The sequence below is a fragment of the Limanda limanda genome, chromosome 9 (genome assembly GCF_963576545.1).
Source record: "Limanda limanda chromosome 9, fLimLim1.1, whole genome shotgun sequence".
In the NCBI taxonomy this organism is placed as follows: domain Eukaryota; kingdom Metazoa; phylum Chordata; class Actinopteri; order Pleuronectiformes; family Pleuronectidae; genus Limanda; species Limanda limanda.
The window spans coordinates 14,153,559-14,297,737 of record NC_083644.1 but is presented as its reverse complement, the minus strand read 5'-3'; the positions used below and the strand labels follow the sequence as shown (position 1 = coordinate 14,297,737).

General features: G+C 40.5%; 7 protein-coding genes across 7 annotated transcripts; 4 read left to right on the top strand and 3 right to left on the bottom strand.

Annotated features, from left to right (window-relative positions):
* Positions 1-24,932: 24,932 nt before the first annotated feature.
* On the top strand, positions 24,933-62,201 carry pex5la (peroxisomal biogenesis factor 5-like a). Its single transcript, XM_061078440.1, has 14 exons — positions 24,933-25,016; positions 34,148-34,259; positions 38,746-38,953; positions 39,776-39,901; positions 40,338-40,431; positions 40,695-40,724; positions 43,280-43,375; positions 49,964-50,080; positions 50,694-50,837; positions 52,323-52,393; positions 53,930-54,148; positions 56,635-56,800; positions 59,316-59,473; positions 62,000-62,201. The coding sequence occupies exons 1-14, from the start codon at positions 24,948-24,950 to the stop codon at positions 62,199-62,201; spliced, it is 1,812 nt and encodes a 603-aa protein (XP_060934423.1). The 5' UTR covers positions 24,933-24,947.
* Positions 62,202-67,309: 5,108 nt separating this feature from the next.
* usp13 (ubiquitin specific peptidase 13) lies at positions 67,310-98,497 on the bottom strand. Its single transcript, XM_061077884.1, has 21 exons — positions 97,963-98,497; positions 95,907-96,032; positions 93,319-93,376; positions 91,126-91,247; positions 90,315-90,457; positions 89,726-89,910; positions 89,412-89,512; positions 88,681-88,871; positions 88,024-88,095; positions 86,625-86,730; positions 85,364-85,489; positions 83,711-83,864; positions 83,395-83,569; positions 83,166-83,254; positions 82,392-82,514; positions 78,525-78,548; positions 78,043-78,186; positions 73,827-73,999; positions 71,473-71,662; positions 69,778-69,862; positions 67,310-69,459 (listed from the first exon to the last, which is right to left on the bottom strand). The coding sequence occupies exons 1-21, from the start codon at positions 98,071-98,073 to the stop codon at positions 69,363-69,365; spliced, it is 2,595 nt and encodes an 864-aa protein (XP_060933867.1). The 5' UTR covers positions 98,074-98,497; the 3' UTR covers positions 67,310-69,362.
* Positions 98,498-99,876: 1,379 nt separating this feature from the next.
* On the bottom strand, positions 99,877-103,084 carry ndufb5 (NADH:ubiquinone oxidoreductase subunit B5). Its single transcript, XM_061077973.1, has 6 exons — positions 102,961-103,084; positions 102,193-102,275; positions 101,582-101,648; positions 101,434-101,495; positions 100,727-100,833; positions 99,877-100,089 (listed from the first exon to the last, which is right to left on the bottom strand). Exons 1-6 carry the CDS (start codon positions 103,076-103,078, stop codon positions 99,969-99,971), a joined length of 558 nt encoding a protein of 185 aa, XP_060933956.1. The 5' UTR covers positions 103,079-103,084; the 3' UTR covers positions 99,877-99,968.
* An 812-nt stretch (positions 103,085-103,896) lies between these two features.
* mrpl47 (mitochondrial ribosomal protein L47) lies at positions 103,897-106,512 on the top strand. Its single transcript, XM_061078288.1, has 7 exons — positions 103,897-104,030; positions 104,919-105,067; positions 105,269-105,329; positions 105,409-105,505; positions 105,663-105,793; positions 106,004-106,099; positions 106,212-106,512. Exons 1-7 carry the CDS (start codon positions 103,897-103,899, stop codon positions 106,321-106,323), a joined length of 780 nt encoding a protein of 259 aa, XP_060934271.1. The 3' UTR covers positions 106,324-106,512.
* A 205-nt stretch (positions 106,513-106,717) lies between these two features.
* Positions 106,718-114,826, bottom strand: actl6a (actin-like 6A). The gene is made up of 14 exons (XM_061077960.1): positions 114,698-114,826; positions 113,281-113,357; positions 112,306-112,480; positions 110,870-110,970; positions 110,451-110,548; positions 110,238-110,332; positions 109,596-109,702; positions 109,162-109,251; positions 108,975-109,036; positions 108,560-108,674; positions 108,273-108,353; positions 107,859-107,954; positions 107,598-107,684; positions 106,718-107,362 (listed from the first exon to the last, which is right to left on the bottom strand). Exons 1-14 carry the CDS (start codon positions 114,720-114,722, stop codon positions 107,282-107,284), a joined length of 1,290 nt encoding a protein of 429 aa, XP_060933943.1. The 5' UTR covers positions 114,723-114,826; the 3' UTR covers positions 106,718-107,281.
* Positions 114,827-114,921: 95 nt separating this feature from the next.
* Positions 114,922-118,829, top strand: aldh7a1 (aldehyde dehydrogenase 7 family, member A1). Its single transcript, XM_061077529.1, has 2 exons — positions 114,922-114,976; positions 116,544-118,829. Exon 2 carries the CDS (start codon positions 116,549-116,551, stop codon positions 118,175-118,177), a length of 1,629 nt encoding a protein of 542 aa, XP_060933512.1. The 5' UTR covers positions 114,922-114,976; positions 116,544-116,548; the 3' UTR covers positions 118,178-118,829.
* Positions 118,830-126,352: 7,523 nt separating this feature from the next.
* LOC133010218 (guanine nucleotide-binding protein subunit beta-4) lies at positions 126,353-142,523 on the top strand. Its single transcript, XM_061077715.1, has 10 exons — positions 126,353-126,554; positions 132,415-132,618; positions 133,008-133,046; positions 134,009-134,115; positions 136,786-136,849; positions 137,547-137,709; positions 138,147-138,213; positions 138,345-138,546; positions 138,990-139,206; positions 139,873-142,523. The coding sequence occupies exons 2-10, from the start codon at positions 132,562-132,564 to the stop codon at positions 139,977-139,979; spliced, it is 1,023 nt and encodes a 340-aa protein (XP_060933698.1). The 5' UTR covers positions 126,353-126,554; positions 132,415-132,561; the 3' UTR covers positions 139,980-142,523.
* Positions 142,524-144,179: the final 1,656 nt, after the last annotated feature.

Sequence of the window (144,179 nt, the reverse complement as noted above, 5' to 3'; positions counted from 1 at the left end):
GTGTGACTGGCTGCTACTTAGTTGTAACGAGGGACTAAGGGAAAGCCAAAAAGGCCCTCAGTAGTTAAAGCTGCTTTGTAACCCAGTGAGCCAGTGTGCAGAGAGTCTTATGCTAAAGGGCTCAGGAGGGAAATCCAGGCCAGTCTGAGTTTGGCCAAATAGATAGAAGACGTAACAGGGGCACCACTTTTTAATGCCTCCTTAAGTTGCAATAAACGGCATCAAGTGACCCTTGATCGCAAATGGATTTACTGTCACTAATTTAAAAAAAGGGATTAATGTTGAGATTAAGTAAAAGAAAGTAAGACACAGAGACTCAACTGTGACACTTGTGTTTCGACAACCTGAAATTTAGACATTTATGAGCAAGGTATTGTTTTATGTTTCTGTCAGTGATGTCTTGCCGTGTTGAATTACATGGTATCTTGCCTCAAATGAGATCAATGGTTCAGTGGGAGAGCATTTATCTTCTGACGGATTCTAGGAGATTTTGGTGGATGGGTAACGAGATGCTTATGGGCGTTTTTTTCCCCTCTTTCAGCCTTTGTCATAGTTTCTCTTTGTCACACACATGCTCACACGCGCAGGTGCAACAACACTCATCTGCATCTCTTCCCACTCTCACAGACACTCCATACATAAACATATTGACCCATCACAAGGAGGCAGCTACAAGTCCATCAGTTCACACCTGGCCACTTGTGATGGGACCTTACTTCCCCAGCTAAATATACAAATAATTGACCTAATTTTTTCATGAAATCTGTTATTGTCTTTAGCCAGTTTTCTTACGATAAATCAAAAACAAGCTCAGGTTTTAAAACACATGACGTCTGCTACAGTGCATCCCATTGGATCGTATCAGACATAACACGAGCACCATCTGTGAATACAAAGCATTGCCAACACTTACTTTCAGAAAAAGTTCCACTTCATTGCAGGCCAAGTAAAGAAATCGCTGTTCTTAATTTGAACCTTTGCTGTTCCTTGTTTGAAGTTTTTTATGCAACTAAGCAAACAAATACAATTTGCTTTCTGTTTACGACGGCATGCACTTGATTTATTCGTTTTCAGACATGTAAATATGGACAGAGATAATTTCTAATATGGTGCTAAGATGCATGTGTGGATGGGGATCATTTTTCTTTTAAAAACACTGAGAAGCTTCAACATTTTGACGTTTCATTATAGAACTATCAAGCCAGAGGACATCAGCTGAGCGACACTTAAGATAAGAATGTGATCACATTCCTCCCAGACCACCTCTGAATCGGGTCTGAGTGATTGAATCTCAAAACATTTCCTCAATACATCTTGGGTGCATTCTCATCCGTCCTTGGATCTGTCCATCTGTGATTTGACCGCCCCAGATGGACATTACTACCAGGTCTGACCAGGGCCAGTGAAGGAGAAGCAGCTGTTGGCCAATTGTAAAGTTTTATCACATAAGAGAACAATCTATACCAGCTGGCAGATCTCATTTTCATTCATGCTCCTCTATGGGTCGTATAGATTTGCACTATTACAACCTGATGATAACAGTGGAGTCATTAGATGGCTGATTGCATCATTTGCATGCCTTGCAGGTACAGAGGAAGTCTACAAATTAATTCAGTTCACTGTGTCCACAGAAACAAACCCAGTGACAAGCTGCTCTTCATTGTCCAAGTCCTGAAATGTTCCCCTTTAAACAGGATGTGAGGTCATCCACTTCACTCAGTTGAACAACTGGCACTGACTGAACCTGCTGAACTTGTCCAGTAAATGCTTTTAAAATATCAGGAGCCCCAATTGATTTGATAAGTGCATGATGGATGCTTGATGGCCACTCTGGATTAATGCCTTCGCATGTGAGGCTTTGGCTTATAACTCAGGTAATTAGAGATTCTCTAGATTTCTAAACTGGTGGACAGAAGTGTTGTTCTCTAAATAGGAAAATATTGTATTGTAATTAGCTCACTTAACACTTTGTATTTAGTTTTGTACACAAAAAGCTCAGAAAAAGAGAGAATATGACTGTGACATATAAACTAAACTTATTGCTAAATCACTGGCAGCCACATAACTAATTTTGTTGCTTCAACAGACAAGCGTCTGCTTTTGGCAGTTCTCTAACAGCAGCTTTTAAAACCCTGTAATTCCTCAATTTGTTGAAGTTAAACCACCTCCTTCTTATCTTCTAATCAGGTGTAAATTAACTATAGATGTATCGAGTGTGTATTTTTAAAAGGGGACAATGGGCTCTTGTGATGAGAATGTGAGGTACAGAGAAAAGTGCAAGTAAGACAAAAAAAAGAGAGCGCGGGGAGAGCGGGAGGGGAAATGAAGCTGATGCTGGCAGTCTGGAGTGTAATTGTGCCTCGGGTTTCTGTTGTTTACCTAATAGCTTTTTAAATGTTTGCTTAATCACTTGGATCAGTCTGTGCATTGCAAGTCCAAAAAGCATCCTTGTTCAGTTTGACTGATAACAGTATCTGCATAAATAGGCGCTGCTCCAAATACAGTTCAAACTGCAAACAGCACAATTCCTTAATGTAATACTTGTAATACTTGCAATACCACAGCTTGCAATTAAGAAGGAATTATGTGAGCTGCCAGAAATTCTGTAATGAATCTCGTGAAAAGAAATCTCATGATATTTAAATATCTAATAAAAACACATCATTATGATAGAAATCATGCACGAATGATCGTTTTACTGTTACATCCTTAACTGGTTAGACATGTGAATGGAAGAAATTTAAGAGCATTCATTTCCTGGCACAGCTTGCGTGTGCATCTTCAAACAAAATGCCATTACTGACAACTTATCTTGCTCGCACAGCAGCACCTTCATCCATCCCCGTGAAGGACCGGTGAATGAGAGGCAGGGTGGGTGACGGGGGGGAGGTGGGGTTGAGTGTCAGGACCCTCAGAGTGGCAGTGGGACACCATACTAATCAGGCTGGAGGTTGCCAAGTGCAAAATCACTTCAGGAGACCCACACTTAGGACTGTTGGTTAATGCATAAGCACTGAAATCCTGCCTTGTACTCATCTGATTTTCTACAACATACAAAACATCTTGCTTAGTTTTGATTTTGAGCTTTAATAGAGAGCTTTGAGTGATTTTGTTTTACATGCTAGGGACTTTAATCGGTGAGCTAAACACACCAGTGTAATGGACATTTTCAGATCCAATGTGTTCTTCTGGATTGCTGTCACCATAATTATATTTCACTTCTTATGTGAGAAGTAAAACATACAGACGTCAAATTCCTGGCGCCTCACTCAATGTCCAAGGACAGGACGAGAGCAAATGGGAAAGACAGCATGTAGCCCAAGCATTAGTTTAGCACTAGTTAATAAGTGAGCCAACCACACTGACGTTTCAAAGAGTTCTCATTTGCTCATTGAATGAATTTGAACAATTTGTCAGCTGCAACTACCTCGGCGATGAAGATGTGATTTTAATCAGAGCGGTCTGGTATCTAAGAAAAAGTCTGACAAATGACTTGCTAATGATCAACAGACTGAGAGGTTGTGGTGGTGCTTATGCTTGGCCCATCCCCTCCTGCTCTCTAGGATTCTATTCCCGCATCTGCTATTTTCAAAGGCTTTAATTGGCCAAAGTCACTCAAGGTAACCTAGGGCCTCATGGGCCTGTGTCTGGGCAACGTGATTACTGTGTGTGTGTGTGTGTGTGTGTGTGCGTGCGTGTGTGTGTGCGTGCGTGCGTGCGTGTGTGTGTGTGTGTGTGTGTGTGTGTGTGTGTGTGTGTGTGTGTGTGTGTGTGTGTGTGTGTGTTTGTGTTTGTGTTTGTGTGTGTGGACACTGAAGTCAACAAGGAGGACATGTAAGCTAATTGCTTGTAGCGGTGACTTACTAAGCAAAAGCTTTTCCAAGATTTTGGTTTAATAAATGTTTGAGTGTGAAAAAAAGTGCAAAAATAATATCAGGACGTTAGTTGACCCACAGTTTGTCCACCGCAGGGCCGGGTCTAGACAGGCATGTATGAGGGGGCAGCCACAAATCTTGAGGGGGCATTGTGCTTTATTATATTATTATTATTAAAAATTGGGATTTAGTTTGAGGGGGCACAACATTTATTTGAGGGGGCCAGGCCCCCTCTTGCCCCTGCCTAGACCCGGCCCTGGTCCACCGATGTTGTTTCAGACTCAAATATCTCATATATCATATCCGGTGGATTGACGTTAAGGTTGAGTGTATGTACCTGTGATTAGATAACACAAGAAGCATGTTAATTGTGGGTATGAACAGGGCCAATAAAGATAATAATAAGAGATTAGCCAATAACTTGTAATACTGGTGGGTTGTCTTGCACTGATCTGTGTGTGACTGGTTTTAAAAGAAATATACAGTGAAGAGAAAGATCTAGAGGGGAAGACAAAAAGGCCGCCAATGTCTACATCTGCTTTATAAACCATCAGGACCACAGCTAATGAAACCCAGTGAGCCAGTGTGCAGAGAATAAGAACTAGCTGGCAATAAAGCTGCAGCCAGTATCTCAACTTGCACAGCTGCTTTGCATGAATGACCATGGTCTTCTGATTTTGCTATGTTTGTTTCAGTGCAAACAGTCATGTCAGGACTGTGACAAAGGACTTGGGAAGGGTGGGGGGGTGGGGGTGGCGGTTTGGCCAAAAGATAGAAGACGTAACAATGGCAAACTTTTTTCTGCCTGACTAACATTAAGTGGTTTTAAGTCACACCCTTGTTCAGACTTGGACACATTTCAAAGGGATTACTGTTGAGACTCTAAATCTGATAGCAGGATTTAGAGACTCAACTTTTATTCATCACCTCTATGTTTTAAACCTGGAAGACAGACGTTCGTGGTTCTTGCTTTGTGTTTCCGTCAGTGATGTCATGCCCTGTTGGATTAGATGGTATCCATAGGGATCAATGGTACTGTGGGAGAGCATTTAACTTTTGAGGGATTCCTTGTGAGTGTGGTGGACATGTAATGAGTTGCCTGTGGGCGTTTCTCTTTTTCTGTTTTTCAAACACACATAGTAACTAATTTACACCCAACACCTACAAGGTTTGTTTGTGGTGTTTGGTGCTAATTAGCTAATTTTATCATCCTGAAACACTGATCTGCTTCATCATACCTTCTAAACAATACATTTTAATAATGAGCATGTTAGCATGTTGGCGTTAGCATTTAAACCCCAACTGTGCCTGAAAACAGACTTGAAGATCTGCGTTTGCAGCTGTAGTTTGTTTTTACACATCATTTCTAAGGACCGTAACTTTCAGTTTAGACTGAAAAAAGAAGCAGGTGTGAAAAACATCTCGGACCACCAAGGCACTTTCTTGGATTGTTTACAATCACAGGAGGCTGAGGCAGGTGTGTCACCCAATAGACAAAAGAAAAAGAAAGATAACGTGGAGAGCATCTATAAGGAGCTCCTACAAGAGGGTCTTCAAAGCTCTGGACTAGTGTGGACACCATGTGTAAACAGCAAAGTTAACATATGCTGTTAAGCTAAAACACATTATTATGAATGTAGCCTTATTCTTGTTTTTAGTGAACGTTGCCATCTCGTTTCACCCCTCAGTGTCTGCATAAATAGCTCTGGGTCTTTTTCAGGTCCACAGATAAGCTTGACATAGCAGACTAATGAATGGGCCTGGATTGAATTGCAGGTATCTGAATGATGAAAGCAGAAAGAATGCCCTGTGAATAGGTCTTGGCTTTGAGGTTGTACAATATGGTCGCTTTTTTTCCTGTCTGTCCAAATACAAGCTGTGACTAACGGGGGGAATACAGTTCTCAACAACATCTTCGTCATGTAACTGAGACCAGCTGCTTATTGTTAGCAGATAGTTAAATCGAAACACATCCTGATGGACAGAAATCGTAGCGCACAAAAAAGACAGAAAGACACATTTCGCAATCAAAGCACTCAGGGGCAGACAGCTGCCTTCTCTTGTGTAAGACCGCTTCATACAAAGCACAACGATAAACTCATCTACAGAGAGAAAGGCAGTGCCGCTCACGGATCTAGGGCAGTCAGAGGCTTGAAGTGAGAGAGGGGTCTGCAGTGAGAATGTAATGCCATTTTCCAGGCAGCCGCTAGTAATGAGGTTACAGTAGCCTCCTGCTCAATGCACAGAGGGGATCCTCCTCCTTTTACTGCCATCCCTCATCATTAGTAGCTGCAGGCCAAGCTGCAAGTAGCCACACAGCTATGGTGTAAGTAATGACTTGGGATGGCTCTGCAAGATGAGCTTCCATGTCCTCTTTCTCCACAATTGCCACAGTTTTTCTTAATGGGCAGGTAATGGGGAAGGAGGAAAGTGGCCACTGGGGCCTGGAGAGGGCCTTTGTTCTGCCAGGATATGAGGAGTTATCAAAGGGAGAGAACGTTACAGTGGAGGCAGAGGGGGAGTTCAGCCTGAGGGGGAGGTTTACCGCCCAGTGACCACTCAACCCCCTCTGTCCTTCAATCCTGCTCACTCTTGCCCTCATGACCACCGCTACTATCTGTCCAAGTCACTCTTAGATTTGCATGTGTGCTATCAGGGAGAGATATGGAAAGAACAACATAAAACAAGGAGTTCTTCAGTATGATTTTGACTTGACCACTTCTAAATAAGTGTTAAATATAAACTGTCTCCTGGAATTCAATAAACATGTTGGTGCAAGGGTTTTGTATTAGCATCACCAATGTCAATCAAATATGCTGAAGTCTTTACCATTAGTTGACTTTTTTTAGTTTTAAACTCCTGATAAATAATCACAAACAATATGTTTTTGTTCCTTTCTCTTTAATCGATCCATCTACTTAGATACCTCTTTTCCTTTGAGGGTCATGGTGGGGCTGGAGCCAGCTGTTACTGGGTGAGAGGCAGGTTACATCATAGACAGGTCACCAGGGTCATTTTTCTTTCATTTTTGGATATTTAGTAATGAATATTTTATGATACACAGACATACTGGAAACCAGGTTTTAAGGGATTTAAAGGTTACCGAACAATAGCATTCTTCGTTAAATATTTTAAAGGGGCTCAAAGGTTGAGATTGCAAACATCCACTTTTCTTCTCCCTGCATCTTGCTCATGGATCAACAACAAAGCAATTTATTGTGAAAAAAGGTTTCCTGTAAACATGATCCAGGCATAAATCTATATAAAAGAGATAAGATGTATATTAACATCTGAATTAAATTAAAATTAAATTAAAAAGTGAATACTGTGGAAACTAAGCTAGTTGAACTATTGAAATTTCGCGATCTTCCAGTGTTCCTCATTTCTCCCCTCACTCTTCTCCCTCATGAGTTACTGATAGTGAAAGAGATGCAGCAGTATGTCAGCAGCAAGGAGAAGGTGAGGCCCTGCTAGGAGACTATAATGTCAGCTTTTTTTATTACCCTCTGCTACTGGGAGTGGAATTACAGTTCAGCAAAGGCAGAATCCCTGCAGGTCTTTCTGGGCACTGATGAGGGAAATGGATGAGATGGGTCAGGTAATGAGAGTATGGGTCAAGCAGCTATGTTGATAATGGATGAGGTCAATTACTAAGAGACAGTGATGTTTTCTGGTGGAAAATGTGTCCTTTTAATTACACCAGCGGAAGTGTCTAATGTAAGTATTCATTTAATATATTTATCGGTTTCTTTTGTCCCCTTTGGTCATTTCTGTCTATTTGTGTTACATAAAAATCAAACAGATGAGTTTCCTTTGTTTGCCTCGTCATCTGGGTCATGGTTGTCATGGTACCCATTCATACATGGTCAAGTGCATTTCAAAGGTAACTGGATTTCCTTGAAGTTCTTCATTTCCATCTAAATGGAGGAAATTTTCACACACATTTACCTGTTGTAGTCGTTAAAGCCTTGAAAGTCGTTGAGGTAATGTGAGTCATGAGTTGAGTCCCACCTCAGGTGCTGCATCCTTTCAAGGATCTTGCAAAGGCTGAATGACACAGTATGGAGACAGTGTGGAGGATTTCCTATTTGCATCACCAGCTTGTCCCACATGGTTAGCAACTGCCACTATGAACCCTGGGATAGCTTGGACTGACAAGGATCCTCCAGATGGAGTCTTCGTTGCTCAGGGATGGAAGGACGCATATGTTGGCCGTATTTGAAGGAGCCTTCAAAATGGGACAGCCAAGATGCACAAGAATGACGCAGTCCGTCTTCAAACGCTGTGGCTCCTGACAGCTGTGACGCGAGTCTGCTCAGCAGTCTGGGAAATGATTTCAAGACTGCATTACAAGTGTCTGATGGTATATCATAGACCACCTCCTTCACATAGTGATGGTGATTCCAGTTTGACAGTCACTTTTACATTTCCACAGTACAGCACCACAACACAATGTTAGAGTCAAAAAGTACAACACATTTAACTTAAGGGAAGTGTGGGCTTTTAAAAACTCACTCTATCCCCCCACAAGTGGTCGATCATGTTCTATTGCCCAATAGCACATTAAAATGCATGAATACAACACACCTGTGTTCAGAGCAGCTGGGTTGTCCAAAATAAAACAGGCTGATGCTGCATATCATTAGTCTTAGATGACGGGGAGCACTAGGGAGCAAATTCAAATGAGGAATTGCTGAATTGCAGGCATTTCACAAGTTTGCCATTTTCTTCAAGAAGCTCACAGATGGCTTATGTGGTTCTGGTCTGCAGCTACGGCACAAATAATGATAATGGAGAGAACTAACTCTGTGTTGTGTATTTCACAGCTGAAATAGAGACAGGGCTTTACTTACAGGTATGCCACACCTTACTGCCTGATCTTAGGGCTGCTGGGCAATGAGCAATTAACCCAGCACTGCACCTTACAACTCTATAACTCAACTTGCCTGGCATGTTTATTTGTAGCGCACGTCAAAAAAGTAATTAAAAGTGGTTTTAGGATTAGGACAGAAATTAAAATAAGAAATAAACAAGTATAAGTTAATGAAATGCAACTCTCCAGTTTCAAAGTCAATTCAGATGAAAGACAGCAGTTCAGCAAGTCATCAAAAAGGTGGCGCAGAATTTACGGACATAGATCAAGAAGACATATTCAACTAAAGAGCCATGAATTCACAATGAGCAAAGTTTCTATGAGATATCTTCTTGACGGCATAGTGACAACCTGGATGTGGTTGAGAGAGGTTATGAGGGTGAATCCCCTCCGGCAGTCGTTGTTGTTGTTGGTGGTGGTGGTGGTGGTGGCAATGATAAACACCTCAGCAGAGCAGACTGTGTTCAACAGATCAATAAAGTCTTGTTTTAGCGTTTCAGTCTGCTGTTTCACAACATCTTAGTGTCTGTGTTTATTTATAGCCACATGCGCAGCCACAATCTGCAGGATCCATTCTGTTATGTCGGATACGGTATCCTTGGACACAAAGAGCATTCTGGTGTTTCCCTCTGGCCTTTTGCTATCTGGCTTAATCTGATTTACTTCCCTGACCCCGTGCAGATGAGAGATTCTGCAGGTCATCAGATGGAGATCCAGGGTCCTGCAGTGAATGGAATGGACTGGATTTCATACAGCGCTTCTATATGCTTCACACACCATTCACACCATCGGCACAGGTGTCAGGGGCAATTTGGGGCTCAGTATCTTGCAGAATACAAACTAGATAACAGAGATTCTAGATAGTGGACAACCCTCTCTACTTCCTAAGCCAGAGTGGTGGAGATACACCTCTGTAGTTGCACAGTCTTGGTGTCTCGGAAGGTTGGTTACAAGCCTTCCCTTTCACCACTGCCCAGAGCTGTGTGCTGCTCTGTGCAGGAGCTGAGGAGGATGGTGATGTAGTATAGTCAGTTACATCACAAATCTCAGTGTCTGGGTTCTTCCTGTTACCTATTCTCCCACAATACTGAGGAATGATTTACTCTCAGGCTTTGCCCCAACAAACCATCACTGTCAAATTTATTGCCTGGCACACATCCCTCCAGATTCTAGATGGTGCTAATTAACTGTGTGTTAGCATGTTTCCATCCACTGTTGAGTTCATGGTAAAGTGCTGTCGCTTCCACACAATCCAATTTACCTCCAAATTAGATTCCAGCACAGCAATCATCTCTGCATGTTTGTGGAACGTACTGCTAATTAGCTTGGACTAAGTTCTCTGTAACCTGACAGTGCAGGCCTATGCTGTTGGGAGGCCATGTTCACATTAATAAAATAATACTAAAATACTAAAATAAACTCAAAATATGGCAACAGCACACTAAAAATATAGTCCCAGTGATTTAATAGTATTCAAGAGCCCCTGCTTGTGTTTTTCTACAGCAGAAAAAGATGAACGTCCTTAGAAATATAGAAGCAAGAGCAAGCAGCAAAGAGCAAGTGTTGTAAGAGTTTCACAGTTTTTCATTCAGTGCAGACAGTTTTCATTGCCATTATGCAGAGAGAGAAATAATCTTTTCATAAAAGGCATTTCTGCTTTTTTTGATCCTGGGCAATTTCATTATATTCATATACAATCATTATGATGACCTTTTCATTTTAATTACATGTCATTTGGTGGACTCTTTTATCCAAAGTGACTTACAATTAGTGCATTCAACATTTATGAGGGGGCATTAAGGTGTTCCGCATGTTGCCAAATGATACTTCGAGCCGCCGACCTACTGGAGGACAACCGCTCTACCCCCTCAGCCACAGCCGCCCTCATTTAGACCTCATTTAGCTGCAATAATTTCTTAGTCCAGCTCTGCTGCTGTCTCCATTGTTTATATCAAAACCAACTTGAAAAGTAACTTCACAGAAAGATCGATGCAGGAATGACATTACTGTACCCTGCTGTGGGGAAAACCATTGGTGCAACACCAACAGCATGAATCAGATCACCGTGACATTTAACTTTAAGTGACTTTATTATAGCAATGTGAGTTCAGTCAGACAACTCACGTTCGATTATTTATTCAACAGTAGAACAGGTTTAGTGTTTGGCGTCTAGGCTCCAACTTAATCACTCCCCCTATGATTACACGGGAATGATGGAATTGATGAGCTAATACTGTAACCCCCACGTTGGAGCCTACAGGTGGATGCTCGGGTGGTGGAGGGGCTGAGGCAGTTGTCTATAGTAATGCGTAGCAGTTAGGAATCAGAGAGAGAGTGATGGGAATTCCCTCTGCTTAAATAGACCGCCTAATGAGGTGGATGAGGCTATGGCTGGTTGTGGCAAGTGAAGTATGTCACATGATTTATGTCACATGCTGTATGCCACATGATGTATGTCACGGGATGTATGTCACATGATTGAAATGCGCAGCTCGAGTTGCCTGCCAGAACTAGCTCGCCGGCATTGCTCCATTTTGTATTGGCTGCACTGTCAAAACACAGTATATTAATATTAAACCACATTTTCCATAACCAGAAAGTCAAATCAAATACATCTGATGCTTTGCGACATGTGAACAGGGAATGGGGATTTCTCAAAGACTAATCTGAGATTAATCAAAGTGTTCCATTTCTCCTAATACAATAATAAATGTGATATTTCGTTGTTGCAAGAGGATGGAATTAGTTTTGCAGATAACACGTCTTGTCTGGAATCTGCTCGAGCAAAAACATTTCTCTCATTACACGATACAGCTCCATTGACAAGCTGGCGTTTCCTCTCGTCGAAATTAATGACCTTGTCAATCAAATAGGTGCAACAGTCAATATTTGGAAGCCGATTATGATGTGGAAATTGCAAATATTCAAAATCACCCCTAGTAGCAGGTAATAAAGATGGAAGATTAATGCACAGATCAGCAGGAAGGTGCCGAAGAGATGTTAATTCCTGGAGCTGATGATTAGGAGACACAGATAAAACCTATATTATAATTGTAAATTCAGGATTGTAAGCTTTAATGACTTAACAGGTGACACCAGGGCTCACGTGGTTGATTTGTTTATGTGTCACAGCCGCTCAAACGAGAGCCCGTTCCCTCGTCCTTGTAACTGACAGGACCATAAAGAACCATCCCTGGAAGCCGTGCTTCCCTTTAAAGCTTTATTTTTCTATCTCGTCCCTCCGTCAGCAGACATGAGGAGCAATTTAAAGAATTCAAAGATAGATTTTAAAAAAACTGTCTTCTGCTGCTAAAAAGAGCTGAAGTCAAAACAAAGCCTATAACTTGGTTCTGTGGTACCTGATAGTGGAGCTGTCTCTGGAGAATACATGCAGCTTTAGGGGGAAGGAGAGGGAAGGGGAGCACGTTGAGTGAAGCGGTAAACACAGCATAGTGAATTCTAACAGTCCTTCGAGAGGTGCAAGCCTGTGTGAGCACCAGCTCATAACTGTGAAAAGTGTGACACATGTAAGTGTTGCAATTAGTAAGATAAGAGGAAACAGATTTCAGATGTGTGCCTTATGTCTGGGATGATATTAAATGATTGCGATTTCAGTTCCGAAGTGTTTGCTCTTTAAAATAGACATAAGCGACCAAATGACAACTTAATTACTTTGAAAAATCCTATTATTATCTCTATACATCCCCTATATGCCCTATACATCCAGAGAGACTGCTAAATCCCATGCATGTTCTATTCTCTATACTGTCAGTAGCCTGATTTATACAATATCCAATATTAATATATGCAGCAATGGGGGAGAAATGGAAATGTATTATCCCCAACTCGGCATGCTCAGCCATACAAACTCGAAACCTCAGCAAAATCCCTGTGTTTATCTTTGCCAAATCATGGCTAATGAAATGTTCATCCCTCAAAAAGCATCTCAAGTGAGCACCCGAGCCAAGAGCTGCATGTAATGAATACCAGGGGCCACTTTTTACACCAGCGCGGACACTTCGTGAGTCATTTCTTTCACCACTTCACAAGTATTTTCAGTCAAGTGGAAGCCCTGTCCAGTGTGCATTCATATTAATGAGTCAAACATACATCCTCCGGTGTAAGATGCCAGTTGCCCCTGGAGTCGGGCCCGTGTGCAGCCCAAGTTGAAACTGACATTCTTTTAACATGCTCTGTGATCCTGTGTCAATGTTTTATGAGCAGCGGCCTGTCTTTCATGTTCATATTTCAACACAAGCCTGTAGTATCCATAGGGATTACATACACAACGCTACCATCTAGGGCTTGAGTTGCACAGGATAAGTGATCTTCTTGCACTGACCTCCTGACCTTTGACCCAAAGGAATGGATCGTCTCTTTAGAACAACTGAAAGCAGTGTCATCCTCTGATTTCACACTAGGTTTTATACAAGTCGGCTTTACAGTATATCGTGCCTCTATAGGGCTGGGCTATAAAGGATATTTTGACAAAACAGTTGACACCTACATGATCAACTCTGGCAGAATAATTTTTCTCAGTTGTTCTGGAGCCGTCAGTGTTCAAACTTGTCATTTCTCTGCACTTTTACTTCTAAAGCAAGTTGAAAGACTTTGAGTTAAGCACATTTCATCTATGTGTGAAGGCTATGTGACACCTGAAAGCTCCAGAACAACAAGTAACTGACCTTTGAGAGCGGAGTTTGTCAATTGCCGTTTCCACAGTCACGGATGAAATGCCAAGCTCAACAAACATTATTGGAAACACAAAGTTTATCTGCAATAAATCCACATGAAATAAAGCTTCAAGGCTCGGGGTTGGATGTGAATTGTGGTTACGTAAGGTTAGGTTAGTCATGAATTGGTCATGGTTAAGGATAGGGTTTGTTCCAATGAATGGAAGTCAATGCAAAGTCCTAATAAGGATAGCTGCACTAAACTTTTGTGTGTGTGTGTGTGTGTGTGTGTGTGTGTGTGTGTGTGTGTGTGTGTGTGTGTGTGTGTGTGTGTGTGTGTGTGTGTGTGTGTGTGTGTGTGTGTGTGTGTGTGTTCATGAATGGCTGACAGCCTTTTATGTGTCCTCTGGATGCAGATCCAGTTACACTGTGAATAGATGGATCTTATTTGCATGAGTTGCTCTCTATTCAGAACCTTAACTGTATGAGACAGATCTTAAGTCCAGCTCACAGATCTACATTACTGGATTAAAATGATAAATACACATCCAGTAATTGATGCAGAATAATCAATAGAGGCTGATGAATATTGATGAGTGATTGATGTAGAGAGTTTAGTAGTGAAAGAGTGATGGCATGTGAAGTCTTTATAGTGTATTTAGTGTTTTTGAAAGACGGCCTCACACTGTGCATTCATTTGTCACTTTCAGTGCAGCCGCTCTGGTTTCAATCAAATGGTTTTCAGGGTAATAAAAGGACTGGAAATACTATTCTTATTAAAGAGCATGCAGCTGAATTTCTTGAAAGAGTTATTGCTAAATTCAATTCAAACAAAAACTGAAAAAGGACAAAGTGATAATACATTTGATTTTTGGATGTTATGGTTGTTAGAATTTTTAATTATAGTTATTTTTTTTGATTACACTATTAAAGTCAAGTTGAAGTCAGCCATGCAGGTATTTAAATAACCACATGTATTTTTTGATTACATGACATTTTAATCGTGTCAAAAATGATTTTACCTAAATGGATTGACATGAAGAAATGTATTGATATTTTAATATGTTTTCTTTATGTCTCTCATTATATATATTATATTGAGAATATGATCAGCGGGCTGTGTGGACCATGTGATACAAAGTAAACATGAACAATAGGAGTGTATTTGCCCAATGTCTGCAGTAAACCAACACAGAAAGAGCAAATACAACTGTGGATACATTTTTTCAATACTTCCTCATAATCATTAATGAGATTAATTATCTCACCACCTCTCATGTGATTTCCCCTCACCTGAGTAAGCGAAAGCCAACTTAAGAAAGTATTTGCGTTCGCGTCTGATTTGCAGCTGAAGCCTGACGTGCCCGGCAGTAGGCAAATGCTGCAGGCGCAGAAATACGGCCGCGGGGTGTCTTACAGCAAATCGCCTCAAACCTCTTTTGTTGACGGAGGGATTTAAAGTGTCACCAAAGCTTAAATCCATGCAGACTTGTCAAAGAACTATGAAAGACATTCCTGACGGCCAAATACTTTTATTACCGATCACCAGCTAAGCACTGCTGTCGGAGCAGTCTGTGGGTGAAGATCTGTGCAAATAGAATGAGCTGATTCCCTTTAAAAGTGGCTGAGGAGTAGGAAACAAAGGGGGAGCTGAAGTGATTATAACACTTTGGGGCTGCTTGCTCCAACTACATGTTTATCATCAACCTTTTTCAGACATGAAATCCAAAACAGCTTTGCCTTTCACATATGAAGAACACAGCAGGAGCTTGTCCGAGTCAGACACATTCATAACAACAGGAAACTCGAAATTCAGGCAGGACATGACGTATTTAAGTTATGCTGCATAAAGCGTGTGTTGTTGTTTACAGCACATCAACACTGGTGTATCGTCTTATCACCAAAAGCTCTTGAGTCTTGTAGTTTGTATCCTTCCTGAGATAGTTTCACTTTTGCGTCTGTCACATCAAAGAAACGTAAGTCACTGACACACTCTCTCATCCGCTGTGAACTTTCTTGCTGAATTCACTCTGAGACTGGTGTCACTCTTCTAATCTAACTCACAGCCAGAAAGCAAACAGGCGTAGTTTCCAAAATGTCTAATTTTTCCTGTAAATCTGCAATAATGACGCAACGTGCAGGCATCGCAGTTTGCTTAATTATTTCTAATTTCTTAACTTTGATTGTCTGTAGCACTGTGGTTTCTTTCTGTGCTGCATTAGATGCTACATATTATAGGCACACAAGAAACAATTAAATCAGACAACTTGAGCTGAAGCTTCTGAGGTCTCTAATTAGTTCAGTGGCCTGAATAATGGAAGAAATAAGGTAACCAGAGAAATTAATCCACCATGTTGTGTTTCAGGGTAATAATTGCGTGCACTTTTAGAATAATTGCAGTTATACAAGATCATTTTGCCACGAGAACAAAACAAAACATTTCCAACCAAAGTGAAAAGTGACCTGAATCTGAATGTGCCTTAAAACAGTTTTCGGCTCGGGGAGTTAGATCATGTGTCGAGCGAAGACGTGTTTATTGGGCTGGCAATGACTTAATGTCACATTTTTTCAAGTCTTTATAAGTCACTCTGGATCCTCAGGACACAAACCTTGGCGTAGAGCGTAGTTATTTGTATTAGAGCATAAATATCCCTCAGCTACAGTTTTTAATTCTGGACATGATTTGTTTGGGCCATCATCTAAAAATATTTCTTCTTTGGCAGAGGTAAACACAGTCAATTATGCAAATTAGTGGACAACATTCTATAAGACTACATCAGGTTGTAGTTTTCAGTGACGTGTGTGTAAACAGAGCTGTAGCTGCCAGCTCTCTTCATTTCTCATAATAATCAATCCCCGTAAAGCCAATAAACAGTGGCAGAAATGAGACAGTAATACAATTGAAGTCCTGTGGTAACTTTGATCAGGTGTAAGCTTAGCTTATCCAGAGCATTAACTCTATTGGAAGTCAGTTATTTGGCTTTAATCACTAGAGTGCTAAGGATCCAATGACACTCTAAGCCTCAGAAGCAGAGTGATCAGCCCGCTGTGTGTGTGTCCATTGCGATTGTCATCTGAAAGGTGCGTTTGAAGCATCTAACACAGGCCTAAAATTTCACACCAGCAGAGCCTGCGGCAGCACTGATGTGGTGCCGGTTTTCTGTTCCTGTTTGATACTACAACCTACAAACCTGTTTGCCTCAAAGTGAAAAACGTGGCACAGCTGAGGTCGTAGGCAAGGAGCTATATGATATATTGTTTTGGCTGAAAAAAGTATCTACACAAGTGTTTTCTTACTGAACCACCATTATTACAGCTCATAACCGGTGGTTTCTGACCTTCCCATCTACTCTACTGCTGCCAGTAGGTGCATATGTTTACCCATTGTGACCAGTCACACTAGGAACACATTTTCCTCTTGTTTGATTTCAATAGTTTTAAAAAGCCAGGAACACATAACATTCTCCAGTAACTCACATGGAAGAAGGCAAAGGTTGGAGAAAAATTTACAAAAAAAAAAACATATAGATGGAACCTGAGTGTAAAGTAGCACATAGCTTACAGTACATTTATTTTTAAGACAACTCGGTTAAATGCTCCAAATGATCTAATCCTACGTATAAATGTCGTCCTTATTAGTACACAGGAAACACTGTACTTCTTGTCCTATTAATATGTATAAAGTAGTAAGTGGAGCATTAGATTGTGTTGTGACGAGATACAAGTCCAACAACTCTGTATGTTAACCGATACACCTCCAGTCTTCTTCTATTTTGCTTTGCCTCCAGTGTTTTTACTCTCCACATGCACTGGTGATTTTGCTGGTGCCCAGTTTCACTAAGAAAGCTGGAGTGTGACTTCAGCTCAGCACCGCCAGCTGATCTCTGAGGACCAGAAGGTTGCGTGTTGCCCTGTTAGGAAGCCTTAGGCTCCTAATGAGGCACGTTCGATGCCCAGAGGATCTGCTTTATCACGATTTGTGAGCGTGAGAAGCTGTGGCCATCCGCTCATTATTTGCTTCTCACTGTGGCCATTAGTTTTGCAAATAATTCCCTCACATGTCCATAGTTTTCATTCCTGCCTGTGATCAATATTCCATCTGCAGTGAGACACTCCTATTTTGTGGCGTCCCTCTGAAGAAAGGAGCGAATCATGAGAGGTGAGAGACTAGATGTTTGCCAGCAGCACAGAGACACCACAGTGTATTATTAGAGCCAGCTGAGGCTGTAGCATGTGGGAAACATGACGACAGATTGGTCTCTGGGTTCAGACCCTTCTTTGCAATAGAGAGTGAAATAGTGTATTTGTCTTGAGTCCTCTTTTGTCTGTCTACAACCCCAACTTTATAAAGGTGGCTATTTTTCCCTCGAGGCTCTGGAGTAGATCTTGTGGGGAAGCCTCTTCTCTGTTACATAACGCAGGGCTTAAATGTCACCTGTTTAACACAATAAAATGGATCAACACAGAAGTGGCCTGATTTAGAGCAGTAGGTATTCCCTCATGAAATCCATCCTTTACAGGAACTGTTGAGAAGCCTGCGCAGTGCATTTTATATTAAATAAGGATTTTAAACTGTATTGACTGTTTTAAAATTGAGGTGGTAGCATTGGATGTAGTGGATGGAATTTTGACATAATCAGTCTATGCTCAGTAACATGTAAACATGTTGATGAGAATGAGAAAGGAAAATTCTTTTGGCAACTCATGTAGACATCATAATCCGACAAAATACACAGACATATTATTGGTGTTCATTTAAACATAGTCACTATTTGATAAACAAATTACTGACTACCGGACAGTAGTTAAATGGGTCCTTGCCAAAGCTCAGAGTCTGTATGTAAATGCTACTGTGGAACAAGTTTGACTATAAATCCTGACTCATAGTCTGGACAACTCTATACTTGGCCAGACAAAACTTTGAAGGATTTATTATCTTTACATGGGAAACCTTTACTCTGAATATTGATTAATGGAAAAGGACATATAAACAGGGAAGAAAAGCTTATCACTAAACTTAGCCACAGGACAGAAACAGGGACCTGAGTTGACCTTTTCATACCAAAGACTGGTAGGGTTACATCCCCCCCATTAACGTGTCTGTCGACCCGTGTTGATGAGGCCCCTTGAACTAAAGATTTCTGAAGTACGGTACGGCCATGTCCCAGAAGTATTTCATCTCTAAAGGAGCTTCCATGTGTATATTCAGTGACATGTGAAATTCAGTATAGATTATTTCCTCTCACTTGGATGACACAGATGATACAATGCAGCAGTGCTGCATTAATAATGTAATTTTACTCATCATTAGTCTGAGTCACCATGCATGCCTCTGTTGTTTGAGATGGATTACATGGGAATGTGCAGATGTATTTTTTACTCCTGCCCAGTATATTGATAATGTTGCCATCTCTAACACAAAAAAGTTAATATAACTACTAAATATAAAACTACCTCACTAAATAAAACTACAAAATCTTGTTTATCAAACCCACTTTATGACCTTCATAATTGGTAAACTGCTGGATGCGGATGTCATATTTTTCAAATGGTCCCACCATTTCCCCCCATTCGATTAAAAATTAGGTAACTGCAGTTTGTATTGATGTCAGACTTGTGTTAAACCAGGTCATGAGCAAGGTTGTAACCTGGGTCAGATCCATAGACTGTTTATAAAGATGGATGACACGTCTCCACTTCCTTGCACTATCCAGAAATGAAGCCAAAATACCTTGGATACAAATGCTGCCATGTCCCACATCTTGAGTCTGTGCAGAGGCGATCAGGGGATGGAGCCATGTTAGTGAGATCCTGACAATACATGCACTTGGCTAAATAAGAGTCAATCCCTACTTTCAATTATGATATTTTACCCCATTTTCATAGCATCAAATAACTAGTTAAAACCAAACATATTGGGAAAATGAGCCCTTGAACATACATCAGCGTGATGACATAAACCTTTTTTGTGACAAATGTATTGGATATTTGATCTTTTTGGTCCCGTCTGCTAACATGGAGAAGGCAGGATTTACTACCTACAGTATACCAGATACCCCATTCCCATCTTCTACAACAGTCTTTGATCAGATCACATTAACTCAATGGAACAGCCTGACAAAACACACTTGTCATACTACAAAAGTTGAAAATAAAATCATTTGTCTACTTGTCAAGGCCTGAAGATTCAGAGCACTTTTGAAATTGCTTTTAAATAGATGGACTTAACCCTGTTGGAAAAGATGAGTTGAAATCAGTTTTATAATATTTTTGAAGCAGATAAATATTAGTTTCTTAATTAAAGGATCCATCATTATTTGTTTGAGTCAGGTTAAACGAACATGTGCCTCTTTCACCAAAAGGCAAACACAGGCTTCTCCCATGTCATTGCTTCTGCTTGAAATCGAAACTGCAGCTTTTTATTTAAAACCTTTTTTCTCTGAACAAACTTCTCTCCAGACTCATGTCACCACCTCTGAAACTTCTGGTTTGTACTTTGTAATGAAATTCATAAAGATTTTCAGTCCTGGCTCTGAGAATACCTGTGTATGACACCAACTTACCAGTAAATGTATTAGTTTGGAGAGATGACCACACTGTGATGGCTGGGGAGGTAGTCGATTGAATTTCTTGAAATATACAGTAACACCTAGATGCCAAATGTCACCAGCAGCAACTAATCATTTGATTAAGATTTGATGAAGGTGTTGGCATGATGACGCAGTTCATCTCCTCTGCTGTGGATAATTAGTTTAGTAATAGTAATTAGTTTTTCTGATTGTACCTTCCAGAACTGCGACACGATGAACCAATCTTCTCTCCTTTGTGCTGTATTAAGCAAGTAAACAATTTAATGACAAGATTTTCTTCAGCTCAGACACTGAAATACAATTATAAAAAATTCCTCCAGAGTACGTATATTTTCACCACTTTCTAACTTTCTGCAAATTTGGGTAAGAGTTTCAGCATGTTAAAGCCCTCATAAAGCCAATTAATTTGCCTGAATAATAATAATAATAATAATAATAATCCTTACAATTTCCTTAGGGCCTCAAGTCAGTCAGTGCCTGTCAGTGCTCGGGCCCTAAAAAACAATTATTAATTAATGTTACTGTCTTTGATATTGTTGATTATTCTCCCTTTTGCTAATAGAAATGTCTTTCTAACAGCTGCGTTTGTCAATAAAACAATTTAAAAAAGACAGAGTGTCAACCACTGTCACTCTACTGACAAACACATTGATATTAATTACTCGACAAACGAGAGCCTGTTTAGCAAAGGTTGGCCTGAAACAACAGAGCAGCCGAGATTGTCCGCCAACACAAACTGACTGTGTGAAGATATCCTCGCCACTGTTGGCTCTCACAATACCTGCACATACGGCAAAGAGGGAACATGGAGCACTGTTCAAACTGCATCCTCTGCCATTCTGATGTAGAAAAAAAATCTATAAACAAATAATCAGGCTTGTTTCGAGCTCTTCTGAATTATCTCTGGCCTCATGAAAACCGCTTAGCTCCTGGCAGCCGTGTTTGCGGCAGATGTTGTCTATTTGAACCGAGCGAGTTGAAGCGAGGGAGGGGGCTCAGGTGGCTTTCGGGACTTTATTATAACATTAGGCTTTCAAGGAAACTCTGAGCGCATGCATTTTTGTGACATGATCTGTTGAAGAAATCAGTGGCAGAAATGCCTAATCCGTTTTTCTGGCGAGTGGAAACGTGAAGAGCACTAACAAGATCCAGCTAAAAGGCTTGCAGGGTGCTTCGTGTTCTGTCTACGCAGGCGACTTCACACAGTTTGATTAATGTAGAAGCTGAGTGTGACGAGCAGCAGTTTTTCCCTCTCTGTTGTCTCTCTGGTCAGCAAATTTAATTGCAGGAGGATGAGTGCTTCTCTGAGATGGGATGTGTCATCTCCTGTGACAGAGGTAATTCTGTGACATCTGCGTGTCTTGAGATGATTAATTGTCGAATGTATAATCTATCTTGTGGCAGCGGGTAAATTGTAAAAGTGAATGAATGTTTGAGGGGAGGCGGGTGGTTCCTGCAGTCCAGCCTCTGTCATAAAGTGAAGGTGAAGAGGATGATAATAGTCTGGCGGAATCAATTTGACGTCTTATGTAATAAATTTCTACTGTTATGTAATGTGTCAGTGGCAATTATCGCATGAGGTCCGGACAGGGGTCTTCCCGAGAAGGGCCTGTGTGTGGTAGACGAGGGCTGGACAACTGATGCTCGGAGGGTCTTTGAGTTTATTCTGATAATATGACTAAATAATTGTAATAACGAAACGATCAACTTTTTTTAGAGAGTGACAAAGATCTTCCTCGGGTGACAAGCCGTAGTTCAGCAGGTTCCTTGACTTAAAAAGCTAACTCCTTTCTAATTATGTTTTCATTTATTTGTGGCTCTTAGGTTCAGACAGTTCTCAAATGGGTGTTAATGTGGATTAAACAGCTTCTCTCTGGTGACTGTCAAAAAGTCCCATATGAATCAAAATGATTTTACAAAGTGAGCGATAACATCAATACAACTTTTATTGTATTGTGACATAACATTATCCTTAGGTGTAACATTAATGAATTAATATTATATATAATATGTTTCCGGATATTCACCTTCAAATAGAAGTTTCACTAGGCAGGAAATTCAGTACAAATATCTTGGACTAAAGCCACTAAAGCAGAGATCTTCAACAGGGGGTCCGCGACCCCTAGGGGGTCCGCGGAGGTACTGCAGGGGGGTCGCGAAATCTTTGGTTGATTAGACAATTTTTTTTAATTTTTTTTTTTTTTTTTTTTTTCACGAATTTAAATGTCGTTCAATACACATTAACATGCATCCAATATATTGTGAGGCTGATTTGACCCTCTGCCTGACAACCTCCATCCATCCAAGATTAGATAAGTTGTGTGCTACCCATCAGACATCTCACATATGTGGGAGTATGTGTGCCATCCACAGACAGCTTGAGGATTCACTGTCTCTTCTACATGAATGTTAAAAATAAAAACATGAATCTGTGAATTACTTTAATAGCTCAGTGTTGTATGCAAGATGTACAGTGGGTACGGAAAGTATTTAAATATTTCACTCTTTGTTTCATTGCAGCAATTTGCAAAAATCAAAAAAGTTAATTTTATTTCTCATTAATGTACACTCAGCATCCCATCTTGACAGAAAAAAAACAGATAAGTAGAAATTTGCAAATTTATTAAAAAAGAAAAACTGAAATATCACATGGTCATAAGTATTCAGACCCTTTGCTGTGACACTCATATTTAACTCACATGCTGTCCATTTCTTCTGATCCTCCTTGAGATGGTTCTACTCCTTCATTGGAGTCCAGCTGTGTTTAATTAAACTGATTGGACTCGATTAGGAAAGGCACACACCTGTCTATATAAGACCTTACAGCTCACAGTGCATGTCAGAGCAAATGAGAATCATGAGGTCGAAGGAACTGCCCAAGGAGCTCAGAGACAGAATTGTGGCAAGGCACAGATCTGGCCAAGGTTACAAAATAATTTCTGCAGCACTCAAGGTTCCTAAGAGCACAATGGCCTCCATAATCCTTAAATGGAAGAAGTTTTGACGACCAGAACTCTTCCTAGACCTGGCTAGATGCAGTAGGGAGATGGGAGACAGTTCCACAAAATCAACTATCACTGCAGCCCTCCACCAGTCGGGGCTTTATGGCAGAGTGACCTGACGGAAGCCTCTCCTCAGTGCAAGACATACAAAAGGCCGCATAGAGTTTGCCAAAAAACACAGGAAGGACTCCCAGACTTTGAGAAATAAGATTCTCTGGTCTGATGAGACCAAGATTGAACTTGTTGGCCTTAACTCTGAGCAGTATGTGTGGAGAAAACCAAGCACTGCTCATCACCTGCCCAATACAATCCCAACAGTGAAACATGGTGATTGCATTATCATGCTATGGGGATGTTTTTCAGCTGCAGGGACAGGACGACTGGTTGCAATTGAAGGAAAGATGAATGCGGCCAAGTACAGAGATATCCTCTGGAAGAAAACCTCTTCCAGAGTGCTCTGGACCTCAGACTGGGCCGAAGGTTCACCTTCCAACAAGGCAATGACCCTAAGCAGACAGCTTAAATAACAAAGGAGTGGCTTCGGAACAACTCTGACCATTCTTGACTGGCCCAGCCAGAGCCCTGACCTAAACCCAATTGAGCATCCCTGGAGAGACCTGAAAATGGCTATCCACCAACGTTCACCATACAACCTGACGGAACTGGAGAGGATCTGCAAGGAAGAATGGCAGAGGATTCCCCAAATCCAGGTGTGAAAAACTTGTTACATCATTCCCAAGAAGACGCATGGCTGTACTAGCTCAAAAGGGTGCTTCTACTCAATACTGAGCAAAGGGTCTATGACCATGTGATATTTCAGTTTTTCTTTTTTAATACATTTGCAAAGATTTCTACTTTTCTGTTTTTTTTTTCTGTCAAGATGGGCTGCTGAGTGTACATTAATGAGAAATAAAATTAACTTTTTTGATATTAGCAAATGGCTGCAATGAAACAGAGTGAAACATTTAAAGGGGTCTGAATACTTTCCGTATCCACTGTATGTTTATAAATGGCAGTGGCATGGCCACCCTGTACCTTACACATGTTTAAATTAAAAACATGAATATATGAACCCGTGTAATATTTGAATAGCTTAGTATTGAATGCATAATATCAGGGTAGTTATGTTTATACATGGCACTAGGCCCAGTTTAATATAAAACACAATTTTATACAATATATATAGTAGGGGGTCCCTGCTCCATCTCTCCAACTGTTTGGGGGTCCTTGGCCTGAAAAACGTTGAAGACCCCTGCACTAAAGTATTGCTGCAATCTGTTTAACAGCGTTCCTTTGTAAAAGAATTCCAGAAAATATAATTGTAATAGTTATTGGAAGCTTTGTTTTGGTAAGTCAAAGCAGAAATGCAATCAGGAAATGGTGGTGGTGGTGGTGGGGGGGGGGGGTCCTGCTTTTATTAGGGCTGCATATTACCATAATTTTCTTCAGCGGTTAATTTATTAATTAGTTTCCGGATTAGCTGGTTGGTCTAGAAAATTCTAAATGTGCTTCAAATGTTTTACTTTTTCTGACAAACCCAGAGGATATTAAGAGCACCATCACAGGAGAAAAACACATAGTATTCACATTCTGAGCTCTGAACAATATTCTGTCATCATTCTGTGGACAAACACTGATGTGGACGACCATGCTCATCATTGTCTAAAGTCAAACCCTCTACATTGTGCAGTGACCCTCCTCTCATCGCCATAGTCTTGTGGAAATGTCTTCAGTCGATGTTTTGTGGTTGTTAGACAGCCCCCTCGTGCTTTTAGTAATTCATCATTATAAGCTAAAGTCTGTTCTGTAAGATGCCCTGAAAGAGGGTCAATCAAATATAAAATCACTGAGTTGTCCAACTGTCCTGACACAAGTCATTGTTGATCTCACTGTTGTAGGGGAAAGACTCTAGGGCTGCAGATAAGACTGTTGCCATGGTCCTGAAGGAGATACCAAGTAAGGCGTCATCAGAAGGGAAGCCCCTCCTCACAGTGACTACCAAGGTGGGCAGAACCATTTCAGAAACCTCCCTCGTCCTCCCTCCCTGCCTCAGAGTGGAACTTCTTCCTGTGCTGGTTACACCGACACACTAGCAAAGCTTTAAGTGTCCTACAACTGACCGCTGTCTACTAACGCATTACTTTAGCAACAATGATTTCATTTCCAGCTGCTCTATGGGGTATAAAACCCTCCAACAGCATCACTGCATTTACACAAACAGTGACTGATAATCTTGGGATCTGTAGAATCAGCTTCCGATGGCTGCAGTTATCAACGTTAGTCAAATTAGCCTTTGAAAGATTAATAGTGCTCCTAACATTTACTGCATGTTTAATTCTGTACGGGGGGGGGGTGGTGATTAACCAGAGGGTCGACACAAATTTCCTCTCCCACTCCTAATCAGGTGAGAAAAAACTTGCCCATGAACTTTTTACACCTCATAAGCAGCTAATCCTCAGCACAAACAGTGTGTGGATGCATTTCCAAAATGCTATGGTACACGCACCATGGCATTGAGCTACTGACTGGGAGCTCTGTGTGTAAAGTTCTACAGCAAGTGACTGTGTCCGCTCTCACTTCTCCTTTGCGCTTCTCCAGATGCCAATATGAGTTCTTCTTGCTCTGTCCTTCAATGCTTCTCTACAGTTTTTGTGTGTGTGTGTGTACGTATGCTTGTGCTTGTGTGTGCATGTGTGTGTGTGTGTGTGTGTGTGTGTGTGTGTGTGTGTGTGTGTGTGTGTGTGTGTGTGTGTGTGTGTGTGTGTGTGTGTGTGTGTGTGTGTGCGTGTGTGTGCTGAAGTGTGTTTCCTCTTGTATCTGTCCATGTTCAAATAACTTGTAGCATGCTTTATAAGTGTTTGATTCTCTAATACAATGTCTGGATGGATAAGCCGTCAAACCATCGAGATAATGTTCCCACTCGAGTGGAAGGGATTTGATAATTGCTCAGCAGCAATTCTTGCAGACGGATGAAGCTGCTACACCAACATATGACTTGTAATGTATTGTTTATTTTTGTCTCATGTGCCAAATATGATTACTCTATAAGAAAGGGTCAATGAAGACTATATAACAGTTTTACTCATTCAGGAGAATAAGGTGCTGCGGTGTCACAGAAATCAATATGATGACACAATATATTGCATTGTTGATTGAAGTTACGTGACGACAATTATATATATTGTTTTATTTCCCAGCCCTAAATGTTATTATGATGTATCCTATAACATAATAAACAAAGTGTACAACACGATTTTTGTGACTTCTATGAAGTCACTAAAATTAATAAGCTAAGATAACATCTGCAAACTGAGGAGGGTTTTTTACGCAGGGGAACAAATGAGTTTCTACTTCTATTGCAGTTGCAGGCTGCTTAAAATCTGTGGCCTGATTGAATGGTTTGAACCTTGCAGTGCAGGGGCTAATTGTGCAGACTAATAAAAACCTGTTTACAACATTCTACCACCTTCCATCCTTCTGAGAAGAGACACATCGACTTCGAGCACAAATACGTGTCCAGCTTAACGTTCTAATATTAGATGGTTCCTTCACAACACTGTCTGAACCATTATCCAGTTCACTGAGGTTTTCATTGAGTGTCAGCAAAGACTACTGGCCTCACAGGAATTACAGTAATGAGTTTTATGCTGTTGGATACAAACACGCAAAGACTTGCTTACGCTCAGAAAGCTCTCTCAAGCCTACAGTAGCTGTAGAATGTAGTGAGAAATAGATATGCAATAACAATGTCTAGCACATATCCCACTGTTTTATGATGCATGATTAATATTTATGTTACCATGACTACAAATGCCATTAATGAAATTACTATCATTACTTCCAAACTAAATTCAAAAAGCAATTTTCACTAATTATCTTAAATAACAATAATAATCTATTATTTGTAAACAGAATGTCTATACAGCTCATACAGTAATAACATGAGAGCCCACATGATAAATGAAATGTGCATTAACGTGCACAATAAGTATTACTGGTATAATTGATCATAATAAGAGTCAATCTAACCATGTATCTTGATATGGATCTTGGTCACACTGTCCAGTCCCAACCATTATATGTATGGTCCTATTTTTAAATCCAGTGTTTTTCCTGACAATGTGCATTAGTCCATTACAGCAGAACAACCCAGCCCACTTAAAAACATTGTATCTTCCAAGTTCAGCCTCGTTTCAGACTGAGGTCGATGCATTTTGACATTGATTAAATAGGTTTCAAATGGGTTTTATTGTCCTGAGAGGCCGTGGAATGGCACCAATACTTCAGCCTGAAAACACAACAATTAACCGCTGCTGTCAGTCGAGTCACATTTCCAGTAAGAACCTGCAACATCGACGTCAAGTCACTTCTCAGAGCTGCAGAGCAAAACAACGCAGCAACAAACGGAGCAGAAACCTGGATTACTGCTCAGGCCTGCTTCTTGTGTGCACCACACTTAACTCTCTCATATGCAATCACACACACAGGAGTAAGCAGCTGCTGCAAGTCAGCATTGTTTTACTCAGAGTAGGTGGTAAATATTTAATGCTTGAACTGCAGGAGCAAGCGTAGGAAAAAAAAAACAGATTAGGTTGCTTGTTTTCCTTTCTTATGTAAAGTATTAAATTTCGATTTGTATATTTTTTTAAGTTCAGAAGTTGTGCCTGACAAATCTTTTGCAAAATAAACACCAATTCACACTGTGGTGTCAAACGACTACTTAATGTTGTTTTCACGTGGCCGGACAAAAACTCCTGACTTGAGTTCTTCTCTCTGGTGGCTGAGCTGGCTGCAGTTCTAGAGGCACCATGTCCCGGTTTGATGTCACTTAGCAAGTGACAGAGGCTAAGTGACAGGCTGTGGCTCCTCACGCCATATGTCAAGTCAAGTCTATTTGTAAAGTCCAATATGTCTCAATAGGCTTTAAAGAGTCAGGGGTTTCAACTCGCCACAGACTCTGAAAAGATAAAGTAAACTTGCAAGAGATCCGAAAATGGAAGCAGCATGAAAGATGATGTCATATTACTTCTATAGCAACAAGGTTAAAGTTTGTAAATTTTATGCACAGATATCCCAAAATCCAGAATCCAAAGAAGCTCAAAACTGTGAAACACAAAAACAAACTTAACATATAAACAAACCTCACTTTAATGGGAACTTAGGACTAACATTTCTGCATGTGAAATTAATTTACCGCTGAAAGGATACATTTTGTGATATTCTATACCTTTGTCAAAATCAACAAATCCCATTAAAACCAGCAATTAATAGATTATACTAACAGTGTAACCTGTATAGCCAAAGCCTATTATATCCTCAGATGTTGTCTAAATGACTATTGGCAAGATTAATAACTGTTCAATATGAGACAATATTGATACACTTCCAGAGTTATGATTAAAAGACATAATAAAAAAATATTAGCTCAGCTTTTTTCCAATTTAATTTTCAATTTTGTAGCATAGGACAAAATGATCCAGCCATTGTGATAACTTCAAATTACCCGTCTAACCGAACGACGATATGCAGGCTCCAGTATAGGAGCACATGAAACAGCTCATCGTCACCCACAGTAACAGCTTCGACAGAATCGTATAAGGAAACAACATAATAAAGAAATAACAAGCAAGATATATAAGAGACTAAATATACTTCTAAATATACAGATGCTTAGGAGTTAAATGTGAAATAATTCCTCATCGCAACTTGTGGACATCACATATTGCGTGAGATTGTGGCCTTAATTTTTTTAAGACAAGTAACACTGTTGTTAATTTCCCTCTTTGATATTTTGGATTCATGTTTCCCTTCCTGTATTGTTCTCCACCCTCTTCTCCTCCTGTCCTCAGCCTCCTTCAAGGTAATGGCAGGTTTAACTGGTGCACAGCTCCCCTGACATCAACATCTGAGAGATCTCCTGGAATCAAGCCCAAGTGGCACAATTAGCTGAAGTTTTCCATGACATAATTATCTAGATTACTCTTTAAATCACTTGTAAACAAAATGACAAGGTGTTTTGGAGAGGGGGTAAAAACAAAGGTACAACAAAGACAGCGAGAGGAAACGCCAACCTGCTTGTAGTCAGAGTAATGGGCGAACAGCTCAGCTTCTCTCTTGGGTTAAGAGTGAACCTATTATAACATAATGCTGCTTGCTACCAAAAAGCCTGACGCATCTCCCGGGATGAATGCAGTGGATCTACTGTCCCCGTTGTCTGGATGACAAGAAGGGGAAAATCCAAAAGGTCTCATTATCTCAATACCATTATTTCAAATTGGCCCCCATGGCAATCGCAGATTTGAACGCCGCCATCCTGCTCATTTGGCGGTAGAGCAGTAGCGATCAGAGGTGGAGACTGGGGGACAAAGTCTTACCGATACAAAAAATAACAGAACGTTCTTTTATAAATATACATTTTAAGTCTACTTTGACTTTTCAGTTTGGTCCATATCCCATCTGCTAACATGGAGCAGGTAGGTATTATGTTCTGTATTGCAGCCAACAATCATATGGTGATTGAGAGGCTTTGGCTTCACCTTGGAGAGCCATCATGTCGTCCATCTTTATATCCAGTCTATGGATGTACACAATATCAATAATAAGTCATTTTTACTAAAAGAGTCTCAGGTTGCCGGCTCTGTGAGGCTGCACTTTTCCGCAGAATGTAGAATGCTGCAAAATGCTAACTCAATTATGCTAACATGCTAATACATACATGAATTTCTCCATCTTTGCTTAGCGTGTTGCCACATTAACGTTTAATTTGCTCAACCTAAAGCTGAGCATGTCATTGGGGTATTATAGTTTTGCAGGTATTTGCTTAGAATTAACTATAGTTGAGTGAGGTGCGTCTATGTAACATTTCAAGGACAAACCTGAAACCTCAGCAGTTGTTACAATGTTTAACAGGTAACTGTTTTGTAATGATGTGGTTGATCGGTTCACATTAACAGCACTGTACATAGTTAATGTTTTGCCTAAGGCAGTGTCTGAAAAGAAATACACAAGCTGATTTAATGTCACGGAAAAGCAGCATTCTCTGTGAGAGCTTTTATAAAACGGAGATCAAAATGAATCCATAACTGTAAAATCCCTGACAAAGGCAGGTTTTATCTTTTTTATTTACTAATTTGTAATTCTTACTTGTAAGGAAAGTTGAATGATACGAGTGGATGTTGCAAAAGAATGAATAAACCTTGATAATCTAATAACTTCTAAGTCTTAAAGAAAATAATATTCCAAGACTATGTTAGAGAAAGGGATGAATAAAATGTTTCAATTCATAATTTCTGTCCAGCTCCAACAAAGCTTATGTTCATAAATCATTTTAAATGTATTAACTTTTTTAATGTTCATTAATTTTCAAAACATAATAAAGAGAGATGACAGTTATTCAAATTAAATATTTCAAATGAACAACATTACAAAACCCAAAGATATTGAATGTTATAATGATGTTAAAACAAGCAAATCTGGAACCAAATAATTCAAATATTTGCCTGAAAATAACGGAATATTCATCCTCTTTCAACTCAACTAGCCTATTAATTAATCATTTCAGCTCTAATTGGAAGGACAAGTTTCAGATCTAGCACCACACAAACATAACTTTAAAACCAAGTAAAAACAGGTTATAAATTGTTTTCAGTGTAACTGAAGTTGTCTAAAAGTTTGGGTAAATCAGATCCACATTGTGAGTTACAAGAGTTCATAAGCTTGTTCTGTAACAAGGTGCCACTTTTCTGAAAAAATATACAATACAGTAACACAGAGAGCTACTGCAGAGACACACACACACACAGGCTGAAAAAAAGTGCTTTGATATGGTAAATTATAGGCATCCGCCTCATTAACTACACCAACAACTGTATTGCAGCCTTCAGTCAGACTCAATTACACAAAAAGCACGCACTCTCAACCACTCAATAAATTCGACCTTTAAAAACAAGTCAACCGCAGTGTATTCTCATCCGATGATTTGTCGCTGTAGTCCAAGATTGGGACGAAAAACATGGGCTGGCAGCAGCGGTGGGTGAAATCAGGTTACTTCACACTGTGAAACTTCCCCATGAACCAAAACTTTATTCTGACACCAGAACAGCACAAACTCTAATTACCTGTGCTGGGTCAGGGTTCTTGCTGAGCTGCACAAACTCTCACTAAACAAAGTAATGACCCTTCTCTTTCTCCAGATTATTTATGTTCATTTTCCTAAAAGTGGGGTTGTGTTTCTCTCTTAGCAATTGTATCCTCCAGTTTCTTTGATGTAACTCAACATTATTATTATTATTAACCAACAGTTCTGTTAAATATGCATAGAACAAAACATCATAATATATACATCATCATAAATTATACTTAGCTTTCTCTTCTTCTCTTCCTCATTAAGAATCATGTTCTGATTGGGTCCTTAGGGAAACACAAACCAATTTAACGGCTTAAAAAACATACTTTACATTGTTTTTACCATCATGAGACTTCATGACTTCTTATTGTATAAGAATTGATTATAAACATGAATGTGAACAGATCATAGACTGTATATAAGGATGGAAAAGTCTTGATCACCACCTGGAGGCTGGCTAAACTACAGGTCTTGAATCTGACCTCCTCCATGTTAGTAAATGGGACATGGACCAAAGTGAAAAAAGTGAGTTCACATTTAATTTATTTTACATAAGATTGTTTCTGTCAGTCTTCCTCTCACTCTGATCCGTTCAAGTTTTCATTTTTCTAGTGAAACATCATGATTGACAGCTGTGACAAACTCACGATTGGCCGAGTGTGTGTATCGGCGGGATCTCACTTTACCATGGCTCCATCCCATGATTGCTACTGCACAGACTTTGGCTCCAAAGGCACGAGATGGCAGCGTTTGTAACCAGGCTATTTCGGGTTCATTTCTCGATAGTTGTAGGAAGGGGAGACATCCTATTATACAGTCTATGTAACGGATTAATGCTTCAGAAGACATGCAAATTGGGTTTTATTGTTCCACTATTTAATTCAGTATAGAGATAATAAAACACTTAAAAATAACAGCAGCATATGTGTGCATTAATAAAAGGACAGAAGCAAACAGAGGAACCCACAATTACTTTCCTTGAGTAAGTATAAATACCTATACGTAATAAGTAAATATAATTCAAAACCACTTTCAGGTAACTTGCCCAACACTGCTGGTGACAGTGGTGAGGATGCCACCAGCTGCTGATGACCAGTCCAGAACACAATCATCTCTCCTCCTGACCTACATGTCTCAACAAGTACAGAGCCGAAACAATGGCTGCACTACACATCTATAATTGTAAATGGGACTACTGCACAGTGATATGCTACAAAACCCAAATCCACGTTAAACACATGGCAGGTTGTGTGCAGTCAATTACGTATGTATGGTAATTAAACTTTTAGCTTCATTGAAATTCTGCTTATGAGTGCGGCCTGCAGAGCAACAAGATGAATATAATGTTTCCTCACTGCCAGCATTATGTACAAACTACACAGGCGACGGTGATGGTGGTGGCTCAACATTTCTATGAGACAAAACTGGTTTCTCTTCCAAATAATGAAGCACTGGTTGGCAGATTGAGTCCAGCTGCACCTGGTGTATCGAGGCATCGGGCCAATAATTAATCAGAGGTAACTTATTCTGCACCTGCACTGGCAACGAGTACAAACCGGGGCATCACAGGCAGGGTGTTCAAGATGTGGAAGATGTAAATAAGCATTAAAAAAATCATTATATTATGTTTTTCTCAATTGTTAGCTAGTTGGTGACTTGAGGTTACATGAAATGATGTAAGCTGGTCATCTTCCTGCAATAATTTGATTTCTTAAACAATATAAAACAAATTACCCATTTTTTAAATCATATACATTTCGGTAAGTCTCTGAGAAAAGGTTTTTCTATGTGTGTATCTTGGATGTGTATGTATAGTGTCTACATGGTATTCTTCAGTGGTGGTGAACTGTACTAAATAATTTTGACTTGTGTTAATAACGTTGTCATGAGGAGAGAATAATATTAAACACACATTTCAGTGTAATCCAGTCCAGTACAACTAGTATGGCACCTCAATCACATAAACATTTATATAATACCCCTCTCTGACCCGTCAATCAAAACTGAACGTTGTCTGTACAAAAGCGAAAACGTATAAATGAGCTATTGTGCTGATTTTACATTAGCATGTAGTGTAAATAAACCAGTTTATATGTTTCTACAAATCAGCAGTCAAATAAAAAAGCACAAAGGCTGCAGAGTCATCACTCATACATTTAAAATGTGCCTTTAAAATATGCCTGTGGATAGCTGAAGAAATCATACTGCTTGTAGCTGGCTATCTGAAAGTAAAGAATCGACCAAAATAAATATAATACACCAGGTCATGTTCAGATAGATGGAAAGGGTTTGGGGAGACATCTCATCAGGGACAAGCTGCATGTATCAGCTGGTTTTATACTCGCCAAGTCATTACAGTGTAACATTCACCAATCCCCTGCTTTACAATGGTTATGATCAATTACTGTGGTTTGTTCGTGTAAATGGTAAATGATCTGTATTTATCCTTTTCTAGTCTTGATGACCACCCAAAGCGCTTTACAGTACATTTGTTTGCCATTCACCCATTCACACAAACATTCATACCGGCAACCTCCTGGTTAGAGGACGACCCGCTCTACCCCCTGAGCCACAGCTGTGATTGGGATCTCTATCAACCAATTGCTAAACATGAGCTGCATCAAAACAGAACTGCCACAATCTGGGCAACATCAGCTACGTCTACTATAGAAATACATGTCAGTTCACATCAGTAGCACAAGTAAATAGTAATGAGTTAGCAGAGAGGGGTTTAGTAATTGATTACAATTATGTGTCTTTGTGTTGCTCACATTTTAAACATTTGAACACACATTTGAATAACTTCAGTGTATCTATGACAAAGTGTGTTACCTTCTTCAAAAGACTCTGATCTGAGTCTGTATAGTGACCCTGACACTGAAGCACGACCAGAGAGATGAACTTCACTTCATGTTAACATAGCAGACGTTTGCAGAGGTTTGGATGAGGGGGTTTGACAGAAACATGCCAAGTGAGAGCCTTAATCGTCTCGTCTGTTTGCCCTTACAGCTGGTGAGTGAGCAACAAGAGAGCCGCCCGCTTCTGAGCCCTTCCATTGACGATTTCCTCTGCGAGACCAAGTGTGATGGGGTTTCCCGCCCAGTGACTTCAAACACAGCTGGTACCGTACACTGATTAGTCCCATTTATAACAGACCACCAAGCATTTGAAGTTTTGTTTTAATTGGAGTCCTGTTTAAGTTACTGCACAGCAGCATATAGAGGACAAACTCTGATGTCAAACTGTGGCTGTTAACACATGATGTACTGTAATCCAAGTGCACAATGTGGTTGAACAAGGAACATTTTCAAAAAATATTGAATGATGTCTGGCTTTCCTCAAAGCTATAGAGCTAACAGTTTAAAAAAGAATGACTTAAATGTTCACTTTAATGAATCAGAAATTGTGCAGAGACATTGGACCTATAATGTAAGTGGCCCTTCATGTAAATTGTTTTTTTAAATCCTAGATTCACCACTGCTGTGTACTGTGCTACTAGGAGTCAAAGATTTTATGTCAGTCTTGAGTCACTTTGTGAGATGTGGTTGAACACACAGGCAGGGTTTTTCTTCCATTACACCATTTATTTTATTATAGCACCTGAGTATATTTTGTCAAACTGCCTTAGCTGAATGAAAAGGAAAAAAATGAGGGTTTTCTACCACATTTGATTGTCGTTTATAGTCACTGTCGTTTCTCTGTCCTCTCCTCCTGCCTGGGGCTCAGCTGCTAAAATACTCCACACACAAAGAGACAGACAGTCGAGTAGGGAGGCCACGACGGACAAAGTGACCCAGGCGAATTTAAGATAATGTCTCACTCACGTAAATGACAACTCTGTCAAAAGGAAAGGAAGAGGCTAAACGATTTTTCCTTTCCTATTTTCTTTTCTGCAGTTGGTGTTGTTTATACAACCACAGTACACTAACAGTACACTTTTACACACAAGCTGAAACTAAAGCTGTCCTAATGTAACCAGTTTATCTTAGTTTAGTTAAAGCCATGAGAAAATCTGACATTTCTCCAGGTTGCAGTCTCCTCTCCATCTGATGTTTCCATCTGCCTCTATTCTGTCTCCTCTGTGAAATGACAAACATGTCACATGCTTCATGTGCATCGTGATTTAATGAGTCTGTTTCTTTTGCAGCTTGTCGCATTTGGTTTTAATTAATAGAAAAACCTCACCACCTCAGCCAAGTGTAAAAGCTGATAATAGCTTATTGTTTCTCCTACTCACAATTCAAAGCACTGGCCAAAAACTGCCGATGGCATTTTACTGAAAGAATATTAATACTTTAATATATTTTTTTTAAAAAGAAAATACCTTAAAGGGAGAGTTTACCCAAAAAGAAAATTCACTCTCACTTATCTACTCACCACTACGCCACTCATCAACGACTGTTTATGATTTTTGAACTGGATTGAGCAGAGCTGTGTTTGGCTTGCAGAGGAAAACCAAAATGTAATATACAGATTGAACTACTCTGGATTCTTTTTTACGTAATTTTATGTGAAGTTAAGTCCAACAACTTCTTTAGTGTTCTTCTTTTTACTGTTCCAAATGGTGGTGTTTTTAATAAAACCCAGAAACTTTTACTTGTGCACCCACAACACCTTTCCCTCAACACCAAAAAAAGTAGGCGTTGTACCAAACCTTGGTTTAAAAACCGAGGTCCAAATTGATCTGTGGATTTGTATAATCATTACAGCCCGAGTATATATGCATTATAATGGCTTTATTCCACTGATACATGAAAATAAACTGGGTCAAAGTAAGTGTTGAGGAATTGACTGATCTGACTCTAACAGATGCCAAGTGCCATCTTGGTTTCCACATGGGTGGGACCTTGATCACTGAGCTGTATCATCATTTGAATTAGGATTTGCCGAAGAAGCCTGCACAGCTGACATGTGTCATCTCCGAACTGGCCACTGACTGTGCTAATTCAGTCAGGTAAAGTCTGGAAACTGTTGGGGGGGAAACTCTCAACCTTCCGTCTGTCCAGAGCCTCCTGCTGCTCCTGCTGTCGATGACGCAGGCCCAATATGAACTGGTCATCTCAAACTGGACAAAGTGGTTGAATCCTGTCTATAATGTAGTCAACATACAGTATCTCAAAAATGTACAATAGCGTTCAAAGGTGTTTGTAGACAGGGTTTTTTTCCGCAGTCTGAAACCATTCATATGAAGTGGATTTGAGCTTTAAGAGTCTGTCAATCTCTTTTCCCACTGTGATGGTCTGGCATCGCTTCCAGCACTGAATTACACAAACAGGAATTAGCAGGCAAAAGGAAAATCGATAATGAATGATAATCATCAGCTCAAATATACTAATCCACATGAGACCTACATCATGCTCTCTCTCTCTCTCTTTCGGGCAGGCTGTCTTACTCCCCTCTTATTTTGAGGTCGATGTTTTTGCCTATATTATATATATTAAACTGGTGTCATGGGGATGTGGGGTTTAGAATCACATTTGTCAAATATTTGTTCAACCTATTCAGTGTGTTGTTCCTGTTGACTGAGAGAAACCATCCCTCTTACTCTGGTCAGGTTATCCATCACTAGCCATTTTACTGATGCAGTCTGAAACTCATTTATTCAATCAGAAGCTCTCACCATCACCATCCCCCCACCTGGCTGGATGAAAGCCCTTCTCCTCGGTGCACATCTTTTTTTTTTCTTTTGTCAGCACTTTGCTCCGACACGCTGGTTCAATAGTCACAGGGATACGGTGGAGACGCCACGGTTCTCACGTTTCACAGCTGATTCATGTGATTCTGGCGTTCAATTAAAGAATGGGCTTTTTGAAATGTATTGCTTACCCGATGTGGAATGGTGAAGCTAAATTTTGTCTGAGTAAGGAGTTCATTCCCTCTCTCTTATACCCCATTATATCTGTCAGTCATGTTGTGAGGTTGAACAGTGTCTTCGCTCAGCATCAGTCCAGGGGTCACAACACAGCAGCTCATCACCCATTAGACAAATAGACAGCAAACACTTCCAGTTGGTGGAAAAGTGTTTTCCCAGTCCCGACGTTTCATGTCGACTCGAGGGTGCAGAAACATTTTTGACGTCATTCCCTTGATTTCTGATTGTATTTGTCATCTGAGGAGCACAAGTCACGGGAGACGAGCTTACTCTCTAATTATGCAGAGGTTTCAGTCAACAAATGCTCTCAGTTGGTTGTCATGAAACCACAGCAGCCCAATTATGCACTCGAGGTGCGCAGTGCTCAAGACGTACAGTCAAAGTCCTTCAAAGTGAGTGAGAAAAGTGTGTGGGTTAACAAAGAAAACACAGATTTAAGTTTTACTGATCTTGGGGCCTTTTATCTAAACTACACATGACGTAATGACGACTACTGCACAGTTTGTGGCACGTTTTCCTCTAAGACATGTTAATATATATCAAGCGGCAATAAATGAGATCAATGTAAGCTTTCAAATTCTTGCATGTTACCACACAAAGTAGCTCTATTTATTGCACATGTCACATTCATAGTAACATGTTAGGGCTATTGGGCTTCACCAGACTGTTCAATACTTTCTGTAACTGCGAGAATTCAGCATGACTCACAGGGTGATAGCAATGTTCAAGAAAATAAACAAGACAACTTATTCCCTGCCTATCATAATCATGCTAATTACAGGTATTAGAAAAAAGCCAGACACTATATCATACTGCTGCTGTGAGTTGAAAAATCACGAATTGTAAGCAGGTGACAGAAAAATAAAGTTAGGTCAGGTAGTTTCCTCTGGCTGGCTCAGACTCACCCTGGGTCGGGGTCCGCAGCTTCCTGTACCATCGCAGACAACTTCAATAAAGAGACAGGAAGACTTGATGCAGTGAAGTGATTTCCCCTGATAGAGAAGCGTTAAACACTACTCAATATTCGTGCAGCACTGTATATAAATATTTTTACCAGAAAGAAGCAGCATGAAAACAACATGACATTTCTAAAGACGCAGCCAGCAGCAAAACATGATGATGACTGGACTCAAGAAATCAGCCGTGGGAGGAAAGATAGATGCCAAATATTTCTGGAAAAAAAATAAGAGAGCTTAGAGTGTTTTTAAATCAAATTAAAGAACTTCTCTCCTTTCATGAAGTCTGACTATAATAGACTCTGTAGCCATGGCACTGACAGCACATACAAAAGCCGTGCCTCTTGACAGAAGGCTGTGTCCTTCTTTGCCGGTGAACCAACCTGAGATTGAATTACTTAATTGACCAAACTGGAGCTCCTCGAGGGGGCTTTCTTTTCCTTATCAGACTGTGCAGTGGCCTGAAGTATATTTAGAATCTCTGAAAAGAGCAGCATCCAGTTTTTTCAGATGTCTGCCCAGGGGGTAACAGGGTGACAGCTTAAGTACCCTTGACAGCTCAACTCACAGTGTCAGAAAAAGTGTAGATCAAAATCAAAACTTCATGAAGTACTGTAAGAGAAATCTGTCACTATATCTTATTATAAAAGGAGTGGTTCCAAAGTGACGTAAATTAAAATGTACCCGACTAAGGTTAGCAGCACTGCTGCACAATATGTAAGACGTAAAACAATACTATATTTATAAAAGGAGGGGAGCTGACATGTTATCCCCCACAGTTCTGTCTTCAACACTGGACCTGCTGGATCTCAGTGAACCTGGTGAGAGGAGGAGCAGTAAGGACAAGAAGATTACGCTGACGTCCCGTCGTGACAGCCAGAAGAACAACCACCACAGGAAGAAAACGGATGAGACGGAGCTGATCCAGGTGGAAGTGGAACAGACTGGACAAAGCATGAGGACTCAAGAGAGAGCGTCACTCGACTCGGGTAGGAGGAACGCAAAGTTTTAATAATTGTCTATAAAAACACGCAAAAAAAAAATCATTGAGCTAACAGCATGCATGTAAAAGAAGTTGGGGACACAACAGAACATTTTGATTCACGGAAACAGACATAACCAGAGGTGTCAGACTCTTGAGTTTACACAAAGCTAGCTTCCTTTGTAAGATCCTGTGTGATTTGGCTTTTATGGCGTTTTCAACTAAAACAAAGCACAGTGATTAATATCATTTCCAGACAATATCTATAACCTCTATAAAATCTTAACCCTTAAAATGTCTTTATCTCACAATCGACCACCTCCATCTTTCACCCTCTTAGTAACAGACCCGGCAAATGCTCAAGACAGGCCAGAGAGGGATTAAGACAATTATCTGTATTGAAGGGGATCATCGAGAAAGGCATAAAGAGGAAACAGCCAATTACTTTAATATTTGCCAGTTGAGAAGGTTGAAGTCTTCATTGATAGCTAATTATGCAGAGTGAGTCAAACTACAGTGTGGTGAATAATTCATGACAGTGAGACTGATTATAAGCTCGGAGCAAAACCTTTTGTCTCGGCAGAAATGTGAACAGATATTTTTTTTTTGTTCTTTTGGACACCCACAGCAATGTTATATTTCCATTTAAGATTTGTTTATTAGGAAAACATACGTACTTTTAAATTGCAACTTAATAAGTGTTATTGCTTCATGACATTTTCTAATTAATCAATTATTCTCACGGTTACTGATATTTAATAGGTGAAATGTAGATTTAGTCTGTTTTCTGATTATTTAATGTGTATTATTGTGTTATTCATGTCAATGGTTAACATAGGTTCACCGTTGGATAAATGGGAAGAGCTGAACCCAAACCCTGAGAGAAATGGCAACAGAAAATGGAAGATGGAAAGACGACGTTCATCCAAAAATTCATCCAATGAGTTTCTGTGGTAGGTTTTATCCCTCTAGGCATCTCACGTTCCATAAGAACAACCCTAACTTTAATTTGTGTATGTACAATGTCAAAATATTCACAGACAAGGTCCAGAAACATTGGGGTCTTCGTTAACTCTGTCGTAGTCTCATAGTAAATGTTAACGAAAACTTTACAATTGAATCATCCAATATCAAAATTTGATTTTACTAATCAAGATGTTTGCAGTTCATGGATAATCCTGGATTTTACATCAGAAATGGCCTCAAAAGGTTGTAAAACACTAAAGGAAAAGGGCTGGTGTAAAACACATCAGCCAAGATGGCAATGATTTTAAAGAGGAGATATGATAACGCTTGTTCGGTAAATGTGGACGAATCTGTAGCTTTCTAATCCAAGTTGAATGCAATGCATCTGTTTTACTTATCCCACTTTTCCCATCTTCTCCTTAGGTCCATAGACTGTAAAACCCAATTAGACTCATCGCATAAGAACTCCTTGGAAACAAATACCAAAGTCGACCCAGAGTGTGTCCTAGCATCTCAAGTAAGTGCTCAGTGGGACAAGAGCAGGCAGGAATCCTTATTGCATGCAGTGTCTTAACTTGAAGTGAGAAAGCCTCACACATCCCAAATACACTGCTCTGACTGACGGTTAATCTGTCATAATAATTTCATGAATTTAACTTTAGCACCTGCATGTTTGTGCACAGCAATTTAACTTAACAACGTTTGTATCTAATGAGACAAACTGTTGTGTGAGTATTAACCCATCCTTTTGTCCTAACCCCTACAATTCTTCAATTTCAGCTCAACAGGCAGTATATTAGTGGAAGACATGTAAGCCTCCCTATGCATCCTTTCATACAATATTGAAAGACTTTCACATTTGCACCGGGAAAACAGCATCACACCATCTCAAAATTTGTCTTAAAATTACAAAAAGAGGTGATTATTGAAGCAACTGTTGGCCTTGAAATTGTATTTTTGTGGTGCTAAAAAGGTCCAAATGTCAAGCGCTTTCCTCCCGAGTTGATGTTTCTATGTAGGTCTGCATACGGGGTCTTGTTTCCAGACACCATTATTAGATTAATAGCTGATGAATTATTCAGCGGGCTTACTCAGAGCCCATTAGTGTTGATCCCACCAAGCCAGCTAGGCATACAGCACCTTTTTACCACCGATAAATAATAGATTTGGGATTAAAGATAGCTGTCCAGGATGGAGGGAAGTTATTGGCAAACAAACACTTAATTTGTTTTGCTCAGGAGTTACACAGTAGCTCGCTGACAGAGATCCTGTAAAAAGTGTTTTTTAGTTTCCAACTTGGCAGATACCACAAACACACACACACACACACACACACACAAACACACACATGCATGCAAACAAAGCCGCCGTGTGTTGCATGACACACACAAGAGCCAACACAAATAAAAGGCTCAAAACTTTAAGCTTTAAGGAAAAATCCACCCTCATATCTTTGGGCATTGATGACTTTATTACCTGAATGAATTCTGAAGAGTTGATTATTTGAGTTGTGAAGTTCATTCTTAACCTTGTGATTTTTATTTGACATTTCAAAATAATCTCATCTTAAACTCCACTTGCTACTGTAGGTTTTTCCTGAGCTTTCTACTGCATCTCACAGACGAAGACTGAATGGATCTGGTTGAAATGTAACTGTATATCACTTGTTTAGTGTATTCAGCTGACCATTAATTTAACTGAACAGCTTGCATAAAATAGGGTTAAATTTGCCATACACATTAAAAGTGTTAAAAGTGAAAAGATACTGTCTGTAATATGAACAAGTATTAGCAATATGGCCAAAAAGTTTTTTTTACCTGAGTGAAAGTTTTGGTTTTCAACTCATGCAGAGACACTTGAGAAATGAGAAAAACCTTAAAACACTTTGATGAACAAATCTGATGTAGATCAATTATTTGTTATACCTCATCACCATGCTTACACAATGCACAACCAATATACATTTAAGTTTAATTATATTGCTTTTGATTAAAATTATATTGACATAATTATATATATTGTTATTATTACCCAGCCCTGCAACCAACCACACAGGACTCTTAGGACTAACTGGCTCTACACTTCAAGACAAGAACAATTATGTTTCTTCTGTCTTATAGCTTGATGAAACAACATTGTTTTCTGACCTTAACCAAATTCCCCCCATTATCTTTGTAAAAATGAAAAGTTGTGGTTTTGGAATGAAGCCCACTTTGTTACTGAAACATCATTAAATGATATGAACTGTTGATGTATTCATTAAGGATGTTTAAAGATACTAGAGTTCTAGTATTAAACAATAACTGTTCGGTAATAAAATAAAATTGACAAAGATGGGAAAGCAAGAATAGTGGGTGGATTTTTCCTTTAACAACCATGCTACAGCATACGGCAGTTGTATTTTGATGCAGCACAGCATGGTACACAGACTCTTGATTTCAACACTGCATGAATTTTGCTCTCGTAAATAAAAATGTGGTTATCTCCAATAAATTAATGAGGCAATTTCATGAGAGTCAGTTAATACTGGGATTATGTAACCTCAATTAGTCTTGTATAATGGCAGATTGCAGAGATGGCAATAATGACAGACTGGTCTGGATGCCAAGCAGCCTTAGGAAGCCCACACACGTGGAGCCATCGATTCTATGTAATGGATTTACTGGCCCTGGAATATATACATGTCACTGCTACTTACAGTAAATCGAGTGCCACATGTGAGCATGGAAGGGCATCTCAAAATCATTTACCCCCTTCCAGTATGAAATGTGTAGGTGTAATGTGGAATCATGGAAGCTACACTGCACTCTAATAATGCAAAACCTTGCGCGTGAAATTGATTGATTTTCATTTTCTGTGGCAGAGCAACTGTATCCGAGGCATAAACAGTTTCACATACAGTTGGTGGTGGCCTGGGGCAGGTTGTAGGGGGTGAGATGCTGACGGTGCTGAGTCCGCTGGTCTTCCTAAGAATGTCAGAGGCTTTGTCGAGGCAGGGATATTTACTGCCCACCCTCCTTGCCCGTTCTCGCCTTCCGGCTGATGTGTTGTGCTACGTGGATGTGTGTTTGTGATGTGCTCTGTGAGTATGGGCATAATGAATTTTGTCTGTGCATTAATGTATATAATTAAAGGTGTCTTCATATGTATGTGTGCGTATGTATGTATGTATGTGTGTGTGTGTGTGTGTGTTTGTGTGTGTGTTTGTGTGTGTTTGCGTGTGTGCGTGTGTGTGTGTGTGTGTGTGTGTGTGCGTGTGTGTGTGTGTGTGTGTGTGTGTGTGTGTGTGTGTGTGTGTGTGTGTGTGTGTGTGTGTATGTGTGTGTGTGTGTGCGCGTGTGTGTGCGCGTGTGTGTGTGTGACAGGCTCGTTTGACAAAGGAGCAGCGGTTGGGCAGCTCCCTCTTGTCCAGACATCAGTCCCTGGAGGAGGAGTTTGAGCGGGCCAAGGCTGCTGTTGAGGTAAGCAGAGTGTTGCTGAGCTCATCTCACATCTGTCACCTGTCAGTAAAGAGTCCACTTTACAGCTGACTTTTAATAAGATTTAGCAAGAAAGAAACAATTGTTTTTCAATACTAAACAGCAGAGCTTATATTACAGGTCCGGATCTAGAACAGGGCTCTAGGAGCCCTACTTTGAACCTGGGACCACATAAAATTGTAATTGGTGTGGACTATATCAAGTTTTATATCAAGCCCGATCTCAGCACGAGACCTGACCTCATTCCTGTGCCTTTCCAACAGTAAACTAAATAGCAACAATTTGAAATAAGAAAAAAAAGCTGAACTAGAATGTGAGAAACAGCTAAATACATAATAAATAAAGCATAATTTGATGTAATAAATCATGGTTTTCCTTTCCAGAGGATCTAGAAGGTTGTTTGAGCAAACACTGAAAACTTTGAGGGTCAACAAGTAAAGCATTTGCCTCCAATTTGATATATATAATATTAGGGGGAAAAAAACTAATATTATTTTAATAGAGAGGTGTGCTAAAATGACAATTCGCTGAAGTATAAGCCGAGGAAATCATCCATCTTTCTCCATGTAGCCTCATAATCACCCTTGAAATGTAAATATCTACCTGAAGCCCTGTGGAGCTGATTTCCATTTGACTTATTCAGCCCTTTTTAACCCTTTGTCAAACGATCACCATGGTGAATCCTGTATTTGCTCCTGCGGTGTGAGCTGACAGTGTAAATCTCTATTCATACACTCGAGTTCACAGGGTGTTTGACCCAGAAAATTATTCAAAACTCTCAGCTGGCTAACAATAGGAAGGTAAATAGGTCAGTCATTTTTCGGCCAGACGTATCAAGTAACACAGGGGATGGGGAAGTTACAGTAATTAGATGTGGCTTAATACATCATAGGAGTGTGCACTGCATGAGTCGAGTCGGAAAATACGCCTGAAGTTCCTGTGGCGTCAGCCTCATGGCAGGGTTTGCCCCAATGACAACATGGAAGATATGTTAAATGAAAACCTCCAACACCTCTGAGGATCTACTATCCTCACCTTGTAATCATACTTAACCTTACTGCATGAATCACTTATAAGATGGATGAGATGAAACAACAATTAAATATAACAAATATTTGTATATTTCGTCTTTTGCAACATTTTCATGAGGTTTCTCTCAGCTTAGACAGAAAAGGAAGTTTAGTTTTTCTTACTTGCAACAAAATGCAATTCTACAATTGAGTTGACATGTCACTTCCTAAGAAATGTGAACCCTGCACTATAAAGTTACTTCAGCTTTACTGAGGTCTACAGTAGTCTAATGCATGCTGAGCTATGTGTAGTGGTCAATAAATAATGGGAGCAGAAACAGGAGGAGGGGGAAAAGGTGAGAGGAGCAGCAGTGGAGGAGAGGACCGACCCACTCGGGGATCCCTTCCCAAACTTAGCGATGACGTCACATCTTGTATAAGCCGTAAGCTGTTTCCTCTCAAAGAACAGCACAGTTTGAGAACACACATCAGCCAGAGGGCAAGCGAGGAGTTTCGGAGATGCTATTGGACAAGCGTCTGAGCACGGAGCATCGATCGGTAACAGTATCTAGCTGCTTCGATCCAGCAGCCTGAGTGCTGGCCTCTGGTCTAGAGGAGCCCTGATGCAAGCGGTCAGCCATTCTGGCTTCCACCGTCGAAATGAAAGCCCACAATCAGATAGTTTCCACTGAAGTAGCTGTGCATGTGCATGCTTTTTCATACTTATGAAGATATGGTGGTAAAAATAGCTCAGAGGGCAGAGAGAACATTAAATCAACACTTCGCCGTTCTGCCAATTGATTCAATTAGATGAAGAGGCCAAATACGAAAAAAAAACTAGTGTGCAGACAAGATATTAGGAAATATCTTCCACTTTACAAAGCTGGCACTGATGAGAAACTGAAGTTTTTATGCGATAATCAAAATATAAAAATCCTTGTCAAAAGAGAATAAAATGGCAGTGGCCCAAGTGAATAAGCTCAGTTCTGAATTCGTTAACAAAGAGTCTGATGGAGAGATATTTCCTGAATAGGGAAGTGTCCATGAGCATGAGCATGAACAAACCAATCAATCTCTATCAATCATTTTCTCTGAGCTGATGACAGTGTACTACCTTTATTAAACATTTACCCACTGGAACAGCTGCAGGGTATATTTTGATTTCAGGGAACAGCTTATTGGCTGTGGGGCCTGAGACGACACTCCCACGGTGGCGATAAAGATGAAGGTTCCTGAGCCGCCTCTTGTTTGATTAAATCAGCAGCAGGACAGGTTTACTTTCATCTTGCAGAATATTGCTCAGAGGCCGGTCTTGGTTTAGTGAGACTTTGCAGAGCAGTTGCCTAGAAGTCAGAGATGCAGACTGGCGAGCAAAAGGTCAGTGGTTTTAATCCACAGACCTGCTGGGAGATGCAGAAGGGGGAAAGCAAATCAGTGATGTGTTTACCTCCCACAAAAACTTTCATCAGTGTGTGCTGTCAAGCAGACAACTCAATAGCAAACTTTTCCAGTTGAGCTGCAAAGTTTCAGGTCAGGATGCACAAGGCCTCCACCAAGGGAATCATATCTCATACTAAATGTAGGTTATATACAACCAAGTGGCAACAGAAATAAAATGTTCGACATTATGCATCTTTTTGCTCCATTTTTGGTCTCTAAAGACTCCTGAGGAAAGTATCAGACTATTTAGTATCTAAATGCTCTGCTTCATTCACCAGCTACAGACTAAGTGTGTGTCTGTCTGGTGCTGCTAAGCAGGAAGTGTACAATGGATTTTTAAAGCTTATTTTGCTTTATCAAGGCTATATATCAATAAGACTGGGGGGAAACATTTTATCATTGAGCTGAAACTCACCATAAAACTCGCAACACCTTTCACTCTGTATTCACACATTAACTGTCACTTGAAACATTGTTGACAGACTATAGCTGCTTTACATATTCAAAAGGTCAATGGTGACTTGAAGCACGAGACATGTCGCGGTTACTTTTCCAATATTTGATCACAAACACATCTTTCCACGGAAAGTAAAAAAGATGCCGAGCATGGTCTCTGGTGTCAAAGTCTTGACCTTTATATAAGACAGACTGGGAGAAATATTTACAATGAATATCACCAAGCTGTTAAATTTCCATTCCAAAAAGAATTTGGTTATAAAAGTTCAATTCAAGTCTAAAATGTAAAAGAAGGGTTTGCTGCAGGTGAACGCTGATAAGAATACATGAAAGCTCCATTAGTTTAACACAGTCAATAACCAGACAAAAACACATGTCAGGACATTATGCACCTGTTACTGATGCACAGCTCTGTGGTTATCAACCGCACAGGACTACAAGAAACATCCCGGCCACTGCAGCTCTGTGTGCTGTTATCGCAGACATCCATATAGGAGGTAATTCCATTGTGTGCCAATATCCATTGGTAGCACTTTGTCTACTAAAATGTATTTCATTCTTCTCTGAGTGACATTATCAGGACTCCAGGTCCCTATTTTTATCTCGCTGACCAAGGACTTGGCCTACGCAGCAGAGCGGGGGGGAGGGGCTCGTTAACATTAAAAGGCCAGGCAAGCCAGGCTACAGAGATGGGGAGAGCTTTTTTTTTAGGCTGCTCTCTGTCACTGGTAAATAATGAGACTTTTTGTAACGTAAGCTCCCTGAGCAAAGTGGATAAGTAAAGGCTTTTCCCGTGCTTGGTTTCCTCCCATGGCTGCGTCTCAAGGTAAAACAGCGAACAAAGACAGACACAGTTAACGTCAGCGTTCACTTCAGAAGCACTCACACAAGTAATTTAGGATGCAGTAGTTATGCAAAATATAACTGTGATACTTCAATTTATTATCTATTTTTCTTACAAAAGAAATATTAAGAATAATATTGGATTCAGCTTAACAGACGCTCCAGGAGTTTGAAATTACGTAATCTCAAACATCCCTTACAATTTACCAGTTCACCTAATTTTACTTACAGGGAATTTACAGTCACTGATTAAGCGCATCACAACTAAATAGTCGCTTGACTTGCCTGAAATAGCCTGTTTTATGTTTGCAAAGCACTTCAGAGCCCAGAGACCTACATTTCCCTTGATACTTTTATTCATGTGCAAAATGGTCTACAGATTTTCTTAACAGGATATCCTTGACTGGCAGATTTGTATAAACGTATCACATCGACATCACTGTGATCTGTATTTTCCCTATATATAGATGAAATTAAATACAGGATTAAGCTTTTGCTGTTGCAGGTTGAATATTGTTTGCTTGGGAACAACTTCATTCACTAATCTGCCACAACATTGAGACCAGTTACATGTATTAATGTTAAGACAAATCGGGGAATATATGGGTGAAGCGTCAACAAAAACATCTTCTGAGTCCTGCTGAATATAATTTATTCTTTCTATATGTCTGTTTTTGATCTATGGTATTAGCTTTAAGGACAACAAATAGTGCAGCTCAATGATCTTTAGTTTGTGTTTCACTGATCGAGCTTGATTCATCAAGTTCTTCAAACTACCTCCATGCAGACTACAGCTTTTTCTACTGTATATAATAATAACCTCAGTTCAGCCGACTAAAAAACCCTATTGGATTCTAGCTGCCTCTGATGGAGTTTTCATGATTATCCATGTTGTAAATAATGCATTCGTGAAGTAACTTATAAATCCCCACCGCCCCTCCAAAATGCCAACATGTAATTTCAGGCAGTGGTGACAAGGTTGGCGACAGGAAGCGTCCTGGATTTAATCCATTTCACCTAACACTTCATCAGAGGTTTTGAAATTAGAGTCACAGGGACGAGTTTGCTCCAGTGATACACAGGATATAAATTACCTCTCTGTATCTCTGTCTTGTTTCACATAATTGAACTGCCAATGCATGTTGAAGAATGCCCTTCACGGCGTTGTAAAGAAATATGACTGAATTTCTTGTAAATTAAAAACCCGCCTGTACAATTCTTCCATTTCAAATGACGACAAATAAGTTGTCACCTGTCGTGCAACTTAGGGGCGAGCGAGTTACACACTAGAGGGGATTTCACAACGCAAACAATTGCCTATCATTGGGACACAAATAACGAGATGATGGATTAGGTCACAGTACGAACACTGGCGCACACAGTAAGAGATACTGGAAGCAAATTTAATATTATGTAAATGAGCATAACGATTGGAGCATGACACCCAATCACATGAGTGTGAGATTGAAGAGAGCAAGCAGCCACTAACAGTGCTGGGCTCTGTAGAGTGGTGGAAAGCAACTTAGTACATTTACTCATGGACTGTACTTACTGTTAAGTATAAGTTAATGTAATTGGACTTGGAAATATTGCCCTACACTACATTTACTCAGCTGTTTTAGTAGTGAAGGGTAAACAGCTTCTATATTTATTAACACACACACACACAGGAGCAATTCATTTATGTTGTAAAACTATATGTAGTAAAACTTAAGCATCTTGACCATTACGTTCTGGATTCAACAACATAAAGAGGTTTAAAATTAGCTCATAAATATGCATATTATGTAAATAAAAACAAAATTAACTTCTATTAGGACCCCAACAGAGAACTGGCACTAAGATTGTAACACTGAATCCAAATTCTTACGACATCTAAGACTTATCCAGCCTCTCCACCACCCTCTACTTCCTCATAGAAACAGCAGTGGAGACTCTCCATCAGGCAATTTGTCTGAGAGTCAGCAGCCTGCAATTACCTGCCATCGCTCCCCATCAGGGGCCACACTGTGGCCTCCATGTCAATCACAAGCCTCTACGATGTGGAGATGAAACGTCCTTTGACCCAAAACACACTAGATCATTCTGACCCTCCTCATCTCTACAGCATCACACACACACACACACACACACACACACACACACACACACACACACACACACACACACACACACACACAAACACACACACACACACACACACACACACACAGTACACTGCGCTGTCACACATTGATGAGTTCTTGGTCTCCTTCATCGCAATAGACAGGAAAGACTCACAATGGATTTCATTTCAGGAGTGTGCCAGAGATATTATAATAAACATGGCAGATCATGTTTTTAGCATCATGTATGAGATGAGAGAAGCGAATCACTAAACTGTTGCCACTGTTCTTATGTCAAATGGGGTGACTCATGGGAAAAAGCATATATTAAAAGACAGATTCCTCCTCTTTATGAATCAATATCGGATCATTAAAATAAAAAGATTTAATCAGAAAATCGAAAAAAGAAAAATTAAACCAGCCCTATTCTCTATTTTGTACAGATTTTCCACAGTAGGGTCACATTTGTTAGTATTTGAAGTGCAGATTGTTCTTCTAGATGTGATGATTCATCAGATGTGCAGAGTTCATACATTATAGCCACCCACCGAACCGACAGACGTGACATTTCCAGCTGTAGGATAATGGGAAAATACAAGAGCTTTATTCCACAGTGCACTAATTACTCATTCCCTTTGTTCACCCTCTCCTTCTTCTTCCACTCTCCGACCTATCCATCCTTCTTCCTCCACTGTGTCTCTCTCTGACGTCTGCAGTCAGACACCGAGTTCTGGGACAAGATGCAAGCAGAGTGGGAAGAGCTCGCTCGGCGAAACTGGCTGACAGAGAACGAGCAGGCGCAGATTCCCTCCTCGGTCTCGCCACATGAGAAGGTTTCTATCATAAAGATATCATGTGCATTAATGTTGTCTTGATGACACTGTTGTAGAGATAGTATTCTCAGTCTATGTAGTGTAAAATAATGCATTCCTGTCTTGACTGTAAAATAACTCTACAAAGTCTTAGATTATTGACTCACAGCCGAGGTAAACTGGTAGATTTTCTTTAAATCCTCACCCAATAATATCATGTCGGAGTGTTTGTGAGTTTTACAGAGAACATATGGCTGAGGCTAAGCGGTAAACTTTGCCCATCACAGATGCCCTTCTTATATAAGTGAATTCATACAAGTGCAGACTTCTCGGCTGTCTTATTGATCCCTGTGCAGAACAAGTTCTTAAAGAGAAAGCCGTCATCATGTTCAGAAGCAGGCAACGACACACCAGGGTAATCACGGTTTGAAAATGCAAAGTTTAACATTTAAAAAGGCAAACCCCGGGGGAGCTTAGCCCAGGTTAGATGTGGAGCAGAAAAGATCGATTCTTGCTGCTGCGGCTTTGCTGAAGTATACAACCGCACAGGACAGTTGCCCTGGTTTGCATTTAAGCAAGTAACTGACATTGCCTCTGTCCCCTGTTTTTTTGTCGTTTTTTTCTTTGCTGACAGGGTTACTACTTCCACACAGATAATCCTTATAAGGACTTTCCCAACGCATTTGAAGAGGGACTCAAGAAGTCTCGAGAGGGAGACTTGCCGAATGCTGTGCTTTTGCTGGAAGCAGCTGTCTTGCAAGACCCTCAGGATTCAGAGGTGATTTGATTTTGTTCACACATGCACACTCACTAAGATTGTAATTTTTTTATTATTTAACCAGTCATATTAGGGAAGGAGCGTAACACACATTTATGGCACAGTTTATGGCCCCAATAAAACTGCAGTCCTGCATCGGTCAACCACATTGGAGCAGTGTGGTTTTCACTACACACTCAAAGCTGCATCTTGGCCCACTCACTCAGCCTCATGTTGAGATAGCCGGAGAGGAATGATGCCTCACTGACCACCGGCTGTGTGGAGCAGATTTAGTCGGCAGGACCCACAGGGCCAGACACTGATTGCCTGAGGAGGCCAAAGATTTGTTCTCGCGTTAAACAGAGTTGTTTACTGTGGACAAACTACTCATCTTGTTCATACTCTTGATGAGAAATTCCATTTACCCAGTGAGCTGAATATTGGCTCATTCCACAGGTTTTACTCCTTTTGTATACTCCCCTTTTCAAACGAAATGACCTCTTTGCAGGCTGAAAGAGCAAAGCCTTCACACAAAGTACTTTGAGATTCCCCTGGAATATACAGAAATGTGCCAGTTATTCCAAGGAGAGGATTATCCCGTAGTGTATGGAACTAATGGGATTCTGAAATTCCTCCTAGGGCGCTTAGTGGCTTATTGCCCCACTGTGAAGACCTCTGAATTATTCCAGAATAATTTCGCCCCTCATTGCAAAGAGTTTAACAAAAGGAGCTTCTTCAGAGATTAGCTTCAGAACATGTTAAATGTGCCCTTACAGACAAAAATACGGAGGAGTAATCTCGTAATCCAACATTTTGGTCTCTGGGTTCGTTTTTCTGTCCCTCTTGCTGATCAAGGGTACTTTGAATTTGTTTTCCCCAGATGTGGGCTAACTGTTTTAATAATCAGTTAATATTTAAGTGCTAAACATGTACTTTTTCCATAGTCCTCATTGAAAGGATTTGTTGCTTTTTGTCTCATTTAAAATATAATATATTTCGGTTCTGTACCACAATTTCCCCTCAGTGATGTTGTAACTAACTTGTTTTGTCCAACCAACCTTCCAATACATGTTTTCTCACAGTATTAATTAACAAATTTAGACAGATTAATTTACTAATCATTCAGCTCTACAACAAAATCAGGAAGTAATTTCTGAAAACTTAATTGAAAAATACATTTCTATTGTTGAGATGATTTCATGGAGCATTATCAGAGTACCCAAGGACAGTCCTCCAAGCAAAACAATTTTTAATCATAATTGCATGCGCTTGGGTTTGACCTCATGGAAATCTCTGTGAAGTTATGTTAAAATGTTCTTTAGCTCCCCTGTGGCAGTTTGTCTGAAAGACTGGTTATCAGTCGCTCTGTGCTGGATCAGGCTCTTTGTGCCTGGCAATGGATGCTGAGCTACTGTATCTGAGTTTCAGCCTCTTGAGAATACCGGCTTTGGAGTCCAGGTTTCCACCCCTGCTGTTTACTGTTGCCTGTATTTTGTTTCCTTGCAGGCTTGGCAAGTGTTGGGGACCACCCAGGCTGAAAATGAGAACGAGCAGTCAGCGATTGTCTCCCTCCAAAGGTAGGGAGAAACAACTGCACCATTTCCCAATTAGGTGGTTTACATAAATCAGCCTTTACAGCTCGAGTACACCATATGTTGCACATCTGGGACTTAATTGAAGTTTGTTAGATGATGAATCCCAGCTTGTGAAACGTGCCTCACACTTTCTGTAAGCTTTTGTCTGTGAAGCAAGAACATTTTTGAAGTAAAGAATCATGGTATTTATAGTCTCAAACTTTCAAAAAAGAAATGGCAAGGAAATATCTGCAATTTTTACTCTTAAAATAGAGAAACCTTGCATGGTTGGTGATTGCACAGAGCCAGGGTATGAGGAGAATCCTGAATGGGAGGTGACCCACTTTCATTCATAACACAGCAGAGGCCAGACACGGCACTTATCTAAGAGTGTGAACACCTACAAGTCAACTGAAAACACTAGAGACAGCCAAAAAAGAGAAAGTGCTGTTCTGTGAAACTAAATAATTTAAAAACAACATTTAATAGCTGTTCTGAATAAATGGGATTGCAATGGGTGCAAATGACATATTTTCATTCCTTGAGATATCGCTTGTTGAATCCAACACATTTATGAATATGCTAAAAAACCTCGGGTAGTTTGCATGGTTTGTGTTTTAATTGCTGGTTATGTAAGAGCTCCATCTGTGAGGGGAGAGTTTGAAGTGAGATTAGATGTTTACCTGGCATTAGTCCCGCCTTCAAATAGAATGCAATATGTTACAATACTGCTGTATTCTGTGAAATGTTTGCTGCAGGATATTTGGATATCTCCAAAATAATTGAAAGAGAAAGCAAAGCAGTTATTTATAGTTAGTTTTATTTGATTTGGTTTATGTGGCAACCATCGATGAAATACTTTAATGTTAGTTCTGTCCATGAAAAATGAGGTAGTTTCAATCTGGACTTGAGGAAAGTTTGGATGATTAGAATTTTTTGGAACCTTGTTTGTTTACAAAGTCAACGGCTTGCAGAAGGAAGACATCCCAGTTTACAGTGGATCTGTGTAGCCTAAACCAGAGTTCATGTAATCTCCACCGGGGGACTGAAATAATTTGGTTTGTCTGAGTTTACAAGGATTTTAAGGAAGTTGGCACGTCGGCTGAAGTAAATCTGGCTTGAAATTTATCTTGATGAAAGCTAAATCCTGTGTTGGCCTCCCTCTTCTCTTAAATAATCCAAGACGTTCAGCCAACACAGCGCTGCTCTTCTTCCCTTTTCAATTACAAAGGCCCCTGCAGATCTTAGTGGCAGTTGTCCACATGATATAAGTGGTGATGTAACCATTCAGCGAAGGCTAACCAAACGCAAATCTTCAAACTGTGCCTGTGAGGGCAACATGCCGACCTGGTCCTCTGCAGCAGGGACAGTGCAGGAGAGGAGCGGCTCATCCATCATGAACCAGAAATCATTAGCCTCTGCCTGATGTTCCTCTGCTTCGGCCTGTCCCAATTAACGTCTGTCAACTCTAGATTTCCCTTTGAAGTGTGCACCTCTCACCACCTCTCCTCTCCTGGCCCTGGTTCCCTCTCCATCCAGGTGTTTGGAGCTCCACCCGAACAACCTACCCGCACTCATGGCTCTGGCAGTGAGCCTGACCAACACTGGAATGCGTAATGACGCCTGCGAGGCCCTGCTCCGCTGGTTACGGCACAATCCTAAGTACAAGCACCTGCTGAAAGGAAAGTCCCATCTGATGGGATCCCCAAACTCCCAACGCAGGATGTCACAAGCTCCCAACATTGGCAGGTATGAAAGGTAGAAGAATAATTAGACGGAACATCCAAACAATTACAAAGTTTTCTGTACAATATGGCACAGAAAGTCCGCCAATATTCTCATATAAGGAGAACCCTTTCCAGGGTTTGTGCCCAATGTCAGCTGGGACTGGCTCTCACCCCTCAAAGGATAAATGGTATAGATAATGAATGGATAGATTTCATAAACTAATTGATTAATAAAACAATATATACAGCTCTACATGGGCAATTTTGCAAATCAATGAACACAATTGCTTAATTTATGGTAATAACAATTTGATATTAAGACATATCACAGGATTTATCTACACTCTTGTTTTACCAAATATCTTCCTCCAGAGGAGAACATAAAAATAACCCCAAACGCTCAAACAAGCATGCTGAGCCAGTAGGAGGCGGGAAAGTTTACACAAACAATTCATCAAATACCAGATAAGAACATTGTGATCATGCTCATCTATCATCAGCTTATTCTCCTGTCAACTGGTAGAAAGGCCGCGATTGTTGCTTCTAGCACATGCTCGTGGGCATACACGAAAGGCGTTTGTAAAAAATCTTAGTTTTAGTCAGTTAAAATGACATTTGCATGTGGAGGAGTACGAAATATTAGCATTAGTATGGACACATACAAATTTTAACTGAATTGCAGCGTTTACTAACGAGCTCAGCCTCATAGATTATGTGACAAACATACGATACATCATGTGCTGCATGTTGCGCACTCAATAACAAGATCTCTTCCAGCAATTTCAGACTCTCATTTGTTTTAATTAAAAACTGTCGCGGGGTCCAAAACCTTATTTCAAGGTCTCTCGACCACAGTTGGTATTGGTGTAATTTCACTGCCGAGAAAACATACCCGGTGCTACGTGTATCCATCTTGACGAACAACTCTTACTGCTCTGAGCGGCATTTTAAGCCAGAAAAAATTAGGTTGTTAGGTATATTAGATTGAAAAGGCCTTATTCTGCTCCCGAGGTAAAGCAGCACGTTATCAAATCATTAATCGTCTGGTCAATGTGGAGGGATTGAGGTACATCCCAATTACGGTACTATCGTCTCCAATTTAATCCATGCAATATCCTCCTTTAACTTTTTGCCTCTCTCTTTCTTTCCTTCACCATCCCTCTCCGTGCTGTGATCGGCCTTATGGAAACTAAGACATGACATAAAGGGCAATCCTTATCTTTACCCAAAAGCTAAGAAGCAACTGCCCAGTGAGGTAGAACTAACAGTCTATCTTTCATTTCTTTAATCTTTCACTTCTGTGCAGTGGTTCTAAAACTGTGAGCCCAGCTCTCATATTAGAGATTGCAGTGTCAGGCCTGGCAGGAAAGAGAAAAGGTTATCGGAACTTCAGCTTGATAAATGTGAACAATGAAGGATCAATAAGAAATGGAGTGTAATCTGATGCAGGACGTTTGAGATTCAGGTTAATGACACTCATTCAGAAGGCGGAACAACATATGAAACATAAGGTGGACTTACTTTTGATTGGATTCAAACACACAAAGAGCTTGCAAAATTGCCGTTGTTGAAGAGTAAAGCGGTAACGTGGTACATCGATGACAAACAGCCGTACCGTCACTTGTTTTCGATCACAGGACTATTCTATAAAATCCAAGTGCTCACTTATCCTTCACATTCACCTGACGACTACACAAGAAAGTACCGATTTGCCACGGCGAGCTAAACACAGAGTACCTACCAGAAGAGCCGAGATAACGTTAGTGTCCATAAAAGTTAGCCAGCAGCACTCGTTAGCTAACTTTAGCATCTGTGCACTGCCTGCGATTGGAAACATAAAACTGGCGGTGTCTCAGTTCTAAAGTTTTAAAGCTGTTTTATTGTAGGACTCTGAGCATGAGAATTTTCCTATTAGCCTTAAATGCACGGCCCGCAAATTGAGTACTTTGCAGCAAATTTATGGGCAACTCAAGACAATTCAAATTTTTGTTTGGTTTTAATTCAAGACTTTTTAAGGAGCCGCAGGAACCCTGGTAACATTATTGGCTTACTTTAATGATAGGCAATGCAACAGGTCAAGCTTATAGAGAGCGCCCCCTGCTGGATTATGAAGCAAACTACTTCAAGACTAAATATTTTGAATTCTAATTTGTCATTACAGTTCAAATGTGATTTTTTCCCTCCACAGTGGAATCAATGTTTGAATTTCCAATAACAATTGAAAGTCCTAGTATGTCCAAGGCCTACAGTTATCCAAGACACTCAACTATTATTTCTGTCAACACAGATGACTCACTTCTTATATATAAGTGCCACAATAAAACTCCCCCCTCTCTTCCTCCCTCACTTTATCTTTTCTGGACACAGTCGTCAATCTTCCTTCTTCTCTCTCATTTTCATACACTCTATACACATCATAGCACAGCAATCTTAAGAGTGCTCACTCAGCACAGCAGCCTGAAGTTACTAATCTTGATCTGTGTGTTTGTGTGTGTGCCCATGTGTGTGTGTCCACAGCTCTCTGCTACCAGAGGTCAAGGAGCTCTGCCTGGAAGCAGTTCAGCACAACTCGGACAGTGTCGACCCAGATTTGCAGACGGGCCTCGGGGTCCTTTACAACATCAGCGGAGAGTTCAACAAAGCTGTGGAGGCCTTTAATACTGCCCTGTCAGTACGGCCCGAGGTAGGAACACAGACACACACACACACACACACACACACACACACACACACACACACAAAAACACCCACTGAGATGCTCTCATTGGTCAACTTGTGTCTCAGAAATAAACTAATCACGATCTCTTTCGTTGGTGATTTTAGAAACAAACAATAAACTGACATACTGAAAGATAGGGCTGCAGCAAACAAAAACAAAACAAAACAAAAAATGCCATGATCCACCGGGTATCCATTTCTGCTCCAATATTGAATGTTTTCTTTCCACAAAATTTCATGAATGTCGGTTCAGCAGATTTTGCGAAATCCTGCTAACAGTCTGAAAACTGATTTTTAATGGGTCATTTCACCCTAAGACAATTTGTTCCAATTATTGGTATCTGACCATGCAAATACTTTAATCTGTTCTAGGTTCTCCCAGTTTCTACTGGGTTTGAAAAGCAGTCTGGACTTGACTTGGATCTGACTGTAAGCTGTGGTTGGCGGTCAGCACTAGTTTCCTCCAGAGACAACATGTCTGACTCCAGCTGGCAGTACCCTGTGCCAATGATGTAAACTAAGCCTTTCATGAAACAGTATTTACAGCTCATCAGAGGCTCATTCTGATATTCTTAGAGGATTCATTTTACAAAATTGTGTGTTTTCACCTTTTAGGAAGCCGGGTGACACTGGTGGCGGTTAAAAAACAGTAAACAGTAAACAAAAATGGTAAAAATGGAAGAAAAATCCAAAATGCATAAAGAAATGAATGTTAGATCCAAATAATGATCTAATGTTCATTAAATACAGCGTTGATGACCCCTAGATCCTTTCAAAGGTCTGCCCGCTAGCTGACATTAACTTACCAACATAGTATGGCTGCTGGACTTTATTTATATTGAGAAACACATGCATGCCTATAGGAGCTGCCAAAACAAGCACACACACAGACATACAAACAAACGGCGTGCAGTGCACACATACTGTAAAAACCATGATCTGTCACACAGTTTTCAATGCAAACACATCCATGAGACATAAAGTCCTCAAGCATGTACATGTCCTGTGAGACACGGAGCTGCAAACACAGAGGAAGAGCTCATGCAAACCGAGGCAGTGAGGCCCAACAGACTGTCACACCAATATGTGAAGCAAGGAGCTGCCAAACTGGCCTCATGAACTCTCAAGTGACACACACTCACAAATACACACTTGCCAAGGATCCAGCACAATGTAGCGTGCACATAGATTTATGCAGAAAACAAAAAAATGGACTTCGACAAATATTTGATACACTAGAGCGCACACATACACAACAAACCTGCAGACAAATACGAGCACAAACCTCTCTCCACCCACTTCATGCAAATGAGTCTCTGTCCTCCCAACACTGTCCCAGGCAGGGACACAAGTATTACTCACTGTTAAATCCAACCTCCCCATTTGACTTGGTAATATCTGCTCCCCTGCTGAAAAAATAGCTCCCAACACAAAGGGAGATAATTATATCCCTCCTCTAAGCTTAGACGGAGATGAAGGACCCCCGTACTGTAGCCGACCATGACCTCTGTATGTGCTTGTCTACCTGCAGGTGGGAAACAACGACAAGGACACCCAGTGTGATGTAATGCACCTCATTCAACGTACCCTTGTTAGGTTGCTTTATAACAGGGAGCCGTGCAATGCTTCAAAACACTTTATAGTTGTTTGTGCCGAGGAAAAAACAAAAAACGCAAAGTGAATTATAGCCTGCTGCTCTAAAGCTGCTTTGTCATGCTGTCACTGAAGATACAAGGCTGAGTGTTGTGTTGCAGCCCAGATTATTCAGCTCTATTTCACTTGCACTTTTCTGTTCAAGACACTGTTGGGTAGTTCTCAGGGCCTTTAAAACAAGGCAAGCATTTAGAACCTAAAAATAACTGAATAGATGCTGCTGATGAGCTGTAACTCAGGCTGAACTATAACTATATCAGTGTAAAGATCTTATATGTAACAATTAGTCGTTTAAAGGTCTGAAAATAATTGGACTGTTATATATTTTGTTTGTTTGTGTACTGACATAACCCAAAATGTTTGCATGTTTGCAAAAAATGTTAGAAGAAGCAAAAAAATCTCAGATTTTATTAAAGGTAACAGGATGTTTCATTTTGATCGTCTTATAAAACGAGCTGTGACGAAGGAAAAACACACTGCTAGCCCGTTAGCCAGTTGGCTGTTGTTTCCTTCCACTGTTTGACTCATAAGATTATTCATTGCAGTTTGGTGGAAAACTTTGATTCATCACCTCTGATATGATTTACATCAGCAATGTTGAAGTTAATAACTCCCATGATCCCACACAGCTTCACAACGTCATCAAACTAATCTTTTGTTTTGTTTTGATTCAGAGACCCATAGCGGCCGAGCTTAAGTATTGTATTTTTCAATGCATCTTTAAGGTCGACAGCATCTGACCACAGACACCACAGCGAGCCTCACCTAGAATCGTTTATCATTTATCACCCTTTGACATTCTTTATACCTCCACTTCCTCCACCCAGGACTACTTGCTGTGGAACCGCCTGGGAGCCACGCTGGCAAATGGGGACCGCAGCGAGGAGGCAGTGGAGGCTTACACCAGAGCTCTTGAGCTGCAGCCAGGGTTCATCAGGTCCCGCTACAACCTGGGCATCAGCTGCATTAACCTGGGGTCACACAGGTGAGTGACCTCACGCCGCAGGACAGTGGGACAAGGTTTTTCTGCATTGGAGTGAACTTACTAAAGCTACTTTCAGAAATCCACTGATGTCCAGTTGTTTTCCCAAAATTTTCCTGATGTGAAATCACAAATCATTAAAAGCATTCATAAAGAAATGTCCGCAAGGTGCAAAAACAGATGAATTGAGAGATTATGTCCAGAGTCCAGATAGTTGGAATCAACACACTGTGATTACGCCACGTCCCACAAGCGTATAGCCAACTCAGCACATAGACTGGGGAGAGATGATTTTAAAGTAGCATCATATTAGAACAACATCAGCTGAAATGTGGAATCTTCTTTGTTCAGTACAAGCACCAGATGCCATGTGTCCATCCATTCCCTGACAAAGGACTTCCAAAGCACATTATCATTGCAACTCTGATTTAAATCACAAAATCAGTGACCTGCAGCATACATCGTCGTCTTATTAATTATCATGGGCTGATGACTATCAACACATATGCATGAAGGCTCGCTAATGATTAATGTAGTGGTTGATTTTCCCTGAAATATTTCTCATCCTGGCAGATAATAAAAAGAGCAGTCTGGAGAAAAATGTTTAGCCGTTGAGCTTCCTGTGAACCCAATAATTTTACAGGCACGAAGATATGCAGCGAAACCAATTCAGCCCAGAGCGTTCATGATACCCAAACATGAGGATTCATATTTCAAAACTACCACAATCATGAGCATGACAGAATCATAATGCATCTGCTAGACAACAAGCTTAGTCACTAAAAGAAAATGAATTGCTAGGGTGAAAGGAAAACTCAGACCAGGAGGAGGTTTAGTCACTGGGAGGCCAAGCGTGGGAAATAAGAGGCAGTATAGTTTCCTTGTCAGAGGCAAGCTACACACTCACTGAGTAAGGCTATTCACTGGACTCACTCAACTTGTCTTTAACGATATTCCGGTATTCAAACGATTTCATCTGAAAGGTGTTTTTGGTGTCTTCTGACCCAGGGTACACAGGAGGGGTTTGGGTTTTCATGAGATGTTAGTTACAAGTTACAGGAGGTGCTATCGCAATTTGCAGTTAGACCTATTGATGACACTGTTTTCTCACAGTTACAGAGAATAAATACAGTTGTTACGATAAAGTTGTAGATTTGTTGTAGAGTCGCTCATGGACACTCACATTTCACCACTTCAGCTGAAACAAACAAAACGTCTGTCCATCTGCAGCAGGGACTGTATAAACAGTTTGTGATCGGCACTCAGCCACACATCTAGAGCTGGACAGGCTTTTGCCAAAGGTTGATATTCATTATCATTACTCATGACCAGCAAACCTAATTTCACGTCCATGTTACCAGGGCAGGAATGTGGTTACTGTTTATTTATATTATTTATGTTTAATATCCCTAACGTTTAATATGAGCATTTATTCCCATGTCAGTTTGGTGCTACTTTTTATTTCATGAATTTAAAACAGTAATTGTGGCCTAGTTATCACAGCATGGCAACAAGGCATTAATGGAGGCACAGATGAATAACACATAACTGGTTTGTAAAATGTTTTTCTGTCATTCTCTGCTCATCATAAAGAATCCAAAACCAAAAATCAGTCTGTAAACTTACAAGGAATAATAATGTCACATTTAGTTTTCAGTTTTACACTGAAATGCTAAGACATATATAAACCAGGATTAAATGTTTGGTTTGACCAAATTAAAAAAAAAATTGTTTTAAACCTCAATGCAGATATTTGGTGTTTTATTCTCCTTACGAAGACATTTCTGCCTCCATCTCAATCCAGGAGAGGTAAATGATGTTTGTTGTGTCCAAAGTGTTGAACGATGACATTTAAAACACTTATTGTTAATACATTTTCTTGCTGAACTGCTTTCTACCAAATACTCCCATCAACAAGGCTCACCTAGTCTGTGCTGTAAACAGTGAAACGTTTACCTGGTACCAGATGTTATGTTCAATCTCAAATTCAATCTTCTCTACATTTGTTATCTCCGCTGGGCTGACCTGCAGTCAGCTGCAGCAGCAGAGATAACGCTCAGACAATTACTAAGTACAGACTACATGTTCCTCCACTGGTATTTACGTGACATCAACAGACTACATGCACTAAGACTAGGTGGTGCCAGAAGCTTGGTGATATAGTTTTTAACCATAATACTGAATATAAGACTGTATAAATATGTCCATGTTAATGTTGATGTGACTTGGACTTCATATCATTTTAACTCATATATCATTGGTTTTAATTAGGTTTTGGGTGGTGTAAAAATCGGGTGAAACATCATGATTGACAGCTGAGACTGACTCATGATTGGTCCAGCGTGTGTAGCGGAACCTCAATACTAAGGCCGCACGCCACGATCTTGGCTGCATGACGGCTCCTAATGACGTCAAAAAAATTTTGAAACACGTCGTCCATCACATTCACAGTCTATGTCTCTCATAACTGCCTAAAAACCATGCCTCATCATCCTCTAAACCAAACTGCATTTATTTTTGCTTCCCCAGAGAGGCGGCCAGTAACTTCCTGACTGCCTTAAGCCTTCAGAGGAAGAGCCGGAGTCGCCAGCAGTCCCACCAGGTGATGTCGGGAAACATCTGGGCTGCTCTGAGGATAGCGTTGTCCATGATGGACCAACCAGAACTCTTCCAAGCCGCAAACATCGGCGACCTGGATCTCCTCATGCGGGCCTTCAACCTAGACATTTGAGGAACGGGAGGTAGTGATGACAGCACCCCCCCCCCCTTTCACTTTTACTCTGTAGTTTTTAACCCAACAGCCAAAAGCCCAAAGTGCACACGTCAGAAAGGACATGATGTGATGTTAGAGACTACAGTGTGATTATTTTCATGCACGGCAAAATTAACTGCAGTCGTCAAAGTTTTTTTTCCCACCCAAGTACCTTGGAGCAGCTCCGAGGACAGGTTCTTCCAAGTGCTTGAAGTGGCTGCTTTGTGATGGATTTGCACTGCAATTTGTGATTTCCCTGAAGAGCACAAGGACAGGCAAAGATTGTACGAGCAATGCCTTAGAGAACACATCAATTAAAAACTGACTCATCCAGTGGAACAGAGCTGAGCCAGGAGAGAGGAGCAGGCAGACAGTTGGAGCTTCTCACAGAGGAACCCTCACGCCGTGTTTGCAGGGTTAAGACGAGGTTTTGTGGAGGAAAAGAAAGAAAAAAACTTTTTTAAGACTCTAATCTGTTCTCTCCTCCTGAGGGTCGGATTAGAGTGCAACTGATAAAGACTGCTCCCCATGACCCGGACCCTTCGACTCCTTTTCCCTGGCTTGTTTTCATCGTCTTTCAACACAAAATAATGATACTGCATGAATAAGCATTTTTTTTTCATGAACGGATTCCTCTTTAAAATTAACATACTTTTAGAAATGTTTCCCTTTGCACTTCAGACAACTTCCTAACCCGAGTGGAATGTGGAAGCCAGGTTGTAAAGCCTTACTCAAATGCATGCAAATATTTATTTATACTATTTTTATGGCAACAAAAAAAACCTGCAAAGCCATTTTTAGACTGGTTTTTCGATCTCTTTAAATAACTGCCGTCTCCTGAACTCGAAAGCTTTCTGAGCCATTCGTTTTTGTTTGGTTGGGGTTTTTATTTGTTTGGCCTTGGCTCAGAGCTTCTCTTTGTTCCCTTTATGCTGACTAGTCGGAGAAGGCGACACAGACGCTGGGCAGCGACGTGATCTGTAAAACCTTCATTAGCCTGGAAACTTTCTAACAAACGGGGCAAAAACGACTGTTGTTACAGGGTTTTAAAATATCTCTTTTCATTTTCAACCCCTGTAATGACTCTAGAGGCTTTCGCATTTGACGTCAGCATTACATCCTAATTTCCCCACGCTGTTCACAGGATAATAGCATTACAGGCAAAAGATGTGTATGGAGCTGCAGGCCAGGACTCACAGCAACAGCTTGGGGTTTTTCCCAATGCAGTCATATGTTTCTTTGCCGCGTCTCCACAGGCAGCGAAAGCTCATCCATTGAATTTATTCACTTTGCCTCCGTTATTATGTACATGATTTAAATATGTATGTGAGCCTGGGAGGATTGCAAACAAGCTATCTGGTTTACCATCTGTAAACTTCTAGTCGCGTCACGATAAATCCAGACATGAGATCATCAAACAGGATGGGATGAAATCTCGTCCCTCACGGTGCCACAGAGTAAATGATGGATAATCTGCTGGAGTTAGAGCTCAGCACCTTGGCGTTTGGCAGGTGTGCAGTCCGGGCCGTGCTGCAGAAGGTTGTTTTTATCTCAGACCCTATGCAAAAGGTTGTGTTTTATGTTGCCGTTCGAGAATTGTCGGTTTGTCCTTCTGCAGAACAAAAGGAGGCGGGGGATTCTGTGCTTTGGAGCGGCGATATCAGCGGGAACCAGAGACCAGTAGGATGGCCATTCATCTATTAAACTGTACAACTGTACCATTAGGAAACTAGGGGAGAACAAAAACAAGAGAAACGTAGGCAGGGACCGTGTAGTCTTCATGTTTTATAACCCTGTGGTGTAGCGATATGTCTACGACCTCAATTGCACCCGACAAAATCAATGCTGTACATCAAGCTTTGTTATCAGGTACATGTTTTATTTCGCCAGGCCGCTGCATATGTTCCCTTTGAGACTCACCCAAGATGCACTTTAGAGAAGGAAAGTCTCATTATTCAAGTCCACAGCTCTGGTATTGAACCAAATATGTAACAATACTGAAACAGACAGGTGGCTGCTGTAGTCAGATACTTCAAACACGCTGTTGGCACAGAGTCTCTGTGGTCAGCCATGATGTTAGATGGATCGAGGAGGAGGAGGAGTCCCGGTGAGACACAACACATATGTGTGTGTCATGAACTATATCCGTCAAGAGTGGCATGATGACAGAGGTGAGGAGGCCAAAGCAGGAGGCACAGATGTGTTCACTCTCTGAGATTTTATGATGATAGTTGCAGTAATTGCAAGCTTAGCGTTTCAGTGAATGGAAATGAGTGATATCCAATAGTCCTTCAATAGCATTCTGTTTAATTGTAAATTATCATTAAATTGTTAAATAAGTAATGTTTCCACACGATAGCTGTATGGCTTTAATGATGGTAGGGATCTTGATAATCTTCATCATGAAGAAAGTGAAAAATAAATCCCTGCATCTGCCCCCTAAATCGAATCCCCTGCTAAAGTCAAATGGATTCTTCCATGTAGCATCCTCCCCTGTCACATCAGTGTTTGTGCTAATGCTGCGGCTAGAAGAACTCACTCCATCCATTTTTCTTTCCATAAACACATACAAATTGTAACAGTTGCCCGAGAGATTGTAGAGGAAGGAGTTGTTCTTCAGACCAGGATCTAATGCTTCTTCTTCCTTTTTTTTTTTAATTAACATATTCTATCCCTGGTCGTCCCGGCTGTCTTCGCTCTTAACATCGTACTGTAGAAACTCTAAAAACGTGATGTCTGCTAAAATGATCAACTCTACTTTTCCTATGGGGTTGTAGGCCTTTCCTTTTTGGGGGGTTTGTTTATTTGCATTTCCAGATGTGTTGAAAATGAAGAACTTATTTTTTTAAGAGAAACCTTTAATCGCTGGCTTGAAATCTAAACTTCTACCGTGTGCTGGAAGCCTGGCGACACATTTCTTTCCGTAGAACCTACTACTGAACCCTCTCAGGTGAACTGACCTAGCTTAACGCATGCTCCTGCGGAACTGAGGTGGATCGCATGCTAGCTCCTCCTGCATTTCTTTGTCGTGGATGCTGTTTATTTTAATTGGTATGCATGAAATACATGGATGTGCTCTCTTTCTGTCTCACTAACATATACAAATGAAATATGCGATGAAGTTTCCTTACAATATTTTTACAGTACACTTTTAGAATCTGCAACCTTGACAAGAACTGATTCTGATATATTCAGTACACATTCTACAAAAAAGGCTTTTTCTTGCAGAGAACAAGAGGTAGTACGCAGCTCGAGCAGAGAAACAAGTGTTAAAGCGCAACACACATCGCTTTCAAACGTACGTGAGCTTGGACACTTGTTTAGCGCTACAACTGGCATAGGTATATTCTGTAGAAACTGGTAACCACTGCAATAACCCCAACATATAAAGCTGTTGCACCAAATGTTTTTAAAGGAGACATATTGTGCTTTTCCAGTTTGTCTCGTCCTCTCGTGAGTTATACATGTTCTGGTAAATGCTCTGCAGGATTAAAAAGCCCAAAGTCTGCAGTAAAAGGAGCTCCTCTCCCCTGAAGAAAACACTGCTCCTGAAATGTCTCGTCGGTTAGTCTGGCCCATGATTAAAGAAACAGGAGCTAAAACGAATAGTTTCAGACAGAGGCTGAACAGAGGAGCTGCAGCAAGTATGAGGAGAGTGCTGTGTTTTCTGAACATTAAAGCATGTAATCCTTCTCAAGTATTAACCCAAATCAAATCTATGAAGCTGGCTCCCTTTACTGTTGAAACTTGATCATGTCTAACACCATATAAATACATAATTATGCACTTGTTTGAAGTTTTAATGTCATATAAATTCTATTTGATCACACAAAAATCTGATCTCATTAAATATGATTTCACTTGGCTTCTTTTCAAAAGAAGACTTTAGAGCAGCTTTTTCAAGACAGTTCTGTGACACTTGAAATTAAAACCATTTTAACTGAGTCTGACCTTGATCGACGAAGACTTTGTGATGAAAAGTGTCTAAGACAGAATGAAATGAAATGGTCAGAATGAAGAACTAAATTTAAATATTATCATGAATTACACTGGATGAAATAACATTTCTATAATAATGCTGAGGTTTCAAAATGTATTGATATTGTACTTTCTCTGTAATTGTTCGCGGTATGATTTATTTTTTAATATTTTATTTTAAGGTTTATGCAGGGTTCTCTAAATTTAATTTAAGGGGAATTGTTTTTGGCAATTTGCTGAAAACATGTGTTGAGCCTCTTTATAAAATGTTGACCACAGCTTGATTGGTTGGGGTTCATGAAGGTGATCGGTACATGTACATTTCTGTCTTCACTTCTTTAATTCAACATGTGTACAAAGGCAGTTTGTTCTGGTTTATTTATCAATGCATCAGACGTGTGAATAAATTGATATTTTGATGAATGAACTTAGAAAATATATACTTTATATACAGTAGTAAATTTACTGAAACACCTACTATAATGCATATAACTCTCCCTGTATAATCACAAGGAAAGCATTAGCACCTTTGAAACTTACAATATGAAAGTAATCTTTTAAAATAAACTGTTGTTATATATTCTACGCTCTGGTGTCTCGTTTCTTTTTTACACAACACTTGAACTGCAGTTTCTTTGTTCATTGTTAAAGAAGCCAAGTCTCAACAAAGGTGTAGTTTATTAAATTATCCAAACATTGTAAGTAAACAGTGCCACTTTACTGTCATGACTCTATTCACATACGTCAAAGCCATTTTACAAAAGTCAACGTAAAATAATCCCTTCAGGAAAACTATGTAATGGGAACTACACAACTGGCACAAACTTTTTTGCAAAAAAGGCAACAGGGTAAAAACAGGTGAAGAACCTTTTTTTTTTCATTTAGTTAAATGAGAAAAGAGAACAAAACTCCCAAGAGTACAAAGGTACAATCCAAATGACTAAATGTCAACGTCTAGTGCACATGTTGACAGTGAAAAAGCCTCTTTTAACCACGTAAAGAAGAAGAAGAAGAATGGAAGAGACCGAGCTAGAGGGAAAGCTGAAACAAAACAACGGAAAATGACGTAATGATGTAATCAGGAGGACGGGGGGGGGGGGGGTAAACATCATTTAGCAAGACGACAACTTTTATCAATGGCAGAAACACAAGACTTGCATAGAAAGACCTTTTAGAATTTCCTGCTGCATAGACAAAGAAGACTGCAGCACTTTATCAGGTCGTATCTGATGGAGATGAGAGAACAGGATTTAATAGAACAGAATCTGTGCCGAGGGAAGTGTAGACACAGTGTTGCTAAAGGGGAGAAGTGCAGAGATATGGTTTGACTCTGGGATGTGAGATATTTATCTTAGTGCTTCAATAAAGTTTCTTTGTTTCTATCGACGATCCTTTGTCGTTTTTAAAAGTCACTACATGAGACTTCCAGTTTTTTAAGTCTCCATTTTTTTTGTTTCTTACAACGCTCAAGAAAATGAACCTTCTAGGTCGGAGGACAGTCCTTCCCTGTAATGCTCAAATATTACATTTTAACAAAGCAGAGCAAAGTCACCTTTCAGCAGAACTTCCCCTTTACAACAGGCGCCTGAAGTGCACAGCTGAGAGACACACACTTTCACCACACGTCAAGGTCGTCGCACTGGAATTAACTGACAAAACACCAGTTTGTTTTTTTTGAGTTGACAAAAACTAAACTGGCTCCAGGTCCAGTTGAATGCAGCATCCCAGTTAATGATGAGGATATGAGAACAGACACTGAGATGATGTTGACAGTCAGAGGTTCTAAACGTGGCTGACCCAGCATGAGGTTATGGTGACAGGTTCTACTGTCATATTAAGAGATGAAGAGGTTTCGTTTGCACTGAGCACCATGATACATTCAGCACTGCCCCGGAGATATGAGTCACCCGTACAGCAGGTGCCAGGGAGGATTTGGTTGTCGTGCATATTGCTTTTGGATGTGGGAAAATAAATGACTTAAATGACCTGTAAAAAAAAAAAAAAAGAGGCAACAGGTCAAACAGATGGTGAATTTTAACTTTTGGGTCACAGTCTGAATCTGTCTGAGTGATAAAAGAACCACAGTGAACCAGCTGCTGCTGAGAGTCCAAGTTCTTTTTCAGCCTACAATGCAAATTGAGTGTGGACTTCTTTAGCATTTCTATATAACGACATGAGTGTGGAGGATTTGACAGCCACCTGAAATATGCACTTCCAGCCACTTCAGGGTTTAACAGGTTCAGCAGAACCGAAGTAGAAATTTTATATCACATTCAATGTGCTCGTACCTGGTGAATAAAAACATCTACTTCTACTGCATCAGGTGCAAAATACGAACTTGTTCCAGTCAAAAGTGAAAAATGCTTTCAGGGAAGGAGATAATACTTTGATCTTGATAAGTCAGCCAGTGAACCACGGTGCAGACTTCCTCATTAACAGTGACTAACACGTCATGAGCCATAATTCAGCCACTAACACTGTCACATTTTACACATTTCACAGCCGTCTTGGTGCCACCCCTTCATTTTGAAACATACATGCGGTATGCTGCTTATTTCTCTCAGTTCCCGAACAAAAAGACACTTTAAAAATTATTTTTTTCCCAGGCGATTAAAAACATTCTTTTCTCTTTCAAAGGAAATTGCAAAGCCACCAACGGCACAGTAATTTCTTGGTTGTTGTTTTTATGTCACAGTTTCAGAGCATTTCAGGGCTGGCAGTAAAGCACTGCCATTTCAAAATACATTTATAAAATGTACCACTTTGAAAATATTGGCACAGTAGCTGAAGGCATAGAGCAGAAGGAACAATGGGATTTGATATGTGGCATTATTGTGTGTCCAGAACAGTCCAGAAGTGGAGAAATTGCTCACATCCCTCCGTACTTTTGAGAAAACGTCTCTTTTTCTTTTGAAACATAAACACTGAAATATACATTTAAAGCGTAACGTAACACAAATGCACATGAAGCACATTGCTTTCCCTTTCTGACCAGGGTTCCTGGTTGCTCCTGAATGACATCACAGTAAGGCGAGCAGCTGGTCTGAGAGGTTATTTCCATCGTTTCCACTGCGGCTGTTCACACAGTTGTCTGCCAGTCTTCTGAGTGAAAGACTGTCGTTCTTTAAAGGTTGCTGGGTGGAGGAGGGCGGGAACTTCACTTTAACTGCTCGACAGTCGATGGTAAAAGTAGATGTAGCCCAAGTCTTTAGGAGGCCTTTCTGACAAACACACTTTGTGGTCGTTGTAGATCAGCCATCTGCAGGAGGACGCCAAAATATAGTTTAGTGCTGCCTGAAATTAATGTGAAGGTTTCCGTTTATTTCTAAACTGACTGACTAAGGAAATGGTTCAATTCGTGTTTTTCATTCAGTCTCAATAAGCTGAATTATATATTTTCTGTATTGTGTAAAATAATTGAATATTGGATAAAATACATTTCCTGGGATTACTGATAAAGAAGAGAAAACATGTCCACGTTTGTTGAACAGGAAAGTCGTGATAACAACTATGCTGCAAGCTTTCTACAATTAAAAAGAATTATATATAGCATTTTGTGAGACTGTGGACAACTCACCTTCCCTCTTTTTTGATGTGACAAACATAATGTCCAGACATTGTGGATGCTCCCATGTGGCTGATGAAGGCAAAGAGCTCATAACCTGGAATAAATAGAAATAGATATTGTGATAAACAAACACAGCGGAGTTTCTAATAAAGAAGTTGGTTAAGATCCACAAACAAGGGAATGCAAGAAAACGCAATCTGTACTTTCAGCAGCTCATACAACTAATCTTACAAATCAAACACACAATGAAATTATTATTTATGAATTGCTTATTGTCAGTTTTGTCAGATTTTAATAAAAAAATAGGAGTAGAGAAGAAGTAGCTAAAGGACACAGTTAAAGCTTATTTATAATAAACAGAGTCTTCTTTGGACAAGGACAGCTGAGAACGTGTTTCTGCTAAAAGTGAAGAGAAAATTCAAAATGATGAAGTGATAAGTCTGATTTCAACTAAGCATTAATCTTCATTTATTTGTCTTTATTTAATTTTCATTTGGTCAGGCAGTGTCATTGAGGTTTTTTAAATTAAGAGTGTCTGCATTGTCAATGGTCCTCTGTGACACTCACAGCTGCGTTTTAAAATGCAGTCGTGACGATAAAACTAAAATCTTGACGAAAAGAGCTTGCCCACAATGAATCACTGGAACTCACTTCATCTAAGGAGAGGTTCACAATCTCTCAAGTCTGAGTCGAACAATAGTCAGAAAACTGCAGCAGTTTTTTTTGCTGTAATTTTTCTCTTCATAAAGGCCTTTGAGTGATCAGCCAGCAAAGAAATGTCAGTCTTATAGCGATGGGGAACAAAATCCATTTTTCTTGTAGAGAGACAAAAGTTCAGTCATTCTGGAGCTTAAATGAGGTTTCGACAGTTGGAAAACTCAAGTGTTTATCTTCCAGAGTTACAGTCATTCTAGTATAAAACTTTATATAAGTGAGATGTGACTTTATAGCCCTATGGTTCTGTTGTTTACGCCTTGAGCAGCAGGTTCATCATTTACTGTGAGTCTCCATCCCTCTCTCCTCATAATGTCTATGGAAAATAAAGGCTAAATATCTACACTTTAAAAATGTATACTCATAAAAAAAAAACTGCAGCATTAAAAACTAAAAACACTCAAGCCTCGTATAAGCATCAGATAAACTGTGTGGGGTTTTTTTGAGACAGAACAAGCGCTGGTGAATTGGTTCTCCATCACTTATACTGACAGAGTATTAGGAATGATTTTGTTGATGGTATTTCCTCTTGTCCATACAAGAGGAAATAATGCAGTAAAAAGGTGGTTCAATGTACCTGATTATAATTTTTAGATAGACTTGAGAAAATGATCAACCTTTCCTTCAATGCCTCTGTCCCTGATGGGGATGCATTAAAATTATTGGAGGTAGAGATTAAAAACTTGTGAATCATGTTTTCATGCCACTGGGCCTTGAGTTGTTCTGGCAGAGTAGGTCAGTGCCCAGCAGCACCAGACAACATGGTGTGTCATCCTTCAGACAGTAATTAGGACTGACGGTAAACTGCGCTGTGGAAGTTCAGGACAATAGACTCAGACCCCATGTTGATCTCTTTGTCAGTAAGATTTGTGCCTTGTGATATTACAATAAAGGTTGATTTAAGTCCAACTCCAAAAACGTCCTCAATATTCGGTTCAGTAACAAATACAGTCATGGGAGATAAAAGGTCGCTCGTGCAGGGTCACTCACGTCCTGGTCCGTCTTTGACCCGCGGGCCCGATGTTTCTCTGTCTGGTGACAGCGTGGAGTCGCTGTGCGAGTTGGCGTTGGAGAAAGCGTTGTCGTTGGGCTCTGTGTCGGCCATGTCTGAGAGGATGTCACTCTCCTCCTCCTCCGGATGGGTGAAGATCCAGTCGAGTGCTCGTTCCAGGTTATTGTTCTGAAACACAATGGAAACATAACGTTATGCGCTCAAAGACATTCACACAAAAAAGCCTTTAATATTTAACACCTTTAAATTGTCAGCGGGGCAAATTCAGCACACTGTGGGGAGATATTGTATCGACAGCGCTGCATAGTAACGTCTGCAGCTGCACAAAAGTTTCGGAAATATCAGGAAATATCAGGAAATATCATCCCACAGAAGAGTTATGGGCTGTAAATAGATCGCATATGGTGATACAATCAGGGTCGACGTTTAGAAATGGTGATATTCTATCTTGTTTTCTTCCTCTGTGTCGTATCATGAACAAACTCAGCATCAAAATAGTCGGATGCGGAACAAGTTAAAATAAGCATTATCATTTATCAGGGAGGTGGCAGGCATCCATCTGTGCCAAATTCCCCCTGAGGATGTTTGCTTTTAATACAAAGTAGAGGTGTGATTCCTCGAGAATGTCTCATCCGACGAGCTGTAAGCTTTCTGTCTCAGGTCACAGAGGCTGGAGGGGACAAAAAGTTACTCCTTCTGATTTAAGGCTAATAATAAACCATCCCCAAGACCCTTCACTGCTTCACATCTCCATCCCCCTCGTGGGGAATAAGTGTTAATTTTTCCGACTTCAACAGCATCAATCAATGGCACCAAACTCCAAATGGGAGTTTGGTGCCAAACAAGGAGTAAACAAGGAAGCCGGGAGTCTATTTCTGTGTCTTTCTAACTGTCTGACGGGTTATTTTTGCTGACGATGCAGTTAAAAACGGAAGCGTGAGAATCAGGGTCCATCTCAGAGGGGGCAGATCCTGTTTCTAAAGCTGAATCGGAGGAGACCTTATTCTGCTGGGACTATTTGTAAACACCAAGGAGAGCAGACAACTTTAATCACTCTGACATGAACGACCTATTCAATTTTCAGTTTGGAAAGAACACAACTGGGTCAGCCAAGAGCTTCATCATCCTAACCTGTTTTCAAACACCTCCCACCCTTCTCAGATTTTTATCGTCCAGTTTCCTTCGTGTTTATTACAGAGATTTTCTTGAGGATTGTTTTTGCGTTATTCTAAATATATTTGGAGTTACATAGGGCGTCTGTGGCTCAGGAGGTAGAGCAGGTTGTATGAACGGGTGAGAATCCAATCCGAATTTCATTTGACATATTTTAGGCCTGACTGACTTGGGTCTGGTATCCACACTCTAATATGTAGCACATTTCTGCTCACCCCTGTAGTTTGGAGCACCTTCTTGAATTTTACTTTGAACTGGGCATGAAGTATGCAAATGTAGTACTACTGCTCAACTGACGTGTGTATAATTACAGAATGTAAACTGGAACAACTATTCCATGTCTCTCATGAGGAAAGCAGATGACTGCACACTTCAGCTCCTATAATGAAATGACGATGGAGCATGAACGAGAGAAATTTGTGAGAAAACACAAAACCTTCTGTGAGGGAAGACAAAACTAATCCTCAAATCAATTCCTCGCCCCGACCCTCTGGAGTCCCTGTAGTTTTTTGTTATGGGGTAACAATGTGCATTTTTATTTCCATAATGAATAAAAAAAGGAAAAGTTTTTGCTGTAATTTCTTAATTTTACTTATTTTTTTGTCTGGCAACTTTTGTTAGTGCACTTTCTTTTCCTGCACTTCTCAGAGACACTCAGAGACAAACTGTGTGGGTGGTTCTTGCTCCTCACTTTTTCTTTAGCTCAACTTTTTTTCCATTTAACTATAAATTGTTTCTATGAGAAACAGACAAAGGCATGAGCACCTCCTACGGAAGTTTTCTTTTTTCTTTGTCGGATCAGAAACTGCGACCATCTCTGCCCACGCTGGCTGCTCAGTTCTCCTTGTGCTCATTCAAAACAAATCACTGTTATCCCTGTTATTACTGCCACTAACACAATACAGCCACAGCCACAGCAAAAAATGATAATGACTTAGGCCTCAGGTGTCGGCGGCGGCAAATGTAGAAACTCATAAAGCCAGGTTGATAAGCAGTAAACAGACAGCCATTAATAAGAAAACATTAAAGATTAATAATTATCAGCTGACAGAAACAATTTATTGGAGAAGAAGAAAGAATGAAGACTGGAAAAAACAAGTGTGGGTTATTCAACAACACGAAAAGCAAACATGAAGAACAGAGTGGGCAGCGGACTGACCGTGGCTTTGAGTGCCTCGATGCTGTGACTGCGGGGGAAGCCCATAGAGGTGAGGATGGCGATGCTCTCCTCGGGGGGCGAGTTGGCCAGAGGCGTGGCGGCACCCATGGGGCTGTCACTGGTGGAGGGACCAGGATCCATCATGGAGGGCAGAGCGAGAGGCTCGGCAAAGTCTGAGTGGAAAGCGAGAATAATGATGTGATGCTGCAGCTTGCGTTCGTTTTTAACCCAATAAATGAACATATTTATTTTGGAGGTCAAAGTTAGCAGAATCTAGATTTTTATTTGCACTTCTGCGGCTTGCTGTGACAAAATAAAGCGGCTGGATGCCTCCTGCACGTCCAAGTATTTTCAGTGTGTTGCTGTTGTACCAGGTTTATTTGAATGTCCAATACGTAACTTCCTACACTAGAGGTCTCTCAACGAATACAATAACAGAAGACCTAGTTTGATGAAGTCGTGAAGCAGCGCGGGATCGAGGGAGTTGTTGCTGTTCACCGTTGTCGATGAGGTCATGGATTAAAGTTTTATTGTTAGGAAGCACACAGCGATAAGTAATAAGGATCTATTACGAGTAGGGAGAAACAACCGAATGGCTAGCTGGCTAACATCTACAGATTAAGTTACAGGTACAGGTAGGGCTGCTCAATTAATCGAAATATAATCGTGATTAGGATTATTGGGTCAAACGATCTCCAAACTACTATAATCGAGTTGAAACGATTATTTGGCATTTTTTTCTAAAGAGACGCACATGCGCAATTCAGTCCCTCCCCCAAAGCATTCAGCGCGGCCCCGCTGACTGGCCCTCACTCTCAAGCAGCTGTGAAGTGAAGGAGGCAAGTTGTGTGTGTGGGGACCGACATATCCGGGATCGACTCTTTGAATCCGACGAGCAGCAGCACCACACAGTGTAGCGGCCGCGCAGCGTCTATTCTCCAGCGCGCAACCGCCGGCTGTTCACACCGGACCCGCGCGGGTCAGCTCGCGATTCTCCGCTTGTTGTTGTATGGAACCCGTTCAATGTCGGGGTTCGGGGGTAAATGATGATGATCCTCATAGCCCCCCCCCAACCAGGCACCGATATCCTGCATGGTTTCACAGAGGAATAAGACACGCAGCCGTAATCGGTGTTTACCGGAACCGGAAGTGACTGGTACTTCCGGTTGGTCATTTAAAAAAAAAAAAACAAGGGCACATATTAATAATCGTTTGAATAATCATGATTTCGTTTTTGCCCAAAATAATCGTGATTATGATTTTTTCCATAATCGAGCAGCCCTAGGTACAGGGGATACGACGCAACTAAAATGTAACCAAAATGAAACTTCCCGTTAACCTGTCTGGGTTTAAAGATTGTTGGAAACACAAATCAAGTCATGTTTAGACATTGTTACAGAGTTGTTTCATATTAGATCTTTAAGTATTTGTTATAAAATCTAAAATAGGAGCAAACACTCCGTGCATTTTAGAACAAGTAGAGAACTGCTGACTCCTCTGAGAGTTTATTCTAAGGAAGGAGGTAAGTGTTGTACCTAACTGGTCCTGTAAATAGTATGTGTGTCTGTACAGACACCCTGAATACTTCTAGCGCTGGAAACAGTATGTGACCCTGTGGCATGTTTGTGTCAAAGCCCAGATTAGCCCGGTGAGTCGACACATCTCAAACAAACGTGTTCAGCTGTTCAAATGAACACACACATGCACACAGAGGCGATTCTTATAAAGACTGCATTCACAGCCCGACCAAAACATTATCCCTATAACATTTACCATGACCAATTGATGACTAACCCTTACATCTACCCAACCTCCATTCACAACGCTAACGTTAACCGGGAGCTCAGAATTTAGCTTCACTAGAACCAGGCTTTGGTCCCCATGAGGTCCACTGATCCAGACAAGGTCCGTGTTTATGCTGGAAAAGGTCCTAAAGACTTAAAAAAAGTTAATTATATAGGAAGTACAATTTTGATTTAAGCCTAATTGTGATGTTTGGTGAATTCATAACTCAATGTTTCTGCCTGCAGGTCTTTGTGGTTTTCACATTAATTACAATGTAAATTTTTCTGAACTCTAAAAAACAGTAAACAGTTACAGCCCCCCTATGGAACAGGTAAGAATAACATTTTCCAATTTTAAACCCGGGTTCTTTTCTGCACTTTCAACAGATTCAAATGAGAGTGAATTGGCCCTCAACCCGGGAACAAGGACACTCAGTGCTATGCTGTTAGCGATAAACAGAGCCTTCATCACTGTCCTTGCCATGAATGGAAATGTGTAGCCACTGCCAGCTTTGCCGCGTCATCTTGTGTCCTTTAGACACAGTTAAAATCCTTTATCATTTAACTTCCAGAGTAAACTTTTGACTATGTGAATCTGTGACTCTCGTTACAGCCTTTATTAAAGACTTTGATGAAGTTTCTACGAACTGTGGCCTCATTTTTAGCTTTTATCAAGATCACGGAAAACTAAAATAACATGGTTCATATCGCTGAGTTGACTTTATCCCTCCTAAGATGATGCCATTAGTGTAATTCTGTAAAATCAGCACTCAGGCTTCACTTAAGTCAAAAAGAAAATGTTACGAGGCACTGCCACTGCATCTGAAAATGAATATGTGAGGAATTTAGTTGTCAGAGAAAATGAGCTGAAGTTATGCTAATGGAGAAGTAATGAAAGCAAACAAATGTGGGAGGGAGGCAGGAGTTCAAGAAACCTCTGAGCGGCAGAAAGGCACAAACTGTTTTACTGGTGTTATTGCGCCTGAACGCAGCCTATTTTACAGATGCATTAGGACCATTGAAAACCTAACAGGCAGGGGGCTGCTCTAATTTGCCTCCACTGTAGAGGCCAACCAGGGAAATAAAAGTGACACGAGTTAACGCCACGGGGAACGTCTTCGCTGCGGAGCGACTCTGCAAGAGACAAAGTCAGCTGCCGCAAAGTTTCTGATGATGACAGACGCACACAGACAAACGCCTGCAGTACACAGAGGGACGCAGACTGTGACAGTTGCAAAAACAGCTCTGATTTGTCTCCGTGTGATGTGTCTCTCACTTTCAATTACCTTTGTGTTTTAAAAGGTCCCATACAAATAAAGCTGCCTCGCCTCTTTGTGATGTATTGTGTCAGTGTCCATGATTTAATCAGGGCTCAGACTTGTGGGACGATTCAACTCTGATGCACCCGTCCCCACAATCAGAGGAGAAATCTCGTCCTGGAATTTGTTTAAATGTTTAAAGCAGCACACTGCAACGTTTTTTAACTTAAAAGTGCATCTTCAAAAAAATTAGTTTCATGGTTCACTGACTTGAAATACCGTTGACAGATATCGAGACTGACAGTTAACATCCAAAGTTTCTCCTTATTTTCGTGATGCAACGAGTAACGAGATTTCAATTTAAAAAGTTCGACGAGGACATTATAACTCCTGAGCCCAGTTTAAAAGAGGTTGCACACATGCCGGAGATTTTTGCTCTGTTTGAAGAACTGTGTCCCCTTAAGTGCAGCTGTTGTCCTGATTATTTGTCACTAGTATATTCTTCTGCAGTTACCATTATAACCCTTGAGCTCTCACTTAACGCTCACCCCATCCTCTACTTCTTGTCACGACTATTTTTTCTTGACTATTTCTGATCATTAGACCCATGTCATGAATTTGGAAACGTTTTAAAGGGGCAATTACCCAGTCATACTTCCATACTACTGTGAATGCAGGAAGGAACAGCTGATACATCCAAATCCTAGGAGATACAACCAGTTACAAGCTGGCTGTCATTGGACAGGTCGCCAGTATTGCAGGGCCAACAGACTCACATCTACGGACAATTTAGAGACTCCTGCATGTCTTTGGACTGTGGGAGGAAGTGGGAGTGCTCAGAGAAAACCCAGGAACCTTCTTTCTATGATGTAACATGGCTAACCACCACACTGACGTACCGCCCTGTTATAGGAAAGCATCTGTTAATCAGAACAACTTTCAATTAGTTGCTCTTAATTCCATCCATTGAAAAATATACTGTAATGATCACCTTCATCCGAAAACACATCACATTTTTACAATGGAGAAATTGGGCACATTTTCTTTCTTTCTTTCTGCTGCAGTATTTTCCATAAATCGACCTCATCCGTATCTTAATTTAATTAAGACTATAAATATAATGTGAAAGCATATTGCTCATAGATTCTCCTGAGCACAGTGATGTCTCCTCACCTGGCTCCTCCATGTGGGCTATGATCCAGTTGAAAGCCATCTCAGGACCCATGTTGCCTGTGTAGTACACAGCCTTTCTGCAGGCCTCCAGCGGGAACCCCATCTCTGCCAGCTGCATCACTGCCACCTCGTCTATTTCTGGAGCTGCAGACACACAGACCAACATCAATACCTGCAACGTACACTTGCTGATTCTATCAATCAACCAATCAGATTTAGTGGTGGTCCTCTCTTTGGGCCTCATTAAACAAAAGGAGCAGCGGAGGGTCGGCCCCGGGAGAGGTTTATTTATTGAAACAGGATTTGTCAAAGAGAGAAATGAGTGTGGCTACGATGAGCAGAGCCAAACAGAAAAGTTTGTTCGAGCTGCAGCTGCAGCACCTGCTCAGGTGCACATGAAGTTTAGCTCTTTAGCATTCATCACTTTAACGCCCTGTGACCAAAATACATGTTGTAAATGAGAAGATAAATATAATACTCACAGTCGACAGAGCCCATTGAGTTATCTGAAAGAGGCAGAAATCGATTTCAGTTGGCTTTTATTTATCCATATAAAAAAATAAAAAAGAGAAGCAGACGATTTTAAACATACTAAACATAGCATCAATGTATATAAATAAATATTTTTTTCTTTGTGTATTTCAGTTGAGAAGCAGGAAGAGGAGGTGAGAGAAGTATTCAACATGTTTTAAGGGTCCTCAGCCAGAATCAGACCAAGGATATCATGATTATGTGTGCTATAAATGCCTTATCCATTCAGCCCTCTGGATGCTTCAATCAGTCAGACTATGGATAGTCCCCGTAATGATGGGGCCAATTGAAATCAGCAGCATGATGTGCTCGAGTGAAATCATAGGAGCAGCCTCTAGGTGAGACCTTTCCATCACCTCCAGACTCCTGCTGCTCATAAAAACACTGCAATCACCACTTCTGCTCAATTGAAACACGCTCAGCTTCTGCAAAGCTCCCCCCCAGCAGTGTTATTCTGGACAAAAAGATTTGATCAGTGTCAATCATCGTTTATACAACATGGACGTAACAGCACTGTGATGACTCAGACCTGAAGAAGCCCATTTCAACTGGGAACAAGGCAGCAGGGGCTTCTTTTCTTTTTAGAGCACATTAAGGAGTTGCAACGGAGAGATGCAGTTTGTTTCGTTTCACGCACCCACTCCTGTGTGCCTCCTCCCTTTCTTACAGATTTTAATTGAATTAGAAGGAGTATGTGAAATTAAACCTGAGTGGGGTTTTCCATTTTTCTTTCGAAAGGGATAATCAGATTAACAAAAAAAGCCAAAGCCAGAAATCAATTTCTATAAGGTTTTCTGAGGTTTCCAATTATTTGTTGTATGCATCGAAGCAACCATCTCCTTTATTTATTTTTTGCAATTTCTAAATGGCCTTCAATGACCGAGTGAATTGATGGTGCACAAAGCAGTGAGAAATCCTGTGGCCCAAGCAACGTACAGGAAAACACATTTATGTGGTGCTGTGTAATCAGTGAGAGGCACTGGAGCCTGGTGGAGACAGATGACTGACCAGTGATTAATAACTGCTGATGCCAGCTGCAGGATAATGGGCCGGTGGCTAATTTGCAGCTGAGAGAACCCATCAAATAAAATGTGAAGTATATAAATTGGGGAATGCACTGAAAACAGCAGGTTATCTCCTCTGACCTCATTTTATTCAGAGTTTACTGGAACTTGTTTTCTATAGACACTCAAGCAGTGAGGGGGAGTCGACAGGGAACTCAAGCAAAATACAGAATTCACATTACTCCTCCAAAGTTTCTAAAGGATTTAACAAGTTTAATTTAAGACCTTTGTAAATCCCAGAAATATTTATTATTAGATGAAGTAGCCTGGTAAAGAATAATGGTGTGTCATCTCATCAACCACAGACAGTAGTTATCGATCCTCTTTCCCACTGCCAAGACAAGTTTGTTGCGATAAATTCGTACTGAGGTGTTTGTAGACTATAAGTTATCAGTTCCATGTTGCTCTTGTTTGTAGTTCTATTACAGTATGTGATTGTGTGTACTGTTGAGAAAGAACTACAACACAGAGACATTACAAACCATGCAGCCACAGCATCTCTCTTTAGAAAATCATTTTAAAGCATGACAGTAGTGGCACTAAATAAAGAATTAACATACTTAAGACCTATTGATATATTAAAGACCTTTGGCATAATATTTTAACATTATTAAGACTTTTAAGGCCTAAAGTTAAGATGATTTTAAACTTAACATTTAAAATCTTACTTTTTTTTACTTATTAAGACTCGGCAGACCTTGATCTTCCATCCCAAGCCTACTACTTATTTTAAAAAGGAGTTACACATATTCTCCAGGATTGATTTTACAGTGGCCCCATGTGTTTCCTGACAAAGGCTGTTTCGGCTCAAAGATGATTCAATGTGCGAGACCTTGAAGAGTTTTCACGTGGACACTGAACGCCTCCAAGAAGCCAGTATGATTACGAGGTCGGAGAAAACAGGAACAGCACATACAGTTCGGTGGTGAAATACTAAGGCAAAACGTGTTCCTCTGAGTTTGCTGTCCTGAGACGCAGCCAGCTAACTGATTTTGAAAAGCTTAAAAAAAATTAAAACAAACTCCAAAGTCAGTGAAGACATGGGAAGCACAGCAAAGGCCCACTCGCAGCTGCTACTGTGTTCTGTGACTCTGCGCTGCTCTTTGGACCGCATTTTGTGTTTGGAGCTCGAGGCAGTACAGAACACTTTGTGCTTCACGCCTACTAAAATATTAAGCAGGACACTGATAACTTGATGTAGCTGAAGTTTGCAGACAACGGAAACAGGACGGGAGGAACAAGAATAACCGTCACAGAGGAGACAGAGACAAAGAACGACAAACAAAAAGAGGGAGGTTGTTTTCCGGACCTTTGGGGTGAGACCAAAAGGCTCCAACACGTTGCATGTAATATTGGGCTTTTGGAAAGAATTTCAGAAGTTGAATGTACTTAAAATATTTAAAAAAAGATACTATTGGAATGCTGTAATTAATATTTGAGGGTTTACTTTTATTTCTTCTATAAATATGTTGGCTCGATCTCCTTCACTGATCTGCAGTGGCTCACTCGTGTCGTTCACAAGGGGGTGAGACCCTCCTGAAACACGTTGCTGTTTCCATGGTACATAATAGGCTAAATTACATTAAATATGCATTTTAAATATCACCAAGCAAACACAGACACACCAAAATCTCTACAAAAGTAACAGCGATATTAATCATAGCATACTACCCAGGCCCAGGGAAGTGCATTACAAGAAGATCTTGTAAAAATCATTGTAACTTATTGAGACTGAGCTCACGGCTCTCTCATGTGATTCCATTCATTATGCCCTTCAGAAAAACTTGGGTGGCTTTGAGCAGAATATCATATTGGAGACAATTTCACAGATCATTTAACGCTGTCACAATAAAACACCCGTCACCTCCTCCAAATGGATGTTAGGCTCTGCGTTGCAACAACACACATCTGGTCAAAGTAACAAGGAGTCACTTATTGGGTATAATCTTGAAAAAAAACTGCCTCACAGATTGAGAGGTGTTTTCAGGTATAAAAATAGTATAATAAAAAGAGTGAAAATATGTTTAGCTATCTGGGTGAATAAAAAAACTAAAGCATGGGTGCTCAGGGAGAGCAATAAGACAACTGTGAAATTGAAATGAAAGGCCAAAAAATGCCTTCAGTCATTTTTTTTTTTTAAAGAATCCATACAGGAGGGTAATGCCCCTGTGGGCCACAGGAGGTGATTCATGGGAGCCTGTGAGCAGAGGATACTTAATGAATTCGGGGTGAGAGAAATGGACCAGTGTCTGATCTGAATACAGTAACATTTATCTGAAGCAGATCCAACAATGGCACCTATGTTTATTTGCCAACATGCAACAGAAATGAATAAAAAATAAAATGTCAGAATAAAGAAGGGAACAGATGCTATATTATAACAATAATATATCTGGATCCTCACCATAGACTGTATATATATTAGATATATATGCATATATATATTTATGACCTTTTACCCCATTTTCATACCATCAAATAACTTATTAAAACAAAGTTAGCAGAAAAACTAATTACCTAAAATGACAGAAACTATTAATGTCACATGGACTTTTTAGATCAGTTCATGTCCCATTCACAAACATGGAGAAGGCTGGATTTATGCCCTTTAATGCAGCCAGCCACCAGATGGTGATCTACAAGCTTTGGGGAGCAGTCACATGGTCTGTCTCTATAAACGGTCTATACACACACAGACAGCACACAGTGCAGGCAGCACTTCCACCTCAGAACGTGAGCGAGACCTGTTCATACCTCTGGTGTCTTCAGGGAGCACAATGGGGGGCATGAGGTCAGGCAGCTCCTCCTCGCCCGCCTGAAGCCCTGTGGCCCGTAACCGGTTCAGGTCCAGGAAGTCTGGAACGTCGATGGCCAAGTCTGTACAGATAGAGACATGAATAAAAATGCTGATCTTTTTTTTCAAAGCTTGGGCCGTGCAATGCTCTGGGTTCTTAACATCCTCTTCACTTAACACTGAAAGGTGAGAAAAAATGTAGGAAGAAAAAAGTTTTTCCAGTCTTACATAAAGCACTTTACTCTACAAGTCATTTTCATACACGCATTCAAACAGCGCTTCTCTATTACGTACACTAAAACCCTGATGGGATCGGAGGTCATTTGGAGTTCAGTCTCTGGGAGCAGGGGATCAAACCACCAACCTTCTGACTATTGGACTCTATCTGTGGCTTTATCTCCTGCTCTAAACACCCAAATATATTAATATTATAAACATAATGCGTTTGGGATAATATATAAATATCCGTTTAAACTATTTACTTGTTTTCCTATTTTATTAAAAATTCAAGCTGAATCCCCTCACTCATTTATTTCTGTTAATTCTGTGTCTAGTTACATTTTAAACTGCAGCGGCTCTTTAAAGGATGTTTGTCTGTGAAGACATTATTTCAGCTGCCATGTTCTAAGGTCGAGGCTGCCCTCTGCTGGGCATCTGTAACACTACAAACACTTAAAATAACTGAACCACCACATCGGCAGAGATTCTGTTATTCACTGAACTTTGACAGTTACCTAGTTTCTTCGGCACCCAGTCGACCCCAAATGTGAATTTCTTGACCTGCACAATCAAATACTCTGGGAAGGAGGCAAAGCGGGAAGTTCTGCAGATGAAAAACAAATACATTTTGAAAATGAGGGGTTAAAAATGAAAGAATCCAGAGTTTATAGATTCAACCGTTTTTGACTTAAAAGCAATTGGAAAACACTGAGAAGTTGAGTAGTCATTCCTTAAGTAGCTTACTTGACTCCAGCTGACTTGGCCTGTAGCGCCGGGCTCCAGAAGTCCGGGACGTTGTCTGGCTCGGTGAAGGCCTGCAGGCAGGCGGTGAAGGGGATCCGTGCCCTCACTGGCTCAGGAGGAGCCTTCATGTTCTCCTCAGCGTCCTTCCTCTTGGCCTCGTATGCAAGCAGCTCCTCTGGACGGATTTAAAAGGAAAATAAATGGTGAAGATCCACGACCCTCCATAATATCATGAAGGGTAAAGATTAGTCTTATAATGTATTAAATCAAGCCACGTGTGTGATGACAGTTCACATGTACAAAGCCACTTCTTTACCTCGATTAGTGGCACACTCGATGGGGGTTGGCAGCTGGATGCAATAGTCCACCCGCTCGGCGTATCTCACCCGGCGTGACTGGCAGCATTGAATTCGTTCCTCCACCAGGAAGCGGAAGACGTCACTTGGATTCTCTGAGCCTGCACTGTTCCTCTGTAGATACAACGTCAGACAGGGAGGATGAAAGGATGAGTTTGGCAACAAAATCATGAAATAAGATGAGGCAGATCATTCAGTATATACTCATTTCCTTCCTTGATTTATTCCTGATTCAAATAAAAGTATATCGGCAGTCATGGGTATCAGCTGGCCCTCACATTGTTACTGTACTGTTTGGTTCCCTGCACTATGCACTCACAATCTCATATAAACTCTATTAACTTGTAAAGTTGTCCAATTGTGTCCAAAATGGTGTTTGGAAGAGTAACATTTAGTCAGTTCCAATTCAAAAAAAAGACATATTCATCTCCAAAAAGTACAAAAACAACATTAAAGCTTCACATGTAAAACACATGTGGTTTAGGTCCTGAACACATGGGTCGTACCTGGACACACACACACACACACACACACACACACACACACACACACACACACACACGCACACGCACACGCACACGCACACGCAAACACGCAAACACACACAAACACAAACACACACACACACACACATACGTACACACACACACACAGCCCATGGTTTGAACTGCAACTCTATCTGTCAACTATTCTTTGCTGTGTCCCATCACACGCCTGCTGTTTGACCCAGATCTCCTAATAAAGTCCTTAACTATCAAGATGCAACTCTTTTGATTTAGAAACCGCTTCAATTAGAGACTGTTACATCTGTTAAGAATGGTGGAAACACAGTATTATTACACAGTGGCGCTGTGTACTGTCACTGCGTTAGATACCCGGGTCATTGAGGTTTAAACTGCGATGACATCGTGACTTAAGCCAGCGCTTCTATTCTAAGAGGCCACAGAAATACACAGGTTATAATTTTACTCAGGCCGACACATGCGGGCTGACACAGGCGGAGGAAAATGTTGCTGATGATGATGGGATTAGTCATATTCAGTCTGTGCCTGGATGATCAATCAGGATCTAGTTTACAGAGATGTAGAGCGAACTGACTGAGAGGAGGTCAGTGAGGGGCATTTTCAAATGAACCAAGTTCAACCACAACACGCTAAGGTTTCCTCATATAATGTGGCAGATCTGTAGAAACTGAGGCCACAAGAATGTGGTTGGTTTGATTCGTTGTTCTTCTCGACCTGAGTTGTCGGAGGTGTCCGAGTCACAGCACTTGGTATCCCGCCACTGAGGCAGAACAGGGAGCATTATCTGGTCTGTGAAAGAGATAGCGCTGAGCTATATATATCCAGGTTGAGAAAAACACATCAGAGCCACCCGTGTTTGTTCCAACCAGAGAGACGGTGTGGCGTGTTTAGTGAAAGACAGATCCTCCCCTCTCGATCAGCTGCCCACATGTGTGACAGGGGTCAGACGTATCCCACACTTTTGTGAAAATGGTATAATTTCACAGAGGAGAAAATAAAATTGAATAGGGACAGTCAAAGTTTATGATAAGCAGTCCCTTTACACCAGATCTCGAATAGTTTGATCTTGACAGATTTAACCTCACTCACCTCCACCAGGTTGATGATGTGCAGGAGAAACTCGTGGGCATCTTGTTGTCTGTTTGAAGAGAACTCTGGGTGTCCATGGCCGACCAGGGCCTTCAGCATCCTCGCGGAGATGCCTTTCTGCTGGTGCTGGAATAAAAACATCTCTGTGTCACACACACACTGACTTGACCACTCACTCACCTGGGAATGATACTCAGACAGCAGCAGCTCCCAGAGAACGGCTGGTACCTGGCCCCATGCAATAGGTTAGTGTCCAAGATATTTTATGTTGTCCACAAAAGAAGAAAATTGATTATATCAATTTGATTGTGTGGTCAAAGAAAATGCTGCTAAATGTCATTAATAAGTTAGAATGATATTGAGATAACTCAAGTTTTAGTATGAAGCATCAACAACAAAAATGGCACGGCTGTGAATGTTAATAATGGAATAGCTAATATGAGCAAAAACTCTTCAACAAATCAATAAAATAAGAATTTTGTAAAAAATGTCACCAAACATAAACTAGTTTCTGCTGCTTCAAACTGCAAAAGTTTGACATTTCTCTGAAATACATTTATTTGTAATTGTAATGGGTCATATGTCCTGAGTACTACATGCCAACACAGGCCCTCCCCCCCTTATCTTCCCAGCTGTCAATGTGTGTCCAAACCTGACTCCACCATCACATGTGTAGGTAGTGCATGATCACAGCTCTGTGCTCTGTGCTCAGTTACTGACGCTGTTGTGTGGTTTTAAAGAAGCCTGGAGCTTACAGAACAAGCTCCAGGTCCCATTAGGATTTAAAGGATTTCCTCATTATATTCCCTCACAGCTGTGTACTACAGTATGTGGTTAAAACTGAAAGGATCATATGAAATAATCAAACTTCAGACAATACAGTATTCACATAATAATCACGCACAGCTCATATCTGTGACAAAATGAACAGTTATGTGGGGAATTTAAAGAAATTCACAACACAATCTAAGTTATACACGTGGGACTGAGCCCACCAGTTATTTTCAGACAAAAGGAAGAAAAAAAATGCATCTCTCGTTTCCATCAACTCCTTTGAAAAGCTAAAAAAAAGGCGCAAGTGTATTAATAACACAGAAGATTTTCATGATGAAAAGACTTTTCATGTTTACACTGGGAACATGATGGCAGACTGACAGAATGTAGCTTCACTGTGCTGACATCCTAAAACGATTCATTTTACTACCGGTCAGTGTTTGCATGCTTCTGTTGGTTAAGGACCAAGTTTGGGAGCTGGACATACCCAGTTTAATACCTTGTATTCTTCTTTCATCACCTGTTCAATGAGCTCAGATTTCATGGGTGGTTTGGAGTGCTGGCCTGAGATCAGTCCCTGCCCCAGTTTAGCCCTGTCGGAAGAAAACAAAAAGGCAGAAACGTTGTAAAATAAGATCCGTCTCCAGAATCCTGATTTTACTTTCGTAGATGAAACACCCTGACGGCTCTGTGCACGTGCGTGTCTTAACTCTGTCAGAACAAACATTTGAAAACCTTCAGACAATACACCTGGGGCCTGTCTCACAAAGACGATAAGTGGTAAACTGCTGAATATTCATTCTAGAAAAAATCTGACTTGAGTTCAAACTCAGCTCGGTTGCCATGGTAACCAACACCTTAGACAGTTTCTGTAAAGACCAAAATGTTTTCCACATCAAAAAAGTCACAAATATCAAACTTTTTTTTAACGCTCAGTTCTTTGTCATGGTTAAAAAGCTGTATCACTATTTTTTGGTGGTAATAAATGTATTAATAAGCATCATATTTTCTTTCTCACATTATCCAGTGTCTTTGCTCTTTCGAGAGACTCCAGGCTGCCTGTGTAGAAAAAAACACTAAAGCTCAAATTAACTGGGGGCAGTGACTCGTTTTGTTTTGTTTTAGTCAAATCAATTACACCAGTGTCACTGTCTTCAAGATATTACTGCTGTTTCACATTCATGTAAGCCTTGTTAATTTGTATTACTATTATCCATATAAGTATGATGGAATAACTAATAATTATTTTCATCTCATTTCGTAATTACATCATTTCTTTTCATTGTGAATCCTGTCTTTAACCTAAAATGTCATCATTTGAGAAAACCTATATTTTATCTCATACCATTGCGCAATTATGGCATCAAACATGTAGTCATATCACCACACACTCCATTCATACATGTAGTATTATAAGTTTTATTCACATTTATTTTTCACTTTGAAATTAATCTAGAAAAAAAATCTGTTTATCATTCAGCACCTTGTTTTTTATACATAGCAGTATTTTCCTTATCGGGCAAAGGGATACAATGTGATAATATTATTCAAGATTGTTCATTTGATATAATACATCAGCATTAAAATCATATCGTAGATGATTTAATGCATCTGTATCGAGTTACACTTTTCTTATTCAGCACTTATATGAACAGCGACAGGTATAAACATGTTTGTGGAAAATGAGCCTGAGAATATGAGACATTCACATCACTGATACTCATCACCTTTCTGTCACTGACTCCACTCACACTCATCACAGCCAAGGCGTCTAAAAGGCCTCTGGTATCAGAGAGGCTCGCTGAGCTGAGCTGTTTTTCAGCAGCTGGAAAACACCTTCACTTGTGTGTGTGTTCACTGCGTTATATCATACTGACGTCACTTACATCTGTGTGGCAAAGTCCTGGGAGGGGTCGAGGGGGGAATAGTCATATATCCTCTGAAGATTCCCCACATACCTGAAGATCAAAATACATGTCACAAGCTCACATCAGACGGAGCACATGGAGCGTCACGCACAGACACATGCCGCGTCCTGTGTGTTCATGAAAACACACAAGGTTGAACTGAGCAGACGGCAACACCTTCTTCTTGTTGTCATACTTTTTACTTAAAGCACCCATTAAATCTCTGCTGGAACACATTTATTATGATGTGTTTAATATACTATTCACACATGTGGTTTCCATATAGGCAGCTGTGCCATTTTTACTGTCAATTATTATTCACAAATTAACACTAACAGATAAATGTTTAATGTCATTTAGGCACAAACTATTCAGGTTAATGAACATCTGTTAGGTGCCTCAGGTGGTGAAGAAACTCACAAAGATGCTGCCAGAATCTCTTTTATAGCCGACAAATCCTGTATTATCTTCCATTTAAATATCTTTGCATACAGCATTTCTAGAAATTTATAACATCCTCTGTGTTGTCTATTCACTAGACAATAGACAAAATGAGCTGGATGGCGTTATATACATAATACACACAAAAAGGATGTTTTTCTTTAGAAAATCCTCATCACAGTGTACAGTACTCACATCCTCTGGAAGTCTGGGATGCTGAAGAGAACCTGCATTACTGTGCCAAGGTAGCAGCTGTTGCCCAGGTTCTTGATCCCTGTGTAACCAGAACCGAACACCGCCTTCAGTTTCATGCCGGACTCCTGGATCACCTCCCATTCACTGACTCGCGGACGCGCATTGTTATCTGTGTGGTGCCCGTTCTCTGTCTGAAGGGGAAACAGTAGAGGTAGAGTCAAGACGTTGGTTTAAGTTATATAAATGGATATCTAATGATGAATGGAGAAATCTGTCCATCTGTATTTCAAATTTGGCAAGTGTGTTGCTAGGGACCCAAAAAGTTCAGTGTTGTTTGTGAAGGTTTCTGAATCAGTCGCTCTTGATTAACCTTTTCACTCTTTGCTACACGTTACCTGTGTTGAAGGAAAAGGTGGAAATACACTACAAGGGCAGTGCAGCATTTGAACAATATACAATGTGCAGGTACCAGGGTTCAAGAAAGGCAGAACTCAACTGTGAGGGCATGGCATGGTGAATTGCTCAAGACCCATGGAAGTCAAGTTTTGAATGTGATGTTGTTTAGAGGATGCTTTCAAGAAAGCTGCAAAAGGATTAACAGAGGCCATCTATCAGCCTCTACTTGCTGTAGAGCACTAGTTCAAATGTTTTTGAGAAAGATGTCGTTGAATACTGTTTTTAGTAAAAACATCTTGACTCTTCTGCACAGTGAAGACATTAAGACAACTTGCTCTTTTCTGCAGCATCTGTAGCATGTCTATTCCGAAGTGTGCCAAGTGGTCTGATATGTTAGGGTCCAACACGGCTTCTTCCTCTTCGAACGAATAGACATCTGAAACCAAGATAAAAGTCAGTCAAGCTGAAGTGATCATTTTTATATTCACAGATTTTTGGCCAACAAGCTCTTCATACAACACCCAATAATCTAATTTAAACATCGGAATAATTAAGACTTCTCCTGGCGTGAAATTGTAAAGATTGTTCATCAAACATGAACATGAACTCGGATGCAACAGTTCAGATGAACCCATCACTTGTCTCAGACCTGCTCCGTCCGGGGTGATGGTGTCCAGTTTGACAGCCAGGGGGTGGTTGGTGGCTCTGTAGTGCTCCAGAGCGTGGCCGTTTCCTCCACTCCCATCAAAGAACCACTTCCCACAGAGCAGGGTACCATCGGTCAGGTTCAGCCACAGGTTCTCTCTCATCTCGCACTTCTGACACTTCCAGCCACTGACAACACACAAACATTAATGAAGTTTAAATAATATTTTCTCATGAAAAACCTCTATACATAATAATAAATACCTAAATAGTTTAGAGGCACAAGAAGCTGAAGTAAAAGAGCAAGTAGCTCCTGATAAAACTTGCAAAACACTTTTTCCTATCTCAATATTTATTCAAATGTAGCACTGTGTGAAATCAAACGTTGGATTTTATAGTTAGCACCAGGAAGAGGGAGAGGACAGATTACATGTCCCTGTCTGTGTTTCTATAACCATCATGGTGATACAGCTGAGAGGGAGCGCTGCACAAACATCACTTACTTATGTTAATCATGACAGTAACATATCTCAGCTGTGAGATCAAAGTGTTAGTATGATGCTTCTTTTAAGAATCCAGAATGTCTGTCCTACCTGGGTGGGATCCTGACATCGTTATCCAGCTGTCTGAGGCTCCTGGCGTGTCTGGACACCTGGATCTCCTCGTCCCAGGACTCAGGTTCTGGTTTCTTGTAGGCTGATGGTGCGTTGAGCACTGCATCACAGGCGATGGTCACCTGGACATCGGATGACACAACAGAGACATTATCAACAGTGACCAAAAACAAAGCCAAAAACACAAAGCTGTGCAACAGAAGGTGGCTGAAGCGGCACAGGAAGAGCAGGCAGTGGGTAAAAGAAAAAACAACATGCAAATAAAAATAAACAAAACATTTGCAGCACCGCAACTTCTTCATCCACAGCATTAAATTATACATACGTAAAAAGGAAAGGAAAAAAAAAAAAATAAGTAAATACAGGAGTGAAATGTCTCCTCGTTCCTCTATGCAAACAAACCCACACGCAAAAGTGATAAAGGCAACTTGGCGTGCACCTGGTGGTTCCCCTTTCTTTTTTATGCAGAGAGAAAAAGGTTGTGAAATAGTATTTTAACAACCTCCAATCCATCCTCTCAAAAAATACTATAGGCCGGATTAGTGCTACTAGACAAGCCTACATGGTGACATATCACAGAATCTCACTGTGCATGAAATATATTATTACTTAACATTCCTGAACGTAAAATACTGGCAAACTATCAATTATCCTTAAAAAGGTTCAGGCTATGTGGTGGCTCTTTGATCAACCCTGTCTATCCAGTGTCCGGGGAACCACTGAGTGCATCCTCCGCTTCAACATGCATGGAAACACACACATCGCCCTCATGCAGCGACATCTCACTGACCAGAGCGGGCAACTCCTCAATATTTGGTAAGGCGATCTCGAAGTGGTCTGGAAAAATGACGAGCTTGGCCTCATCTTCATATTCATAGTCCTCTCCGTTAAAATCACGGTTTAGCTCTAAATCTTAAAAGGGAGGAAGCAGATGCTCTGTCAGATGCAGTTAGACACTGACGGACATTACCTGATAATATCATTATTGTTATTCCATGATGGAGTTTGTTCCTGGTTATTTTTATTTTATGTTCTGTTCTGGTGACGGCTGTTCTTTTTTATGTTCTCCACTTGGTCCTTTAGTCAATACCATTACAGTCTTAGGTTCCACTGTACAAGCAGATGAATCATTGAACAAGAAAGACATCAATGGCATCTTTTTTTACAGTGACAGGATAATGACTCTTTTGATCACACTGAGCTATATTTAGGAATTCAGCGTGGTTTGAATCTGTGACATTTGTCTGTGCAGCTATGGAATCCTCATTTCATTAGTGATCACATATTGAGACTAGAAGGGCACTCGGAGAGAACACACCTCTGCTAAGGCGAGAACAAAAAGCCTGGATCGGCCTGTTCATCCGGATCCACGCTAAAATTAAATAGGTTCTCCCATAGCCCATCACCCACACTTCAACCAAGTTTGAATAAAATCAGTTCCGTAGTTTCTGCATATTCCAAAAGACAAACAGCAATGAAAACATATAGGATCCAAATTAGGGAAGCAAATAACAATTATTTTTATTATTCACTCAAATGGTGGATATTTCCTATTCTTATTACTTCTATAATTTCTATAAAATGTCAGAAAATAGGGATTAGGGTTAGGATAACTCCGGAAATGTCTCCTGAAAAAATGCATCAATAAATGAATGACCTGAACATTTCACCTCTAACCAAAATTATACCAGTCTTAACTTGAACCTGAGAAAAGCGAGCCTCCTCTCTTAATCTCTGTCTCCATATAGAGCCGTCCGGCTGTCCTCCACCCAGCACTAAAGTCGTGTAGTGACTCATTACAAACAGATCACAGGTTATCCCTGACATTGTTATTGTCCACACTGACTTCATGGCAACCACAGGTCTGACGTCAGCAGCTAGTGGGCACGATTAGATCACTGGAGTGGTCTGGGGATGACGGGGCGATACATGCATGTCCACTGTCACAAAGGAAAGAATTGTCATCAAGGCCAGAGGACGACTTCTTAAAGAAAGACTCCCGCAAAGTTCTATCAGGGACAGAGTCAGGTGATGGATAGTAAAGTCAATGGAACTCTGGGCGATAAGAAAACAGTAACGTCTGTCAGAAAGAGGTTGAGTGGAAGGAATTCCCCCATCAGCAGGGGGGGGGGGGGGGGGAGGGAGAGACACCTGGTCCTCTCCGAGCCGCAGCGTCATGACTGCAGCAGAAGTGTGTCAGCCTTGACGGGAGGTTGACAGGTGGTGGCAGCTGAGAGGCCGCAGCGATTGACAGGAGGCGGCCCCACTGTAAACCAAGCAGGAGGAGGAAGAGGAGGAGGAGGATGGGAGTTGGCCAGGCTTTGATTTAGAACAGTTACCAACCACATATACAAATAAATGGGCTATATTAAGAGCACAGGAGGAGGAGGAGGCGGAGGAGGAGGAGGAGGAGGAGGAGGAGGAGGAGGAGGAGGAGGAGGAGGAGGAGGAGGAGGAGGAGGAGGAGGAGAGGTCTCATCCTATGAAATATGTGACGCTTTCGGGTAAAGGCCGGTCGGAGGGGCAGCTGGTGGGTCGCCACAGTGTTACAAACAATAACAGTGGCTTGTAATGGAATGGAGGTGGTTCTCTGAGCACAGAGAGAGCATTTCTGATCACAACCAATCAGATCTCTCGATGACCGTTGCTAGTTTATTTCAAGTTACTATTAGTTATTGAATTAACAGGACAGTTAATAAACCAGTGACTCCAAAGACCTAACCCTTGTGACAATTTTGAAAAGAAGTGTCTGGCTGTGGCCCCTTCATCATTTGTCATGTTTTTTAAAGATGGTAGAAGTTTTAAACCAATTTAAATTGTATTGTATAGCCCATATTTCCAAAACTGTACTGTTTTTGTTATTTGAATTTAAGTTATAGCATAAGTAAATTCAACTGAAAATACTGCTGTGTATATAGAATAGTTAATGACTTTTACTTCTAATGGAGTATTATTACTGTGTGTTGTTGCTACCCACACTTACCTAGAAAGACCTTTCCATTTCTCCGTCTGGGGATAGCACCTGCAGCTCCTGTGGCTTTCTGTGAGAAACAACAGGGATGAACAAATTAAACAGGGTGAAAGAATCTTCATTTAAAAAGGACCTTTAAGGATTTTTACTGTAAAAATGCTGAGAAAAACGTTTACACTTTGAGAGAAGATACAGATGGTTGTCATATTGTTAGAAATAGATGCTGGATGTTCTAGTTGCCAGATCAGGTTACAAGATGAGGGGGAAACCCCCTTTGAGAGCAGGATCAGAATTAAAGATTGATGCACTGAGGTTTGTAGACTTGGAAAGATATAACTTACAGAAAAACACCATGTATATGGGCCTGTCTTTGCCTGTGTCCTCAAATGTATCTGCCCCTACTATATTTCTCTTTTCTCTTCACAATGGAATTTCAAGAACACTGGTAACCATTAGACCCTCAGTCTTTACCAGACTGATTGAGAAATATTTTCAGCACTTTGTAAGTGACTTTACAAAATAACAAAGTACCACTGACTGGTGTCTGTCCGGCCCGATCAGGCTCAGCCCGGGTGCTGCCCACTCAGTCAACAGGAGGCCGGACACAGTGGGCAGACCAACAGAGAATGCTGACACACCGAGTGGACTCATGGGAAAAAAACAGCAGACACGGGAGCCTGCAGAATGTGAGCAGCTGTTTCTGGCCAGATTCAGCCATGGAAATAGAAGCTCTTTACAAAGCAGAGCTTATCTGGGGGCAATTAGAGCCATCGAGGAAAACACGGCTGCAGCTACAGCCTCTGTTGTTCACCAGAAACTTTGAAATAAAAAATGGTTTGTTCGCGTGGGGTTTGTTCGCAGAAAAGCAGAAAAGTTTTGTCAAATCATTTTATAAATTTTCAGAAATGGTAAATAGAATAGAAACACCTCAAGGTCATATAATACACCACAAACTTCACAAACAGCTATCTGGTTCAGACTGTCAGATTGCTTTATCAGATTGTATTACATATATTTATATATATGTAGATATAAGATGTTCCTGTTATTTTGTCCACCCCATCTACCATCATGAACAGCACAATCTGATGGTGATCATTTTATTCAGTACAATAAATGTAGATGGCAAGTTATAATTTGAACATCAGAAGTATCTTGTAAATAGTAAGAACACTTAGGTGCTGTCCCTCGGTGGAGGTGAAGAGGTGAGGCCTATCATGGGTTTGTTTGTAACAGTTTACAATTAAGTGTTTTCCTTCTATAGACATGTACAGGTGTAAACTGAAGAGACACATGTTTTGTCAGGGTTTCGATTGTTCATATTGACTTTTTCTACTTTATTTGATATTTTATATATTGAAATAGACCAATGTAAATATCCTTTCTCTTTGTATGTATCACTGTAAACGTTATTCTCTGTATATGTCAACATGTTGACATGACTTTCAGTTGACCTGCCTGGCTAAAAACATTAATTGGAAATACAACCACTGTGCAATATTTCAAGTGTTCAACCGTCTTTTTTCTGAGTATTCTTATTTTATTGATGTATATAATTGTAGATTAATTGTAAATGTTTACATTAAAAACTATTTATATTACATACAGTGATTACTGTTACTACAAACAGTGTGACGGGTTAGAGTCGAGATACACAGCTGAAAACATATCAAGTGTTAGACACAAACAAAGTCTGAAGGTCAGGTCTGGCAATGAGGCTCAATGAAATTTAATATTTTCCTCTTTTTCAAATACGATATAAAAAAAGCGTAAGTATTCATGGCGCATCAATTAACAGGCCATACAATGTGATTCTAGCACTAATGTTGACGAGTGAAAAGTCACTCTGTGTATGTTTCTATGTAAAGAATTAAAGCACAACCATGTGCATTGTGGAATGACACTGACTTTGGGAGCAAATAAGTCAAGGATCAAATGTCCAGTCCCAGTCAGGAAAAATAACTTTACATACAGTAAACAAATATATAAAAAAATACTAAATATTAGGACGTATTTAAGTACATATAGTAATGTAAAGTATTTACTTATTTATAGAGCTGTGTTTTACTAATATCATCTTTTATTTTTTTGATTACAAAACAATTTCATTTATTGGTTGTGAACAAATACATTAATAATCACTTACGTCTGCTTACAAATACATATTAGTGTATAAGAAATCATTAATACTTTAAATAGTTTAAATAGTGTTCAAATAAATAGGGAAGTGTAAGTGTGATGCTTGTAACTGTGAAGTATGAATTGAAATGTTTTTTTAAATATCAAAACAGATTATCTTAATACCATTTAAGTAAGTGAGATCTGATTGAAGCAGAAAAGGAGCTTCACAGATGATCATCTGTAACTGCTTTAGTGTCTTCTCTTCCTCATTCTCTTTTGTGTGTTCAGACCTGTAAACATGTGGTTTGACGAGATCCGCTATGTGTGAAAGACTTGGTGGAAGGATTGGAAATCGATATTAAATAAATATTTAAATCAAGGGGACTGTAGACCTTCTCTTATTACTATGGCTTCCAAAACTACTGCTTAGTCCAGTTTAAAAATCAGTTCCCATTACAAATGTGTGGTGGAAAACGTACCTCTTTAACATGTCGCTTGAGGTGCATGTAAACGCTCTGTCCTGTTTTGCGATAATGTCTCTCCACATGTTCTCGTCCGAAGCCCAGGAATGTGTTCATACACACATACAGGCCTCCCTCAGACTCCTGTGGACCAAAACAAACAGTGTCAATGAACAGCAGCGCAAGTGGAAGAGAAAAAAAACACAACAGGGAGTGTAACATGTTGAAAACCTTGAAGATTTTGCATAATATAGGAAATTTACCCTGTTTAATAATCAGCATTTCCCATCTTTATTTCGGCCAACCATTAATATTCAACAACAGCTAAAAGGCGGAGATATGGTCCCTATAATGTATATATTCACACAGAGTAATTCATCTTTAAAATTATCTTTTTATCTAATACATGGAGGAATTTAGGTGACATTTCAACTATTGTGAAAAATAGAGACATTGTTATCATTACAATTAACCTCATTTGAGTTTAATTTAAGACTTCATGGTCGGGGAGATGTGTGAGTGATTCTGTAAGCACCTTTTCAAAAAGGCTTTCTCACTCACACAGTCTTGTAAAACAGCCAAAAAACAGTTCCAGCACTGCAGCGCAGAATAAAAATGGCTGCTACCAAAGATCTTGGTTTATACTGTAAATCAGAGTTGCCTGCTCATAATAATCAAGCCAAAGAATGCATGAAAAAATGTGATTAATCTCATCATTTTTGGGGCAGTGAGGATCTGTAGATTTTGCTCCAGTTTCAAAAGCACAGTAAAATAATTTCTCATAAAACTGATGTCACATCTCTTATCGGATCTGAAACAGCTTGTTACTGAATACTGAGGTTTGTTCATTTTGATACGCGGGATAACAACAACCTCCATTTTTCTGACAGTAAACAACTTTCAACACTTTCACACCTGGACTCGCGGAGACATAATACATGTAGAATAACGTATATCAGCGATCAGCTTGGTCCTTATGAACCCCGTGATAAACCTTTAAGTGGCCCAAAGTGACATACGAGCTTCAAGAGAGTGCGGATAAAAATAACCCAGTCCTCCGTCCAACATGATGAACTCCAGACAGCTGAGTCACCTTTAAAAACGTTTTCAGTCCGAAAAGGAGGTTTTCATTGTGAGAAATGCTTAGAGCAAAATAAAACAATTAAAGGGTCAAATCTGCCACATGTTTTTACAAGTAGAGGAAAGGTTTATGCATTAAAGAGTCAGAATAATTCTAATAGTTTAGATGCCCCGTCTCACTCGTCAAAATCAAAACATATTAAATAATTAACTTCTGAGAGATAAACATACTTTAATTAATCAATATATGAGCGTAATAACATTTAAATTAAAAAGCATTAGTCTTTGACATACTATGGATGCAAGCAAGTGTGTGTGAGGACAAGTGTGTGTGTGTGTGTGTGTGTGTGTGTGTGTGTGTGTGTGTGTGTGTGTGTGTGTGTGTGTGTGTGTGTGTGTGTGTGTGTGTGTGTGTGTCTGTCTCCAGGTACGACCCATGTGTTTCAGAACCTTAATCAGTCACATTGTGGGAAATCTGAAAACAAGTCGTCGTATTGGAAAGTAATGTTTTATTTTAAGTTGGTGACATGATTGAAGGTTAGCTTTAGGATAAGATAAGGTTAAGATTAGGGTTCGGCAAGTAGTTGCTATGGCTACGGACAGGAAAATCAATTTAAGTCAATTGAAAGTCCTCTGAAGTCATAGAGACACGTGTGTGTTGACCTGTCAATGTAATGTATTGTAATGGCTTAAACTGCACAAAGGGGGACACCCCATATCTCTCTGTTCTCCTCAGAGGTAAACAACATTATTTATTTATTTCCTCTCCAAGTTCCCTCTCTCCTCACACACACACACACACACACACACATGGAGACATTTGTGTGTTTTTGAGGCTGTCAGTCTCCACATTTCTCTCCCCAAACGACCCTCTTCTCTCATGTCTCGGTGACAGTGTGTCTGTCTCTGTCTGTCTCAGTGAGTGTGTGTCTGTGTGTGTCTCTGTTTGTGTGTGTGTTAGCAGCAGGGAGGCAGGACAGGGGCTTCCACTCACCGGGGAGTCGAAGGAGAAGGCGCACTCGCTCTTGAACACCCTGTCTCCGGTCTTGGGGACCCTGATGGTGGGCATGTAGGGGACCAGCAGCTCTCCCAGGTCTGCAGCCATCTTCGCATTCCTGCTCGTCGCGGCACAGTGCTGCTGGAGCTCCCGGAGCACACTGCCACCGGAGAGGAGGCTATTTTTAAAGCTCCCTGTCTCTACATTCCTCCTCCGGCCAGGGGGGATGTGACGCTGGGAAACATAAAAATAAAACCACGGCACGGCAGGAGGAGGAGGAGGTGGAGGAGGAGGCGGGAGCTGAGGCTAATTGCTAATGCTAATGAAGAGGGAGCTAGCGTTGCTCTACTGTTGTTGTTTTAAATCAAGCTTTGCTACATCACCACCCACCTCCACCACCGCTGCTGCTGCTGCTGAGGAGACGCCCGCTCTAAGAGCCTCCACCCGGGGCTGTGTGAAGCAGGAGGACCCCTCCCACCTCCGAGCAGGGTTCATAATAACCACAACACCTCCCACACGATACTACAGCGTGTGTTCCTCCTGCAGGAAACACAGGATACTGGTTGTGATGGTTTCAGTTTGATGGTTTGACCGCAGTGTCATCACAGAACTGCGTCACTCCTCTGCAGCCTCTCTCGATCAATAACACAGATCGATTTAGAGACCACCGTCTATTCATTTTATATTATTGCGTTTATAATAAACATCTGGTTCCTCATGAAACATGTGTTTAACTCGCATCTTGTCCAGTGTGAGCTTCCAGCAGCCACATGTCAAATCCTCCCATGTGTCAACAAGCCTTTGTCCAACAGGCTGCTCAGCTCTGTCCCCACGTGGACGCTCTCCTTCACTGCAAATACGACACAATAAAACAATAATAGTAACACGGTGCATACTAACGACCAACAGTCCATAATAGTGAGTCATAAAAATCAGTCAAAAGCTAATTTTTCCACTACAGGCTTTATTTTTATTGGAAACAGATTTTTAAACTGGATTTAGCATTGGAATTGGAAGCAGCAGGGATAAGAGTGGGGAGTAGAAGGGTATTCAGGAGAGCACATGCTTCCACACAGTCCCATTAAATTAAATCAAGCTGCACCAAATGTCCCACACTCATTAAATATGCCTTGTTTATAGTTATTTTATTCTTGGATTATTCCCTAGGAAATCAACAGAGGTTTTGAAAATCACCCTCTCTCACAATGTTAAAGAAAGCGAAAAATAAATAAAAACACTGATCTAAACCCACACTATAATTAAATAGGTTCTTCCTTTGGTTGTGTCCCACTCCTCCACAAAATTGCACGGGAATTGGTCGAGTCGTTTTTTTTGCATAACCCTGCTATTTAGAAACAAATGCATATTGAAACCTCATTAGATGAGGTAATAATGACTGGCACATATCTCCACCAAGGCCCAACGGTGCATTTAAATTAAATCAAGTTACACCAAATTATACACTTGTAGAAATCAGTCCCCTCAATATGCCTGATGTTTTTCATTTAAAAGATACTTTCCTGTTGTAGAGAGTGAGTTACCAAATCCTTTATTTCAGCTCCAACCACTCCAGCCATTTTCCTCAGACCCGTCACATCAATAAGATGTTGATTACCAACCAGTCTGACATAATAGTATTTCACAAGCAGAGCTCCTGACCTTTATGTGTAGAATTGTATTGATTGCACTCCTGCCACATGATTGGCTTATTGGAAAAAGGCATGAATAAGCATGTGTATGTGTTCCTAATAAAGTGCTCAGTGAATGCATGTATAAAGACAGCTGTGGACTGCAGGAGGACACGTCAACAAGTGGATTTGAACCCAGGACATTTGTGTAAGACAATATGCTGTATATTTAATGTTACCTACAAAAACTGCACAGGCCTATTGCAGATCATTCAAGACCAAATTTCAGAGTACATAGATACTTTATTTATGCAAGAAGGGGGAAAAATTTACAAACAGTCAGATTCATCAACATGATGTTCAGACACATGTGGATTAATTGTCAGGTGTTGACTTGGGGCTGTTGTCAATGAGTTCCTTGTCGAGGGTCTCACGCTGGAACCAGGGGCCGTCTCCCTTGTTCCTCATCTGTCGACGCACCTCCGTCTGAGTCAACCTGTTGTGTGGACAGAGGGTTCATGAAACCATGTTTGCACAGTGGAGTTGTGAATCACAGAGTTGGGAGATTTGATTTCTGGTATTGTGCTACAACCAGCTGGATTTTCAGAATCTCATTAATATCCCGGTGTGATTAAGACACGTCCACACTAATACGTTTTGAGTTTTAAAACGACCATAGGACTGCATCTTTCCATTCACGCCCTCATAGGGCTTAACAATGGTTGAATTACAGCCTCATGCCTGAACAAATGGCTTTAGGAGCCCATCTGACAACTACAGACAAGACTTACTCCAAAACACCTTTAATTTAAAGCAAGTAGATTTATGAGACTGGCTGGATACTTCTCTGCAACTCAACACCTACTCCAATTAAAACCATTGATGATATATTACCATTACCCGATACCTACTACTACTTTCAAACTGGCATTGATTGTTTTCATACTTCTTTCAGATACTGTTATTGTATCTATGCGACAGTGTTGTAGATATTTGCATGTATGTGTCTGTATAAATTTGTGTCTCTAAATGTGTGTCACTGCTGAAGTTAAGTGTATTTTCTGGTACGGCACAACAAAACACATGGCAGGATGAACGGTACCGCAACACAATACACCTCTCCGAACACTCACCTCATGTCTGCCTTCTCTTTCTCTATTTGGATCATTGCCATCATCTTCTCATAGTCCTTCACCGGGGAATCATACACGTGCCGTGCAATACCCCTGGTGATGGGATGCTGCAATAACAATGACACACAAGACAAGAGTATGTGTAACAACTGCAAAAGTATTTGATGCAAACTAAATAAAGGGTTATCAACAAGTTCAGTAGTTCGATGTGATTGTGATCACAGGGCTGCCTCAGCACATTAGGTGATTGACTTATCATAAATGATCAGTCATTACTTAAAACCAGCAGTATGTGACATCATAATACACATGTAACATAATGGTATACGTACTATCATGCTACTCAATTCTAAGATACCCTTTTGCATGCCTATCTTCATCTGCTAATGAACAATTAAACCATGTGAACCTTTTCATTGGATTTACAGTTAAATTAGGGGATCCCATTTTCCTATTTCTAAAATATCACCACATGCATAGAAATGGTGTTAGTAGAGGACTCCTCTCGCTTCTTAAGAGTTGTCTGTGTAGGCACCATGTGACCCTTATAAATATCTGGGGACTGATTATAACATTAAACACTTGCAGCAGTTTAAAAACGTTTTGAGATGGTGCGGATGATGATGGTGCAATTTTGTCCTTCCCTTAAATCGGTGTTAAAAAGCAGTGAAAACCTTTTAAAAGTGAGGGAAACGTCAGGAACATACCTTGTAGTACTCCCAGTGCTCAGGTTCGTAACCCTCAGGAGTTTCAACCAGCTCTGCTTCACCTTCACAACACAATCACACACGTATTATCAACTGATTGAAACAGGGAGATAAAAAAAAAACACACAAAATGTACTAGCTCACTTACCCATGAAGATGTTTACAGTTGTGACAATGACGGCCACGGGGATGCCAGTCAGCAGGACGTAATATTGCTGAGGGGGGAGGGGGAAGAGGACAATGAAATACTGAAAAATGGAGGGCTGTTGTGCATGAGTGGTGTCCAATACTGGAGGTCTGATACTTATTCCAATATTAATCTGTCTGTCAGGGAAACGCATCGCTTCAATACTGGCATGTGTATTGTTAGGGGCCCAAGGACGTGCAGTTGAGACTTTGGTTATGCAATACTTTTAATATGAATAAACTCTGAATAACTACACGACTAGCTTCAACGGAAGTGTTGTTGTTGATCACGACAACAGCTCCTTCATGACCACAACAACAGCTGATGCTCCAGCCATGGTTCGGTGTCCTGTGTTGAGCTTCCCTGCACGTTGAATAAACAGGTGAACAGCTCTTTGTGCAGCAGCAGTGGTTTCACGCAGGTCACTTTTACAGTTCGATAAACAAAGCTGCAACCAGCATCTCCACCGGCCAAGAAAACAGCCCATTTCAAACAGGCATGTTTAGAATGGTCAGTGTACTTATGACTCAGAACACAGGGGGTAATAAAGACACTGGTGCTCCACTACTCACCAATAAGCGCAGAAATCTCCTGTCATAGAAGTCAGTGGGTTTGACAACAAACATTGACTTTCCATGACCCCAACGGACGGCCACTGTAAAACAAAGAACACCAAAGTGATACAGGACACAGGTGACAACAGGACTCTGGTTGTAGATGTAATAAAAAGCACATGGATGATAAGTTTCTTCATCTTGAGAGATCAATGTGATCAAACTTGGCTGTTGTTTTATAGTACAATGCAGCATTATATGTGCAGCTTTATATCCACATTGCCGTTTCTAGAGAAGAATATTATTATGATCCATTATTACAGCTGTATCTTTATTTGTTCCATCTTTGCTTTGTTTCTCTATCTTTCATCTAGATATGTTATTGTATATTTATTAACGTTCACAGAATCCTGTGGTGAACAAGTTGTTCAATGTGCACCCTATAGATTCCACTGGGCTTCAAATTAAAATAAAAAAACTAACAACTCATAAAGAGTAGAAGTATCTCAGCTTTGACATGTCACAGATGTTGAGAGGAAAACTGCCAACTACAATATTCTGTATGAAATCAATTATAATTTAAACTTAAACATCAGCTATCAGACAACACTTGCTTCAATTATACACGAATGCATTTCTGTGTTTGACTTTCTGTTGACATCAGGACAGACGCTGCCTGCTAGCTTGTGTTAGCATGCTAGCTAGCTCCGGCGCAAGGTCATCAGCAGATACGGCTCCGTTCGGAGTGAAACCTCAAACCTGTCAAACAGCCATGATGTATCTTACCTTTGTCTGTCCTCTGGACGGTCCTGGACAGTAAATGGGCCGCGGTGTTGCCACGTTTCAGAGGACTCAGCCTGGCCGCGAAGGCAGCGGCAGACCTGAGCACACTCATACCCACCATCGCGACTGTGGGCGAACAGTAGGGACCTCCGCTGACTACTAGGAAACTGAAGCTGGAGCCGCCATCTTTAATGAGGGCAAGAAGGGAAAATGCTGAAGTTGGCCTCACACTCGTAATATTTTCTTACATTAAACATTTGATTGAATCGAGACTTTTTTACCCTTAGTTTCTTTAAAATTAAATTTGCTGCAAATAATTACTTAAATTCTCTTTTCGAATAAGAGGGACAATACATATATTTCTTCCAATGTGATTTGTACCATAATTTGATCTTGTAAATGTATAAGGATACACGTTCTAAAGGAGAAAATCGTGGATTAAAAATAAAATAATTAACCTGATGTTGTTGGGTAAACAATTTATTCATAGATGTTAATATATAAAGTTATTTGCAAAATCTCTTCGTCGCATAATCGACAAAATTGCACTGAAACTTTGCTGAGACCGCCCTGTTTATTTCAATTTGTCTTTACTTTTGTTCTGTAATTTTTTTATTAATATTAAATCAACAACCAGTGCAACATTTGAACTTTTTATTGCTCTATCAGGGTTGTCCTTGTCCCAAGTTTCAATAAAGTTTTTTTAACTTCCTCCTTAACCCCGAATCAGAAGCCAACTTCAATAACGTCAGAGTAGTTGCTTTTTATTCTAGGTCAACGTTATCATTGAGTAGAAACTGACTATAGAATTATAATGTAAATAGGTTATATTTTCACCACGTGAGAAAAAAAATACATGATTTATTGTAAAAAAAAAAAAAGGTATAATATTAAAAATATAGAGACAGAAATGCATGCTGGGTAATGTGGAGGGTAAAGATGGCGGCGTCCTCCTCAGCAGGACGCGTCGTGACTCTCTGCAGACAGTTTCAAAATGTCCTGAGGATTTCTTCAGCGATTAACGCGCAGCCCTGCGTCCTTAATGTGACCAAACACCAGAGTCCCGTTTCCAGGTGAGACTCTTTCAAACTTGACTTTAAACGACGTCAACACCGATTCAGACTCATTCATGTGAAGGACTCACCTGCTCCACATGTAGTGACCATACAGTCTATGGTAGTGACCGAGAAGTCTCTGCACACATCCAACACACGGTCCTCTAATGTAGAGAAAGAATCAGAGCTTGGTTCGTGAGACAACCTGCTGATATCTGAAGGGTTTATCCATTCACACCGATGGATTGACTGTCAGACAGATTGACAGGTCAAACTCGGGGTCACAGATTGTTTATGTTTCCATTCATAGTGTTGCTCGGATTGATCATGCTATATTGTGTAGTTAAATATTTATTAAATAATTGAAACATAGAACAGGAAGTCAAAGCTTGTAAAGAAATCTCACAACAATATAGTTTGCAGTGCATTTCATAACATGATATTACATATTTTTTAAATATTTCTGACTGAAGTTTTTTAATGTATTATAATAACTATTGATTGAATTATATATCATTATTTAAAAAGCATAGATTTCCCTTGTAGGGATATATATAGTTTAATTTAATTGGACATTAGTAGGGACTTTGAATGTCCTTGAACAATTGAATAATAATAGAATAGAAAACTTTCCCCATGCTATTTAAAAGCTGTGTAAAGAACATATTTAACTGTATCATTGTGCTGGATATTCACATGTGATTGTAAACAACAATCTCTGAAGTCAGTCCCTGTGGCAAAACCGAAAAGGAGGATGTATTGGAGGAAGAATAGAAGAAATCTTTCTCTCGGCTTCTCTGGTGTTCACTGAAGGAGATACTTCAGATTCACAATTTAAAATGTAGCTGGTAAAAGTTAATTTCAGGGTGGATTATCCCTTTATTGACTTGATTTTGCCTCCACCAGGCCAAAGCCTCCTGTCTGGGCTTCATCCTGGTGCAGTCCCATCAGTTCTGTGGTTCAGTGTCGAGCTCTGCACACGACCGTCAGCAGAAGAGGACTGGACGAGTTCTTCGACCTCCCTGAGAACTGGGGAGAGAGCAATGTGAAGTCAGGTACTACACTCAAATATTGTAGTTTGTAGTTTTAATAATAACGAAATGTAAGAAAGTTTTAATGTGAATTATGGAGGAAACGATCATGGTCATTTTTGGAGAAATCTAGGGAAGGTTAGAGTTTTGAAAACAATTTATAGTGTAAAATTATGAGTGAGTCAGTAGTTTTTCATACGGTTTTCTTTGGTCACAACATTGTAGGTGCACCGTGGACTGCCAAACATCTGAGAACAAAGAGCAACGAGGATTTACACAAACTCTGGTAAGGACGGCAGAGTCCACACTGCTTCAGATTATATAAACATCTATCTGCTGTGAGTAACGCTCTGCTTCTCTCCCAGGTATGTGCTGTTGAAAGAGAAGAACCTTTTGCTGACGCTCGAGCAGGAAGCAAAAAGACAAAGGGTTCAGATGCCGAGTCCAGAAAGAATAAGGAAGGTTGGTATGACGCGCAAAATAGTGTCAACTAACATTCGTCAGGTCGGCTTTGGTCTTGCCTCAAACAGATCAAGGGGGGCTGCGGGGTTTGTATTTGCTGTGTTGTGTGTTCTGGTGGTGGTAAAGTACGAGCTAAGGTCAATCTGCCTCTTCCCAGATTGAGCGATCCTTGATCAGGTTGGAGACGGTGGTGAGCGAGAGAGAGACGGCTCTGCGCCTGCTACAGACAGGACAGGAGAAAGGCCGACCGGGAGCCTGGAGGAGGAACATTTTTGGACACGTCTCTTGGTGAGGGCTGAGTCTCTATATCATGTCACCCACACGCTGAGAGATTCATCAGACTCCTCAGTGATAGTTTTAATTCAGTCGTTCAATCAAAATCTGAATGGATCTGGACGTGTGAAGTTTTGTGATTTCAAATAGCTACAAAGCAGTATGTGCATTTTTATTTTTACATATTTTAGTCAGAGATTCATTGTCATACTTTCTTTCTCTCAGGTATCGATTCAAAGAGTACGCAATTCCTTGGTACATGAATACAAGATACAAGCGGAAGAGGTTCTACACACCCGAGTTTGTCAGACCACACATGAAGTAAGACACTCGATTTTTGAAAATAAAGTGTAGTGGGGAGAATGTAGCTGAATTACATTAGATAAAATCAGTTCTTTTAGATTTTTCATTCATTCATTTTTCTGTCTTCCAGGCTGCGTTTAGAGAAGCACCTTCGGAGCAAGGCCAGGAAAGCGAACTTGAAGAGGGACACCGAGGCCAAGCTAAAGGAGAAGTTTCCTCAAATGAAGGTTTCATCATCGTGAAGTTTCCGCAATCCCTTGTGTTAATGTTTTGAAAGATCTGTTCAGAAGCAAAACCCTCTCCACTCTGGACTTTGCCGCCTGAATCAGGGCACTTCTTAAAACTGAAGGTGGTCTAAAACGAGAAAATATGTATGCTCTGTTATTTAATCCTATAGGATAAATAAAACCTGGAATATATTGGTCACTGTATTCTTACTCTTTATTAAAGTCCTTTTTTCCTCTGATTGTTTTAAGTCAAGTTTTATAGTTTGGGCATCATGACCTTGGATGACCTTTAATGAAACCACACTCACACCATGCTAGTTGTAAAGTAGGCAGTCACTTTTTCAACAGACTGATTGGACAAAAAGAGTATTTTCTTAAAAAGACTTTATACCCATTGACAAGCAAAACATGAAAATTAAATACAGATTTATTTGAGTTGACACATCATTGAGTACAGGCAGAAACAGACTGTCCTTTGCTGATGAGTTTACTTACTACACAGAAAGAGGCTCATGAAAAAGATATCGCCCCAAACTAAGGTTGTTCCTCCCAACACACATCCTAAAAACATGTTTACCTTGTCAGTGTTCTGTAGAAACCTTGCACAGTTAATTGTGTGTTTCTTACATCGTGGTTCCCCAAGAAAAACCTGATTTATTGACCTCCAGTATAAACTGGCTAAAACAAGACTTTGAATGTTCAAGGTTTCCACAACAACAATCTAAATTGAAGGCAACAAACAGACATTTATGACACAAACAAAAATAAACATTTCTTCATCGTGACACAGTTTAAATTGTTGATGGTTGTTTGATTTCTACAACAAAATCCCAGACAGGCATATGTATGAACTCGGTATTAAAAAAAGAAATGATACAAAACAAGTGATCCTCCAAAGATGAGTCTGGGGTCAGTGGTGAAGGACTGGTGATGCTGAGCTTATGGCGAAGACAATGATTGACAGAGAGAAAGATCAAGGGCACTTCCTGTCCACACACTGCTTTCCGCCCTCCTCGTACTCCTGTTTGGAGATCCACATCTGCTGGAAGGTTCCCTGGCACAGCGAGACAAAGAGATTTGGTTTAGACAAAATCAAAACTCAGCATCAGAATAAACATGACAGGATAATGTACTGTATCTTAAATGACTACTGCTTGGGGCCCTGACGATCCCTTAATATGCTCCTGCTCTGGAGTTGTTTAAAATCCTATCAATTTTGAAGATTAAAATACAATGTTTTTAAATGTGGATTTATTCTTATAAAACAGTTCTAACTGCTGTGTCCTTACCAGTGATGCGAGGATGGAGCCTCCTATCCAGGCACTGAACCGGCGCTCCACTGTCGTGTTGTTGGCGATTAGCTTCAGTCTCATGCTCTGAAAATCACAGATAAACTTGTTTAACTCTGACAGGAAGTCGTTTTCAGTGACCGGTTTGAAGCTCACACCACATTTATTCATTAGTGAGATTTACAGAACTGCAGTGTCTCTTTCAAAGGATAATTCTAAAGAAACAGGAGAGTATTTGGGATTTGCAGCACATGAACTGACCGGCGGTGTTTTCTGGGAGAGTTCTCTGTTCAGTCGGTCGGTGAAGCCCTGAATGAGCGTGTTTCCTCCAGTCACCACCACACTGCCGTACAGTCCCTACAACACAGCAGGGGAGAGTTTCTTATTAAGTCAATGCTGGAAACGGACACATCTAAGCATTCTTGGAGTTATATATAAGCCTTGTCTCAGATAGAGGTTTGCTGTCAACACTCAAAAAAAAGGTGTTACATTCATATTTTGGCTAATTGTTTTCAGGTAGAACAAATAAAGTTAGAGCAAGATACCTTTACCAGTAATCATACATCAGAGAATGATCCTGGTGAATAGCATAAGCTACAGTGATACAATTTAAACCAGAATATAGAAATAACAGTCCAGTTTAGCCAATTTAAATTGTAGCAGATTGATATTCACCGGTCGAATGTCGATGTCACACATTCCCACACTGGTCGTCACCACGTGGCCGACTCCTAACATGGTGTTTCCAGACAGGCCCTGAAATGACCAGAACAAAGTGAAGGATTAATGTACAGACATGAAACACTAAACCATGAGAAAGACGGACATTTGGAAACTTTGAACAACTTTTATAAAAATTAGTTGTTTTCAGTTATATTCAGTAATGATTATGTTGAGCCATTCTGGCCGAGGCTGCTCTGTTAGCTCCACCTTAATGGAGCGTGCTGATTATTCACACACACCTTGGCATTAGAGGGGTCAAACAAACCCTCCGGGATCTTCAGTCTCTCAGCTCCAAAGTCACAGTTGTAGCCGTTGGGCAGTTCGTAGTGAACCGTGGGCATCTGTGCAGCAACTCTGTGAAAGAAATGAAAGGAGGGTTCCCGTCAGTTACAGACATTGAGGTTAAATAAAAGGTATTTTTACATCAAATTTACTGTTCCAACCAAATACATATATGACACCCTGGCAAAAATGAACAAAAAACCTCTTCATACACTGACGACCATGTGAGGAAATATTTTTGTGAGAAATAATGGCCCAAATATTTTTGAGACTACAAACTGCACCACTTCGCTCTGTTAAAGACTCGTAGAATTAGTGGGCAGCTATTGAAATAAGTTAAAAGTAATGGGCACATCCATGGTAAGTTCTTACTGTTCATCATATGGAGAATCTGAGACCTGCAGCACGGACGCCTGGAAGTCCTGGATCACACACTGTAAAGAGGAAGACAAACTAGTTGACACACATTCATGAAACAACAAGCGGAGGACTCGCTTATCAGAGAAGGCTCAACACAAACATGATACTGAATGTAGTCACAGAAGAGTTGAGTGCTTACATTACACATGTAGTTGTGCCATGAGCGAGTGACTTGAGGTAATTTCTCTTTTTTCTTCCAACTGGCTGAAGATCCCTCCCGCACGACATCCTGTAATGACAAGCACGCACTGGGTTTGACACTCGCTCCTCTGAGGGATGGGGATATTAAAGCTTGATACAAACTGTGTGGATGATTTTAATTTGAATCAAATTTACCATTATTATCTGATTGTGAATTTCTGATTCTAAATCTATCAATTCGCCGATGTTATCTGTTCATAATGTTAACAGCATGAATGAGTTCAAACATTTCAATTACCAGTCCAACATCCACACCTGCATAGCCAATATTAGTACTGTTGTACTTACTTATTACAAAAATATACAACATTCCACTGCTATACACTAAATTGAGGATTAAAATAAGAGTCTGTTTGCGTTTTTGATTCTTACCTTTGATGCAATCATATAAGGAGGGATTATTTCAACGCTTAACTCTTGGAACAGCTCTCTGCACTGCATGCTCATGAAGTCTCCTGCGAGGGGCGACTTGACGATGCCTGTCAGAAAGAATGAAATAAAACACGACTCAGACCAAGAGGAACACAGTAAATCTCCACCTTGTTTACCTGGAACACAGCAGCTCAACACTGTTTTAACTTGCTCAGCGTGATGCACCATGACTGTAATTGTGCAATTAGTGATTACAAGCTCTTCAGATTAACCAACTCCTGAATCACTCTCCTGTCTTTGGTTCTTTGCAGCTCTTAAATAGATTCTCAAGGGGGATGGGATTATTAGAGATTGACAACATTCATCATCCACTGAAAATTCCTCTGGTCTAAGATCAACTCAGCACCGTTACAGAAGCGTGTAAAATGGAACATTTGTAGTTAGAGCTGACTTGAGAAAGACATAGAAAGTCTGAGGTACTTGTTCCAACCAGTAGATGGCAACATAAATCACAGGAGAAGAGCACCTACGTCAATGGAGGATGCACAACTATTAATCCTGGAAGTGTTGTATGTGTTCCCTCTACGGTTTATACGCCAGTAAGCAAAAACCTGCATGTTTATTCAATATCATTTGTCTTACCTTGCTGCAGGACGTAGCCATCATGTACTGGAATAGCTGTTGTATGTGTGGCACCGCTGTCCAGGACCAAGCCTGTAGACCGCCCATTAGCAAAGCTTGGAAACGCAGAGTCAAGGAAATGCAATGCAGTTCAACATGAAAGAAAATGGTCCCATTATCTATTAAATGAATAATATCATCCATTTCTGGATGAAGTGCAGCAGGGAAGGATACGCAGACAGCACGGCTGATTTACAAAGGAAGAAGGCAGGAATGTTGTAATGTTCAAACATTAGCTCTGTGAGTTTCTCCCGTTTCGCTCTCGTGTTCCACTGCAGACACAAAACAGAATGTTAACCCACTCATAAACCATTACTGTCAGCACCACACAAATTATATATTTATAATATTTACATTTCTCCATGAGGTGACGAGGACAAGCACAAGAAAATAACTCTTTACTGAACTCCGAGCCAAGTGGACTTTCTTATCCTCACCAGTATTTTACTAACTTTGTTAAAATTTAATGGAAGACCCAGACATCAAATATTAACATTAAGTGAGGACAAATATTCAAAACAGCATGAATATGACCTTTGTACTACAGGAAATGTGGCCTCTGTGTCGTTACACCTAAACAAAAGCTAACTCACCGATGCTTCGGACATGAGCACTGGATGCATACTGGGCTCAGACTTGAAGTGCATCTTGTAGGTGTGATCCAAAATGGCCTGGAAACTGTCCCAGTCTTCAACTGTAAAACAAGAAGGAGAGAACACCTGTGTCATGTCGCGGATTTATTACTTTCAACTTTTAGCAAATCTAGTTTGACTGGTGTGCAAGCAACATAAAATACCCCTCTAGAGCTGCAACCAAGGATTATTTTTATTATCAATTAATTTGCTAATCGTTTTCTGAATAAATCAGATAAGAATTTGGTCAGAAAAATTCCCATAGCTCAAGTTTTTCAAAACCCAGAGTTTAATTCAAATAGCAAGAAGGTGACTCCCAAAACATTGGTCAATTTTGCTCAAAAAGAAATTGTCGGGCACATGGAAAGTCTTTCCACAAATAAGTATAATTCATACTGTACCTAAACATGCAGTTACATATTTATTAGAGCCGGTTGGCTTGTTGATGAACAGGAGCAAATGTGGGTCTTTCACAGAATAAACAATGCAGAAGAGATTTGCATGCATGTCTACATTTAGGTTAAAATAAATCTTAATTCCAATTTAAATATAATTGATTGATTTTGTGTGCTAATATATATACTGATGTATACAGATTTTCTAACCCCAAACATGATAATCGGCCTCAGAAAATCCATATTGGTTGGGCTCTGTCACTTATAACATATATTTAATTTTAGGCATAGTCCTACAAAAAATCTAGTCACAAAAAACGTGTCTTTCTTTGTCATTACTGGGTCAGATGGTGGATAAAATAGAGCGATGATGAGCTTTTTTAGATAATTATTTGAGCACCAGGCACCAGTGTTCCAGGTCAGCAGTCTGAGGGGACGGTGGTCCCACAGTGCCGTTCTGCTGCAATTAAGATCGGTGTCACACTCTTCTCTAAATAGCCTGACAGCCAAATTGTATTGGACCAGATTGTGAGGGGCATCATCATCATCAGCTAGGTCAGTGCAGCAGAGCGATAGTTGCACATCTAATGTCTAGGATACTTCTGAGGTGACATATAAAAAGCCCCTGAAAAACATGCAGTTTGTTTGTGATGCTTGCAGAAAATTTGGACTTTAAATGTTTTGAATAGTACTGAAACAATTATTGGATTACTTTGGACAAATCTATGATTGTTTGATGAATGAATGAATTATCTTCCAAACAGACTAACAAAAATCAGGTTCCTACACTCTTTACTGCTAATGTACACGAAACCCATGAGTCCTCTCGCAGCACTGCAAACAAATATGCCTCAGTCAATTCTATGTGTATAAACCAAGTTCTCCCTGTATGTGATATTTCTGCCCACTTATCACTGACCACAACCTCAGGCATTGCAGCAAAGACACAAAAATGGTCTTTACATTTTAGCGCTTAAAAAGAAACATCAACCAAATACTCACTCATGCCATTCTTGAGCGGAGACATGACGTCCATGTTCTCTCTGGGTACCCTCAGCTGGTTGGTATCAATGTAATAGGAAGTTCCGCTTTGCTTGCTCTTCTCCCCGTCCGTCTCCATCGGTGTGCTGCCATCCTCTCGGTCCACAGTCACACCTATGACCGTGGGGAAGTCCGCCTGAACCGAGCCAAAACAACACAGGACACAATTCAAGACACATGCTCACACATCCAATATCAGCTTCCTGATAGTGACCCAAGAGCACAAATACAAAACCTATAACAAGTTCATCCAAGACCAAAACCATGCATGAATAAAATCCCATTTTGTGAAACACTGAAGGGGCTGAAGTGTGAAGCCATGCTGACTTGATTTATGATAACAAAAAGTGCAAGTGTTTGTTAACCCTAAAAAGTACCAGATTTTATCATCCAATGGTGTTGCTGCTTGTATTTCACAATTCAGAATGCAAAAACATAGGCTGCACACTCTAACTCGAGGGGTGGGGGGCTATGTGTGGGTTAGACTAGTCAGAGGTTGTATAACAGAGTGGAACAAAATACACTGTATCAAGCATCAACATGCTTCTGTCACTGTAAAAAAGGAATGACTTCAGGGGGCAGTGTTTCAAACACACTATGACCGGGTCTGGGATGCCTGTAGTATGGCATTTTCACAATTTTATGTAGGCCAATGACAGTACAGTCGGCTGAGGAGCAATGAGCATCCATTTTGACACTTTGTTCATCAAAATTATGTTATCAAAAACTCTCCATCTGTAGCACAGATCAAATCATAGCACAGATGAATCCAGACCGAGCGAGCACTCCAGAATGATCTGAACTCAATTTATTCTGTCTGTCTCCAGGGTGACAGACCTCGTTTCTTGACATTGACTTACCCCCAGAAGGAAGTTGAAGATGCACAGAGGAAGAAAAGACACATTGTTAATCAGGTCATCTGAGTGATCCACTTACCTTGGGACAGTCTTCTCCTGCATAGCCAGCTCTCACAGAATAAGAGCCAATGTCAAACACCAGTGCTCCCACCTCATCTGCAGAAATGAAAGAAGTGCAAATTTAGCACTATTTTTTACCACATTATAAAAGATAGGGGTTCAATCTTGAACAATGTATAACCAGCATTTTATTTTATCGGTTTTTCAGGTCATAACTTTATTCAGTGTGTTTCCTGATGTTATATGCAGGCCAATTATCCACCGAGGGGAAGTTCAGTACAGTTTACTTACCAATAAATGTCAACAAATATATAGTTCGAATAAATATCTAAGTTCAAAATTCAACTTTTCCTTATAGTTTAATTAAATTATCTCCCACTAACCCAAAAACGTTAGTGGGTTTTTGCTTACATTTCCAGAATAAATATTAAAACACAGAACATTACACCGAAACATTTCAAATGTTCATTAGATCAACTATGTTCCACAGACAAAACAGACCTGAAAATAAGTTGTTTGCACAAAGTAAATTCACTTAGCATGAGTAAACTCTATAAAGATAAGTATTGTATTAGGTTAAGTGATTGATCCAAATACTATTCATTTGTTATAAATTATCACATTTTGATGTTAAATCGCTGTTATGTATAAAGTAGGAAACTATAATGCTAAGTTTTGTGACCTCAGCTGATACTTTAGTATGCGTTGTCATGTGTATGTATCTGGTAAAAAGATACAAAATACAATCTAATAACTTATAATTACTTCAATTAAGATGCTGTGTGAACAAGTGTTTACAACAGTGACGTATTTCTCCCTCCAACTTTCATCACACAGCGCACTCTGCTTGGATCAGACTATAACCTGAATACGGTGTGTTACAATGCTATTTTAACCTGTCTTGCACCAGTCGAAAGTTACATAATAACCGATGTAGTTTTAAGTGCAGTGTAGTTAGCATTGCCAATAACAACAGTATGCATGTTGTAATTTTGATTGCATTGGATCCACTTGATGAAGAAGTTACTAAAAAATATTTGGGGATGTTTGGAGACGTGTATCTACACTTCTAACAAAGCTGTGTTTAACACAACTTTACACAAACAACGGGGTGCATTCAAGAGCACGACACTTTCATTCATTTCCTTGCTAGCTGGCCAGCTAGCGGCACCGAGCCTGGTTTACATTGTTGCTGCATAAACAAACAAAGCTTGAGCTCAAATAAAATGCATTTAAATAGATGATAAATAAACAAATTATCCGCCGTGTAGTGACAATAAGTGCCAATAAGAGCGTAGTTTTAACTAGTTTGCCGTGGGACTGCGAGTTAGCTTGGCTAGTGTGCGGCTAGCTAGCTACGAAGCATGCTAAAGCTACAACACGGGACAACGTGGAAACCCGGTCGGTTGTAATTGAAATCGCAACACGTGACTCACCGCCTCCGTACACTCCGCCACTCATCCTCTAAACGATCGCGGCAGTAACCGTGTCGGTGCCGGTGATTTCAGCCAGAAACGCAGCCGCTGCTCGGTGGATCGCAACAAAGAGGCTCCGCTAGCAGGGCTCGGTTTGATCTCCGTGACGTAGCGGGCGCCACACTGCTTCCAGCCCGCGGACCAATCACAGCGCAGCACACCGGCACTACTTCCGCCACGGGCACAGCGAGTTCTTCCCTGACGAGGATCGGACGTGGCCTGCGACAGCCCGACTTCAACGTGAGTTAAAAACTGTGAACAAACACGTAGAAAGTCTCTGTAAAGCGATCGGAAGCTGGAGGGCAGGGAGGGTGGGCGCAGCTTTTACATCAGGTGGCTGCTGTTAGTGGCTGTGAAGTGCAGGACCTTGAGTCTCGGTCGTGGATCTCGGTCACAGTGTCACTCACATGCTGCAAAAACTTCCTGCATTCACCTGCATAACTTGCAGCATGAAGGCTTTAACCGAAGTGAATAGCTTATGGTGCATTGGTTGAGAATCAGATATTGCGTCTGTGTTGAATGTGCTACCGCTGTAACATACATAAGATCCAGGGTTCACAACCTCGTGGTGGCTCTCTGCTGCTGTGGGATTAACTGCGCCAGCACGAATGGTGGTGCTGGTGCATTCAGCAGTGAAATAAAGTGATTTGCAGCTTTAGAATTGTGATTTTACAGCCAAATATAATCTGTGGAAACAGTGTTTGACTTGTTGGATGTAGTTTAAGGAGTTTCAGCTTTTTTTATAGCACTGTGAAAAATGTTTTAGTCATTAAAAGTGAGAATTCTTTTAATAACATTGCATTGAATACATTGTATTTAGCAAAGTTTAGTCAAAATGAATCTAAATCAACTCCACGTACAAAGTCACCTTTAAAAACAGCCCCAGTTGTCAACAGGCAGACTCGTGCACGGCCTTGAAGTTTCCTGGCAGGTGTGTCGAACATGTCACAGTTCTGTGAGTTTAGTGTGTGTCTATTTCTTCATGTACCCTCAGACAGGCTGCATGGTGGTGGGACCGGGGCTCCATGGAGGCCCCACCATCTGTTTACAGAACAACCTGTTTTTTTATCCTGAGGAATGTTTTTCACTGCTCTGACTGGGGGGGGTTTATTGGAAACCATATTACACTCTACTTTTATGTTAATTTATGGCCCTGAACCTCTTGACTGTTCTAACTCCCTGTAGAACATATGCACTGTACCCAGCAGTTGAAAGTGACACAGCTGATGCAACTTTTAAGTTATTAATCAAGACAAGAAAAACCAGATTCCTGAGTGTGGCTTCTTCCAAATGCGTCTGCTCCACGAACATTATAGTTTTCGCCCTGCAGAGAGTAGATTTTGCATGAAGACACTATTAACTTCTCCTTGAAGTCTTATTTATTTGTACATTTGTTTTACAATTTATTAAAATGTTTATATTCTATTATTCATTTGTATATTTTTTGTATGTATTCCCTGATACACATTCTAATCAACTTAATTGATAAGGCAATAAAGTATTGCATCTTGAATCTTATTCATGTTGAAATTGAAAGTACCTTTTCGACCTTGGAAACACCAGTTGACAGAACTAGACCTGAAATGAATCATCAAGTTAATTTTTGATTGATGTAGGATGTAATTTTGATTATAGCTTAACTCATTTTCATTCCAACATTCATTCATTTGTAGCTTTTCATAATAATTGTCAGTTGCCCGGTCAAATCTTTTATGTTGTGGTAAAATTGGGCTGTCAACGATTATTTGAAATGTTCTCCAAACATCTTAAACGTGAAAAATTAATTTTTAACTTTGTCTGCTTCCAGCACCAATGCAGCGCTGCCTCACTCTGACTTTTGCCCGGCACAGCAGGCTCCTGTTGAGAAATAAATTAGCATCTGTCCACTGTCAGCAGACGGCAGCCATGTCAGGTCTCCTCATCAACCAGCCCAAGTACGCTTGGCTGAAAGAGCTCGGCCTGTCTGAGGACAATCCCGGCGTGTACAACGGGAGCTGGGGGGGTAGCGGCGAGGTCATCACGTCTTACAGTCCCGCCAACAATGAGCCGATTGCCAGAGTAACCCAGGCTACCATGGGGGAGTATGAAGAAACTGTCCAGAAGGCAAGAGAGGCCTGGAAGATTTGGGCAGATATTCCAGCCCCAAAGAGAGGGGAGATCGTGAGGCAGATTGGCGACGCTCTGAGAAAGAAGATCGGTGTCCTCGGAAGCCTTGTGTCTTTGGAAATGGGCAAGATCTATGTTGAGGGAGTGGGTGAGGTTCAGGAATACGTCGATGTCTGCGATTACGCTGTTGGTCTGTCTAGAATGATTGGCGGCCCCATCTTGCCCTCAGAAAGACCAGGCCATGCTCTGATCGAACAGTGGAACCCAGTCGGACTTGTCGGCATCATCACTGCCTTTAACTTCCCTGTGGCTGTGTACGGCTGGAACAACGCCCTCGCTCTCACCTGTGGCAACGTCTGCCTGTGGAAAGGAGCTCCAACCACACCCCTCACAAGTGTCGCAGTCAGCAAGATCGTGGCTGAGGTGCTGGAGCACAACAAGCTGCCCGGTGCGATCTGCTCCATGACCTGCGGAGGCGCTGATATCGGTACCGCCATGGCGAAGGACGAGCGCGTGAATCTGCTGTCGTTCACTGGCAGCACCCATGTCGGCAAGATGGTGGCCATGATGGTGCAGGAAAGGTTCGGTCGCAACCTCTTGGAGCTCGGCGGAAACAACGCTATCATCGTGTTTGAGGACGCTGACCTAAACCTTGTCGTGCCCGCCACTGTCTTTGCATCTGTGGGAACTGCGGGCCAACGCTGCACCACAACCAGGAGATTGATTCTGCACGAGAGCGTTCATGACACAGTGGTTGAGAGGGTCGCCAAGGCCTACAAACAAGTCCGCATCGGAGACCCCGAGGATCCCAGCACCCTCTATGGACCTCTGCACACCAAGCAAGCTGTGGATCAGTACCTTGCAGCCATTGAGCAGGCCAAGCAACAGGGCGGCACTGTGGTCTGTGGAGGAAAGGTGATTGACCGTCCTGGAAACTACGTAGAGCCCACCATTATCACCGGGCTGGCTCACGACGCCGCCATCGTCCACACAGAAACCTTTGTCCCCATCCTCTATGTCCTCAAGTTCAAGACGGAAGAGGAGTCGTTCGCCTGGAACAACGAGGTCAAGCAGGGTCTGTCCAGCAGCATCTTCACCAAAGATATGGGCCGGGTATTCCGCTGGTTGGGGCCTAAAGGATCCGACTGCGGCATCGTGAATGTCAACATTCCTACAAGCGGAGCTGAGATTGGAGGAGCCTTCGGTGGGGAGAAACACACAGGAGGTGGAAGAGAGTCCGGCAGCGACTCGTGGAAGCAGTACATGAGGCGTTCCACGTGCACCATAAACTACAGCAATGATCTCCCTCTGGCCCAGGGAATCAAGTTCGAGTGAATCCTTGGAGTAGATAATTAAGCTTCGATGTTGCCCAAAAGAACAACACTAAATGTTTTAGGAGTGTTGCTTAAGATGTGTTCAGGGATTTTGAAAGGTCAGTTAAATGTGAAAAAATCAAAAAATCTAATCTATGTGTGCTGTTGAGTTTTGATATTAATCCTGGATTTAAGGTTTGATAATAGTTTTGAGTTAAAGGTCAAATACGGTTCCCCCCTATATGTTGGTGAGCACTTTCCTACAAGCACTTAAAGTGGGTTTGAGTGCTGGATTACGGTATCAGATACTGAATTCAGTATAAAAATAAATCTATTTTGGAATAACGTGGAAAATGTGCAGTTTTGCGTTGTCTGGATAATAGATTTTATATGTAAAGAAAGATGACCTTGGTTGCAAGTTGCCGAAATTCTAACAATCACAGCCTGCTTGAAAGAAGATGACGGTTTCAAGATCCTAAGAACAAACAATGGAGGTTAATAGAAAGTATCTGTTAAAACACTTGCATTTCTATTAACTACAGCATTAATATAGTGTTCAGCAATAGTATTTAAACCAGTCACTTTACTTTACTCTGCATCTTAAGCCCCTTCAACAAACTGTCACAATGTGCTTTTGAACAACAATCAATAAAGGCTTCTTGGTGACATGTCAACTGGTTCTATGTTTTCTTTCCTACCATTTTTATGATCTCTTATGTTCTCAAAAATTGTTCTATCACAAGCTGCAAATTTGGACTAAGAAAAAGACTAGTGTAGTGAATATTTTGGAAGTTGGAAATAAAAATGTACTTAAAATGAATATCTGAATTAAGTGTAATATTTTTTCCTAGACATTGTTGATACAGTTTTGAAAACAAAAAGATTTACCTTAAATATTAGTCTTGTTTTTCATTTCAGATAAGATATAAGTGGTGGTGCCTTACACTAGATTTTGCCTACATGGCTTTTCAAAAGACAAACCTGTGTAAATCTGTGCAGGACACCAGCAAAGAAGTGTATTAAACACTTCACAACAACCAGTCACATTTTGGGGCCTAAACAAAAACCTGAAAAAGTGCTGTTATACCTATTATAAACATGTTTTATTTGTCATATACAAATTAAACAGCATTTTTTTTTGCCCAGAATGAATTCACAAAGAAGAGTTAAGTGTTTTTCTTTTAAAATGCAGTCTCTGGGTTAAACACATAACGACTCCTGACAGGTACACATGTTCACCCCTTGTTTCAATGAGTTTTTCTTCAGGTCTTTCTCTCTCCCATCGTACTCAGACATACCGTTTGGGGTTAGGGTAATTCGAGATTCTATTTTCATAATGTGAATGGTTGTCTGTTGCCGTTTGTTTGCCTTGTGATATTCTGGTTACCTGTCCAGGGTTAACCCCTCCTCTGGCCCAATGTCAGCAGATTTCAAAGAATAATGGATAACGGATTGAGTTCAAAATCCTCTTTATACATTTATTTTTATCTGTTAAATTGATCTATATTTTCTACCTGTCAATTTGATCTACGTGGATCCTGACAACAGAATGTGTCCACCAAGGTAACTACACCCTGGATTCTCTGGGAAACATGTACAGTAAGTGGCAGGTGCAGGTGTAAATGCTTCACATACAACCCTCCTGGAACTCATCATAGCAACATGTTTATTAAAGGACATCAGGTCGTGTTTTCAGTCATTTCTTTAACTGTGGTGTTGAAGAAATCCACTCTGTCGCTTTAACAGAAATACTACTCCCATCTCCCATCCTCCATGCCCCCTCCCATATGCTCACCCTCCCACTCAGCAGCTCTCTGCCTCATACTCCAGCTCTGCCTCTCTCTCCATTTACTGCAGCATCTACACTCATAGCTGAAAGGAAGAACTGAAACCAGAGCGCTGTGTGCGACTCATAATCCATGCCGTTTAGGACGTACGCAGAAAACTCCCACTTCCTCTGCTACTGCTCTGCACTGGAGAAAGGTAGAAACGTGAATTGTTTTTTCTGACTGTGTCATTTTTGGTGTGCACATTTTTCAGTGTGGGTTCTTTCATCTGTGATGCACTGCCACAGAAAAATCTCTGCTGCCAGGGAAAATATAAAAATTTCACAATTGTAGATTTCCAAAGCGCAAAGAAGCCTTCCTGCTTTTTCTTTTTGAATATTTGTGTTTTTAAAAGGCAAAAGAAGAAGTGTGATTTCTTGCTCGGAAATCTGCACCACAATTTGATTTAAAATGGAGATGGGTGTGGAGGCTAAATGAACATCTCAGCCTCAGTTGCAGAATTAGGAGACACTTGACTGGTGTTTCAGGGAGCTCGTCAAACCTGTACTCCCGGCATCAGGGGTTGTGCGCTGCTTTTATGCAACAAGGAGGAGACCCCTCATATTCTGAAGCTGTGGTGCACCAAAATCTCAAATGAAATAATTATGAGGCCAAGTAATAAATTAATGATTATCTGGTATCACAGTGATGCAGCTGTGAAGAGAGGCTTTTTGAAAAGGAAAGCATTAACACATCAGGGCTGTTCCTCACTTCCTTTATTTAATTTTATCCCATACTTAACATGTCACTTCGAAGAAAACTTATAGGATGTTAGTTCATGCTATTTGTTGCTTGATGCAGCGCCTGGTTTACAGAAGTGGGTGGGATTCCCCTGGACTGAAACACTTGCATTTCTTCTCTTAGCACATTTCCTCTGCAGCTTCTCCCTGAAACACAACTTCAAGCTTCAGACAGATTCACTCTGGTGTTAAGTGACTCCTCCTGTCACAGGTGCTTTAACTGAGAGCAGTTTCTAATCCGGATGTTGTGTCAGGAAAAGTCTTGAATTTTGCACATGTACAAACACGAGGCTGTAAAAAGACTGGATACTGCCTTCATACACAGGGCTTATTTTACTAGTATATGAATATTTTTAACATGCATGTCAGAATATTTCAATCTCTAATATAACGTTGTCCCTATTTTTTCTTGTGTTAAATATGTGTTTTTATGTTTAATGTGCTGATTTAATGTGTTGGTGAGATAAACAGTTTTCTATTTGGAACTTTATATGAAAACACACAGTACGTCATACTGTTATGTATTTCTATCGAGGTTTGGGCAATAATGATTACATAGAATTTGTATTCATACTCACCACGTCTACTGAAAAGTGGACACCATGTCAGTGACTTTTCCGTCCGGCTGTATTAATTTCGGTAGCAACGGTACTTGTCCTTTGCCATCAGCAAACCCTGACTCCACACTTGGTGTCGATAGTGTGACTCCACAACACAACATGAGAGGCATTATCACAGAAATGATGAGGACTCTTCAGCAAGCTGCCGCTGTGACCGTCTCTCACGGGCCAACAATAGCTCCAAGATTAGACAAGAACCTGACATAGAACCGACAGAGTAAAACCACTGGTAGTTAGGACTTAAACATGACCTGAAGTGATCACTTCTGAGAGCTGTATGCATGAATGTAACTGTGGATCCACGTTACGTGACCAATGACGGATCCGCAGGGGATGGTGGCCGCTGAGGTGACAGATTTGTATGGTTTCGATTGGGTAAGATGCAGTGCAGGTACAGCCACACATTCTAATTTTAGCACAGAGGAGGAATAATTTACTTTTGGGACACAGCAGAATACTGTATCTGCAATGTGTTCACATTCAGACACAAAAGCCTTTTTTCCATCTTAGGAAAATATTACTTATGGTCGTAAACAGCATACAAATTATGCAGCATTTCCCAATCTAGGGGAAAAAACATATTGTACCCAGTGAAGAGATGGTTCATCAGCAGTGTTTGACTGGAGATGCATAATTTCAGTTGGACCGGCCAAGCCCAAGCTGTGCCAGTCAGCAAGTAAAAACCCTGAAACTGTCAACATCTATTTTCCTCATCACACACAGAGGGAGAAACAGAGAGAGAAGTGGTAGTGAGCCCAGCAAGGCACGCATATTTTAAGTCACTTTGCACTTTTCAAGAGGGCCCTTTTTTCAATAATCCATTATGCATAGCAGCTCTGGCTCTCCCTGGTATTTCTCCTACCTTCTTGACGTCAGTTGCCATTTGTGAGGGTTACCCTGGCAACGGCCAGCCTCCCCGGGAGATGTCTAGTGGATAAGACGGCCCTGATAAAGCCTTTTAAGGTTCTACTGTTGCTACACCTTTTAATTGCCTTTGATACAGTGGAAGTATTACACGGAGGTCGTCAGGGCGCGTCGCCACATGTGGGTAAGAAGAAATGGGAACGTGCAAATAAAAATAGGCATCGAGAAGCTGCTCCGGATTCAAGTCCCATTATCTCCACTTGATTTGATCACCCACGTATTGGGCTCATTTTTGAGTAGTCCTGTGAAACTGAATTGGACAAGATACGTCTATTTTTAGCCACATTGCTCTTCTGTTACACAAAAGCCAAGTGTACTGATCATTTTAACAGCGTGGCACTGTAGCAAGGAGATTATATGTGAAGAGGGGATACCGCATACGGCTTATCATAACGCCTCTACACAATAAACACATACATTTATATTATGAAATCAAATGTACCTTAATATGTTTCTGTGAAAATTACCATATTATTGTTATAGTGCAGCAAAATGAATTATTCCAGCATAGCTTTGCAGTACCTTTGCATATGAGGGGATGCAGAAACCTCTTGATAATCCTCTTGGGCGTAAAACCAACCTCGAATTCAAATATTTCCTTCAGATGCGTAACTGCTACTGTACTTTGAGCCCTGATGAATTTGCATCAATGCAAAAACAAAACGTCTCGTTTGTGGGAAACAATACAGTTGAGATTCAGACACGTTACCTGTTCCAGGCTCCAGGGGACTATTTATAGCCTCAACAACATGTATGTCTTTCTTTTTTTTTCAGACACCAGGGCTATTGATGTGCTATTTTTACAGTGTCAATTTGCTCCCTCCCTCCCTCCCTCCCTCCCTTTCGGTTGCCAAGCAATGGGCCAAAGGACCTGATTGGCCAAGGATGTGCATTTGGACACCCTGACTCTGATTCTCAGCTGGCTAATGAATTCAGTCGTGCTGCTCACTATAGAGGCTGGAGAGCAAATTCTGTCTTATGTAGTGCTTTTACACATTTTCCTGTAAAATCAATCCCTGGTCCACAAAAGGGTAAAAAGAAAAACATGTAGAAAGACATGATACGTGACTGGAGTTGAACTGTAGTTGCATTGCACGCTGCAGGATTTACATCTACCTTGAGCAATCATTAATAAATTTGTTGAGCAACATCAGACATGACACGACAAAAAGCTTTGGCTGACCCAGGATTACGTCATCTTCAAAACAAGCTATGGCAAAAGCCTGTGTGCGTCATTACTCAGATCAACTACAAATAACAGAAAATCAATCCAATGCCATGTTTACTGTAAGATCGTAAAGACTATAGGTCTCTGATAGATTTGTGGTTGTGACTCGTCATGTGTCATCCAACTTCTCCAAATCGTACTTGAGGATGTTCAGTCATATTCTGGGATTATAACCATTCCAATAAATTCTCACTTTCCAAACAAATGTCCATGAATATATAAATAGAAATGTAAATATAATAATAAATAATAGCCTTTTTCCAGGCTGAGCTAATGATCATTAAAGACAAAAAAACTTTAATCCCAGCTGCTCTATTGACAAACCATTTTCAAGTTAACACATGTTACCTCATCCTCGGTATGTGTTTAGGGGGTAATGGGTCTGGCACACCTAAACTGCTGTATATGTGTATGTGTGTGTGTGTGTGTGTGTGTGTGTGTGTGTGTGTGTGTGTGTGTGTGTGTGTGTGTGTGTGTGTGTGTGTGTGTGTGTGTGTGTGTGTGTGTGAATTCAATTAGACTTAATCTGACCCCATGCCACTCCGAAAGGAAACTAAGGGCTGGGCAACTTTCATCTTCCCTCCATTGATTATGGCTCGTGCAGAGATATGGAAAAGCCTATCCCACTGCTCCCTTTCATTGGACCCATTAAAAATTCATCCTGTCCTAATGGAGAAATCCTTTTCAATGAGCCCACCGTGCTGCGCCGGCGTGAGACTTGGCACAGCTGTCTCTCCTGGCACAATCCAAACCTTTCAAACCTTTTACTTTGGGTTTTTGGTAGGTTTGGAAATAGCTTCCTATTAATCTTCGCTTATCTGTAGCATAGTTACAGTAACAGATTTAACCTCAGGGTACCAACAGAAAGAATATACATTTCTGACATAAAATCCGTTGTCTTCAATTTAGCACTATATATATCTTAATCTATTGGTCTCTGGGTTATTTTATTGGTTCAGAAAATAATCATTTAATCTGTAAACTGTCAGAGCTCATGGTAACATCCAGATATATTTTGTGATCATTTTTCCATAACAAATTAGTTATTTACCAAAAATCAATATAGTTTTTGATTAACGTCAAGGGTTAGTTGACTTATCTTTGCAGGTCTATATATGTTCTAAGCATTTTAGGGCACATATAGGACATATTTAGCCTACATACACTTTGTATTTCTTTGTTCTGCTAATGCGCTTAGCCCATCCCTTATTGTAATGATAAGACACCAAGGATTTACAAACACATATATCTTCTTCCAGTATTACATATAATTGACTTAATTATTATTAACAATCATTTGAATAATCATTTAATCTTTTTATGTACTGTTTGTTTAATTAAATGACAGGAAACCGTAATCAGTGACACCCAGAGTGGCGTCTATAAGTTGCACATCAACAGTACCAAGCCCAAACAAACTGAATTAAAACATACGAAACCGAGAAGGCAGAGGATTCATCATATTTTAGAAGCCATTTGTTTGATAACTGACTGAAATGACACCCTCAGTACCTTTGTGTTATTACAGACTTCATCATAAGGTTCCTGAACAGACAGTAGTCTTTGAGTAGATGTAATATTACCACGAGCCTTCTGCTCATGGTTTAATTTAAGTGTTTTGTACCTTTGAGCTGTTTCTATATAATAATACATATAAACTGAAAAAATGGAAATCTATTCTGTAACTTTAAAATGAAGTTCTCGGGCCAAAAGTATGGACACTATTGGTAAGTTAAAGTTTCATCTACATTTTACATGTACATTGTTTTCTTTTCCCGATAATGAGCCCTTCATATTTAAATACTTTATACTTAGATTGAGAGCGGATCCTTGACAAACTAAACATCTTTTGACAGCTGAAGGCTACCACAGGTTCTCTCTCATGTTCGGAAGGGAAGGGTGAGCGGAGGGGGATTCAGCCGCAACATGCAACTTCACCACTAGATGTCACTAAATTCTACACACTGAACCTTTAATCAATAGTTGAGTGAAAGAAAATTAATTATCAACAAATTCTCATTCGATCAAAAATGTAACATACTGTTAGTTTGACACAAATGCAGGGGTTTACGTCTTTTATGCGTTATCGTCTATTATGGTAAAATGAAAAATATCTGGAGGTGTGACTAGCGTTGGAATATTTTCTGATGTTTTTCAAACTCATTGATCAGTGAATATGCTGAAGAAGGACAAATCATAAATGAAAGTCATTCACTGGGAGCGTCAACATTGTGGAGTAATCTGGAAAATGACAGACAGTATTTGGTTATTTAAATCCAGTAGTAGTGAGTCGTGCACCGTACATCTCCTTATTCTTTATTTGCACAGCTGTAGCTTCATAAACCTCAGATGAACTCAGGTGTGGCCATAAAGTCACAAATGGTGATAAATCACATTCATGGTCCAGATGAAACTGTACTTCCCACTGGGTGTTGACAGTTGTTGTGGTTTTATTCGGTGTGACACCAGAGCCAATGAACCCGTGTTTGGTCTGAATGTCTCTAATACAGTGGTTAGAAGAGTATTAGTATTAGAATCCCTCCAGTCACCACAGGCAGCTCAGCTCTTACATTAGCTTCCTGTATCCCATTCGGTTCCTTTTTGTTGAGGGGGCTGCCAGACCGTACCACTCCGCCTGGAGGTAAACCCACACATTTATAACATTTTCACCAACCTAGAAGGGATATTTATACTGAGTGATTTTGAGTGCTGACTCGAAACAAATCACATTCGGAAAGTATTTGCCATTATACGTGTGTTTTAGCGGTTTTAAAAGAGAAGAATATCACGATCCCCGCCGCCGCGCACCCCTCCGCGTAGGCTGTTGCCATGCTCCCACTTTCATGGGTGTGGTGATTAGCTCGGTTGGTGAACAGTTGCTTTTAGTCTAATGGACCCGAGTAGCTCGTTCCTGAGCCTCTAAAGCGGTGAAACCGAGTTGTAGTGAGCTTGGCTGCCTGCGGGCTTCGTCTCCCGGCAGGGACCGTGATGGCTGCTGTCGTGTGAGAACAGGAGCGGGTCGAGAGGACGCAGGGAGCCGGAGAGAAGCAGCCTGTTTCAGGTGAGGACGTGAGGGCTCGTCTCTGGGTGGATGGTTCTCTCTCTCCGGGGGGGGGTGGCCGGTTCTCCTGCTCCTGTGTAATGGTCGTGTAGCCGAGGTGGAGGTGTCGACATAAGCTTGACGGACTCCTGTTGACATAACTGTCCACACTGGTGCCTCAGCACTGGTTTGTTCCTGCTGGAAATCCACCGACGACCAGACGCGGCCTTGCCCCCCCCCCCCTGTCTGTTAAATGACTGTGCAGCTGCGACACACGCACATTCTTCTCTTCGCGGTTCATACAGATGTTTTCTCATTTGCGTTATTAACCCTGCCCCCCCCCCTTTTCCCATCAAACACACATACATACATACATACAGACAGACAGACAGACATACACACACACACACATACACACACACACACACACAGTCCGCCCTCATCACACTGGTTGCGTGACGACTCGAGCAATTTGTGGCTCGTATCAGAAAATGTCTCTGTGCTCTGTCATCGGCTCATACAGATGTGTAGAAATTATTTACATGCCTGTTGTCAATGTCTCCATGTGATGCTGCTGGTATGTTATAAATATATATTTATTTATTTATTTTAGGACAGTAGGTTTATGATGGCACAGATTCAATGATATGTAGTTAAAGTTGATCATGTTAGTTTCTATAGTTCTTTAAATCTACAGTTCATTTGGTTCTGGTTAGTTTTTACCTAATGGTGTCAGTACTTTTATTAGGATAGATAATTAAATCGTGAATTATTCGAGTAAAATATCAAATCCTCTGATTGCAGCTTATCCAGTGTGAGGATTTACTATTTTTCTGTCACTGTATATTATTAAATATATTTCATATTTTATTATTCTCACAGTTTTTATAGGTTAAAGTTATTATTTAATCAATAGAAAAAATAATAACCATTAGTAAAAATACTTATTACTAGAAGTCCTAAACCCGTGACCGGTCAACATCAAAGATAGTGTAGGACTGAGCAATAATATCTTCACTATATTGATATCAGTGATTTGACTACCAATGAGAACAGTAAAGTAAAGTTGACCTTATCAAATATGATCGACACTCACTTTAATATACACATACAATCTATAACGTAGTTTTTCCAATCATTGATACCTTCATGACAGTTAATATAATTGCATTTTTGTGGAAATCTTTAATGAGGTCATGATTAAACTGTATAATCAACCTATAAGATGCAGTTCTTTGGGGGTCATGTTGAACTGTATTATACATCATATTGAGAGGTCTTTCTGTTTTTCACATTGCCCCCACTGATATAAATGGAATCGACAAAAAAGAAACACCAATCATTGTAATACAGTAGTGTATAATCTTGATTTCTGAAAAATATTCTCTTTCATAGCATGCAGATACACTGTAGTGCATGTTCCTGCTCGACCTTTTTTAGTTTTACAGCTGTATGTGACCAAACCTAAACTACACCTCAGTTGTGGTGACATCAAAACAACAGCTAGATGTTCACAGAAAATCTAAAACTTTCACATCAAAGGATCATCTGGCTTCAGAATAAGGATGTAATTTGAATCAGTTCTCATCTAATCAGCTTCTTGTAATTTTACTAATTGTAAAAAAGAATGACTGGTCTGTGACTACATTGTGTGTAATTCTGGTGTAGGTGTGACACCCGTGATCAAAGACGCTCAAACAATCATCACACACACTCACTGTGTTCCTGTCCATTTTTTCTTAATAAGAATTAAAACTGTCTCTTAACGTCGAATTCGATGTTAACGAAACATGAAGGATATGGTGTGAATGTGGATCAACTGAACAGAAGGAAGGTATGTAGTCGTTCACCTTACTGGAATCTCACCAGGTATTTCCTCCATTCTCTGGATGTTTGGAATAGTTAGCGTGTTACCTGAACAAGTTTGCACCTGGTGGATCTGCCTTCCTTCATCTAGTTTCCACTCTTATAAATAAAAAAAAACAGCTGGTAGTTTGCCATTGATTTTCAGTGGAGCTCATTAAGCATTTACATTTCAAACATCGAAATAGGCTCTTAAATAGAACCTGCAAAAGGAGGATCGGGTGGAGGATTTAGTATATTTTTTCATCTATTCTGATTTGGCTTATCAATTCCAGTTATCAATTCCTTGTGTACATTCCTAAATGGTAAAAAAAAAGTTAAAATGTTTAGATAACCGCACAGTCAATAGTCAAATGTATTTTTTACAATAAAAGCAACTACAAAGATGTTCATGAAAAACATTTGGTAATATAAAGATCATTCATGAGAAAAAAATTAACTGTTAGTTGTTTTACTTGAGGGTTCTGGTGATATCTTTATGTATATTTTACTAGTGAAGGAAATTTACTCTAAATATGTTTAACAAATTTCAAACTACTATCATGCATAACTGAGCATGTCTGGCATATTTTTCCATTGATTATTATAAGTTAAAAATACAAACAGTTGAGGATAAATAAAGAACTCAATACTAAAGCTTATAGTTATTTCACATATTGCAAATTAAACATTTTGTTGCATTTAAACATCAATCAAAATGATCAGAACAGACAAAATGTATGAATGTATAGAGTCCATCTATTTTCTGTGTTCACTGCAGTGAAAGTTAAATACTTAGTCCAGCTTATAGAATGTTGTTTTGATCATTATAAATATTAGGATCTTACTGTAAATCCACATAGTATTTGTGTAAAGCCCTCTTGGTGGGCCATGTTGCAGGAACTTGTTTAGACCTGGCATTTCATAATGTTAATTCCTTAGCTTCCTGACCATTTCATGTTGTTGGGCGCCTGTGGCTCTGGGTGCAGCTGCACTGCCTGCACTGCCTGCACCTCCTGCGGCTTTCTTCACTTGTATTATAGTATAGTTGTTGATTGAAGCAGATGTGACTGACTTTTTACTGTATATAATCCACAAGGATGAGAAGGTCTCACCGATCCGGTTCAAAAACAGCTGTGTACCCATTAAAGATTCTCGCATAAACGTTGGTTTAAAAAAAGAAAAAAGTTACAACTAAGGACTGATATTTTTTTCTTATTCAAATCATTAATTGTTTGTAACAAAATGTCAGAAAACCCAATTTCCGTTCTATCAGAAAAAGGTCTGTAAAATCCGTTTTAGCTCATTACATTCAGTGATGACTAAGGTTGAGGATGATGCTATATTTGTATATAATAATTATCTGATAGAGTGATGGATTATTGAATTAAAGACTATTTGATCTGTTTAACCAGAGTCATTATATGTAATGGTCGTGTATTAGTGAACCTTCACCTCTTCTTCGCATTGACCATGTATAAACCTGAGCCAATACTATTTTTCACTTTCTGATAGCAAGTCCGATACCTGGACATTGCATATTAACAGATATTGAGTACTGATCTACTGTACTGCGTTTGTTTTTATCTGTTTTGTTTTGGGGCTGTCTTTGTCAAATTTATTGTATCTTTTGGATGTGGTTTCCAGGTTTTTGCTACACTTTGTCTTTTTTTCCATTTGTCTTGGTGAACTCATGTTCTTTCATGTGAAAGTCCTTAAAAATGCTTTATGAGATTGCTAGTTTTGTATCTGGCCACACTTATGCCACCTCTGGAAACTGAGATCTTTCATACGTTACACATCAGCATTTATCAGTGGGACTTTCCAGTGGTTTCCACTGTGAAATATTGCCAAATTGCTGACATTTTAGCTTGCTCTGGCTAAGACTACACTACCAGAAATCAGATCTTCTTAAAACAGTACTTGGTAGTGGTAGTACACTTAACTGCTGTTGTGGGTCGACGAAGAATTATGAAAATTGCTGTTTTTATCAGAGTGAAACTAATATTCTGAAAGCTATGATATTGGATAGGTACAAAGATTTGCATACTTGCTGCTGCGCGACCCGACATTTTCGGATGTATCAGAGGTATTTCCGATGCTGGACTATTGTGATTATTGTCTCAGGTATATCTGCGCCCCTGGATAACTAATGTCTGAGAATTATGTGGTTGCACATAGTTTTATGACAGCTGGGATCTGCTGACTTCAGAGAGCACCAGGCTCAACAGGTTGGATGGGCGGCTGGTTGGTTGGTCTGTGTCATTACTGAGGAGGAGCAATTGTAGTTTCCATGGCCACAGTCTGTGGTGGTGCCAAGCAGCCCTATCTACTGTAGCTGGCAGCCTCATACTAAACAATAGGCAGCTCCGGCGCACAGCTCCGCCTTTGTCACCCCCAATCGTGTGCCATGCTCCGGTCCTGTATTGGATCTGCTGCATGACTCAAGTCACGCAGCTGGAGAAAACACATACTCACACTCACAGGGATTGCGGTTGACATGCAGTTCATGATAGTTTCAGTTTTGAGTGTCCTGTTTTGGTTTAAAATTTACTATTATTTAGTATCCAAATGTGATTCATGTGGCACTCTCATAACTCAGGCCCATTGCTTGCCTTAACACCAGGGCTGTAAGTTTAGTCCACATTGATGGGAAAGCCCCTGAAGCATCTCGTTTTTCAGGATCATCCTCCATCCTACCTGCGTTATTTATTTCCCATGTCATCTCTCCTGTGTGCTCCGTTGCAGTTCACAACACAGGCCTGAGGCTGAAAACATTGATTGAAAACGTTTTTTAGACGATTGTAGAAGGGCATATCGGGTGCTTTAGTAGTCCACAGTGCGCTCTGTGTGACGTGGCAGACTTCAGAGGGCATACGGTGTGAATGGATCCATGGCAGTAATAAAGCAGCACCACATCACAGGCGAGCTGACGCTGAGAGCCTCTCTTCAGGGGGGTTGCGTCATCCGACGGAGGGAGTAACGTCACTCTCAGGCAGCTGAAAGCACTGCAACTCTTGCTGTCCCTCATGCCTCGTTACTGTCAAGGGCCTCCTTGGCTGAGACGAGACTCCACAATGAGGGGTCCAATGCTTCCTCTCTTGTGTGAGTAGAGAAAAGGAAAAATGACCAAAACTGAGAATCTTAAAGGAGTAGCTTCTCAAACAGATAATTGCACAATATCTTCTTTGCTAATTGAACTATTTCATTTTAAGTATTTCCTATTTGTATAAAGATGTGTTTTCTTTAATGGTGAAGATGAAAATGTGCCTGAATGGTTTTAAATGAATATAAAACAAAAGCATCCTCCTCTTTACATTAACATGATTTCCGGTGGAGAGGAACGGCTGGATTCGGCCTAATTGTTGAATTATAGAAACTGGAAATGAAAATTTAATCTTGGGAGGGTTAGATTTCTGAACGGCAGACTGTAAAACAGCCTGGAAAATGGGGGTGGGGGTGCGGTCCAAACATTTTCTGAGGAGTGTCTAAGTGCTTCATGACCCACATTCATTCTCCCCAAGGTAAATGTAGTGGCAACCTGCATATGCACACACGCACATACAAACAGATGCTGCTGAATCTGACACACTAAACCCAGACACGCATTCAAATAAATAAACATGTAATGCACTCACAGGTAAATACATGCACATATGTTTTTGTTCTCCCTTGGCCCTATTGTCTAATAAACCGTTGATGGCTGCCTGTAGTTCACAACACACAGATACACACGTATGTTCAGGGTTCTTTGGGCTGGGTTGAGCAAATGGTGCACTGCAACAACACAAAAGGCTGATTGAGTCAGAAAAGGTCAGAGCCGGGCTCAGATGGCCTTTTGAACCATACTGGGGGTGTTTGAAGAGCCAGGCCACCCTCCAGGCCCCAACCCGGCCCCACCCTTCCCAACTCTCCACAGCACCCTCCTCTTTGGTCTGAACCCAAACAGGATACTTATGTTTGTCTGATGGAAGTGTTCCATCCTTCGCTCTCCGTCCGCCTTATTAACTCATAGTATTTTTGTCTCTCTGTCTTGCAGGTGTCAACTGGTAAAAACGCCTGAGTGTGTGGGTGCGTTTGAGTGAGTGTGTGTCTGTGTGTGAGTGCACACGTGTAGGCACGTGTGTTTTCCCAGGCCAGTCAGTATTTGGAGCAGAGGGTGACCTGAACACACCACAGAGGGACAATGAGTGAGCTGGAACAGTTGCGGCAGGAAGCCGAGCAACTACGCAATCAGATCCGGGTACGGCTACATTGTGTTTGCATGTGTTTGTTTATGTTGACGTGTTTGTATGAGTTATGTACGTGTGTGTACATCACATGTGTGCCACTGTCTGTTCTCTATAAGCTGTGACTCACACAGTTTCTGATGAGACACTGACGCACTTGGCATATAACTAGTCAATCAGGCATCCCCCCCATACAAATTGGATTCTATAAATTGATCCTGTGTGATTATTCTGTGACCTTTGGCTATAACTGTTCATGTTCAGACACTTTTTCAAAGTAACTTTTTCATCATTTATTTTTTAAAGTCTGTCTTTCTCCTTTTTGTTTAAGGTGTGAATTGACTGAATAAGCTGAAATTTGTCTCTGATCCACGTGATTTTTGAGATTTTTGTTTTGTTGCAGGATGCCAGGAAAGCCTGCAGCGACTCCACTCTGTCACAGGTAAGAGACTCGCTCCTCATATTCACATTACTTGGTAAATAATAAAAACATTTATTTCCTGTACGAGTTTGCATCTCAACATCTGTGTTTTCACAAGAGGGGAAATGTTAAAAGTTACTATAAATAACCTAAATCATGTGAAAAAATGTTTAATAAAAAGTAGTTTTATAAAGTCACAAGGCAGAGCACTATGCAGGGAAATCCAAGAGTTAAGTTTTGACCTAGTCAAAATACTAGACTGCATTTCCTAACACGCATTTCCCGAAATAAAGCTAAAATATTCTGGGTACGATTGCCGCTATCTTGTGTAATTGGAGCCATGGTCTCCACAGTAGTGATCACAGATGGAACCATGGTAGTGTGGTCATGTTGATACAATTGACCAATCGTGAGTCATTCTTCACTGACAATCATGGTGTTTCACCCTGTTTTGATTGTATCCAATAACTCATTTAAACCATCCTCACAGAAAAATGTACACTTGTACAAAAATTGGTGTGATAAGAACTACCTTAATGACAGAAACCAAGTTTGGGAAAAAATGGTTTGATGTTTACTTTGAATTTTTAGTTTTGTCTGTGTCCCATCCACTAACATGGATGAGGTGTGGTTTTAGACCCATGCTGCAGCCAGCCACAAGTGGGCAATCAAGATAATTTGGCTTCACTTCGGGGGAGCAGTCAAGTCGTCCATCTTTTATATACAGTCTATGGTCAAAATAAACATTACAAATATTTCTGGACCCTGTTTATCCTCAGCTCTTCAGTATTTACAAAGATATGTTCTTACACAGACCATATATATACACACAGATATTATACTGCAGTAATAACCTCCGCTATTATTCTTCACTGTTCACTGCTGAGTGATGTTGGCCTGTTTTGCTCAACTAGTGTCCAGTGGTGATAAGTGCGTAGGTACCCCGAGTGTAACTGCTGACGCGTCCTCCTGTGTTTTGGCAGATCACAGCTGGTCTGGACTCAGTGGGCCGGATACAGATGCGGACGCGACGCACTCTCAGGGGCCACCTGGCCAAGATCTATGCTATGCACTGGGGAAGCGACTCCAGGTAGACTAATAACTCTACAAAGAACACAATTAGTAGCTTCCATCAGTTTATGAAATAAACCTGTTTGTTCCTCTGCATTTATTTTGTGTAATTTGTTGTAATTTTAGGGGCATTTAGCAAATAAAAGATGAGTTGTACTATCGTTCAGCTTTCTTTTTTGTTTCTGGAAAATGTTTGGAAGTGACTGCTGCAGGTTTTCTTCATCAAGTTTTCGTTTTTTTAAACAGGAGCTGGTATAGGTTTACACACTGAAGTCAAATTATTTGTAGTTCTCATGAAATGTCTAAAGTTTTCTGAACGAGACAAAAGTCAAATTAAATCATATCATAATGACCACAATTTGCCTAATTTCTTCTCTAATATTATGCTTATTGTAGGACCATTAAAAGTAATTTTTTCCCCCTCATCCATCGTCAAAATCTGGCACAAGAGTCACCTTGACTACTGCTAACACTACAACTGTAAAGATCTTTGCCAGTGATGGGCAATAAAGTGCCAGTGAGAGCATACATGTTTGCAGGTTTCATTCCAGCCAAACATGAACACACCGAAAGCAGGGTACAGGAATCCAGCAAATATCGGTCTCCCAAAAAGTGCCTGATTTGATTAATTTTCTTACATTATTGTTTACACAAAAACCAACACTAATTAGTATTCTACTTGACTCACCACTTTTAGTAGAGCAGCTCTCAGTATTACAGCATATTGTCACTGTAACTATACACTGAAACAATAATATATGATTGAGGAGTTCAAGGCTGTTATTGTATCATTGACGTTGAAAGTTGTCTTTCTCTGTGTTTAATATGTCTGTGTCACTCTTGATCTTTCTCTCTGTCCATCTGTCTCTCAATGCAATGCACTGGGGCAGTGACGGCAGTCCCAGGTGTGGGACTATATACTACTACCAGTACCGCTACTGCTATTACTATTACTACTACTACTACTTACTACTATTCTACTAATATGACTAATACCACCATAAATGACTGTCACTACTGCCACCGCCACTACTACTGTACATCTGTTTAAGTGCTAGCACTAATTTACACCCTCACTATGAGCACAGTAATGATATTCACCAGGCACAGAGACACACAGCCACCTCAGACTCACATTTAGTTAAAGATGCAGTTTGTAAGATCTACTGTAAACAGCGTCCAGATTGGACAGCAAGTGCGGCCTCACACTTGGAGTTGTATTAAATTCAAACTGCCTTTTTAACAATTTGTTGCAATTTTGAGCACAGAAACTTATCAGCCACAGTTTTATTTTCACCTTAGTATGCATGCAGAACACTAATGTTGTAGAAAAAAGGAAATAGGAAGATGATGTAGTTAAAAATGTAGATGATGTTGTTATAGTTTAAATTTTGTAGATTTTAGAAGACATACATAACACACTCCTGTCCTTTTTTCACTACTGAAAGTTTTTGCTTGAGACTAAAGGCTCATTTATGCTGCCGTTATGCATAAAAAGAGATAAGACCTGTTTTAAACGATGCAAATGTCACTGCCTATGTCCTCCCAATGCAGTCTTTACTTTGGCATGGTTGTTAAGCAATATATCCACCAGAGGGCAACGCAGAGGTCGAGTGTCTTCCACGACGAACATGGCGACAGTGGAGACGGTTGTAATAATCTACCTCATAAGATGTAGGCAAAAGAGGCCGTGTTGTAAACAGCATTGGTCCAACTTACCAACTTCAAAAAGTGCTGCCATTTTTGACATTTCTTCCTCGTGTGCTATGGTTGTTTCGCTTGAACTATCAGGCACTGCCCCCTGCAATATCCAGTGGTACTGCTTCGTTTAGTCCACACACTATTAGCTTCAGAAGATTACACGAAATTTGGACAAAATGAGTACAAACAGAAAGCTCCGTCAGTGTAAGGATCTGTCATTGAGCATAAGAGAGCCTTAGTGTTTTATTACAAAGCTTAACTCTGATAATACTAATATATTACAATTTTGATTATTCATTGTTCAGTACAGATGAGTCTTTTAAGCGTGTTGGTGTGAATGTGTGCACATGTGTGCCTAACACCCCCTGGGTGACCCTGCAGGACACCAGTGTTTATTTTGTATACAGCCACTGACATTTGAGCTCGATGGCCCTCCTCTTGATTGCAGCGTAGCACAGTCAAACCATTTCCTGTCCCCAGCGAGATAAAAACACGCAGTCAGGATGGGGGGGAAGGGTTCCAGCTGTTCCTGCATCTGTACCACCTCCTGCACTCACTCTGTCCTCCCTGTTCTCACTTCCTCCTCTCCTATTCCTTTTCTATCCTTGATGTCCCATCACAGCTTGTTTCTCGTGCTTTCCCAACTCCTCGGGCCTCCCACCCAACAGCAGGCTCTTTTACATAACCAACATGATAAATATTGCATGGAGTAGGACATTTAAAGTGGCTTCCCTGGATGAGGAGACGTCCACCGGGAGAGGGAGGAAAAGGGACGTTGGAGGGAAATGAGCAGTAGGGAGCTCACTGAAGAGCTGAATGCTTTTAGACAGAGCACCGTGTAGTCTTTCAGACAGTGTAGTACAGTAGGCAGTCTGTAAGGTGGCAGGGTCTCATTGCTTTTAATGAACCAGGTGCATGTACCTAAGATTATGTGGATTTTCCAACATGTGAGCCTTCTTTCATGCTGCTGTTTTTCATCTGTTTCCAGGTTACTCGTCAGTGCCTCGCAGGATGGAAAGCTTATCATCTGGGACAGCTACACAACAAATAAGGTGTGATTACTGATATTCAACGGTAGAATGTGTAAGGAAAGGCAATCTATGGTATATTTTGTCCCAAAAGGTCCCAATGCATCACATAACATACAGCAAAATAGACCACTTGTATATAAATACATGGTTAATACACCAAACATCAAACATTTAAGCTACAATACATACTCCACTTCACATGTCTAGTGTGGACAACGAAAAGCAATCAAAAACATTTGTGCTCCTACTTATTGTTGTTTCGTAATCTGGTGGAAGATGGAATGAATAAGTAACATTTGTATTAAAATCTGAGGCAAAGTACATGAAGAAGTCATTCTTTGTATCACTCCTGTCAGATTTTACTAACTTTCCTTTTTTGATTTTTGTAATAACTTGTACTTATTACAAGTTAATATCAACTGTCCAGCTTCCATTTTAGGCCACTGTACAGTTTATTTAGTTCTTTATGTGATAAAGGAGAAAACGTTACCGACAATATTGGGATAAAAATCTGCATTACGTTTAAGTTCCAGGATGCTTTACATCCTTTGTCTCTGTGTTACCCATACAAATAGAAGTTGCAAAATTTTGTGTTTAATACTTAAAAGCACAAAACCGCTTCCAAACTTTTCCTTAACTCAGATTAGCCTTTAAACTTAACATTATTTCCTCATATTGCACTTAATAAAGAGATGACTTTTGCTCTCCTTGTCCATAGATGCATGCCATCCCACTGCGCTCCTCATGGGTGATGACATGCGCCTACGCCCCCTCCGGTAACTATGTGGCCTGCGGAGGCCTGGACAACATATGCTCTATATACAGCCTGAAGACCCGTGAAGGCAATGTGCGCGTTACGCGAGAGCTGCCGGGACACACAGGTGAGCACAGGGCCACCGGCCAATAAATAAAAATAAAAGGAGACCTAACAACCTTTATGCTCAGTATGGTGTTTATTTATACTTCAATATATTTATGTTTCTTGAATTTGTTTTCATAGATTGACTTGCAGGCACTCTGTAATACACATACAAATGTGTGGCTCCCTATTAACAGAGACAACTGCTTTGATGATTAACTACAGAGAATGGCCATTTTTATCATACCACAACATGAAGGCAGCCCTGGTGTTGATATTTCAATACAGGCCCAACTCTTCTTTTTTTGTGTGAACATAACTACTTGAACACAACTGAAATCAGAGCTCAGTTCAGTAACTGCCGGCTCTGGTTAAGAGTCAAGTGCTTTGTTTAGGGGAACTGACAAAGCAAAGGAGAGATCTCTTCCTATCTGATGTGGAACCTCTGTTTATCTGCAGGTTATTTGTCCTGCTGTCGTTTCTTGGATGACAACCAGATACTGACCAGCTCTGGAGACACCACCTGGTGAGTCAGCGACATTGTGGCCTCGCCTGCAGCCTAAAGAACAAGGCTGTTCACATGATAGAAAATATTCTATTCACATTAAATAGGCACATTTTCAGTAATCGTTTCTAACCAAAAGATTTTTTTTTCAGTGCATTGTGGGACATAGAGACAGGCCAGCAGGCTACCGTCTTCACTGGCCACACAGGAGACGTGATGAGTTTGTCTCTCAGCCCTGACTACAAGACCTTTGTGTCAGGAGCCTGTGATGCCACCTCCAAGCTTTGGGACATCCGTGATGGCATGTGCAGGCAGTCCTTCACCGGCCACGTGTCCGACATCAACGCTGTCACCGTGAGTACTGGACATTTAGTGACAAACACACAGCAGGAACGTGATTCTGGCTGCAGATTAAATATAACACATTACTGTAATGATTATAACTCAGTTTACCCTCCATTTAATCCAATACAGAGAAGACTCATAGACATATGAATCCAAAGGAACAATTTTTGGCCTGATAAGCTAATATTTGGAAATGTCAATATGTTTCATTTAACTATGTATTGATAATTTTGATTCCCCTACTGGAATTATGTCCTGCTCCTTTTTAAGGCAGGTCTCTAAAGCTGCATGTTTCCTCCCCCTCTGGAATGACTTACACTTGGGAGGAACAAGAAGCTTTTTGATGAAAATATGTTTCTAGAGAAACCAACCTTGTGCCTGCCTCAATAACACAATATAATGGATAAAAACATTTTCCTACAGCTTAATTTAAACATTTTTGTCTTCTGTAGTTTTTCCCCAATGGAAACGCCTTTGGCACAGGCTCAGATGACGCCACCTGCAGGCTGTTCGACCTGCGTGCCGACCAGGAGCTGATGATGTACAGCCATGACAACATCATCTGCGGGATCACCTCTGTGGCTTTCTCCAAGAGCGGCCGTCTGCTCCTGGCCGGCTACGATGACTTCAACTGCAATGTTTGGGACACTCTGAAAGGGGAGCGCGCAGGTAAATGATGTCTGAATTCTCCTCCTGGCAACGCTTTCACACTCTCACAATGACATACAAATACTGATCGGCTAAAATTACATAATTTGGTCTTTGGGTATAGAAATGTTTATATTTGTTTATTATAGATAAAGGAAGTGAGATCTGATAACAATTGGTCACTCTAGATGCATGTGGATACGCACAAGGAAATGTGTAGTAATGTTTGTGGCATTAGAAAGCCATTCCATTATTTTCTTGATTAATAATTTAATCAAATGACATCACAATTTCCTAAATCTTGAGGATTTTCAGACAAAGATTATCTCATTAAACAAAGAAAATCAGCAAAATCTCATGCTTGAAAAACTGGAACGAGGGAATGTTTTTGCCTTAAAAAATATCTTAAATGATCAATTGTATAAGACAGTCGCTATATTTTTCTGTCAGTTCCTTATTTGACTGATCAAATATTCATTGTCCTCTTAAATCAAACATATGTTTCCTCCTAATATAAACAAAATAAGAGCAGACATCCTGATTAATATATTATATAGAATGAACATGGCCTGTCTTACAAAGCTTAAGACTTTGTTGTTATTTCTGAGTAATTGTTTTGTCATGTTTAAATGGCTCTTGACTTTGACTTGCAGAAATATTCAGAATCTCTGTTTCCCTGTCCTCCAGGTGTGTTGGCGGGCCACGACAACAGAGTGAGCTGTTTAGGGGTGACAGAAGACGGCATGGCTGTAGCCACCGGCTCCTGGGACAGTTTCCTCCGGATCTGGAACTAAAACAGACCTCCTCCCCCCGCCACACCCAATCACTGCCTGCCAACCTCCACCTTGCAAACTCCCCCCCACCCACGATATCCCCCAACTCATCTGCTGGGCTGGACCTGAGGGGTGCACACTGTCAGCCAAAATCCTCTTCATTCACCCCCAGTTCTCCTCTCTCCGGCCCACCTGAGAGAGAGTACTGACTCTTTCTACCTTTCCAAGTGATTTTCTTGTTTGCCCAGCTACACACACAAAAATAAGAACCGTCCAGTAGAGTTGTCCAATCAAAACAAAAGTAAAAGTTACAAAAAACTGAAGGAGAAAAAGTAGAAGATTTCGTCTGTTACAATGACCAACAACAAATGCGATGACTGTCGGTGTGTAATATGTAAATGTATATATAAAGACAGTATATATGTATAGCATTATGTGTGTATATATGCATCATATATGCATATATAATGTGTATGTATATATTTTTGTAGTTTATTTCCCACCCTTGAGTTTTTTAATATAATTTGGGGGGTTTTACGTTTTGTTTCAAATGCACTTATTGACACATCAAAATGCCAAATACACTTATTTGGGCCCATGTGACTTTCAGACCAGTTCGACATAGCAACGGATCATAATTTGACCTAAAAAGTCTCCTTTACATTTTCTAGCATTTGCTGTCAGTGAACCTCTCTCATCCAGCAACAAAACAAAAAAAGCAGATGACGAGCAAACAACAATTTTCAAAAACAATTATTTGGCTCCGCTCAACTCCCTTTCCTCATTTATATGTGTATTATGGTCACAGGCAGTGGGCTTAACTCGGGCATCCTGCACCTCTAAATGTTGCTTTCATGTGAATGATGACTGTGATGGCATTCTTTTCTTTTGCTATTTGTTTTTTGACAACACCACCCCGAGCATTCCTCACCACAGACTTTTATTTTGGAAGGAAACTGTCACACTGCTGTGGTTGTGATTATAGAGACGGAGCTTAAAACCAACAAGCTTTGTTTTAAGGTTTTTAGTTTGAATTCAGCTTTAGCTCCAAACTAGAGGCAAGTGAATTTTAGGCTAAAATAAGAAAATGTTCGGAAGTCCTGCTTTGGTCTCGATCTGAGAGGATTTCAAATTATCAGATGCTGAATATCTGAAGACCACAGCCATTCCATGCAAACTGCTGTGAAATGATCAATAACCCAATAATGCTCCTAAACATCATCTGCATCGTGTCTCTTGTAGCCTTCTGAATCTACACTTATCCTATAATTTGGCATGAGCATCTCAAGTCGCCCATACAAATGACACTGTGGAGAGAGATCTGTTCTCCCTGAGCAGACGCTGCTCTCTACTTGTGTATGGACTATCAGAAACAGAGATTGCTCAGTCGCCATGTGAGGATATGACAAGACGATTTAAGGACAGCAGTGACTCTGTCAGAGGCCTCTGAGGACCAGAGAACAGAAGAAGAGTGAGAAACCTGTCTGTCAGTGCTCACCACGTTATTTTTCTTTTTCTTTCCTAAATGAAGGATCAATGTGTCCTTTTTGTTGTTAACAAGGTGTGAACTGAGTGACTGCATGGGACTGAAATCATGTTAGCCACTCCAAAAAACACATCAGTGCCACCACAAGCCTGTAAAAAAAAAAAAAAAAAAACAAACAAAAAAAATTGAAGGGTTTAACACACAGCAATTTCTTTTTCGTCACCAAAAACATGTTATGAACTGTTAGATATTGCTAGTGTAGAAAGTACACTTGGTAGACAGACATGTACATTTAATAGAGAGCTAGAGATGCACTCACAAACTGTAGTACAAACGTATACCATGGAGCACGTGACTTATTTACCCATAGAGATAGTAGTTCTGATTTTTGAGTATTTGCTCATCAGGCATCTTCCATTATTTTGGTTCTTCTAATCTAAAGGCTTAATTTTTTTTTTTTTTTTTAAGATTAAAACAAATAATGTGCGTGAGTTGGACCTATCCATCAGCTGTCTCAGGTGCCTATCTCTGAATATTAACATTGGACACACATGCGCCGGATAAAGAAGGGGCTTGTGCTCCTTTTGGGATGTGGCACTTAAGTGTCTCATCCTGCCTTACGATACCATTCATAAAAGAAGGTAATACGTGCATCGACAACTGCAATGTTCTCCTCTTGCTATTCCTTTTTACACACTGATCAACAAGAAGATTGCTATTTCTCTTTCTTTCCCGATAGAAGCACATTCTGATACTAGTGAACACTAAAAGCATGCTTACGGTAAACCACATGCAGCGCCATACTGCTTCTTATAGCAAGTGTTTTACATCACTTTTTATACAATTCTGTTTTCTACTACTACCGTACAGTTTGTAGTATTTATCAGCTGTTAATGAAACCCCCTATTTGGCGAACCTGTATTTTTTTTTTTTTAAGTTTGAGCTGCTTCTACCCGGCTTTGCATTAAAGGAATCCATTTGGAGAGAATTTAAAAATAACAGTTCTAGTTTTAAGCCTGAGAATATCTCTGAGGTGTGTAGGATGAGATATGTATCGCATATCAGTGTGGAGGTGTGTGTGTGGGGTGGGAAGGGAGGGAGGGAGGGAGGGAAGGGAAGGGGGTCGATTTGCTGATGTATGTGGATAACATATAGATCTAAGTGTTACTTCCTCATTTTGTGCCAATGTTATCCACAGACCCTGAGCTGTGAACTAGTCAATGTGACAAAAAAGAAAAAACAGAACATGTTTGCTCACTTTACTCAAGTGCCAGCCTTCTCCATATCCACCAATTAAAAATCCCACGTCTGATTTTCTAATGTTCTACGATCAAAGAGTTGGACTGCTTATATCTGAAGATGGCTTTTTGTATCCCGAAATGTTATTGAGTTGCATCTCAGACTCCAGTTTCTATTTCAGTCAGTGGACATCAGATGTTCATGTGTTCGCAGACGAGGTGACACAATGACGGACTGACAGTTTGAACTTAAAGGGATAGTTTGACGCTTTTGGAAATTTCTCATCAAAACTGTCTGCTTGATGAGATCCTGACCACACTCGTATATATCTGTGAAGAATTAGTATTGTAAGCATTAAATGTTCTAAGATTTTAATTTCTTTTACACGACATTTGGATGAAAAACTCTGACCAACTTTTGGCCTCACATTTAAATATTTGTACGTCGATTTCTCAAACGACTCATGTACATGCAGACATCTGAATTATTTGACATAAAGAACTAAAATTTGATAATTCAATCAAGTTCTAAAGCATCTTTCTTTGTTGTTAATGAACATTTATTTGGGATAGACATCGGACATAATTGTATATATATAAAGTTGAACTTACACCAAATCTTAATGTGTCAAATGTGTCTGTTCATATTTGTTCCTTCACGCCAGTTTAGCTTCACTTTTTATTGGTAGAAAAAGCACCACAGATTATTATAATCCCAAAAATAAATCTTTTAAGAGAAAAATTAGCTTAAGTACCTAGTCTTTGTGTTAAACTAAGCTAAGCTAGTCAGTAGCGTGGTTTACAGGAAAGCATTACTCACCTCATCAATGCCAAAAAGTCAATCTCCCATTGTGTTCAACTATTCCTCTTAAGTATCTGTAGTTTTACTTTCAGATTCAGTCATTAACTGTGTGAACTTTAAAAAAAAAATCACCATAGCCCTTACCAGGTAAACAAGGGGATCGTCTGCATACGGACAGTGATATTCAGCCATGTCCTCGCTGTGTGCGTGTGTGTGTGCGTGTGTGTATTTCAGCAGTATTAACAGCTGGAACCTGGGATAGTAACACTTTGTGCCTGTGCAGTTCACTCATCTTAAGCAGTGCAGTAGACTCATTCATCAAAAAAAGAGGTGCTTGGCTTTGTTTATTATCACACGAGTGTTTTATTGACCTGGTTCAGACCCATCACTCCTCCACTGATCTGGAGCTGTCTGACGTTGCAACATGTGTCAACACTTCAATGCATTTAAGGTCTGAAGCACCACAACCTGAATCTGTGACTTGTTTTAATCCTCGTATCTTTAAAGCGTGTCTGGCTGTAGTGTTTTAGGTGATTTTTAGCGAGTCGCCCACAGTGCCAACGTTTAACGTGAAAGATGAGATGTGAAGTTGTCTTTGCTGCACAGGTTCAGGCAGTATTTTAAAAGACTATTTACATAATCCTTTGATTTAACAGCTGAATATGGAAAAATATATATAGTTTTAAGTTTTACTG

Excerpts from the sequence above, each read along its gene's own strand:
- ndufb5 (XM_061077973.1), bottom strand. The coding sequence starts at position 103,078 with ATGGTGGGTATGAGTGTGCTCAGGTCTGCCGCTGCCTTCGCGGCCAGG. Across the intron at positions 102,276-102,960 it reads CGTCCAGAGGACAGACAAAG|TGGCCGTCCGTTGGGGTCAT; the intron begins GTAAGATACATC and ends TTTGTTTTACAG. Across the intron at positions 101,496-101,581 it reads AACTGTAAACATCTTCATGG|GTGAAGCAGAGCTGGTTGAA; the intron begins GTAAGTGAGCTA and ends TGTGTTGTGAAG.
- actl6a (XM_061077960.1), bottom strand. The coding sequence starts at position 114,722 with ATGAGTGGCGGAGTGTACGGAGGCG. Across the intron at positions 113,358-114,697 it reads TGGCGGAGTGTACGGAGGCG|ATGAGGTGGGAGCACTGGTG; the intron begins GTGAGTCACGTG and ends TCATTTCTGCAG. Across the intron at positions 110,971-112,305 it reads TCCGCTCAAGAATGGCATGA|TTGAAGACTGGGACAGTTTC; the intron begins GTGAGTATTTGG and ends CTTGTTTTACAG.
- LOC133010218 (XM_061077715.1), top strand. The coding sequence starts at position 132,562 with ATGAGTGAGCTGGAACAGTTGCGGCAGGAAGCCGAGCAACTACGCAAT. Across the intron at positions 133,047-134,008 it reads GCGACTCCACTCTGTCACAG|ATCACAGCTGGTCTGGACTC; the intron begins GTAAGAGACTCG and ends GTGTTTTGGCAG. Across the intron at positions 138,214-138,344 it reads AGCTCTGGAGACACCACCTG|TGCATTGTGGGACATAGAGA; the intron begins GTGAGTCAGCGA and ends TTTTTTTTTCAG.
- pex5la (XM_061078440.1), top strand. The coding sequence starts at position 24,948 with ATGGTCCTGAAGGAGATACCAAGTAAGGCGTCATCAGAAGGGAAGCCC. Across the intron at positions 43,376-49,963 it reads GGGCCAAGGCTGCTGTTGAG|TCAGACACCGAGTTCTGGGA; the intron begins GTAAGCAGAGTG and ends TGACGTCTGCAG. Across the intron at positions 56,801-59,315 it reads CCCTGTCAGTACGGCCCGAG|GACTACTTGCTGTGGAACCG; the intron begins GTAGGAACACAG and ends TCCTCCACCCAG.
- mrpl47 (XM_061078288.1), top strand. The coding sequence starts at position 103,897 with ATGGCGGCGTCCTCCTCAGCAGGACGCGTCGTGACTCTCTGCAGACAG. Across the intron at positions 105,506-105,662 it reads GTCCAGAAAGAATAAGGAAG|ATTGAGCGATCCTTGATCAG; the intron begins GTTGGTATGACG and ends GCCTCTTCCCAG. Across the intron at positions 106,100-106,211 it reads TTTGTCAGACCACACATGAA|GCTGCGTTTAGAGAAGCACC; the intron begins GTAAGACACTCG and ends TCTGTCTTCCAG.
- aldh7a1 (XM_061077529.1), top strand. The coding sequence starts at position 116,549 with ATGCAGCGCTGCCTCACTCTGACTTTTGCCCGGCACAGCAGGCTCCTG.
- usp13 (XM_061077884.1), bottom strand. The coding sequence starts at position 98,073 with ATGGCTGCAGACCTGGGAGAGCTGCTGGTCCCCTACATGCCCACCATC. Across the intron at positions 83,570-83,710 it reads CGAGTGTGCCACTAATCGAG|AGGAGCTGCTTGCATACGAG; the intron begins GTAAAGAAGTGG and ends AAATCCGTCCAG. Across the intron at positions 69,863-71,472 it reads GGTCAAAGACGGACCAGGAC|GTTATGAGCTCTTTGCCTTC; the intron begins GTGAGTGACCCT and ends TATTTATTCCAG.